The sequence below is a fragment of the Scomber japonicus genome, chromosome 5, assembly GCF_027409825.1.
Source record: "Scomber japonicus isolate fScoJap1 chromosome 5, fScoJap1.pri, whole genome shotgun sequence".
NCBI classification, from domain to species: domain Eukaryota; kingdom Metazoa; phylum Chordata; class Actinopteri; order Scombriformes; family Scombridae; genus Scomber; species Scomber japonicus.
In genome coordinates, this window is record NC_070582.1 from 9,299,960 (window position 1) to 9,419,989 (window position 120,030).

At 39.2% G+C, this 120,030-nt stretch overlaps 7 protein-coding genes across 9 annotated transcripts; 3 read left to right on the plus strand and 4 right to left on the minus strand.

Moving 5' to 3' along the window:
- Nucleotides 1-3,622: 3,622 nt before the first annotated feature.
- Nucleotides 3,623-12,604, minus strand: sv2 (synaptic vesicle glycoprotein 2). Its single transcript, XM_053318823.1, has 13 exons — nt 12,481-12,604; nt 10,866-10,964; nt 10,215-10,376; nt 9,645-9,807; nt 9,187-9,308; nt 8,258-8,421; nt 8,068-8,148; nt 7,729-7,827; nt 7,093-7,181; nt 6,750-6,877; nt 5,620-5,715; nt 4,744-4,903; nt 3,623-4,112 (listed from the first exon to the last, which is right to left on the minus strand). The coding sequence occupies exons 1-13, from the start codon at nt 12,563-12,565 to the stop codon at nt 3,929-3,931; spliced, it is 1,632 nt and encodes a 543-aa protein (XP_053174798.1). The 5' UTR covers nt 12,566-12,604; the 3' UTR covers nt 3,623-3,928.
- Nucleotides 12,605-12,756: 152 nt separating this feature from the next.
- Nucleotides 12,757-25,135, plus strand: snx1a (sorting nexin 1a). Its single transcript, XM_053318821.1, has 15 exons — nt 12,757-13,140; nt 15,010-15,961; nt 16,867-17,003; nt 17,317-17,392; nt 17,581-17,624; nt 17,966-18,107; nt 18,194-18,272; nt 18,382-18,457; nt 18,699-18,812; nt 19,665-19,758; nt 20,710-20,915; nt 21,556-21,699; nt 21,889-21,969; nt 22,064-22,135; nt 23,009-25,135. Exons 1-15 carry the CDS (start codon nt 12,994-12,996, stop codon nt 23,057-23,059), a joined length of 2,415 nt encoding a protein of 804 aa, XP_053174796.1. The 5' UTR covers nt 12,757-12,993; the 3' UTR covers nt 23,060-25,135.
- A 3,341-nt stretch (nt 25,136-28,476) lies between these two features.
- ireb2 (iron-responsive element binding protein 2) lies at nt 28,477-41,281 on the minus strand. The gene is made up of 22 exons (XM_053318818.1): nt 41,239-41,281; nt 38,550-38,636; nt 38,109-38,274; nt 37,751-37,888; nt 37,422-37,649; nt 36,744-36,813; nt 36,188-36,371; nt 35,866-36,005; nt 35,493-35,664; nt 35,241-35,341; nt 34,913-35,029; nt 34,561-34,720; nt 34,135-34,270; nt 33,215-33,302; nt 32,944-33,100; nt 32,339-32,463; nt 32,119-32,223; nt 31,842-31,984; nt 31,159-31,306; nt 30,751-30,873; nt 30,103-30,288; nt 28,477-29,146 (listed from the first exon to the last, which is right to left on the minus strand). The coding sequence occupies exons 1-22, from the start codon at nt 41,261-41,263 to the stop codon at nt 29,036-29,038; spliced, it is 2,910 nt and encodes a 969-aa protein (XP_053174793.1). The 5' UTR covers nt 41,264-41,281; the 3' UTR covers nt 28,477-29,035.
- Nucleotides 41,282-42,829: 1,548 nt separating this feature from the next.
- On the plus strand, nt 42,830-49,124 carry slc25a44a (solute carrier family 25 member 44a). Of its 2 annotated transcripts, none has more exons than XM_053318824.1 (4): nt 42,830-43,141; nt 44,939-45,656; nt 45,793-45,920; nt 47,093-49,124. In XM_053318824.1, the coding sequence occupies exons 2-4, from the start codon at nt 45,023-45,025 to the stop codon at nt 47,282-47,284; spliced, it is 954 nt and encodes a 317-aa protein (XP_053174799.1). In that variant the 5' UTR covers nt 42,830-43,141; nt 44,939-45,022; the 3' UTR covers nt 47,285-49,124. The 2 variants fall into 2 exon arrangements, with proteins under 2 accessions (XP_053174799.1, XP_053174801.1); XM_053318826.1 differs by having other exon boundaries at nt 44,948-45,656.
- A 493-nt stretch (nt 49,125-49,617) lies between these two features.
- Nucleotides 49,618-58,079, minus strand: skic8 (SKI8 subunit of superkiller complex). Its single transcript, XM_053318827.1, has 12 exons — nt 58,058-58,079; nt 57,315-57,454; nt 56,907-56,963; nt 56,213-56,240; nt 55,364-55,469; nt 54,227-54,399; nt 52,573-52,721; nt 52,233-52,326; nt 51,675-51,768; nt 51,490-51,582; nt 50,588-50,666; nt 49,618-49,872 (listed from the first exon to the last, which is right to left on the minus strand). The coding sequence occupies exons 3-12, from the start codon at nt 56,916-56,918 to the stop codon at nt 49,783-49,785; spliced, it is 918 nt and encodes a 305-aa protein (XP_053174802.1). The 5' UTR covers nt 56,919-56,963; nt 57,315-57,454; nt 58,058-58,079; the 3' UTR covers nt 49,618-49,782.
- Nucleotides 58,080-62,724: 4,645 nt separating this feature from the next.
- Nucleotides 62,725-82,915, plus strand: crabp1a (cellular retinoic acid binding protein 1a). Its single transcript, XM_053318833.1, has 4 exons — nt 62,725-62,794; nt 66,397-66,575; nt 79,932-80,045; nt 82,546-82,915. The coding sequence occupies exons 1-4, from the start codon at nt 62,725-62,727 to the stop codon at nt 82,594-82,596; spliced, it is 414 nt and encodes a 137-aa protein (XP_053174808.1). The 3' UTR covers nt 82,597-82,915.
- A 13,687-nt stretch (nt 82,916-96,602) lies between these two features.
- sin3aa (SIN3 transcription regulator family member Aa) lies at nt 96,603-118,074 on the minus strand. 2 transcript variants are annotated; one of them, XM_053318816.1, is made up of 21 exons: nt 118,054-118,074; nt 110,852-111,068; nt 109,347-109,529; nt 107,809-107,915; nt 106,866-107,160; nt 106,511-106,759; nt 105,872-106,024; nt 105,587-105,742; nt 105,386-105,475; nt 104,905-105,023; nt 104,591-104,801; nt 104,158-104,274; nt 103,676-103,914; nt 102,970-103,153; nt 102,249-102,825; nt 101,756-101,925; nt 101,456-101,629; nt 100,401-100,493; nt 99,742-99,836; nt 99,235-99,427; nt 96,603-98,321 (listed from the first exon to the last, which is right to left on the minus strand). In XM_053318816.1, the coding sequence occupies exons 2-21, from the start codon at nt 111,035-111,037 to the stop codon at nt 98,091-98,093; spliced, it is 3,822 nt and encodes a 1,273-aa protein (XP_053174791.1). In that variant the 5' UTR covers nt 111,038-111,068; nt 118,054-118,074; the 3' UTR covers nt 96,603-98,090. The 2 variants fall into 2 exon arrangements, with proteins under 2 accessions (XP_053174791.1, XP_053174792.1); XM_053318817.1 differs by lacking the exon at nt 118,054-118,074 and adding an exon at nt 113,914-114,187.
- Nucleotides 118,075-120,030: the final 1,956 nt, after the last annotated feature.

Genomic DNA, 120,030 nt, shown 5'->3' on the forward strand with positions numbered 1-120,030 from the left:
TGTCAGATTCTCAATAAAATCCAGTTTCAAACACAAGTTTTTCTGCTTGTGAGGAGTTTTTAAATGAATTAGAATAAGGTGCCTGGATAAGTCTTGTAATTCTTATTCTTAACCTTTTATCAGGCAAATTAATACATTTGGTAACTTCCATAAACATTACAAATCCCCATGCCTCTCTGTGAGGTTGAAGACGATGTGGATTTTTACATATAGACTTTTTGGAAAATGTTTTACGCTGACTGGCAAGGAAACATATACAGTAGTGTAACATCATTGACCTTAATTTGCAACATAAAAGTTACAAAAATAGAAATATAATCACAAAAGCCGACAAAAGAGTCAAGTAATATCCCCCCAATAACTCTCGAGGGTTCAATTTTAAATTTCCAAGTATTTTAATTAGTGTCCTCTAAAGGGTTAAACAAGTCAACACACAAATCTGTTGCACTAATTAATTCGATGAATACCTTGTTCGTTATCGGCTGTCGGACTTAGAAAATAAAGCTTTAAATTTTCCAACAACAGGTCGCCATAGAAACGGAATATTGTAGTTATTTTAAAGACGTTACTCGAATGTGGCGTGAAGGCTCAACCGAGACGACGAGCGGCCGTAACTGGATATTTTTTTGGGGCGCCGTAAATGTCGTTAACTCGCGATAAAGTCGCTGATGTTCATCTCAGATTCTGCCATGTTAGCATCCTGCTACAGTAGCCGTCATAGTGCAACACGTCCATCACAGCAAGCGGGGCGTTTATAAAAAGTCAAAATGTATAAATGTTACTGTATGTATTGCATCATGTAATACAGTACTACTATAAGGTGTGGTGTGTGAGTGTGAGTGTGTATGTGTGTGTGTGTGTGTGTGTGTGTATGTGTGGGTGTGATGACACTCAGTATCGACCTGACAAACATTAACTCGCCGTTTTGAACGTTGGCTCTTGTAACACTTGACTTGAAATGTTTGTTGAGGATCTTAAGCAGGTTTGAATCAATCGAGCGGCAACGATTAGTCGATTAATCGATTAATTGACGACTATGACGTTAATCTGAAACTATTTAGATTATCGATTCATCGTTTTGAGTCGTTCTTTACGGGAAAAAAAGACAAATTATCTGGTTCGAGCTTCTCCAATAAGAATATTTTCTTGTTTTTTTGTCCTCTGTGACAATAAATTGAATATTTTGGGTTTGTCGACTGTTAGTTGGCACAAAAGATTGACATTTTAATGGAACACAGCTAGCCAAACAGCTAATTGATTCATGAATAAATGAAAATAATAAATAGTTTCAGCTCTAATAAACACTTGAGAATCATTTGTTTGTCTTTAATTTTTAAAAAATGACTTACAGTTATTAAAAGATTTGTGGACTCAAACAAACCAATTTCTCATATTTAAATTATAGAAGTCCTTCAAAATGACTGAAATCTACTTAGGAATCTAATCTAAATAATTATTGTCATTTTAAGAGATTTGTTTGGTCCAAAAAATGTTAAAAAAACAAGAAAAATGCTTCTTCCCCAGTTCCCCAGAGCGCAAATGTATGACATCATCCAGTTTTTTTGTATTATTGCCGAAAAATATTATCAAGATCAATCCAAAACGTTCAAGTTAAGTGTTACTTTGATCTCATTTTTCAGGTTTCACTATTTTCTTGCCTTTTTTGTTTTTATTTAAATGTTTAATTTCAGGTTCACGTGGCTTTCTGTTTCTTTGTTACGAACCTTCATGTGCCCTCATGTGGCTGCACGTTTTCTTTTTCTTATGTTTACCATAAAATCTGTGTATTTATTTATTTATTATTTGTTTCTTTACTGCTGGAAATTGTAACAGATGTTGACCAAAAAAAAAAGAAAAAAAAGAAAAGAAAAGAGGAGTTTGGCAAAATCAAACTGAGCAGCTGTGGACTGAACTTATTTTGGCGTTTTTGTTCCTGTCCCGTCATTTAACAGTTTAACCCCCCCCCCCCCCCCCCGACACACTCACATAATCCTGCAGCTTTCAGTCATGATGAAGAATGTAAAGAGTAAGAAATGCTATTTTAAAAGTAATAATCCACTCAGAGAGTCTGCGTTATACTCCGAATCAGAAGTCTCTGCACCGAGCGTCAGTCTGAACGTTTGATTTTTATCTGCGTCGGCTTTCTGTTTCTAAAATTCAAAAGTATGTTTTATCATACCCTGTGTGTGGTTGTGACATGTGGTCCTGAAGTATTACAAGTTTATTTATTATACAAATAAAAAATACAGATACAATATTTGGTGTGAAGTGTTTTTTTGTTGCATGGCGACCCCAAAAAGATGAAAATCAATCATCAGAAAAAGCACTTCTACTGTACTTGTCGCCTCTTTGCAGCGTACTATAAAATAACAGATGTTCTTGAACGCATCCCTGAAGGCATTGAAACATTTTTAGAGTGCGTCCTCTTTCTATGATGAGTTTTATTTTTTAAAACCTGAGTGGTAAGGGTCACAAAAACAGACCGAAACAGCTGAAATGAACAAAAGTAATCATTTATTAAAAAAAAAAAAACCTGCTACAGTAATCAGAGTAATATGAAATCTGTCTGTCTGTCTGAAAACAGGAACATCATCACAGGAAGTCATGTGGTAGCTCAGGCTGATATAAAACTTTATTTTACTTGATTGTGAAGTCTTTGGTTTTCTACTGGAATACTGAAATGATGTGGTCCACTATTTTTTTGTTTTTGCTTCTTTTTTTTCTTTTTTTTTACAGGAAAGTGCTTCGCAAATTAAATAATCCTCCATTGACTCAACTGAAATGTACATAGATGTAAACATGATCTGGATTACATAAAAAGGGACACTTGGTTTTTTTTTGGTTTTTTTTCCCCAAAGGAGACACATCATGCTTTTTCTGATTTTCTATTATTTGAATGCTGCTATTATGGGTCACCAGTTTAACCGAAACACCGTCTGTTCTGTAGTCCGTGTTGCTGATGTCTGCTCTCAGATTTTGGCTCAAACATGTACAGATGGATTTAAGAAGTTGACAGAAGTGAAATCCTGTTTGTGCAGCAGGCCAATCAGAACAGAGTGAGCTCATCGGGAGGGGGGGGGGGTGTTAAAGAGACAGGAGCTAAAACGGCCAGTTTCAGACAGAGGCTGAACTGAGGGGCTCCATGAAGGGTCATTTTAACATAAATTAGGACTTTTGCAAACTGTAAATGATGCAAAGATATTCCATTAGAGCTGCAGAATATAAAAAATAGAGTTTGAAATAAGCATGATACGTCCCCTTTAAGAACAATATTTTCACAATGTCTTTTTCTTTTCACATACAAACATAAATTTACAGGCACTGATCATTTAAAATACCTGCGAATGATAAATACTAAATTAAAGTATAACAGAAGGTTTTTTTTGGAATGTGCAGCATGTGTTTTTCATACTTCTCTTTACTGCCTCTAACAAAGTAAACATAATCAGATGCACCAAATAAAGGCATCAAACAACCTTTTAAGGTCATGATGAGAGTAAAGTTCAAGGACTTTTTGTAAATGACGCTCAAATCAGTTTTAAATTGAGAAGATATTTCATAGTGTCATCTTCAACACACAAAAATAAGATAATCAAAGTTTGTTTTTCTAAGCTTAAAGACTGGCAAACCTTTTAGATGTCCTTGACGGTTCGTACTCTCTCCTGAGCTCACAATATGTAGCACACCTGCCTTTCTTTCTCTTCTTAGTCACTTTTCCTGAATAATAACGGTTGGAGGAGGTGGAGAGCGTTGCTGTGGCACCATAAAAAAGGCACAGAGAGAAATGACAGAAGGCACAGGATTTAAATATCCTCCTAGAGCAGCAACAGCAGATATAGATATAATTCAACAACCGTCCAGCCTGCCTCTGTAAGGACTTCAGGAGGATGTCTACTAATAATTTATTCATCTTAAATAACGAGAGTGTTCAGGTGAGCTCCGTCTGTTTGGTTTTTGGAAGCAGGAAAGCCACGATTCCTCCAGAAAGCAGCAGAGCCGACACCATCAGCACCGGCACGGCACAGTTTGTGTCCACCAAGTTTCCAAACACGACGTTACCCGTGATCGCTGCTATTCGACCCACTCCTGTGAAGAAACCCAGAGCGGAGGACCTGAAAGAAAAGAGAGAGAGAGAGAGACACAGACAGAGAGAGAGAGACACAGACAGAGAGAGAGAGACACAGACAGAGAGAGAGAGAGAAGAAACACACAGTAGGTTATTTACTGAGAACAGACTTTATGTAACATGTTGACTGAAGACTGAAAGTTAAAAGCTTATTTCCTCTGAAGAAACTGAATCATCTAAATGCAGGAAAGCACAACTATTAACCTTTGACTTGATTCTGCATCAATCACTGTTAAATGTTCCCTTTTCTATCTTTGTTTTTCATGCTGTACACAAACACCAAAACAAACGGTAAACGTCTCATTCTAAAAAGGAAGAGAACTGAAGAGTAATGTCTTGATCTATGCAGAAAAAAGTCAAACATTAAGTAACACAAACTATAAACACAAACTTTTTTAAAAAAGAAGCCAGAAATGTTATTTAATTAGAGTTCAGTACAAATACCAAAAAATATGGGTGAATGTTTTTGAGAACATTTAACTGAATTTGATTGTTCTTGGCCTTTATAATAAAATAGTAATGAAAGAGTGCTTTTTGAGATACTCACACTTTAGCCAAGACGTTAATAATGAATGAATACATTTTTCTGAACCATGTTGGCGTTTAAAAGGAGTTACCTGAGCTGGGTCGGGTACAGCTCGGTTCCCACCACGTCCAGAGCGTTCCAGGCGATGACCGACACGCCGCTGAACACGCAGGAGAAGATGAGACTCTGAGCTTTGGTCTGGACCACGTAGATGAAGAAGACACAGACACTGGACAGCAGCAGGCTACAGGCTGGAGGTGAAGAGAGTTAAGATCAGAGAGTGAGGTTAATAATTCTTAAAATGCAGGACTGAGAGCATTTATTGATTAAGCAGCTGTGATTAATGGTGAGGTTAGAGGAGCGATGCCCTCTGTACTGACAGCACAGAATGCAGGTTATTGGATGTCTCGATGATATAAATGACGCTAGAATTAATCATTCTCAACCCAAAAGTATGAAGTAGAACCTATCTGTTCTTCTCACACAGTTTCCTCATCAAATACACATTATAACATGATACTGATCCTTTCTTCTTCTGATGTGGCAGCAATATGCTTCTGTAATAGAGCAAGGATATTGAATGCCCTTTAAAATAATCAGCAGAAAATTAAAATCAATATGAAATGTCACACCAGCCAGTGTAAGTATGTGTATGTTTCTTCTGAGAAAATGGGGAAGCGTCTTGATATTCATCATCAATCACAGCTTATTTAATATTCTGTTAATTACAGGAGTGGCAGCATGATGTGATCGGGAGTCTTTATGTGCAGGTGTACAAACAAAACAACTCAGATTCACTTTAGCAATATTTTACCTCTCAATAAATCAGATAAACACTCAAAGAACTTTAAGAAATGCAGCACAGTGACAGTATGAGTTAGAAATCATGATAGAGAATCATCAGAACACATTTATTACGTTAACTTAGTGAAGGTAAGTAAACAGTTTTTATGAAGCTCAGACTCACACAGCAGAGTCTTTCCTCCAGTGCTGTCCATCATGAGAATAGTGAAGATGTTGCCCGGCAGGTTTGACGCAGCGATGATGAAACCCTCCATGTACACTGTCAGGAGAGATAAAGACATATGAAGGAGAGTGAGGACTGTGTGAAGAAACATTTAACCATTGATATATGATTAACACACTCACATTTAGACAAACACGTTCACACTTGTCAAATTCACCTGAACTTGAATGAGTTTGGGCTGTGGAGTGAAATGTCACAATACACTCAAATAAAAAAGCTCAGGCTGCATCTAAAGCTTGTGCTCTTTGACTTTTAGGTCAGAGCTGAATTTAAAAAGTAAAGCATCAAAGCAGTTCCTCCTACAGGTGGAGAAGTAACATGATACATTGATGGTTCATTGTTCTTTTGTGTCTTTTTCTTTGTGCTCCACTGTAGAGCTGCAACGATTAATTGATCAAAAGCAAATCAATCTGCAGCTATTTCAATAACTGAATTATCATTTTAGTATTTTTTTTAAGGAAACTGACAAAAACTACCCAATTGTAGCTCCTTAAATGTGACAAATGAAGCTTTTATGTGTCAGACACCTCTTTGTAAACTCAATATCTTTGGGTTTTGGACTGTTGATTGGACAAAACATCTGAAGTCAGTTTAGGCTCTCAGTAATTAGAAAAGGCTTTAAAAAAATATGTTCAAACATGATATAATTCAATATTTTTTTATTTTCAAATATTTTATAGATAAAACAATGAAATAATTATTAAAATAATTACTAATGGCAGCCCTGCTCCACTGTGTAGTATTTGTTTAAAGAAATATATTTGCACTACTACTACTACTACTACTACTACTACTACTACTACTACTACTACTACTATCTATATAACACTACTGTAACTTACATTGTTAGAAGTCATTTTTAAGACTGACAAGGTAACAATACACACAACAGTAGCTCAGTTGCAGTCAGGTGTTCAGTAAGGATGATTTAACACTCACTTATTTTTACTTCATCTTCAAACTGTGTCTTATTTTTGGACCTATTTTCTAGCTTCTCTTCAAAAGACGAGCTCTAAATTCACCGAGGCGGTAAAAATCTGCATAAATTGGTCATCGTCACGGTTACACACCTGCTGTCTTCACTGGGTAGCAGTTTTGGTTGCCGAGTGTAGATGGTCGGGTCACGTTGGCACAGGGCGAGCCGCCGTCCTCGATTCTCATAAAGAGCTCTGGGAACCACATCCACAGCCCGTAATAACTACACACACACACACACACACGTAGACAGAGAGTGTCATTGGATTTAATACAGAAATTGGTTAAGACTTTGGTCAGAATTTATAGACAGATAGATAAATAAATACGTAGATACATTTTTCCAACTATGACACGATCAACACTGGCTGCTTAACAAAAAAAAAAAAAGAGGAGCTCTAATTCTGACTCTGAATGTAGACAGATGTGATTTCTCACCCGAAGGAGATGCAGTAGAAGATGATGAGCAGAACGATGCTCCTGGATTTGAGTGAACCGTCAAACATCTGTTTAATAGGCACCAAGCCCTGCAAGATAGATTATTCACAATGACATAAAAAATAGAGCTGCAACAATTAGTCGATTAATAGGTATCATTTGACATAAGCGGATTAATTGATAATAATTGATAAATAATTGTTAATTGCAGCTCCCAAATGAACATGTTAATTCAAATAAATACAGTAAATCTGGACAGAGTTTAACCAATTAGTTAATCTGGATCTGTTTTGATAATGATGTAATTGTTTTGGTAATTTTTCAACATAGAAAATAATGCAACGATTAAACAGCAATGAAAAAAATAATTAATAATAGTACATAATAATCCTAAACATCTTTATTTTAGCTTAGAGAAAACTGTACACTCAGTATAGACAGAGGGGAGGGACAAGGAGTTAAAAATGGGCCAGCTGTGAACAGGTTAATCCAGCTGTGCTACTTCAGGAACCACAAGGAAACACGATACATGCAGGAGGAAAAATGCCTGCTCTTACACATTTTTGCGGCTTTTTGACTCCTCTGAATCATCTATGTGGACGTCCACTCATGGTTTGTCTGGATTTGTGAAAATACCTTTTTAATAATTCTGCAGAGTCGCTCTTTAGGTGAGCCCCAAGTTTTAGTCTCATCCATTTTCCCTCTTTGCTTGGAGCTGGTAGACAAACCAAATTCCTGTAAAAGAGTTCAGCATCGTCGGATATTATAGAAGCAATATTGTTTATATAATATGTAACATTTTTTCAAACATAAACATTTTGTAGGATTTCTTAAAATATTTTAGGATTTGTCATTGACCTCTCTGTTGTTGTGTATTTGTACATAATTTCTGCATTAGTAACAAAGCATTACATTTGTACACTAAACAACGTTAATGATATGTACCGATATACAGAAACAGTATTTAGTTCATACCGGGAAAGCTTTTCCTTTTCTCCACATGTTCAGCTTAAACATCAGGTGGAAGACATGGATCGCCTCTTTCTCCCGGCCCGCCTGGCAAAGATAAATATAATCACATATATATTTACAATAAACAGTAGAGCCCAAAAGTTCAGCTCAGTAGAGAGAGCAACGCAAGCCCTCATGCCTGGTGTTAAAATACCTCCATGAGGAACTTGGGGCTTTCAGGCATGAGCAGCTTGAAGAGGAGGGCTGATGTGAGACTGGGAACAGAGCACAGCACCACAAACAGTCTCCAGCTCTGAAAGTCCAGAGATCCCACAGAGAAATGTGCCCAAGTTCTGGGAATCACCAGCCAGGCCAGACCTGCACACAAAAACACAAACACTCACTCACTAAACACAGAGAGCTTCAAATGATCTGTTTCAGAGTGTGTACTATTTCTTATTTTAATAACAAAGATAGTTATGTTTTATCCCTTCAAGTAGAGGTTTATGTCTTTTTGTTTTGGGGCAAATAGCAGCTTTTGTATCAACAAGAATTTCTCAAAATGTCTTTTAAAAGATATGTTTTTGGCTTTCATTTAGCACACATGAAACCTGCAACAGTTGTTAAATAATTTTTATCCTCATTACAGTATGTATCCTTAGATTGTTGTTTAAGCATTTTTAAGTTATTTACATATTTTTTAAAACAAATCCACATATAGTTTTGTAAAAGTTAATAGTATTGAATTCTTTTTAGCTTTGTGATTAACATAGCTTGGTGATTAACATTCTTTCTTTCTTTCCTATCAGCTGTTTTGTATATCTGTTGATCTGAATGCTGAGCTGCAGACTAATTGCTCTTACAGGGATAAATTGAATTGAATTTAATTAAATTGAAAAAAGAGAGCATTTGTCTACCTATAACTGTCGTACTGTATCTCAGTATCTGTATCATATTTCAGCTTTTTGTAAAAAATGAATGAAAGAAACCCTACATGATAAAAGGTAGAAAAGTGGAGCTCTGACTGACTTTAAGGTGGGTGAACTTCACCGGTTTTGCACAAATGTGACTTTTTGTAAACGACACAAACACATCACTGCATAGCTGAGAACTTGTGCTCACACATTCATGTTTTGTCCTCACCTGCAGCCACAATGTTTCCTGCCATCCAGAAAGTAGCCAGAGCGCTGATCATCGCACCTCTCCTCAGCCGGGGCATAAACTCTGAGAAGTACGAGAAGATAACAGGAATCGACCCACCGACCCTACAGATGGAAAGAAGACAGTTTTTTATCCCTAAAGTGTTTTCTGATGATAAGAAATCTTGTTTTATTAAACCAAATGGATTCATTTTGGCTCTGTGTTCCTGAAAACTTGTAAACGTTACAAGACCAGAACTTTACATTTGCCAATTTGCTCATTATCTAATATTTAATAAGAACATCCAGGTGTTGTAGGGATAAAACCCTGCTCTAAATGAGATGTTGGTTGTCATACAGTATCTCTAAGTGCTGATACTGGCTTCATTCATTGTGTGAGTCTCGACTAAATAATGACCGTGTAAACAGAAAAATGCAAAATTAAGCAAATCACATCCTCACCCGATGCCGCTGATGAATCGCAGCAGCAGGAAGAGCCAAAACCAGGGAGCTGTGCTGGCCAGACCTCCGAACACCCCGTTCACTGTCAGGGACACAACCAGGACCCTGCGGCGCCCCCTCTGGTCAGCCAAGTATCCCCACATGTAGCCGCCCACCATCATTCCTAGAAAAACAGGAAACAACATAGAAGTTAGTCACATTTGTTAGGATAGGTTGGTGTTCTGTCTTCTCTCAATGAGCATCTTTATTATGAGTCATGAGGTATTATTTTGTTCAGTGACTATTCATTCTTCTATGTCGCTCCACAAAAAGATAAAAACTTTCATTTATATGTAGATTGAACGGTTTTCATTAAAACATTTTTATCACCTAGCTTTATATCTGTTGCCTCTCTGACCACTACTGAGACACATTCATTAACATTTTGTGTTGTGACTGATTCAAGATAAGGAGGGTTCACAGAGATACTGCTGTCCTCTGGGGGACGTGCTGTTACTCTAAATGTTTTATACACAGGTGAACTATACTGTCTCAAATACAAGAGTTATTAAATGACTCTGCGTGATTCACCGAGGAAAATACTGGCAGTCAGCAGGCCCATGTCTGAGGACCTCAGCAGCAGATCACAGCGCGCCGTTGGCAGCAGAAAAGACACGCAGAGAATCTCGATGGCATCGCTGGCATTGGCCCAGCCGCACACCACCAACAGCAGCCAGTGGAACAAACCAAAACCTGAGAGCAAAGACACAGAACAAAGGGCGAGCGGACAAAGAGACAAGTTATCTGTTAATGAATCAACTGTCTGTCTCGATAGTAATGTCTCGCTGCCTCGCTCAATATGGTCAGCAGACAGCTCTCTATTACACACATGCAGGTAGCACATCATTCTTAATGTTTATTTAAAATCCTGAACAAAATATGTCAAGATGTACAAGTTTTAAAGATGCAGTCAAATCTAATTAGGCAGATATAGCTGAAGTCTTTTATGATAATGTAACATTTTGAAAATGTCACCTAACACCGTCATTCTTGGCTGTATCGATGTAATGTTTACGATGCTTCACAGACAATAAAAAAATAGAGAGGCACGTCATCCATAAGCTAAAAGATGAAACAATAAATTTTCACCTCTGTTCATATCATTATTTTGCTTCTGACATTTAACAGCAGGAAATAAATTACAGCCAACAGTAACGATGATATCATCAAATTTTATATCACCTGCTTCCTCCACTGCTTCCTCAAATGTTAATCTTCTTTGTACACTCGCACCACCATGACTTGTGATGTTCGAGGCACTCCTGTCGAAAATGATTTCACCTAGAAAGCCAAACACACACAGAGAGGTGAGGTGAGATAGAAGCTCAAGTGAGAAGCAGAGCAGTGAGCAGCAATTAGTCGATTAATCAATGTATCGAATGAAAATTAATCAACTATTTGAATAATTGTATCATTGTTTCAGTCGTTCTTAAAGCACATTCTCTGGTTCCAGCTTCCACACATGAAGATTTGCTGTTTCTCACTGTCATATATCGAGTAAATTGAATATTTGACTGTTATTCAGACAAAACAAGCAAACTGAAGACATCAAAGTAGCATGTGACAAACATTTCATAGTCCTAAACGATCAAAAGATGAATCAAGAAGATAATCTGCGTCAAAACTGTGTCACTGTTCCCAAATGAACAATGAAAGAGGTTTTCCTCACTGTAATCCTTCCTCCTGTTCATACTGACAATTAAAAGATCCTTTGAATGTGCTTTCAGTTTAAATAATGGGAACAAAATCCACAGTGTATGATGTGAAGCTTATATGAGGCTTCATCAATCTGTTAGTCATATAAAATAGCATCAAATTCCCTCGTTGTGTTTCCCTGTGGTGAAAGTACAGCAACAAAAAGAGGAACTTTGACACTAAAAAGGCGGTAAAGTTGTAAAGTATATACTTGATCTGACTAATTAGGTGACCGAAGCTTCATATTAGCTTCAGATAAGCTTTTAACCTCAATCCTATAAACTGGGGTATCTGCAGACCCCAGAGGTGGGCCTACTGTATACTTTTTGTCATATCTTATAGGTTCTATTATTCCAAATTTTCATGACTTTCTCAATTAATTTGTTCATAATCATTAATATAATTGTTTTCTGTTTCTACTTTTATTAGTGTTTTTTTGTTGCTGTTGTTCTTAATACCTATGTATGGAGGACTATGCAGTTTTAATAGATGGAACCATTTATCGAGTTCACGTTTGCCATGGGTCCTAATTTAAAGTAGCACTCTGTCAGTCATTTTGAGGCTTTGTGGAAATATTGCATTTGGAATAAAAGCTGCAATTAGTATTAAATAAAAGTATATATCTTTGTTTTGCACAATATGCAAATTGAGTTTAACCTTCCCAAAATTATTTAAAAAAAATTTAGGCAGCATAACTAATATTGTTTTTAGAAGAAATACATTAACATTTTTGCTATGATGCTTGTTTCTTACAGTAGTTTCTTCTTGGGGTGTTAAATATGTTGGTATAATGGTAGCATGAAGGTTAAAGACACTTTTTTTTGGTGAGTGCATTATGAAGGGATCTTGTAGTGCTCATATGAACAGGAGAAATTACTACAAGCAAGAAAGTACTGTTTAAATGTCCATATGGGCAGCTGATTGTTGTTTTATAACACACTTAGAAAACATTGTGAACTTATCCTTTAAAGCTAAATCTGCTCCACATGCACAGAGCTGGATGTAGCTCACACTGTGTGCCTGTCTGAACACTAAATAAAACACAAGTTAAACCTCAGTGAGTGGACATAATGTGTAGGGGGTGAAGTGGCAAAAACTTCACCTTCATCAGAGTCCAGCTCGTTTGGTTCCAGGTGGTCTCCGGTAAGAAGCGGCTCGCTCGCCTCTGCGTCAGCGTGACCAGACATCCCTCACTCTTCAGTCGGATGTGTCTAAATATGGGCAAGAGTGTTAGCAGTATGTTTAACGAGTCTACTGCACCACAGGTTTACTATTTCAACCATGGCGTCTGTCCCATGACTGCTGCTAACTAAGCTAACCTGTCAAAGAAGGAGGACCAGGAAGTAGAGAGAGAGAAGACAGAGGAGGGAGGTGTTTTTTTTTTTGTGTTGCACGTCCTCAGCGTCCTCCCCTCAGTTTACCTATTTGGTTTTTTACTCGAGCTACAAGCTACAATCCCAGCCGTGCTCTAACCTCACATGAGCCGCGGAGGGGTGAAATCACCTAGCAACCCTAAAAAAAGAGCTGAGAGCTAGCAGTGTGTAGTAGTTATTACCTCCCCTTGAGTGTGAGTGTGTGTGTGTGAGTGTGTTTTCTGAAAATACTAGATTTGAAGATGGCGACCAGCTCGGAGCGTAGTCCTCCTCCGTTCCCCGACTCCTCGGAGGACCAAGATGTGCTTGACTCCGAAGACGTCGAAGAAGGAGGAAGAGGAGGAGGAGGTAGTGATGAAGAAGAAGGCGACGACCTCTTCATCTCCACGGTAACGACGTCCTTTTATTAAACGGTCGTTCCATGTCAGTTATAAAGCTCTCTCGGCTAACTGACATTAACGGCTACAACCGTCAGCTAACGAAAAAGCTAACGAGCAAAAAAAAAGTTAATAAAAGGAGCATTTCATCTGCTTTTAACTTAGAAATAACACTAAATATATAGTGTTGACTTTGCCAGCTGTCATGTTGGATAGTGTTAGAATTGTAGCTTTTACTTTAAGTTCAATTATCAGTGCTGTGAGCTTGTTTTGATGCACTACGACTAGCTTTAAGAAGCAGCTTGTTTTTTAGGCTTTAAAACATAATTTCTTATTGATTTTTTTCTTGCTTTTTAAAAGTTATAAATATGGACAACTACCCCAGCTGTGATGTGATCAGATCGAAGTTAATCTAACTCACTTTCTATTTTGGTTGATAGTAGAAGGAGTGTGTCTGTGCAAATCATATTTGGCATTTTTCTTGGGTGTAAACAGGTTCAAATTGCACTAAATCTGAATGTTCTCAGCAACATTTTTTGGATGTGCAGATGTTTTTTTAGGCCATGCATGTAGCAAGAAAGGAATCTAATCATAGCAGTTTAAAGGGGGGGATTGGATCTGTGTGATTTGACTCTAAAACCTTGACATTATCATAGAGGTGATTGTGGTATTTCAGGTGTGTCAGTGATTAAAATAGTCCCTCAGGTTAAAATTGCACTGCTGTCCCTAAATCTGAAGGTATCCACCTCCTCAGCTGCATTTTTTTTGGATGTGCAGATTTTTTTAGGCCATGCATGCAGCAAGAAAGGAGTTTAATCATATAGCTAATCTTTAGTGTGATTAAATCTGTGTGATTTGACTCTAAAAGTTGACATTATTATAGAGGTGATTGTGTTTCTTAACAGTGGTATTAGTGGTTAAAATGCAGGCTCCTTTTTGAATGAGGATTAAAAAGCTGGCTGGGGCAGCCTGCTGTCATGTGAGTCAGCTGTGGTCACATGGTCAGAACCCGGATGTTTTCCTACAGTCAAAGTTCAGAGGACAGATAGGAAAGTTGCTGTCTTTGATTTTTTTTCTCTCTTTTAAAGCAAGGGACTAACTGCTACATGGAAAACATTACTCAGCAGTTGTGGATTTGACATTTAACAGAGCCTGTAGCTGAAGTAATGTTTGGAAATGTACCAGGTAGTGGTCACTTGTGGGTTCAGAGTGGCATTCGGCATTAAAAGAGCCAAGATTATTATCATCAATCTGGTTTTGTAATTATCCATTAGATTAAACACTGCTGCACTGTGTCAAGAGACTCTTTACACAGTATTACTCACCTTTTAATATAAAGTAAATACACCCAAAACCTTTCATTGCTTTTATTAAGTTACAACATACTCACATTTTGATTTTTTATTATCAGCTACACACACCCAGTAGCTTGTAATTACTAAATTCTTGGGCCTTGGGTCACAATGACTGTTTTCTCACATTGTATAAACCCAATGACTACCCTATTAGTTGAGAAAATAGCCCAAGTAAAGTGTGTAAAACCTGATAATAGACATCTGGATTATGCTGCAGGAATAGTTAAAGGAAGGTTAGGTTTTTGTTGTTAAACCAGGTTTCTTTTGTCTTGCATATTAGATTTGGGGAGGTTAAAAAATGGCACACATTCAATGTTTGCCCTTTCACAAATGTGAAGGTTTGATTATTGTTGGTTAGACAAAACAAAAAACTTGCAACCAGTTTTCCCAAGGTGAAGGTTGGGCTTACTGAAAATGTGAAAGTTTTGTACTATTTTCTAAATCCAGAAAAGCACAGATTGAGATATAACTGCTAGTTTCAGTCCTGTGTAGTTTGAAACATATTACTTTTCTTCCCTATCTCCAGATCGAAGCTCCACTGACCGAAATGGATCCCACACCGCTATCTGCTAATCTGCTCAGTGATGATTTAATGGATCCTCCCAGTGATATTATGAATGATCCATTATTTGAACCCGTCAGCATCCAAACAGAAACCAAACCAGCCAGTGAAGTTGTCAGCGAGCCCTCGGATGATTTTGTCGACCTAACAAACAACCTGATGACTCCTGATGACAAGATTGTAGATGTTAGTGCTGCCGCAGATGCAGCAAAAGACACAACTGAAATCCCTCTAGATGAACCCTCAGACGATTTTGTTGACCTATTGGGAAGTGAAACTGAAGCACCACAAGAGGAAGTAGTGTTTGCAGATGTTTCTGTTGGAGTAGCAACAGATAAAAGTGAAGTGACGAGCAGTGACACAGATCCACCTGGTGAGGCTGAACAGGAAGTAAAAGAAACTTTCACTGCACCGATTATCGACATCAGCGCCGATTTGTCATCGATGAATTCACAACCACCACCTGCCAGTGACAAAATTCTTGACCCTTTGGCCGACCTTCTTAGTGATCCTGCACCCGTTGAGGCCAAAAAACCGAGCGCCATGCCGGACCTGTTTGAAGACGACGGCAGCGACCTGTTTGCAGAACCTCTGCAGGCTACGCCGGCCAAGCAGCCACAGAAAAGCCTGTTTGGAGAACCTGACGAGGATCTGTTCAGCGAGCCGCTGGGCGCCACGGCAAAGAAAACCGCCACCAAGGAGCAGAAGGACAAACCCGTCACAACCAAGGCTGCTGCTGTTGCTGCTGCTAGTGTCAGCAACATAAGTGGACCTCTGCACGAGAGTAACCAGGGAGAGCCTGCTGATATCTTCTCTGAGGAAGCCATCGCCACAGCGCCCAGCGTCAGCACCACAAGCAGCGTCAACTCCAAGACTAATGGAGTCCACTCTGAAGAAGACACAGATTTATTTGCAGGTAAGTGGCAGGATTTATATGTTTTTTAAGAATTTATATGTCATATATTCCAAAGTTCACATTCTAGCTTGTTTTACAAAACTTTACTGAAACTTAAACAAGTAAACATTGAGGCCAGATATTTATTTTACATCAGAACAAATCTTTAGGATCAAATCAAGTTTTTATTGTGTAGTACTCAAAGAGAAGCACCAGAGGGAAAGGACAGGTTTGGATAGGCTTTTTCAGACTCCTGAGTGTTAATACTGTTATTTCAGGTCATTTGAACAATTTAAACTAACATGCACCAACAACTACACTGGCCTGGGATGAACATGTGGGGTTCAATCCTGTTTCAACAATGTATGTTAGAAGTTTGAAAACAATCTGAGTAAATCTAAATAAGTCTGATAGTGTGAGTGTATGTGTGGACAAGGCCTAAGAGGAGGATATGAACTTGCACATTTTTTTCTTTGTGTGTCAGGTCAAAGTCAAAAGCTCTATTATCACACAGATGAGTCACACAGAGAAACTCACTGCACTTTCCAACAAAACGCTGAAGTTTTACCAAGACTTCCGTACCAGGAAAAGTCAGATACAAAACAATGTATAATCAGGTTTATAGGAGAACTAAAATGAAGAAGTGTTGGACTCCTGCACACTGTCAACACAAAATTAAATAAAGATGACATGTATTTAGTATATTTGTACTTACTACCTACAATAAAATAAACAAACTAGAAAGAAATTGACATAAAAATCAACAATCTGTGTCAATGTTTTGCTTTTGTGTCCTAAAAAACATCCATGTAGATTTGTAGCTGTGATAATATGTGCGTCCAGGATCTTAAGACATCTCACTACATATTTCCATGCCAGCATGTGGTGACCTCTCTCTGCTTTCCGTGTCTTTTCTTTTCCTGCAGAAGCCACAGTGGAGCTTTCTCTCGACAGTCCGCGGAATGAGAGAAAGACGGACGTGACTGCCAAACCGTCTGCATCCGCCCCCTCTCTGTCAGCAGCTGCCAGCCTGGTCAAGCCTCAGGCTGCTGCCCTGGAGGAGGTACATGTCTATCCTCAGAGTGAAATTCCCAGTATAACTGCAACTAAGTAATGACTGTTAGAATAGAAGTCAGGGATTTATTTCTGTCACTGGTTCATTTATTAAAAAATATAAGAGTTCTGAGAATTTGTCAATGTAAGGTTGTTTATATTCATTTTGGGGCATTTTGACATCCTATGAGAACAAAGCATTCTCACTTTCTAGCATAAATCTCAATTCTGCCGTTTAAAAAAAAATGAAGTTGACTGTAAACTGAAACTGAGAGATCATTGTGATAGATAATATTTCCCTTTGTGTTCAATATTCATTTCAGCTGGAAGAAGAGGAAGAAGAAGAGGAGGAAGACAAATTTGAAATCTCGGTGTCTGTCACTAACCCTGAAAAAATAGGTACGGTTTAGTTTTATTCTTTTTTATTAAATAATGTTGTTTTTTTCTGTCTGTTGCATTAAGACAAAGGTTATTCTGTCCTTATTCTCCCTCACCAGCTTGCTTTAGATAACATAATGTAAATATTTGTATCATATTTGTCTCTGTTTCTCTGCGTCCACTCAGCAAATGCCTTTCATATTTTTCAGGGGACGGGATGAACGCCTACATGGCCTACAAAGTAGCCACACAGGTAAAACCCTGACAGTGATAGAGCCTTTAACTGTAACCTAATGTTGTCCATCTTTTATCCGGAGGAACTTAGTCCAGTTAGTCATCAGATATGTGGCAACAGTGAGCCAATAGAGGAAATACTGGTCAGGGTTTCGTGGGAGAAACACCAATGGTGCTGTTCCTGTAAAGTAAACAGCAGTTAGTCAGAATTATGTGAAATTTTATAATAGTAGTAGTAGTAGTAGTAGTAGTAGTAGTAGTAGTAGTAACATTAGACTGTAAAATCCATAAAATCCAATAATAAGTATATTTTGAAGGCTTTAAAGGATTTAATGAGGAATCGTGTGAACTCTGTTTCAGACCACACTGTCCATGTTTCGCAACAAGACCTTTACAGTCAAGCGACGCTTCAGTGACTTCCTCGGCCTTTACGAGAAACTGTCTGAAAAACATGGACCAAATGGATTCATCGTGCCTCCGCCGCCAGAGAAGAGCATTCTGGGTAGGTAGACTTCATTTAACTGTCGCTGTAACAAGAAAATCTCATCTTCATTAGTTGTAAGAATGCACGATGTCGTCCTGCCACAGGTATGACAAAAGTGAAGGTGGGAAAGGAAGACTCCTCATCTACAGACTTTGTTGAGCGGAGAAGAGGTGCATTGGAGAGGTGAGAGTTAGAAAAGAAAGGGAAAATAAATCTGCATCCTGACAACGGAGGTGCATCTTCACCTGATCCCTACCTAACTATTTTTATACCCATTTTCTTATTTTAACAGGTATCTCCAGAGGGTGGTGACTCACCCATCACTTATCCAAGATCCTGATGTCAGAGAGTTCCTGGAGAGAGACGAAGTAAGACCAAATTTAAGCTTTGGTGCCTTTTTTAGGAGACAAATATCTATTTCGTTTTTTTTTTACTTGAATCTTTCTGAAATCCTGCAGTAGACCATGAAGTAGACCATGAAATGAAACCCTTGGGCCACAACTTCAGCACATTTTTGACATTTATATTTGTATTTATAAGCGCTGTCTGTAATGTAAAATGTGTGTGTGTATTTTTTGTGTGTGCGTGTGTGTGTGTGTGTGTCTTCAGTTGCCCAGGGCAGTGAGCACTCAGGCTCTGAGTGGCGCCGGCTTCCTGAAAATGATCAACAAAGCAACAGATGCAGTCAGTAAAATGACCATCAAGATGAATGAATCAGACGTGGTGAGTTCAGCTGGAAAGGCACACTCCTGCTGCTCTCAACAGTTTTCATTTCCGAGAAGATGATGATGTAGCAGATGGTTTTTATGATGAGGAAATCTCCCGGTTTCACTCCAGAGCAGCAAAAACTGCAACATCCCTGGTTCGAATCTGCCTGGGGGATATTTGTTGCATGTCGTGCCCCTCCCTCCCTCTCCCCCTTATTTCCTGTCTGCTTTCCTGCTTCTCCACCATCTCCTGTCAAGTGAAAGCAAAAGAATGCCCAAAAAAAACATTTTCAACATTAAAAAAAAGATGGAGGGAGCAGAAACGTTAAGTAATTAAAACATGAGTACACACTTCCAGCTAAAGACTGATGACTCATTGAGGCTGAACAGCTCAGCACAAATCAGGCACTTCTCACAAAGCAGTGTGATATTAGTAAGAACAGAGCTGGGTTGTTAATGTGTTTTTCATGTTTAATTTGAGGAATTCACACCGGCCAACATCACTTCATTTATCGTCTTGTGTTACAACTACTCTGATCAAGCAGCAAACACTTTTCCTAAACTCAAAATATCAAAGCATTGAAATATAAAAAGCAAAACAGGTTTCTTTATACATATAGAAAGAAACAATTAAATCCCTCCTATAGGGCTAATTTGCTTATTAATGAATGAATGAATTTTACAGACCAAACAAGTATGATATGGCTCATAATGATCATCTGTGCTCAGTCCTCCTCAGTGGTACATTGCACCTGATATTAACAAAAATATTGAAGCTAAGTTTAGAAATGAATATGTAAAACCACAGTGGCTTTTTTAACCCCTTTGATGTTGGCGTAGTAACTAACAGTTTGTTTTTGTGCTGCAGTGGTTTGAGGAGAAGCTGCAGGAGGTAGAGTCTGCAGACCAGCAGTTCAGGAAGCTCCACGCATTGGTCGAGTCTCTGGTCGTCCACAGAAAAGGTTAGCGGTGTCCAACCACAAATACTTTCACTTCCTGTCATGTTTACCCATCAGTTACACTATCAGAAGAGTCTCACAATATGTCCGGATGTTACAAGCCAGAATAAAAACAGTATTTGTACAGAGCAAACACAGAGAAAATAAAGGCTTTAATGTGATTATGACATTAATACCAGTGAGACTAAATGAAGATTGAGTGACTCTTACCATCTTAGCATCTATCATCTACAGTACCATCTTATACTGTGATCAAGTGATTAGTTGTTTTGTCCATGAAATGTCAGAAAATGGTGAAAAATGCCATCTAAGCCCAAGATGCAACCTCAGACATTCACTTAATTATCATAAACTTATTATAAAGTCGACTTAGTTAATCGAGTAATCATGGCGGCTCAACAGACAATTCTAAGTCTCTTCTGGGGAAAACTTTCCACATGACTCCCAAACGATCAGTAGATGTCATAATTGAAAGCTGCTTTCAGTTCATTTAGATAAACAAATGAACACAGACAGAAACTGAAGCAAAACAAGTCGTCACCCTTCATGCTCTCAACAAGAAGAGATGTGCTATCAGCTGCACACAACTCCCCTCTCTTCTTCCTCTTCCTCCCCCCCCCCCGTGGCTCTGCCCTCTGACTGGCTCATATCTGCACCGCCCTTCTTGACAGTTTTCAACCAGTTAAAACACAAAATGACAGCCTATGTGACACGGTGGATTAAACCTCGTGGAAAAGTAAAGTAAAATATATCAGCTCCAAGTGCTCTGAAGACAAGTTGTGACATGTGAGCTTCACAGTATTTCACAAACAGTATTTCACAAACCCCCACACCCAGAAAGTTGTTTGAGGTTTATATATATCATGTTTTTGGTGTCACATTAGGAACAGTAGAAAAAGAGAAAAAAAAAGGTTTGTGGTTGTAATAACATTTGGCCGTCTTTTCCACCTCCAGAGCTGTCGTTGAACACGGCGAGCTTTGCCAAAAGCACGGCCATGCTGGGCAGCGCGGAGGACAACACCGCTTTGTCCCGCGCCCTCTCCCAGCTGGCAGAGGTGGAGGACAAGATGGAGCAGCTACACCAGGACCAGGCAGCAAACGACACCTTCTGCTTCGCCGAACTCATTGCTGATTTTATCCGCCTGCTCGGTGCCGTGAGGGTACTGAAAATTCATCGTAGTAAAACATTGTAGCTAATCGTGTGTAGTGAAGAACTGGAATAGTTTTAATTTAAGATAAAACACCCACATAAATGTAGAAGTAACAAAAGCATTTTAGTTTTACAAAGGTTGATGTTTACCTTCTGGACATGTAGAGCTTTGGAGTTAGAAATTATGTTAACATTGTTGCCTTGGTTACTGTTTTTATCACAATATCAAAAACAGTGCAAGTATTTGTATCTGGAGTTGAACTGTGATCAGATCAGCCATTTTAAAAAGTCTCAGGTAGTCGTGTTAAATCCTAGTGAGAAAATAAAGTCCAGAAATATAAAAATATGATGCCATTAAAGTTAGTAAGATATTCAGGAATGCAGTGCAGAAGGAAGGGCATATTTATGGGTTAAATTAATCATTTTAGTACTTATCTGTGCAGCCTTTCTTATTTCACTGACACAATATATTAAAAAGCAGAAAGTTCGCTTTAGTGAGTCTGGTTCAATTATAAAGGTGGTTTAAAAACACTAATTATATTAACGCTGAATAAAAGCTTCAGATTTATTTATAAAGTTGAATAGGGACCTTTCGTGTACAGTAAGTCCTCTAAATATAAACATGACTCTCGTGTGTTTGTGACCTGCAGGGCTCGTTTGATCACCGGATGAAGGCGTGGCAGCGTTGGCAGGATGCGCAGGCCATGCTGCAGAAGAAGAGAGAGGTCGAGGCCAAACTGCTGTGGGCCAACAAGCCGGACAAACTGCAGCTGGCCAAGGAGGAGATCGCCGAGGTAAAACGCGCCAAAATCAACACAGTCCAAATGACTCAGACCAGGCCGCGGTTTGATGTGCTCTTTTCAAGATTCACGATTGTTTGAAGACGAGGATTATAGGAGGAAGAACAATGTATCGTCTGTCCTTTTTTAACCTTTTTGTGTTGAGAGTCCGACTCTAAAGTTGTCCTCCCGTCTCGTTCACAGTGGGAGGCCAAGGTGACGCAGTACGAGAGAGACTTTGAAAGAGTCTCTGCCACCGTGCGCAAGGAAGTCGTCCGCTTTGAGGTAACGATGCTGCATTAACATCAGTCACCAGACGGCTGAAAACGTCAAAATAGTGATTGATAGTTTTTTTTTTCTCTCTCTCTCTCTTTAACAGAAAGAAAAAGCTAAGAATTTCAAAAGACAGATAATTCAGTACTTGGAGTCTCAGCTTCAGTCGCAGCAACAGGTGAGTGTCTGTCTAGCCAAACAGGAATATTTAATATTTCAATAATCAAATATGGCTCTTGTTGAACTAGTCAGAGTTCATTTATAACAGTTGTGATATTGATAACGGTTCACCAACTACAGCAGTCTTGTTTTTGACTGTTTCATGCCCCACAATCCTAATCGGAGGCCCTCGAGCTGTACAGCTGTAGCATGTCTGAATTTGTTATTAGATGTTGTGAGCATAGAGTTAATCATCTTATTCATTCATGAGTGCAGTAGTAGAATAATAAAAACTTTGAATTATGAAAATAATTACATTCAGATACTGTAATTCCTGTGAACCGTGTTAATAAGGGGAATATTTAAGGGAGATAAATAACAGCTGGGGTTACTGGATGTAACAACAGTTTTAATACAGTTCCCTGAATACTGGGGACGGCAAACACTCTTTCATCAGCTGCTTTATCAGAAAAACAACATTAGAGCATCTTATGTATCTGTTTCTAGTGCAAAGAGACCTGCATGGTTTTAATAAAGTCATCAGTCACAATTTTGCCTTTTTCCATCCTGCCATAAGCAACCAGGAGAGCATGCCCAGTTTGTATTAGCTCTGACATAATATAGTTGTCAACAGTAAACTTTAAGGCTGTTTTCATTTTGATCATTTACACTAGATTTGGCTATTGCAGAAAAAATGCCGACCATAAATAGTATCAAAAACTGGATCTAATGTCATGAAAATCTTAAAGGTTTTTAAAATTTAAGTTTCTATGAATGAATCCAGGTGCATTGTAAATTCTTAGACGAGTCATCAGTTATAAATCCTAAATGTTGACCAGCTCTTCCTTGTCATTATAAATGAACCTGACAATGTCGTCTCTTCTTCCTCCAGCTGATAAAATATTGGGAGGCTTTCTTACCAGAAGCAAAAGCAATCGCCTAATCCTCGAGCACCAGCCTTCTGGACGACAAAAACAGGCTGCCTTTTTCTTATACACTTTACCTCTTGCCTTTAAACCAAGGAAAAATGCGTGCATTGTAAAGGGAGATACAATCAACCTGTTTTTTTAATCACCTTTAACATATAGCTCTGTATTCTATTGTATTAATAATTGTATATTTTCATTTAACCTTCCACAAATATTTTCTTATTAGATGAAAAGAGTTTGCATATACAAAGATATGGACACACGAAGAAAAGAGAAAAAAAGCGCAAAGTGTAGAAGAATGATTTCCATTAATTTCCACAAGAGAAGGGAAAGGAAACGAGTCCGTTGTTCTCAGGATTATCTCCGACATGTGATCAGGAGCTCCTTCACATCAGCAGTGGGTAATTGTTTACAGTGCGGCTGCTCTCTCATCAAATATTTCTGGGGACCCAGATGAAGAAAGTGGCCAACACTCTCACTCTGTTTCTTCTTTTTAATGACTCAAAGGGATAAAACAGTTAAAGTAAGAATTATGAGCACTTCCACTTGGTGGATTAAGTACTTAAGTACCAGCCATGTTTTGTTTTTTTTTGTTTTTTTTTTGTTTTTCTTTCAGATTTAAAAATACTATTGATGCTGACGGGGGTAGGGGGGGGGGGGGGGTCGCAGGGTAAAGAGAGGCATTAGATTAGCGGTCTACAGCTGTGGTCAAGGGTTGCATTGTAGGTCAAGCTTAATGTGGGTTTAATGTTTTAGATTTGATTTCAATCATTGTGCAAACTTTACTCTTGTAACTACACTTGTCTGTGCCTTTTTAAATCCGAGTGGTGTTTTCGTCTTCGGACAGCAAATATAATCCAGTTTTTGGGAGAGAAAGTTGAACACAGCTGAGGATTGCTAACAATCACTTCCACAACAGCCATAATGACAAGATTGGTCAGGCTTGAGTTTAAAAACCATACAGGTGTTTTCACATCATTTTGCCTATTTACTATAATTTTGTTTTTTTGTATTCTTTGCAAAGCTTTTTGAAATGTGCTCATCTTGCAGGCTGCCTTGGCTTCCACACACTTGAAACTTTGCTTGAGATGTGCACCCTTCACTGTTAATGTCATGAGACTGTTTGAGTTCAATCAATGACTAACATCCTGACATGTCCACTACATAACTTTTGCTATCTCAAGCAAACTGCAAGTATTGTGGTGTACTGAAGTGAAATTGATGAAAACCATTACCTGTCTAGAAGTTGAGATTCTGAGGTCTGCTTCAAAATAAAGTTGACAGTAATAAATATAAATAATAATGAATCATGATAAAATGTCAGAAAATAATGAAGATTGCCAGTCGTAACTTCCCACAGTGGTATCATATTGCAGGTTTTGTTGAACTTAAAGATATTAAATTTAAAATCATGTAAAACATTGAAATGCAGTCCGTCCTCATATTTGAGGAGCTGGAAACATTTTGATTGATGAACAACTTAAATGAATAATCATCTGTTGACTGAATAATCATTTCAGCACTAAATGAGACTCTGTGTGATTTCTAGTAAATGGGCAACAACATGTTAAAACACTGGAATGGTCCTTTTTTTAAAATGGGAGTCCAGAAAGCACCGAGACTGGACTGATGCTGACATGGAGATGAGATTAATGTCAAATACTAAACTAATGCTGATGTCATACTGAACCTAAATGCTTCCCTGCTGCCTCAGTCCGCAGTTTGACGATCAAACAGTAACAAACACGTGGCAGAGCTGCCGTCTTTTTGATTATAGCTTTAATTTCACGTTTGCACACCGTGCAGCGATTACGCTACACTGTATCATGTGTCAGTAAGGCATCACGTAACTTGCAGACATTTCTTTGCACAAGTTGTTTTTTTTTCTTTTTCTTTTGACATATACATGCTTGTTTTCATCTGAGATTTGGAAGAACGCTGTCAGACAGCACTGAATGAAAACCGGATGATTCAGCTTCATACTGCTTGTCATCACTCGTCAACGTGCAGAGCAATGTCAGCAACGTGCACTGTGTCATAGAAACTTCTTTTAAAACAAATCAATTAAAGTTGCACTGTTTACACTTGGAGATTTCAGTAAGAACTCAGACTCAAGTCTCTTTATTTCTAAACACTAAATATTGCACATATTCTGTATATGTGCAGTTCATACTTTGTGTTCTCAAACTTCTTCACATCAAGGACCCCTAAACTTTCACAAATTAGACCACAGACCCCCTTTGATAAGATTTTTGCTTATAGATGTTTCATAAAGTGTATAAAGCTCACACGTTCTGTCATTGTGTAACTTATCGATGGAAGTATAGTGAAAATAAATGATTCCTCTTTTTGCGAGGGGACCCCTGCAAGGACCCCAGACCCTACTTTGAGAACCACTGCACTAGAGAATACACACTGGTACTGCTTTTAAAGTCCTTACTGGTCCACAAGGTCATAGATGAAACTCAGTCAGATTAAATTCCCACTATATCTTCTGATATTAGCTTTTTAAGATTTATCAGTATCAGAATGTAAAATACTTCATCACCTATCAGCTGAGAAGAGACATTGCAGTGATGTGTCCAAGGTTATTTAGGAACTGTCCATAGTTTTTCCACCAAAGTCCACTGACATTTATTTTTCAGCTGTAAAAAAGAAAATCATCATTTATAAGTCAATTCCTTAACAGCCAAATTTAAGGAATCCTCAAAGATCCTCTATTGAACAGGCAAAAAAACTCCCAACATATTTTAATTGCTTCACTCACTTTTGGTGTTAAAGTGCTGACATGGAGTTTATTATGAAGGTAACTGTCATTTGATGTGATGCATGCTTGTACTGTAAGCTCACAAGACTCACTGATGTTATCTAGGTTGTAAAAAAGAACTGTTGTCAGCAGAAAAGATGTCCTCAAGTAAACTTTTATAATAATTCATTCAACAGGGATCTCTTAACTCCTCACAGAGCGCTTCAATGCCAGCTTTGATTTACCATTTATTAAAAACTATTTACAATATGATTCAGAGTTACAGACATCCAGACACCTTTTTCATGTGTGCAGCGAAGCACCCCGGTTTGCACACGACTGAGAGAACAGAAGCAGCATCGAACCAGTGAACTGCGACACATGATAACACTACACTTCACTCTACACAATGTTGCTCCATCCAAGCTAACTGAACTAAAGAAGGCAAACTGTGAGGATAGACTGGCCTGACTGAGCCAACTAAGAAACTGTAGAGAAACTATGATGGACTCTTTTACACACGAGGCGCCCATGACGACAACACCACCACATCATCATCCCATGAACTGCTCGCTTCAGCTTCACTTTGGCAGCTGGACATGAACAAAAGAGTTTATAACATGACAAAAAACTACAAGGATTTGCAACAGTTCAGGCAGTTAATGGTTTCAACATATTACAGAATAATGTAGGTATCAATAAATAACAACCACTTCTCATAAACACAGCCAGCACATATCATGCTCTCTAAAAATATATATATATATGTATGTATATATGCATAAAGGCTCCAATCCATATTCTAAATAATGTGACATGGTGCACTGGATGGATGATTTCTGAAGGTGCCATTATCTACCAAGACACTCTTAACTGAGTACAGATGGCTCCAACATGCACAGAAATTAAAATCATACAAAGCTGACACAAAAATAAGAATGTTTTTGGACTGATTTCTGCTGACAAGGCCAGTACCTCAAGATATTTATATATGTATGTGTATGCTTTGTGATGGATAAGACATTTAACAATACCTTTATTATGGGCAGGGCCAGTGTCCATTCACTTACAATGAGTCAGTTCAAACTGCAGTCTAGCTGGTTATGATAAAAAGCATTGATTATCAGTCATGTCCCATGCAAGTAGTTTTTTGTTGTTTTTTTTGTAATATTTAACAAGTTAGACTGAATTAAATGTACTGATCCCATGTGTGGAAGCCAAGTTTTTTTTCCTAGGATGGGGAAGTCATGAACCCGACCGAGCTAATAGCTACTCTTTGCCTTCAGTGGTTAGGATGGTTAGATTAAGGCAGGCGTATGGGAGGGCAGGTCATGACTTCGCCATCCTAGGAAAATAAAAATAGTATAGTATAGAGGCATGAGAAGCACCAAAGAGACGAAGCGCCGTGATAACACTTGTCACTCCAATACAGCTTTCATCACTACATCACGTGAGCAGACCGGGCCAAGAAGTGTCCAAAAATAATCATGCAGTTGTCAAAGGAATACTTTAACAATGGGGAAATCTACTTATTCACCAGGTGGTTAACTTACCTTAGCACAGAAACTGGAGACAGAGAGACACAGCTATAGCCAGGCTCAGTAAGTCAAAGGTAAGAAAAAGCTCATCTAAATGCCAGATGGCTGTAGCTTGATAATAAAAGAACAGTTTCACAGTTGAACAGTGAAAGAGGTTTTCCTCTCTGTAATCATTCCACCCGTTCATACTGGCTAATAAAAGATCCACTTCAAATGTACTTTCAATGCAAGTGGCAGATTTAAATTCAGATAAACCTTTAAATACATTTTTGTCTTCTATCACTTGCATTGTGAGTGCATTATGAAGAGGTCAGTCTGAACAGGAATCAACAGATTTTGACACGAAAACCCTTTTTCAATGTTCATTTGGCCACCTGACTGTTTTAAGACACTTTAAAAATGGTGGATCTGTCCTTTAATGGACAGACAATCTTCTTTTCTAACCCTCCACCAGAGAGCAAATAAGATCATTTCCACCAAATTCCCACATTTTTCCTTAAAAGCAAGAAAATTTAACTTTTGGTAAAATAAATAACACACTTAAAAATGAGCAATTAAACACAATCTGGCTCAATTTAAGACAAAAATAACGATCATCTTGTATTTTTGTAATTTGAGTTACATGGCCTCGTCTGCTGATTGAATAATACTGAAAACTGTGTTGTGGGAAAAGTGTAACTCCAGCCAGCATCATCACAATAACTACCTGTTAACTTCAGCACCAGTTAAGTAAACTTAAGTGTATTTAGCACGTTGATAGTACTTTGTTATACATTGGATACAAACAGTAAGTGTATTTCAAATAGTTATTATGTCAAATCAAACCTTTAGAAGCGTCTGTTGCGTTGTGCATGGCTATTCATTTATTCTTTATGCTGAAAAGCTTTTGATCATTTACTTTTAAAGGTGAAGATGACAGTTTAAGTAGGAGCCATGTTCATGCAGGGAGCTTAGTGATGTAAGTAATGTCAGAAAGAGGAATTTCACCTCATTCCAAAGGATTGTGAGCGTTAGGAGGCGACTATACTTTTTTTTGCATCAAGGGAACCTGATTAAAAATGTTTAATTAAAGAAATATTAACAGGATGTTCAATAGTTTGACCTCAAAAACAAATATGGGCACTTGACATCACTTTCAATAATGGAGTTTAAAAAATAATAATATTTGACTTGACTTAAATGTTGGGGGAAAAGGGGTTTACAGTCTCACCCTAAAAGTACAATATGTATATCCATGCTGAAGTACCGTAGCACCATCTTAGCCTCTGCAGGCAGGATTGTTTTTGAGTGAAACGATGACAAAAGCAGAGAGGGTTCATTTCTTCTTGGTTGACCTACATCTGAATGATGAAACAAATGTCCCTTCAAGTACTCTGCATTTCTTTCTTTTTTTTCCCCAGCAATAAAAGACCAAAAACTGATGTATGAATGTCTTCTCAGATACCCTGGACTTATTTTGAGTCTCTTGCCTTTGCGGATGCTGTAACAGCGGTGTGTAGTGATGAAAACATCAATCGAACTGCTTCAAACTGTCTCACGAGTCCATCAAATCCAGCTCAGACTGACAACACCACCAGGCTTAATGTCACTTCAATGAGCTGCTTTTTAAGTCAATGCTGAACACAAACTGCTGAAATGACGAGAGGGGCCGCCTGTCATCAAACTAGTGCACATTCAGTAGGTTTGGGACCCGGCTGCGGGCCGTTTCAGAGGAGAGTCCGAGCAACGTATTTAAGGAGCCCTCCGTTCTGGAAAAAGGTAACGTCCATCTCGGTGTCGAACAGCGCGGTGACGGAGAAGGACTTTCCTGCGCTGGTCTGAAAGAGAACACAGAAACACAAATCCTTCACTATGCTGCTCTCCAACAGGTGACAGGGGCCTCCATAATGCAACTCATTTACAATACTTAACAGTGGAAAATGTTAATCTATTAACATTGAATCAAAGGATTATGTGTAATGTGACAAAGGTTGCTCATAGTGACAAACCTACAAAAGGCTTATCACCAAAATCACCTGTCGTTCAAAGATTTATCACCTAGGTTTTACAACACATTTAACGTGTCGCTCAGTTTCAGTGCTCTCATCGCTACCGTTTCCTGCAGAAGCAAGCGGATATTCTCTGCAATAAAGCTCTGATAAAGCAGCTGTACACTGCCTGTTCAGCACCTAGTAGCATGCAGCACAGGTTAATGATTAGCTGCTGAAGACACTGGAACATCTAGAGACTAAAGAATCAGATATATTTCTCAGGAGTTGTTAGAAACCATAACTGAGCTAAAAGATGTATTTATATATATTTTAATGGGATGGTAAGCTCTGTGTCTGGGCAGTATGTGAGTAGGCTACTGTTGCTGCTAACATGTTACCCATGATTGCTTTATAAGAGAAATAAAAAAAAAACAGCAGTCTTTTTTCTGCCTTCTAGTGGCCAAAATGTAACAATGCAGCTTTAATTCAGCTAAATAATGGATATTAAAGATTCTTGAGGAGTTGAATTTGAGGGGAAAAGACTCAAAAGATGTCATTTTGCATCCTCGGTAGTCAGAGTTTAGTCTTTTTAAGTTGAAGTTTGAAGTACTGTGCCTAACAATAACATATTTTAATCCTTTTGACGGGCCTACAAAAGACAGTATTATGCAGGATTTTTCACTCAATGTCAAAACTGCTTTCCAGGCTTTTCTGGGTTAAACCCAAACAATGAAACAAAAAGACAGGTTTCAGCCAGCCTGAACGAATCTAAGCTGCGTGTGACAGAACTGATTGTTGCCTACCTTGACAGTGAGCTGCTGCCTTGGACTCAGGCTGTCGGGCATGCTGATGGTGAACCTCTCCTTCCCGCTGAGCTCCAGCGAGTCGGCGGTCTGGCCGGGCAGGAACTGAAGCGGCATGATGCCCATGCCCACCAGCTGGGTCTTGTGCAGGTTCTCAAAGCTCTCAGCGATGACTGCGCGTACCCCCTGTCGACCGCCGACGTGCAGGTGCATGAAAGACAATTATTTTGAGGACAAAGGCAATCTGATGAGCTTTTCCATCCTCTTAAATGACTTAATTAAAACTTTTACATTGGCAGACAACATTTCATAGATGACTTTATTTAACAGTAGACTGACAGGAAACATGGGATAGAGAGGGGGGGGTGACATGCAGCAAAGGACCTCCGATTGGGATTTGAACCGGGGTCGGCTGCGTATATGGCATGCGCTCTAACCACTCGACCACCTGCGCGTCAACATTTCTATATTTACTAATATTCTATATTGTATAAAATAAAGCTTAGGGGTTTACTCTTATTCAGTAAAGGAAAAAACTGCATTTTGTAGTATTAAACTAATCTAATGTGCTACGCTAGTCAAGGAAAATGAGAGTCATTGATTGGTTATCATATTGCCTGGTCAGTGAAAGTGTGTACTGTAGGTTACCAGCAGGTATGGTCCTTTGGCTACCCAGTCTCTGGAGTTTCCAGAGCCGTAGTCTTTGCCTGCCAGGATGATGAGGGGAATGCCGTCTCTCTGATAGCGTTCAGCTGCCTCAAAGACATCCACCTGACCAGACAGACAGGAAGAGGACACATTATTATGTTATTAGGTTTGAAATGGCAATAATAACAACAAGGCAGCTAGTCTGGTTCCAACCTGCAGCAACTGACAAACGCTTCGGCTCAAAGGTCCCAGGTCTGACCATTGTACCAGCTAGCTTGTTCAGGATCACTGTTTGTATTGGCCGGTATGTAAAGAACTCCCAGAAACTACACTGAATCTATGCCAAAGCAGTTTCTAATCGATGCGCTTGCAGCTTACTGAAACAAAAAACAAATGAAATCAACTCACTGTCTGTCCTGAAGGAATGTGCAGAGTCTTGGGGCCTGTTTTGCCAATTAATCGATTTTGGAGCTTGATGCTTGCAAACGTTCCTCTGGTCATCACTGCGTCGTTCCCCCTGCGAGCCCCGTACGAGTTAAACTCCCGCGGCGTCAGTCTGAGGGGAAATAGTACAAATTTAAATACATTTGAATTTTTCCTGTGATACACAAACAACAGCACAGTGTCCAGTAACATAAACAGTATCTTAGGTGCATCACCTTCAAATGATGTTGTCATTTATTGCAAAATTGGATAATACAATTTGTTGTGTTTACCTGCTCGGACAACTTCATCGATCTTTAACGTGATGTTGTCATAATTTTGGCTTACAAAGGTTCCTCAATTAATAATCTATGTATACTAGTGATGGACAAAATTAACAACTGCTTATTTATACTTTTGAGACCACATTTGTATTGGCATTATCTTAAACCTCACAATAAATGTTACATCAGTACAACACTACAACGAGAGGCTGTAGACAAGTAATGAGAAGACTTGACATTATGACTGTCTACACTGATCATGTGCTGAGAGCTGCCCATTTCAATAACAGCTGACACATCTGTAAATAAGACCTCCGAATGAAGCACAGTGAGCACTAATGGAGTTAAAACCCGTCTTCGTGGCGCCCTGAGTGGGAAACTGACCGTTTGCTCAGCAGGTATTTGGCGGCGGCGCTGACCCTGGCGATGCTTCCTGCCGGCGAGATGTGATCTGTGGTCACTTTGTCTCCGAGGAAGAGTAAGGCATGAGCGTTCTCTATCGACTGAGGAGGTGGCACGTCTTTACTCTGAGACAGCAGAGAAGCAGAGGCAGAAGCAGAGGCAGAGGAGGCGTTAAGTCATCTAAACTGCTGATGAGTTTATTGTTTCACTGACAGTAGAAGCAGGAGGCCGATCTTTGTCTACACGCAGGAGGACTTACTAATTTGCTGAAGAAAGATGGTGAACGGATGTACGTGGACTTGTGATCCCAGGGGAAAACCACAGACTCTGGATAGTCGATGTTGTTCCAAAATGAGTTCCCTTTCTGGAAGAGAGCACAGTGGGAAGAGGAACCGTGACTTGAGTGAAACAGACAGCAGATGTAAATGGTAAAAAAGAAAACAGAAGTAGAAAGTCAGTGAAGATTGTCTCCTTCTCACCTCCATCCTTCCCCTGAGATCCTTGAAGATGGAGGCGATGACTGTCTCCTCCTCAGTCTGTTGGACCTCCTCCCTGGACGGCCAGATATCGCGGAGGTACAGCTCCTTCCCCTCTGATGTCACACCTGCTCAAAAGCCAAACGTTAGCACCGCATGAAGAGTATCAAACAATGAAACATGCCTGCACCACTTTTTCGAGAACAAAGTGCTGACCTCTTATTATCTTCAGATGTAAAAACACTGCGATTATAAATGAAATGTGCTGACCAGACAAATAATAGAAGTTTTACACAGAACAGAAAGAATAAAATAAATTAAACAAAAAGCAGAAGTGGCATAACTTTTTAGTTTAAGGCTTTAATGAGAAATTCATTTCATGGTTTTAACTTCAAATCCAATACTTTTTCAGTAATTAATTCAAGACCTTATCACTACCAGGTTAATTGTTTAGACCTCATAATCCAATTGCTCATTTTTCCACCTGTTTCATGCTCCACACTACACTGAATCAACTAAATGCTCACTGACTGTAATCAGCCTAATTTCTCAAATCCCCTAATGACCCTCAGAAGCTTTAAAGAGCCCCTGATGTGCACTTTCCTCACCTAGAGGGTCTTTCTCAAAGTCGATCCCCACAGTGCCCGCGATGGCATACGCCACCACCAGAGGAGGGGAGGCCAGGTAGTTGGCACGCACGCAGTCACAGAGGCGGCCTTCAAAGTGCCTGTTACCAGACAACACACCACAGGCCACCAAATCCCCCTAAAAAAAAAAAAAAAAAAAAGAGTGTACAGTCAGAATTTTATTGTGTGAAATGTAAAAATATATTTCATATCTGACAAAAATGGCTGAATGAATGTATTATGAAAATCTCACCTGTTTGATTGCATCCACAACGGTTTCTGGTAAAGGTGCCGCCGTGTTCCCTACACAGGTGGCACAGCCGTAACCTATCACCTCAAATCTGTGGAATAAAAGAATAAAATAATTAAATCAGTCAAACTTCTTGATGTCTGTGTGTGTGACAGCTAGTCCATGTGTATGATGCAGGATAATTAACTCTTTTCAATTTTTCAGACATGATTCTGTCACAGGTAAGTCCTTAATCTGCAGCTGTATTCATTGGAACAGCTCATAACTCATATTCAAAGTAGAGCTGTAACAATAAGTTGATTGATCAATTCTGATAATTGATTCATTGTTTTGGGTATTTTTAAAATAAAAAGCTTCTTAAATGTCACTATTTTATTTTGTCTTCTGTGATATTAAACTAAATATCTTTTGGTTGTGCTCTGTTGGTTGATACAAAAGAAGACATTTGAGAATGTCACCTTGAAAATTGTGAAAGATGTCGATCACTGTTCACCAAACATTTTATAGTCCAAACAACTAATTGATTTACTAAGGAGAAACTACTTAACTACTTAATCTGTAATGAAAATTGTATTAGTTAAAGCCCAAGATAAAATATTTTTTGAGATTCAGGAGACCAGAATTTAATTTTGTAAGGGCTAGAAGTATAAAAATAAATCTGTATTAAACTTTATTAATCTTATTATAGAAATGTAAAACCCTTTCATACCAAAGTTGAGCAGTGTTCACAGTAAACAGTAAGTGTAGCCTGCACACTCAAAGCATCTAACATGGGTTCATCTCAGGTCACTGCCTTGGTGTCACAGGGGTTTTGTGTATTTGTGTGTGTGTGTGTGTGTGTCTGTGTGTGTGTGTGTGTGTGTGTGTGTGTGTGTGTGTGTGTGTGTGTGTGTGTGTGTGTGTGGGTCATTGTGTCCACATACCCCAGCTGGTTAAAGTAAGGCAGGACTCCACTGGTATTGAGGTAGTGAGTGACCATGCCGCTTCCAGGAGCCAGGCTGGTCCGAATGTACGGCTTGACAGCGAGCCCCGCCTCCACAGCCTTTTTGGCCAGTAGACCTGCAGCAACATGACAAACATAGTTAAACTCTGTGCTCTACTGTCATAAAGAAAACAGAGTGTTTTTGTGTGAAAAGCAAACAATAGAACATTTGGTGTTTGGTTATACGTCCAATAAAAAACGGCATGACAAGATACACGGACTAGAATCTAATCCATGCATTTATATCTAGTCAAACCAACAGCTGACTATATTTATCCACACATGGTATTCAGAAATATTTTTAGAGGTAATCTCTGATCATTTTTTTGGGTTGTTATTGAGTTCTCTGCTCTGTCCCGTGACTCACCTGCAGTAAGCATGACAGACGGGTTGCAGTTGTTAGTGCAGCTGATGACGGCTGCGATGACCACCGAGCCGTGTGCCAGCTGGTACTCCTGACCGCCGTGCAGGAAAGGAACCAGAGTCTTCTGCTTCTCCTTAGAGATATGGAAGCCTTTGAAGCCCACCTGAGCGTAGACCAAACAGAAGAAGGAGTTATTGAGTTACATAACGCTCAACACTATCAGATAACAAAAAAAAAAGTACAACATGCACCACCAGCATCTCCTGACGCTGACCTACATCACACTTACTTCTCTGTGGACTGGTAGAGTGAAGAGGAAGAGAATAGGACTTTTTTTTTTTTTTTTGTGTGTTACCTTCTCATCAAGACAACTTTGGAAATCTTCTTTCATGTTGCTGACTGCCACTCTGTCCGAAGGCCTCTTCGGTCCGCTCACTTGTGGCACCATGGAGCTCAGGTTGATTTCAATCACCTGTACGAAAATATTCAATTTTTACAATTCTTCCAAAAACTTCAAGAGAAAAATTGATATAACATCTCTAACCCTAACCCTAATCCTACCTTCTGAATTGAGTCAAATGTCCAAATAACTTAAATGCACTTATCATAAATAAATATTCATCTACATCTATCTATTGAGTCCACAGAGACATTGCTGAGGCTGTGAAGAGACGACACATTACCTCAGAATACTGCGGGTCTTCTGAGGGGTCTTCATAGCTTCGAAAAAGTTTTACAGCCTTCATGTAAGACTCCAGTAATTCAAGTTTTTCCTGGGTAAAGTCTGGGAGGAAAATTATGACATGTTAGTTTTTGGATGCCAAAAAATCATAACTACTATTTCCAAACATGGACGCACGTTAGCAAAAAAATCTATTAAGTTCAGGGTGAAAATGAAAGCTACTAGGTAAAGAATGCATCCAAAACTGACTCACTTGTCTTTTTAAAGTGCTTGATTGTGACGTGGTCGATGGGGAAGAAGCTGACAGTGGCGTTGTACTCGGGGCACATGTTGGCGATGGTGGTTCGGTCGGGAGCTGACAGCTGGGACACACCAGGTCCAAAAAACTCTACGAACTTTCCAGCAATCCCGGCTTGCCTTAAGTGCTGGAAAATGAACACGCAAAATACATTAGTACACAGTTATAGTATTACATGCTGTTGCCACATTTACAGATGTTACTTTCACTTTAGATTCTTGTAATTCGCAAACCATCCTCATCAAGTTACTTGTGTGTATTCTGTTTGCTCAAAGTTCACATGGAAAGAAGCTAGATACAATAAGACGAGAGGGCAGAGTCGTGTTACCTTGGTGATGCCGAGGACGATGTCTATGGAAGTGGTCAGAGGGTTGATGGTGCCCACCAGTTTACAGCCCACCACCTGAGGAAGGGTCAGACACACTGGCTGGCCCAGCATCACGGCTTCTGTCTCAATCCCCCCAACACCTAGTGGAGAAGGTAGAGTGAAGAAAAAAAGTCTTAAGCATCTTTAAATAACACTGCATAAAAAAACAGCTCTGGCTAGTTTATGTACTTCTGTTCTCTATATTTTTATTTTTTCTTCCCATCCCTGTTTATCTCTCCTCACCCCTCATATGAGAAACTTTGAAGTTCGAAATATGACTTACCCCAGCCCAGGATACCCAGGCCGTTGATCATGGTGGTGTGTGAATCGGTTCCCACCACGCTGTCGGGGTAGATGTAACCGTCGCTGAGCTGGACCACTCTGGACAGATACTCCAGATTCACCTGGTGGACTGCGCCAACGTCCGGGGGAACCACATTCACATTCTTAAATGCTTTTGAACACCACTGTGTGATAGACAGACAAGAAAAGAGCAACAGTTAGAAACATAATAACTGTGATCTATTAAAAAGGTACAAATACAGTTTTGTTCTGTTCTTTAAAAAGTAAATGATGCAAAGTTTCTTGACTTTTCACTGAGCTAAAAAATATTTCCATGAGAAAGAATCTTTTGGTTGGCTCTCAGCTGGAACATCTGGCAGATTTAATAATGAAAACTAGTTCCCGCTGCTATAAAAACTGTAAAACACATTATGTGTATTAACCAGTGCATTTAAGACCCCTACTGAAATTTCACCTTTTCCCCACACATCTTCAGACATTAATCTCACTTTCATTGTCTGACGTAACAGAAACAGATGTGTGTTTTTTTCTTGTACCTTAAAGAACCTTAGCCTTTCTTTGTTTCTCATCAGCTCCATTTCTTGATTCTTCAGAGCTGTTTCAGGTCTGCAGGGGAAAAAAAGAACAAAACAGTAAACAAGCTAAACAGGAACTTTGTGTCATTCTGTAAAAAATATGCCAAGTCATTTGACATGTGTGAGCCTGAAACCAAGAAGTGACTTCTGTCATTGGTTTAAAAGGTTTATCAAATTTTAATGTAAAAAAATCTGTGGAATTTTAAAAGTTGCGTCATTCAATTTCATAATTGAATCACTTAGTCAGAGCATAATTTGTGATACAGGCAATACTGTACAGTACGAACTAATAATAAGCATACAGTGTCAGACATGCCAAACTGCTTGCATCCCATAAAGTTTGAGATTTGAGGGAAGTTTCCTCATTTCACTGCTATGTGATAAGATAATAGGTACTTCATTAATTCCCTAGAGGGGAGACTGAATGTCACCCTTACACAAAGACAGACAACAAACAGGAAGGAAACAAACAAGACTCTATATTAGTGCAAGGCACCACATCAACATCAGATCACTCAAACCTCACTACACCAGGTTTAAAAGCCCTTCTAAATCTTTTTGAAGAGCACTTTGGCATTACAAGCCTGTAACTAAAGGAGCTCTTCACTAAATCACTGTCATGTCTTCTTTAAAACGTACTCAGACACAGGCTGCAGGTGGAAAGGACAGAGGAGAGGTGTATTCTCTATCTGCTGGACAGACGCTGCAGGTCGACCGGGGGAGGCTGGAGGGTCGCTGCAGGCGGCTTTACTACAGGAGCTCCTCTGGCCTCCGCACTGTGAGCCTCCTCTGAGCTGAGGAGGCCTGGAGGGAGTTGGGCGGGAAGTGCCATCCCCTCCACCGGGGTTCGGAGTATTCTGTATGGCACTGTGGGTCAAAATGAAACATTAATAAAAGGTTATATTGAAAAAAATGAATTAAGGGGATCAGTGAACTAAAGAAGGCTAAAATAGAACTACAAAACGCACCATTTGCTATAATCAATTTGTAGTGAGTGGTCTACGATGAGGTCTGTGGGGCATTTAGGGTTGACCAGGTTAGGGTCCATGCCGTGTTTGGCCACAGCGTCCCTCATGGCTGCCAGATCCACCATGGCAGGAATACCTCTGTCAAAGAAAATCACAAGAGGAAAAATAATTCAACCTAACCTTCGTTCAAGAATTTATAGGAATATTTAACTTCTATCACCTAAAGCTAATATTAATTTTTAAACATTATCATATCCATATTTATTATAAAGAGCACAAAGATCCTGCTGACACAAGACACACATCATGAAAGAAACTGACTCATTTTATAACATGGGAGGATGGTACTGAAACTCACGTGAAGTCCTGCAAAAGGACTCGTGCTGGAGAGAACGGCACCTCAGCTTTATTCTGCTGCTGCTGCCAATCCATAATGTTCTGGACGTGTTCCTCTTTTGTGTAAAAGCCATCGCAATTACGGATTGCTGCCTCCAGTAAGACACGGATGGACAAAGGCAGCTTATCTACACAAAGCAAGCACACACAAAAAACACAGAGGAGGCGACATTTAATTTCCCACAGTAAACAGTGTGTAATTAAATTTAATTGTTCATCAACTGTTTACTGTACTTGATACATGACTGTCAACACGATACGCTGACAGATTCCTACTGTACAATGTCATACTACTTAATAGTACCATAACTTGCAAATCAGAGTGAAACAAGCGGTACATGATTCAGGTCTAAAAAGAAAAGAAACATTTTTAAAATCTTTAGATGAGAGGGACTTGACTTACCATATCTTGGATCATTTAATTTCTGTGGATTAAAGAATTGGATCTTGCCACCTGATAGTGTGTCGATTAGATGGCTGTATGGGTGCTCTGCTAAAAGAAAACAGACATTCATCAATATACAGATACAATTCCAGCCTGTCTGCTACAACTCCAGGAAACTTCTAGATGTCATCACCTCCTATCTGTTTGTTTTTTTACTCTGTGAGCATTAAAAAAATTAAGCTCAGTCATATAAATAAACAACAAACTATTCACCAATGCAGATCTCTCTGAAACAGGACAATTCAGGTAGGGACAAGCTTTAAGTCACCTCTAAGAAACTGGCAGGAGTATTGTTTGTGCAAACAGTGCATCCATACAATTGGTTTATTACATACCACACAGTATTAGTAGTTATTATTAGTCATTAAGCAGGCGGTCTCAACAACAGCCAAACTTTGAATAAGACAGCAGCATAGTGTACATTTTGTGTGATATATTTCCTGGGATATATGATGACGATAAATGATTATTTGCTGCAGAATGAAAGTGCAGAGAAAAGAGAAATGAAAGGGGTCTTTATATTAAGTAACCCAGCCAGGATGTGGCTGACTTAACCATAAAGGTGTTTGTTGCAGCTCTACAGAATATATTTTGGTCGTAACAATGTCCCCACTGTAGTTATGAGAGTATTATACGTATATATCAGATCACTAGCTCATGACAGTACACACTCAAAAGACACTAGATTTGGGTAAAAAGATAAATGCTGCTTAATTCATGTTGTGGCAGTTAAATGTAGATTCAATTCTTCTTTAAGACTTTGGGTTAAAAACATAATGTAAGCAAGTGCTGATCCTGTTGAACAATGCAAGTGTTGGCATGACTTAGTGATCTCTCAACAGGACATCATTCTGTAACTTTGGCTCTCATGTTACTAGATTTAAAAGCAACACTTTTGTATTCATAATGAAACTGACACTGCATAGAACACACTGGGCTAAACCAAATATATATATTATTATAAATTAGCTTTAAAATAAAACATTCACTATTGTTTTTGTTTCCCAAATCTTAAACAGAATGAGTACAAAACAGAAAAAAGTCATAAAAAGCAACAAACCAGCTCTGCAGTCATGAGAAAATACAAAGGTGAATATAAATTTCTATGAATCTGATAATAAACCAACATGAATGACAGGCAGGGAGCTTCATATCTTCCTCTGCTGTAGTATTATCTTTTAAACACTTACGGCATTATCACTGCTGCTGTTGAAGAAGGCAGCAAATAAACAAAACGATGGAATTTAGCTCAATACCAAAGCAGGCATAGACAAGCTTTGAAACAAAGCTTTTATCATAGTTAAGCACCAATATAAGAACAGTGTTTCTGCTGTTGTCTGATCTGCAAACATATATAGGAACAAAACAAGCACAAAAATATAGATTAAAATGGTGCTTCATTCAACTGGCACAATTAACAATGAAAGCAAACACCCTCACACATTCAACCTTGTCAAATATGACATTTAACATTTCCTGAAGAATTTTAGTCCAATAACTCACACGCAGCCTGCAGATCACACCCATATTGTGTTACTTTTTACATGACAACAATCTAACCTCACAGTTTCGTGCATCACTGAGAGACTTGCACAGCAAATAAAATTACCTTCTGTTAAAAATAAAAATAAAAAACATATGCAAAACTAAACAGTACTCCCAAATGCAAAGCAGGACGAATGGAAAACATGTAGGGTCTCATAAATATAATAATAATAATAATAATAATGATAATAATGCATTTTATTTAAAAGGCACCTTTCAAAGCCCTCGAGGACACCTTACACACATAACACAACAACAGTACATCAAACAATATAAATCAGGTAACACTGATGTGGAACTTAGTGCAATTTTGCAAAGATAAATAAATGTGGAATTAATTAAACAAAAAAGCACTAGTAGATTGGAGATCATTTTTTCTTTTATCAAATCCTGTTTTTACTCATAAAGCAGAAAATCTCTTATTGCAATTAGAACAATTATTACAGAACTGACACAATGCAGCACATCACTTGAGCGTTTTATTTGTCAACAATGTATTTGTGATGGTGGCCTATAATGCCTCTTGCAGATCTTAACGGGGCGCTGAAAGGCTAAACCATTACGTATTATTGTGCAATGTCCTTGCGATTAATAGAGCAACACTTTGTAACAGTAAACTGATTTGGTGCGAAATGCCTAAGTGGTGATGACAGGTGTATTAAATCATCTCTTCATTTACAACAAAGCTTGCTAAGGCTCAAGTTGCTAACACTAGTCCTTATCATAAAGCACAAGCGTTAAATAGCTACTTATCGTGCTACCAGCTGCACGGCTTGAGGAGATAAGTAACAACGAGGTTATTAAACACACACAAAAATAATAAGCTTAGTCGTAAAGTGTGGTTAGAGCTAAGACTTCTCGAGTCTGGTTTGCGACATTAATTTCAAAGCACTTGTCTCTAGTTGGAGTACCGAGCTAGCTGATGTTAGCTTGTATATGTCTATCTGTTTGACGCCGGTAGACATGTAACGTTAAGTAAGCGCAAACGACAGCTATGCTCAGAGGAAAGGACATCTTTTTTAGTCGATTCCTGCTCTTAAAGGTGAGAGGCATGCTGTAAGACGGCGTGTAGGTGTAAGGTTAGCACAAGACACCTCTTTACCTTTGACTGGGGAAGTGAGCGCCATGATGACTTCTGAAATCAACACGACCCGTTCTCACGATCACCGTGGCGAACCAGACAGAGAGCCGGCCAATCAGCGCACGGAGATCTGACGCCACGCCCATTCGCAACAAACCACCTGACCAAATTAAAATTAAAGAAGTCCATGGAACGCACCATTAAGGGGCAACATTGTAGCCGTTTTATTGATAACAGACGGTCTAAAAAGGGTTACATGGAACCCCTGAAACGTTCTAGAGCGCGAGCCTTGCTGTTTTGCTTAGCAACCATTTTTCTCATTCACACTACTTCTACTACTAGGCTATTACCAATAATAATAATAATAATAGTGGGCATAAACGTTACATTTCTGAGCCGCATCACATTTATTATCTGATGGGAGTTTGCTTAGCTGTCCTCACCTGACCGCAGTACCAGACTATCAGGGATATGTGGAGTAATAACAGGAGGCAAAGTTCATTCACACGTGTTTTTCTAAAAGATTATGTTTATATCTTTTCATTCATGTTTTTTCCACTTTTTATAGACTCACTAATATGTCTTCAAATCAAGAAGTCTATGCACTGTTAGTTAATGTAACAATATTTTTGAGAACCTATTTTTCTATTTAGTGTATTCTCATTTATGTATTATTTCATTGTCATTAAATAGGCCTAATGCAATTATATAATAATTGACAACACAGTACATGCAATTCTGCTGTGTAACGTTACTCATTCACATATGTATTTGCCTTCAGGACACCTTTGTTGTTTTTTCTCTGTTCTTCTACAACAAACATACAATTTGCTGTAACATAGGAAACATCAGAATTGTGGGGACTCTCAAGTTATTTGGTATTTAGACAGTGATGTTGGCTTTTGATGCAGGGCCTGTCATATCATAATAAAAGCCTTATCATGTTTTATTGTTCCTCTTGAAATAAAGATCTTATTTAATATAAATTATAGGGAAAGTAGATAATAGAAAGTGAAGTTAGCTGAAAAAGCTAAATGAATATTACTTTAAAATTCCTTTCTTATTTGAAACTACAGTAGCCTATGTTTGTCTTTGGATTGCTCAATCGTTGCCCCTGAATTTACACTCCCCCCCAATTGTTGGTGGATCTGCTTTCAAAGTACTATATCGCTGCTCAGATTGATTGATTGATTGATTTTGCCAATTGATAATTCTTTTTACAGTCTATGTAATTCACCCATGCCAGTGTCACATGGTGAACTGGCGTCACTTCCAAATTATTGACGTGCTGCAGCGTGCTGCTTCCTATTGGTGCTTCTGGCGACAGTTGATGCGCGTCATATGTCGCTTCTGGTGTGTTTTATAGCTTCACTCACTGTTTGATGTATATTTGATACCATGTCACCAGAAAAGATATTAAAAAATAAATAGAACTTTACTTGCACATACGGTAATGCGTTTTTTATTACCACATGTTGTTTTAGAGGCTTTCACGTCGCTCAAACGGCCTATTTTTTACGTTTCTTGTATCATATAACTAGTTGTTTTTTTGACAAGTTTTTGCAATTCCTACGTTTGCACTGGGCCCTAAACGCATCATTATCATGGTCTGTTTAAGCAAACATTAAACATCTGAGTTACAGCAGTAGCCTGGTACATGCAATCATTTTAAAGCCACAAATGTGTTTGTTTTTCCCAAGAAAAATGCTTATAATGATTAAAAAAAACAATGCGCTACAGTTAAAATCCGGCTCATGACCTTTCACCTTTTCCCAGTGTTTGTTCGTAGCAGTAATGGACGGAAGACATGACCCTCCTTGTAGCAGAACAGGCCGCGTGAGTTCAACAAAGCAGCTCACTTTCGCAACAACAGTGACCGAGGTGAAGGCGGAAGGTGAACGCGAGCTACACAACTTCCCAACAGGTGAGTTTAATCCGCGTTGCTCACGATACATTTGGGGACTTTTTTTTGTTCCTTCACAGCCTGACTCGTGCTGTTAGCGAGCTAGCAGTCACCGCGAGAACAAGCTGTGACATTGCACGTGTTTCCTCCTTTCCTTCTGCAAAGACTTTTGAGATATTTATAAAACTATAAGGTTAGACTGAGTAGACTTCCACATGGCAGCGGTGCTTGGTTACTAATGTTTCGTTTTCAAGGACACGTCTTACTATCGATTATAACATGTGACTGCTCTTAAGTAATCATGCCTGTGTTTCATTTGCAAGGTATTCTGTGTAGTTTAACTTTCCCTCTTTGTTAATTTAGTCTTATGTTCTCGTATAGCATGAATGTAGATGCACGTATTGTTATGCAGCATGCTAGTTCCGTGTTATACAACTTGCAGCACAACCCCCTCAAGTCCCCTGTAGCCTGGAGGTTTGATTTGATTGGTTTTGCATAAATGTCATGGAACAAAGTTTCCTCACACAAGTCTGTCAGGTTTATCAGGACTTTGACATGATATACGAATTTATGACTTTGTCACCAATAGCTTTGTCTGAATGTGAATGAAACTCACTAATAGTTTCCTGATTATGCTGCAGCTGTAATTGCAATTATTCTATGAAATTCACACAATCCAGAGAGTCAGATGAGTTTTCATAACCTTCTGTCATGTATTTGCATGTATATGCTTAATAATTGCATAACATTTATATATATACTACAAGAAAGGACATACTGTCCTAGTGGTAAACCAGTTCAGTTATGCAGGATTGCAGAGAGGAGGAGAGTGAAATTACCACTTTAAGTGTAACAAATCACCAAAGTAAAATAAAACATGTTGAAAGTGTCATAAAGGTCAAGTTACAAGTCTATATATATATAATACTAATCATGTAACAAGGGGTCATCGCTCTTAGTGTTCCAACAATCAGTCAATTAGTCGATCAACAGAACATTAATATGCAGCTACTAAGATAATTGAATAAACCTTATAGTCATTTTTTATAGCAACAGGTAATCCTATCAAATGTTTAAACATTTTTTTGTCATAAATGATAGTAAACTGAATAATTTTGGGTTTTGTGCTGTTGGTCAGACAAACTGAGCTATTTGAAGATGTTGGCCCGGGCTCTAGAAAAGTGTCATCAGAACTTTTCAGTATCAATTTTACATTTTATAGACTAAAGAAATCAGTTAATAGAAATAACTGGCAGATTAACCAATAATGGAAACAATCATCATTTGGAGGTCTAATTTACCATGTGTATTGTATGAGAGCCTTGTGTTGATACTAATACTAACTAATGTTTAAATCTTGTGATTCAGTGTCTATCAGACAGTCACTAGTAATGGGTATCGTTAGGATTTCAATGATACCAATACTGTCTCTCGATACTGATACCTATCCGGAGTCTCATTGATACTACTCTCCATAATTAGGTGCAAAAAGTTAAGACATGACATGGAAAACTATGAAAAGAGTCAAGTGCTTAAAACCACTGCTGTGTCTTGAGAACTACTCACTTCTATAATGACTAAGGCTGTAGTCAACCAAAGAAAATCTTGGTCTACTGAATTCCTACCTAATCCTAAACATGAGATTCACATAATATGGTAAAAAAGTAAAGTTAGCCATCTGAGCAAATAGGTTTTAACTACTTTGTCCAGGAGCTTATCATCAATATTTTGGTATTGATCAGTCAGGAACTGGTATTAATTTACTCCAGGTTTTCAACTCCCTCCTGGCAGCAGAGCTCTAATGTTGAATTTTCTCAGCTCTTGCAGGTGTGATGGCAGTCGGAAGGTTGATGACTGCAAACACGTGGCTTTAGGGGTGCAAGCGCTGCTCGGGCCGGCACCATGCAGCAAAAGGGAGCAATCCAAATTATCGAATGGGAGGACCTGGACAAGAGGAAGTTCTACTCCCTGGGGGTGTTTATGACCTTGACCACCAGGGCCACGGTGTACCCGGCCAGCGTCATCCGTACTCGTCTCCAGGTGCAGAAGGGGAAGGCCCTCTACACCGGCACTTTAGATGCTTTTTGCAAGATCCTGCGAGCAGAGGGCGTGCAAGGACTCTACCGTGGCTTCATGGTCAACACGTTCACGCTGATCTCAGGACAGGCTTATATCACCACCTACGAACTAGTGCGCAAATATGTGTCCCAGTATTCGCCCAGTAACACGGTGAAATCAGTGGTGGCAGGAGGGTCAGCGTCCCTGGTGGCCCAGACCATCACTGTGCCCATAGATGTGGTGTCCCAGCATCTGATGATGCAAGGACAGGGGGAACACCTGACTCGCTTCAAGACCAAACCCAAAATGGTGCTTGCAGCGTCTAAACGCAGACTGACTTTTGGGCAAACCCGTGACATTACAGTGCAGATATTTGCAGCTGATGGTTTCAGGGGATTTTACAGGGGCTACGTGGCATCGCTACTCACGTACATCCCAAACAGTGCACTCTGGTGGCCTTTTTATCATTTTTACGCAGGTAAATCAACTGTGGCCTTATTATAGATGTTCATTGAAGTTACAGATAAACTACAAATAACTTCAGCCAAATCTGTCAGACCAGCAGACTCTTTGCTATTTGCCTTACACTGCTTTCATATCTTTTGCATTCCCAGAGCAGCTGTCCTTGATGGCACCCACTGACTGCCCTCACCTGATTCTGCAGGCTGTGGCCGGACCAATGGCAGCAGCGACCGCCTCTACCATCACCAACCCCATGGATGTTGTCCGAGCAAGAGTCCAGGTAACCGCTGAAGCCCACCACTGTGCAGCGCATTAAATAGTGAAATTTAATTTATGTCTTTATTTAAGGGACTCAGCAGGAACAGTAGTGTAAGTGTTAATTAGGGTTTCATCTTTTATAAACAGATATCACTGCCAGGAATTACAAATAGTCAATATTCAATTTGCCTTGATGTCTTTTCAGTTGAGGGGCAAAACTCTGGGATGTCATATAAAGGCAGATATCTGACAAGTATCCTGCTCAAGTATGCGTTGATGAAACGTGGCTAAACCTGCATCTGTGTAGTTAAAGGGAGAGTCTCTTCATCCACAAAGCTACTTTCACAACTCAAATGCATCACTGAGATGGCATCATTTACGAAGGGAGGGCCCAAAGGTTCCTAGAAGCCATGGAGAAGGTTGTAGTTATTGGATTTACTGCTTAGTGGAAGAAAAATTGGGACTTAAGAGAGACAATTCACCACCATGGAAGAAGCATTGGGACAAGAGTATCACATCTCAAAGAGAGCCCTTTTAAAGGCACTGAGATGAGTTTTTGTTTACAATTCTGGGAAACTTCTTGTTGTGCACTTACTGCAGTAGCTCACACTCTGAGGCTTCATATGAAGAAGCAAAGAACACAAGCATCCAGGCTCAAATTTAGTCCATAATTGGTGGGTGTGGAGAACATCAGTGTATTTTGTCAGAAGTCTACAAAACCATTGAGTAAACATCTTTAAACCTCTTTTAAGTCTTTAAAACTTTAACTCGAATCTTTCTATTGAAACAGGACATGCGTCAGAATCATGCCCTCAGTGCAGTGATATTTCTCAACACTAAATACAGCTGGAGTTGCTTCCTTTTCTCTGTGAGCTACACTTCCCCTAGTTCCTAACATAACACAGACAAACAAACTGAACTCGCTATAGTGTAACATCAAGGTTAACGGGAGAGCGGGCTGACAGAGGTGTGAAAATGTGCCAGGTGTTTGTGAAAACATCTGCCGAATGTGCGTCCTGAATATACAAAGTGTGCTGTTTGTGCAGAGGTCACAGTTTGTTAAATGCCATTTTCTCAACAAGTCTCGACACATCACTTCAGACTGTAGCAGAGAGTCTCTGATGAATTGAATATTGCCACTAAGCCCTAAACCTGCAAACAGACATGATTTAACACTTTGCTGTCCGTTTTAAGGTGGAGGGACGATCGTCTGTCATCGAGACGTTCAAGCAGCTGATGGCAGAGGAGGGCGTCTGGGGGATGACCAAGGGTTTGTCCGCCCGCATCATTTCCTCCACGCCCACGTCGGTGCTCATCGTGGTCGGATACGAGACTCTGAAGAGACTGAGCCTGCGTGCCGAGCTGGTAGAGTCCAGACACTGGTGAGAGGCCAGAGGAGCCTCACGCTGGGCTTTTACCTCATCACAGCCTGGCAGGAGATAAAGACCCTGGTCTGTCTGTCAGCTCTCTGTGCAGCTGCTCCAACATGCCTTTTTAAGAACAGTTCTTTTTTTTTTTTTTTTTAAATGCAGGTATGATGATGCAGCAGAGTGCAGGTGCTATTGTTTGTCTTTAGGTTCACATGGGAGTCACAGGTCATATAAACTTGTTTTGTTTTTCTCGCCTGTTTCTTCCGGCCTTTATTTGTGTAAATGATTACTGTGAAAGCTGGAAAATGTAAGTGAAAACAAAATGCTGCATTTTGCCAAAATTAATTTAAAAACAATGACACCTGTTCTTTAAAGTTGATTGGGAAATGAAAGTAAGGCGCCTCTGAAAGGACAGTAGACAACTTGCGCCCCTTTTGGTTTAATGGCTCCAATTAATTTTTTTGCCATGATATGCAACAGGACAAGGATTTTATGCTTTTCAGTATCATGTAATTGTTCTAAGCTTTTGGACCATCGATGAACGTCCTGAGCTTACTTTCCCAGCTGGATCAGTTTTTAAAATGGAGCTACCAGTACTTGGCAGTAAATTGTAATGTGTGTTTTAAGAGAATATGTGGCTAATTCTCTTTCAATGTGCCAAAATCTGGAGACACAACTGCCTTGCTTCTGCTTTTTTGAGCACATAAAAGAGCAGTGAAAAGAAATGAAACAATACGGGCGTCTGTAACATCTTTGTGACGGCCCACCAGCGGAGATAATGATATGTATTGTGCTTTAATGTATTTAATTGGCTGGTCACTGGTACTGGAAAATGAGATGCTAAAAAGTCAGAAGCTGATTTTTTTTTTCTTCCAAATACCCTTGAACTGATGAACTGTTTCAGGACATGATAAATGTATTTCTAGAGATGTTTGTGAAACCAGGCCCAGGGTTGTGTAGTTGGATAGAAAGTCTTTCTGTGACGTAGCTGTCCTGGTGATTTATTTTCCAGCAGCGTGCAGGTATATGAGGAATTCTGTGTACAGTATCGGTGAGTTACAGTAACTGGGCCAATCTGGCAGTTGTTTCTGCATTTTTTTTTAAAAATATCTCGATGTTGCTGTAAAGTGACTGTATGAGGCAAAGTAGATCTTGACGCAAGAAGAAAAGAGGTGACACCGCAGGAGAGGCTTAAACCCATTATTACAGACCTTCTCACAATCTAGTTTTATATGAGGGTGTGCGTTCTCTCTGAAGGTGGGAATCTAGTGTTTGGGCACCTCTACCGTTGATCATTCTGTTGTGTTTGATATATTTTTGGATCATATCGATGATCGTTTTATTACAGGGCAGACGCCTATAACCACTGGGCCATTTTGCTGTTAAGTTAAAGCTAACAAAAAGACAGTTAAAGGCAGCAGTAACACCAGCAGACTAAACTACAACTCCAAAGTTGCCTTTTTTTTTAGTGTAAGCTGTATCAACAAAGCTATTGTCACTGTTAGCAGGCAGAGAGGCGCACAAGTGCACCAGCGTCTACTGCCAGAGACACACCTCAGAGGTTTGACATTCGGTGCCCTTTTCTTTTATAAGCTGTCAAATGTTTTGGTGTTTGCAAACAGCACTCAGTTTGTACAACACAATATTCACGAGAGTAAGAGCGATGGACGTTTCCTGCACAATTACTGGAAATCAAATGGACCTTTTTTGCCTGTATGGAGAACGTTGTGTGTTAGGCGACACCTAAAACTACCGACTGCCTGCCATGTATGTATTAAAGAAATGTTAAAAGTACAGTTTGATGTGTTTTAAACATTGAGAACCTGTGAATCTATGAAAAAAAATAAAGACTTCTGAATCACTGCAGTTGTTAATCGCTACAATTATAAAGTTGTTTCTTTAGGTGTATTTCAGCTCTGGCCATGACTGTCTGTTGGCCTTTGAAAATACATATTGTAAATGTTTCCAGTAGCAATCAGTAGATTATAAAGCTGCTGTTCATCTGCCGGCCACTGGAGGGAGCAAGAGATTGAGCTTAATTTTTTACAAACTGCAGGAGGATGTTTTTACCCAGGTGACCCAGAGTTATGAGTGAGAAAAAGGAAGATAAATTCTGAACATCAAACATCACAACAGAGTCTAAAATCTGACAAATTAATCTTCAACATTCGTACAATGCTTGTGGCTGCTGTTTTTTAAATGTTTCAACATATTGAGAAGACAATAAAATGTCAAACACCAGACGGTATTAAATGATAATTATATCCAGAGTTCTGCTACTAAAGTAGATAGTTGGCTGAAGTGCTGGTGAAGATTTCAGCCCACAAAAACACAAACAGACAAAAGTAAAAAAAAAAACCCTTTTATTTGACCGTGTTGGCCAAGTGCAAAATAATCCATAACATTTACACCCCTCCCTCCTATTCTCTGCAATTACCAACTTCAACTCCATGATTCTAGTAAACAGCTCTGAAGATCTTCTCATCTTGTTTTTCCGTATCCGGATGTCTTTCCTCACATGGGACAGTCGTAGATGTGGATGGCTCGGTCGTCTCCAGCTGAGATGATCTTTGAGCCGGTGCTGTTGTACTTTACGCTCCACACCTGACGACCACAGACAGAGAGAGACGGTAATTTAAGTTCAGTTTGTCTGTGCAATGCTTTGATGGGGAAACAAGTTAAACACACATGGATTCACAGCATTATGGAAGGGAATTTGTTCATGGAGAGCATTTGTTCCTTTCTGCTTATCTGCATTAAATATAGCTGTAACTTAAGGCCCTTGACAACAACAAATACCCTAAAAAATGCAACAAAATGCCTTTTTATTTAATCGGAAAGTAGGCAGTGAATGAGAGCAAATAACCAAGCACACACGGCCTGAAAAAACTGCTCCAAATATAAGAACAAAGCAAAGCTGAACGGTTGATTGGCTTCAAATTGTCCCTGTAGATTCTCTGGATTTATTGTTATTTCATGGCAAGTCACAAAAGTAATATGGCTGACACAAACACGCCTCTGATCTCTTCTCTGAGGAGCCGTGCTATTTCAACCAGAGGCTTTGTTGTAGAGCAGATCCGCCTCCCCGCAGGCGTCTGCAACCAGAGATCTAATGACAGCTGGGATTATTGGTTTTGCTCGAGCTGAAACATCGGAGAGGGGTTATGTGAGAGGCCATGGCATGACACTGGCCCTCGCTGATTTCTCAACGCATTAGCACCTACAGCGGATGGATTTTCACACTTTGAATTTTGGATTATCACACGTTCAGGTCAAAAAGAAAAAAAAAAGCCCCAAAACACAGGGTTTTCTTTGTCACCTGGTCTTGATGGTCGAAGAAAGTGTTGATACATGCTCTGGAGCTGGCGTCCCAAACCTTCACACTCTTGTCAGATGAGCTGAGGGTAGCAGAGGAGAGACAACATTTAACATGTTTCACAGTTCATCTCGGTGTCAAACCTTTGTGATGTCTGGCTGCTCTGAACAGTTTATTTTGGCACCGTGAGCTGGGAAACTTCTTCTGAAAAACAGCTTCAGCCGATAATGTTTAAGCACGGTGAAAGCATGGGAAAGCAGACGGAGGAAAACACTTCTGCTTCATTACTAATGTACATAAACAGACAGGAGCAGGTTTGCTGGTCATTTGTCTTTGTCTCTGATGGTTGGGATTATTTTTAGTATATTTTGTTCATGTTATAATAAGTTGGTCTTTAAAAATATTGTTTGTTGTCAGCTAATCTTTTTGGCAGCGTGGCAGACAATCAACAAACAAGACTTTTTACTTTGTGTCCAGTAGTTGCTACAAACCTAACTTCCCCAAATTAAATAAGAGAATCCAATTAAATATTTAAAAGAGGTTATTCAAAAGCCTTTTTTTTTGGGGGGGGGGGTATGTTCAGAAGTAATTTAAAAAAAGAAGATGCTGATATTTCAAGTTTGATGGACAGGTTGTTTCAAACTTGAGGTCTGCTCTGTTCCCTTTAATCTTTCACCTCTGACTATGAGAACATCAGTAAGAGGAAGATAATTCAGATATACAGTCTGGAGTTAGTCTGTGAAGTGCTTTAAAAGTCAAGTCAAATTTAAAATGAATTCTGTAGCTAATGTTAAGTCATCAATTACAAGGGCACAGTTTTTTTAAGACTGCCAGCTTTTTGTTTTTTACGCATCAGTACAGCAGCATGAAATGATCCCTCCTGAGGCTGTAGTGTGAAATCTCACCTCGAGACAAAGTGGGAGTCATCTGGAGAGAAGGCGACATTAAGAACCCAGGATCCGTGTCCACTCAGTGTGGCTGCCAGGTTGGCATGTTGCCTAAAAAAAAATGATATCGGCAGGTTTATGAAGGAGACAAAATGCTTCTTTCTAAAGAACCAAAAGTAATGAGTTAAAAAAAAACAACTTACACATCATATATCTTGATGTAGCCGTCGTCAGAGGCTGTGACCAGGAGCTGGGAGTCGGGGGAGAAGGTGAGGGATCTGATGGGCATAGCGTGACCTGAAGACAGAAAGAAAAGGCACTCAGGAAGATGCACGCCTCAGTAAAAAAAAAAAAGAGGTAACATGGTTGTTTGGCACACTAGATCAAATATTAAAACAGCAGCACGAGGTAAAAGGAGTACTGAGTTTACTTTATGTTCAATATGTGCTTGCTGTGTTGAAATTTGAATCTGAAATATGTAACAGTGAAAGGTTATTAATCTGAACAACATCCTCCATTGCAGTCAGCATGTGTCCAATAACATTTTCCAAGGAGAATTAAGTGCATTTTATTTATTTGAAGAATGTTTGATCTTGTATTTTTAGACTTTCTCCTCCTAAATCTTAGCTTTTATTCATTTCACTGCTTCATTTCTTGTCAGATCTGTACTTTCTTGCTACCATTTGTTTACTAACTGTCTGTATAAAGTAATAAAGACATTTTTTATCCCTCTGATAATAAATATTAATAACTGAATTTACCTTCCAGCGTGTGGAGCAGTTTTCCAGTTGCGATGTCAAAGATGTTAATGATCCCATCAATAGCTCCACTGGCCAAATATTTTCCATCTGGGCTCTGAACAAAAAAACAAACAATAAACTGATTTGTTATAAGCCTTTAAAAACAGCATCTGCACTTGGAGAGAAAGGGTTAGGAGGTAAAACAAGTGAAAACCTGCAGTGTAAATGATGAGAAACACTTATCAAGATGAGTAATTATAAAGTCAAGACATTAAGGTCTCAACCTCAGAGACTCTGGGTTTGATAAGCCGTCATCTGGCCGACCAAAATGACAATTTATGGTTCCTTTATGGTTCCTTACGTAAGCTATACTCAGGATGAATTTCCCTCGAGTGTCCAGAGAATATTCCTTCTTGCCGCTTTCCACACCGAAGATGTTGACCTTGCCAAGATGGCTTCCTGTGGCGATGTATTTAGAGTCTGGGGAGAAGGCGACCGTCCATGCATCAACTACAGAGGAGAACAGAGGAGAGGATTTCATTGCGTGTATTAATTTCCAGGAATTATTTATTTTAACAATGCAGTATACACACAATGAGCAAAATTTAATGAATGCCTCAGATAATTGAAATGTGTCTTAATGTGTAAACCTGCAGCACAAACTGTCCCTAAACAAGACACAAGACATCTATTTTCTGCTCAATTGGTAAAACTATTAATTTAACTGTAATTATATCCTGTAAACTATAATAAATCCACAAAATGAAAGAGAAAATTAAGGTTTTACAGTAACCTCCGAAGAATCATAATACAGAATGTCTCTTGGGGGGAAAAAGGTCTTTAATCCTCTGAACCAGACCAACCACTGAGCTGAGTGGGGTGTCACTAACAGAAGCCGACATGGCATTTAGATGAAGTACGGCTTAGTTCTCGATACACGACGAATCAGACATTTCTGTGTGTGGAGTTCCTGAGAGATGAGTGTAAAAAACATCCAGCCCAAAAGTGACAAATTTTACACTAAATACATTTTGACTACAAAGTGGGAATAATCCATCGAACAGAGAAAAGGTTAAAGTGAAGGAGTAAAAACTCAGCTGTAATGAATTCACAGTGCACAGAGGGAAAAGAGCTGCTGTAACCTACAGAGACAAAGAAGCACCTGGACATTTGCCAACTCTGAGCTTATTCTTTCAGTGAGTATTAAGTGTTTCACATCATATGATTCAGGGGAACCTGCCCTTTCTTTCTGGTGCAGTTTAAAGTCACCATCCTGCATTACCTTTGTGTGAGAAAAAACATATTTTATATAAATAGGCAAAAAACTAGTCAATCTGAGTGCTTTTGTTTTTTTAACAGGCTCAGATGTATTTAATGTTTGTGTTTTGGAGCTCCGTGTGATGTTTGGTGCAAATCCAACTTTTCCTCACTGAGTTACAGCCATTTATTTGAATATTGTCCACAGCGTTGTTTTAGTAGATACTGTGACAATATATGAATTATGGTTGTGTATTTATATTTTGGTCAATATCACCTCTGAGAGTAAATGTTATATGTTATATATCACTGGAAAATAGACTATCCTAATCTGTTGTTATATTGAAGATTCCAGTCACACTTTTTGTGCAGTGAGTTTGCACAATGACTCGAGTGAAGCCTGAAAGCCAAGCAAGCTTCTGTTCCTGTATCACATGTTTGCACACACCGTAAATCGGCTCTGATGGTCGTAAAGGTGCCAGTCATGGTGCCTCGGAAAGATGAGAAGCTCACGAATCAGACACAAAAAAGCTTGTTATCATATCGGTTGTTCCCAAGTTATTAAATGTTTTGTAGAACATGTTCTAGCTTAGTGTTGGTGTTAATGAAAAGCTGCCAGCTGAAGAGTCATCACAGAGAAAATATAACATTCATTTAGTTTTCACTCTCTCGGATGTAGAGCTGCAGGAAGCATGATTTCTACCCCCTAATATAAATCAATCAATTAACACTGACAGTCCTCTGAGTCCTGGTCTTACCTGGTCCCGCATCCATGGACTTGATCTGTTTTCCAGACTCCAGGTCCCAGAGACGGATGTGAGCGTCGAGGGAGCTGGAGGCGGCGATCGCTCCGTTGTGACTGATGTCCACTGACACCACGCCCAGCTGGTGGCCCTCCAGAGACCACTGCAGCTCCAGCTTCTCGTCTGACCTGCATGTGCAGCGCGGCAACAGGGGTCGTTTAGTCACGTCAAGTCAAATCAGGTTTATTTAGGCAGCACATTTAACAAAAGATTTCTGAGAAAGTGGAGTCTGTTTTAACCAGATCTGCAACTTGCACGCTACAATATGCAACGTGACAAAATTTCCTCTCATGTTGATTTGAAAAAAATCACTAATCAACACAAACACCACACTGATGTCCCATAAACATGCAGGAGCCTTAAAGGACTCAATTTTTTTGGCATTTTGAGAGTAACAATCATTAGTGGAGTGTGACATTTAACATCTTTTAATTCACATTTTGCCAGTGTAAAATGTCTCTGAGTCAAACAGAAGACCAGCAGCAGTTTACCAGCAAGTTATATCTATATTGTAGATTATAATTCCTAAACTAACAATATCTAAACTCTGAAACAGCAGTGATTTTTTTACTTTCCAGATATGATGTACAACTACACCTCCTCTAAAGATGTGTTTGGTTTACACTGAAAATGTACATACAGATTGTACTTTTGCTTTGTTAAATGTCAAATGTTAAAAGTCACATCGGTTTATTTAGAACTTCAAATCTCAACAACATGTCTGTCCCATATTGCCATAAAAGAGCAGACGCTGGGACTCAAACTAAAGGAGGCAGTGAAGTGCACTTTGACAGTCGGAGAGCAGCAAAGATCATAATTAATATCCTCTTGTGAAATCTCAGAGACGACCTTTGTTCAATGAGAAAACAGTCTCGCTCAATTATGCATGGCTATTTTAACTGAACCCTGAAATCCGTGCAAAACTTAAAAGATTTGTTTAAAGATCAATAAGAGTGCAAATTAAGAGAGAAAACTAATTCAAACATAAACAAAACAAACACAGTAATGCAATATTATGCTAGAAAACAACATCAACGAGACACACAGCTATCAGTAAAATGTCTTAAGTGTCACTGTCATGAAAAAACTCACCATTTCCAGACTTTGACCATATCATCTAACGATCCAGTGACGATAGTTTCTGACCCATCTGCCTCGCTTTTACCCCACGCTGCCGTCCAGATGGCGTCATCGTGTGCTGAGAGGAAACAACCTGCAGGTTAAAACTCTGACAACAGTGCGAAAATGACTTATATTACATCCAAAATATTAGTGGGGCTGATGGGAAGATTTTATTTTATTTTTTCAGATTTAGTTTTGCGCATTTTTGCTTTTATTTGACAGCAGGTGGTATAGAGGCTGATAGAAAACAGGGAGAGTGAGAGAGAAGGGAATGACTTGCAGCAAAGGTCCCTTGCCAGAATCCAACCAGGAACGCTGATGGGGAGATTTATATTTAAAGGATCAGGCCGTTTTTGCTCTATACGTTCCTTATTGTGAGCAAATCCCATGAAAACCAACACTAGTGCGTCTCAGCTCTATCAGACATCCAAAACTTGTCTTTGGTCCTCAGTCCACTGTTCATCCTACTGATCATATCCTACTCATATATTTTTAAAAACTGGTCTAAAACATATAAATTAAGAACGGCTGAGTACATTATTATCACATAAATTTGAACAAAAGGTAAATCATACATGCAGGTGCATACTTTTTCAGGATCAAGATAACTTCATAGTTGGTTTTAGTCTTTTCGTGGGATTTGATCACAATATGAAAAACAAAAAGTAAAAGTCATATGCTGAGAGAGATAAAAAAACTAACTCAATGCATGTTTAATCTGAGGGAAAAGTTGTGGCAGAGTTCTGGATAACTGGACTTTTTCTGGGGAAACTCAACAGTAACATTAAAAAGTTATACTTTACTCTTAATATTACTCACCGTGTTCTTGCTTGAAAAGAATGCTGTACTGAAATCAAAACACAAGTTTACAGTTAATAGTTATAATTGATTCAGCAGATTTCCTGCTCTGTCTGAAGAGAAAGGAGTTTGTTTGTGATGTGATTTAAGTGAGGCTGAAGTCCATTTTATGTTTTATTACTCATTATTATGATCTGAAATGAACATTGAGATAGGTTATTCTTGCCATCATTCCTCTTCATAATGCTCTTACATTATAAGTGATGGGGATGTACTTAAAAGTGTATCTGAAGCTAATATGAAGCTTCAGCCATCCAAATGAGTCAAATCATGTAGATATCTTTCAACGTTAGTCTTTTTAGTGTCAAAGTCCTTTTTTTTTGTTAATATACTTCCACCACAGCTCAACAGGGAAACACAGAGAAGGAATTTAATGCCAAAAAGACTGTAAATGTGTCAGATATCCACTTTTTTATGACTAACTCAGACTGCTGAAGCCTCATATAAACTTAACATCAACTTTTAAATGACTGTGTGGACACTATGAATTTTACCCACCATCACTTACATTAATAGCAAATTTGAAGGATCCTTTAACACTCAGTATGAACAGGAGGAATGATTACAGAGATAAAAAACCTCTTTCAGTGATCATTTGGACATCTGACTGCTGTTTTGAGACAGACTAGACAAACTGTTTAAATTTGTTGCTTACTTGAGTGCTCATGTTTTTGGTCCTGGTTGTTGGGGAGCCAGATAATTTAACTTCAACCTGAGAAAACAACAATGACAGTTTGTTAATAAACAGCAGCAACACATTATGAAACAATGACTCACTGTTTATCTCCAGCTGTCATTTCTCAGTTTAGCAACCAAAACAACAAATATTTACCAGAATAGATTAAAACTGCACATCTGCAACAGACAATGACAAAAATGTGTGCAGTGTTATAGTTTTAAAATAGCTACTAAAGCACCGTGGCTAACAGCAGCTAGCTCTGACTTAGCATCGGCTAGTTGGCAACAAAGTGCAACTTCCTGTTTCAACATTTATCAGTTCATTAGTTTATATAATAAAGTAACTATTACTGTTAGACATATAGTGCAATATGCGCCCACGTACCTTTAAAACTCCTTCAAAATGTTGAATTAAACCTGGGGAGCTCGGAGACTTTACATGTGAGACTCCATGACAACATCCGCGTCTTCTTCGTGGGTTTGTTTGATTGCTGTTGAGGAGTCACATGAAGCGCCCACTACCGCCTCCAGCGGCGCAGAAGAAGAAAGCGTTTACTATCATTCATTTTGGGCACATTTTAGCAACCAGTAAAGGTATCTCACAAGAACATAAAAAAGGTCAGTTTTTCTTCTTATCAATCATCTCACAACACCTTAAAATGTCTAAAATGTCAGTATAGCACCAATTCAACACTGGGTTAACTTTCACAATAGCTAACTGCTATTTTGACCCAGTGTTACACACAATAAGCTTTTGCTAAATATGTCACACATCACATGCATTGTTTCTTGTAAAAAACAATATGCATATGACATTCAAAAGATACACAAGTTATTAACAATAATTTACAAACCATGACATATACATTTTAAATGAGCAGAGTAGATTATAACAAGCTTTATTTTTAGCTAAAGTAACACTAAAACTGGGTAAAAACAACCCCTTTAACCCCTCTAAGAGTGCCTTTGGGGCTTTAACCCAGTTTTGTGTTATAGTAAAATTTTAACCCAGTGATTTTTACTGTGAGGGGTCGTGACCCCCAGGTTGCTAATCACTACTGTACTGTGACACCATCCAAAATCCCTAAATTAATTCCACTGTATATCAATTTTGGAAACAACACCAACCTTTCTGCAAAACTGAAAAGTGGAGAGGAAAGTAACAGATCAAAATACTGTGCATACAATGAATATTTTGTGTACAGAGGAGGTAACACAGACATGGCACCATGAGCCTCACCTGTGCTGCCCCATGAGGCCAAAACATGACTAGTGTTTGGCTTCAGATGAGAGCTCTTTGTTGCCTAATATCAAACAGAATTGTCAACTTTCAGAATCAGTCAGCTCAGCTCGGTGGTGTGGGTGGATTCAAAGGTCTGGACTCAGGAAGAAGCTCGACTACCATAATAATGGCTTACGTAAAACCTCTGTGGTGTAGAAGGGGAAAAAGACAAACCTGAGTCTGAAGAGTAAGCAGAAAAATATTTTGACAGTTGCTGCAGCTCCAGTCTGAGCTCCACATACACACACACACACACATGCACACACACACATACACAAAAACGGTTGTCAAAAGAAAGTTATAAGAAAAAGAGGAAAGAAAGTTTTAAATAACTCCGAAGGTAAAGTTGAAATGGGCATCAGTGCGAATCTCCTGACAGCCTGAGTCCTGAGTGAGGAAGATGAAGAGATGTCCTATTTAGAGCAGTGTGTGTGTGTGTGTGTGTGTGTGTGTGTGTGTGTGTGTGTGTGTGTGTGTGTGTGTATGTGTTTAGAGGCACAGAGAAAGACAACTTAATTGTTGGGTTATTTTTAAGGCTGATAATGAGCAGATATTTTGGGCAGATATTCACCACCACTGAATCTTAACTTGACTTTTTCTGTTCTTCCTATTTGTCGAGGTGGACAAATCACAGGACACCATTTAACCCATTTAACTAAAATGCAGTATATTTAGGATTTTTAGTGAAAGTAAAAGATATTATACAATGTTTATGTAAATGAAGAACTGTAGGAAAAATGGAATGAGAAGTAACTGAAAAATATGTGTTTTACAGAGTGTGTGTGTTTTTTTTTTACATGTATTATCAAGGAAACTATAAAGGTTCAGTTCAAAGTTTTTCAAATGTGTCTTAAGACAATGGTCAGGTTCCCAAATGAACATTTAAGAGAGTTTTGAATCTGTTCATACTGATCATTAATAAAATCCCATCCTAATGCACTTCCAATGAAAGTGATGTGGGACAAAATCCACAGTCTTTGTTTTGAGCAAAAATGTACTCTCTGATATACTCAAATAAATGTAATTTATACTTCAGATGGTGTATTCCTGTTTCAGCTGTGGTGGAAGTATAGTAACCAAAAGAGAGACTTTGACATTAAAGAAACTGTAAGGTTGAAAGATATCTACTTAATTTGACTAATTTGGACAATCTTCACAAAAGGAGGCTTGTAGATTTTGGCCCACATGACTTACATTGTAAGTGCATAATGACCAGTATGAACAGAAGTAATGATTACAGCAAGATAAAAGTATTTGACTGTTATTTTAGGACACACTTGAACAATTATCTCTTAAGAGCTACATCTGCTTTTTAAAATGCAGTTCTTGTATGTGTTATTATCTCTAGTGAGTCAGTCGAGTGTTTCTGTGACTGTGCTGGTTATTTGTCCTGATTCCGATGATTGCTCCAAGGCTTCGGTAATGAAACTGTTCCTCGGTTGCTTCTTTTTACTTCCAAATATTTTCACCAACTGTGGGTAGAATCAAAGCTCATAATGGACCATTTCATCTCTCAATTTGATGCCAGTTCTTGCAAAGGACCATTACATCGGCCCTTTAAGGTAGACTCGTTGTATTCCTTCATGTTCAGATGAATCAATTGGTATTCTTGAGGAAAACAAATCTCTAAAACTGTATGATCAAGTTGTTTTGATCTTCAATATTACAAATGCAGGATATATGACGTCTGACATCTTGATCAGTTCTGCCAGACTCGACTGGAAGCTGTAATCTTTTTTTTTTCTGCAGGCACTTGTACATCTCTGTTTATTGGTCCTGCAGGGCAATAACAATCATTATGTTGCTGTTTTCAGCCAAGTGGTTCACTTATATTTCTGGGGGAAATAATGGTGGGTAATGAACTGATGCTATGGCTGCATCATGCTGAAAGCAGAGCATTGCTGTTTTCATTATCTTTGAAATGGCAAAATGAAGTATTCTGAGAATAGAGCAAAAACATATTTTAAAAACAAGCTAAAATTAGATGTGTTTGTGTTATTTCTACAGAGACATAAATTAAGAAAACTGCTTTGTGCTCCAAAAAATGAAACTTTTGGGCACACTTTATATTTCTGATATTGTCCAGAGGTCGGCTGAACTCCACATCTGTTAAGCGCCTCTGTGACTCTGTGCTCTGTCATTTAGGCCTGGCTCGACACGAAGATGAAAAATGACTCCAAGAAGTCTGAAAACGAACTGCTTCTTATGTAATTGGTATTTTCCTACTTTTAGTCTGATTATGGGATTTGGTCTTGGCAAACTGTGTCAAAGGAAATAAAAACGACTAAAGCAGAAACTTTTAAGCTGAGGTGTCTGTTTCTAAGAGGTTTTCAGTCATTGTAAATCCCCCCACACTCCACAGTCAAATATTTCTGATCAAACGACCGACTTGAGAATTAAAGTGTGAACTGTTTGAATTTTGATGAGTGGATGAAAACATATGAAACAGCTATAACAGGGTGTTAATATTCAGCATAAATATTTCTAGTAAGAGAAGAAGCAGTACAGAACCACAACCTTTCCCCCAACCTGTGATGGATGGAACACAAAAGGAAATGTTGTATTTAGCTGAAACACAGTAGAGTACAAACTCTTTCACCTCAGATGTAAAAATAAAGAAATTCCCTTCATTTGTAATTATAAGGATTTTTTAACTTTCCATCTTGTAGCCACTGATATAATAACAACCTCAGATGCAATCATTTGACAAAATATAAGTAAAATTCCCATTTCCATTAGCTTGAAATTCACTGAATCAATCTTCCAAATGTAATAAATAACTTTTGCCCTCACACTAAGTTTTTATATTGTCACTTGATATACATATTTCACTTTTTTCTTTCTTTTTTAGCAGACTGGCTGCAAAACCAATTTCCCATCAGAGCCAATAAAGTTAAAGTTGAAAGTTAAAGCTGAATGTTAAACATCTAATTCAACAACAGTGTTGTAACATGTAAGACTGAGACTGACCAGGAAGGTCACAAGTCAAGTTATTGTTTATAGTCTATATGTATATGTAGGTATAGTAAGGAAACAATCATTTATATGTTGTGTGATTTATAACATTAACAGATTTAATGACATTTTGAACCAATTTTGAGTGTCAGTGTTGGAGCTGCAAGTTACCATCATTTTCATTATAAATCTATCAGCTGATTATTTCCTCAGTTCAGTAAAAACTTGACTAAAGGTCCATAAAATATCTTAAAACTGTAAAACAGACTCATTATAGTTTCCTTTAACCCAACATAATGATATCAGAAAGTCTAAAACCTAAAGATACTCAAGACAAGGAAACACAGCCAATTCTCAGATTTAATAAATGTCTTACTTTTACATGACTTCAATCAGGAATCGCTTATCAATTGATATATAATCACCTAACATGGCAGCTTTAGTCAGCATGCAGCTCACTTTCACTTTGTCACAGTTTACTTTCGCTCTTATCTTTCACTTTTCATCCAGCAGTTATTGAGGTTGAAACATTTTGCTCAAGGGCGCCTCAATAGTTATATTTACATGGTTGCTACCTTGGTGCAGTGCTGTTAAACCAAAACTCACTTCATTAAAAATCCCTAAATTATCACACTGCTTCCACTTCTCATAAAAATGCAGACTAATTCATAATTAATACAACACAATACAATAAAAAAACGCATACATAATTCCCTGTTAAAGCCTCGGGAGGCATCAACGAGAAAACACTGAGATGATTCACAGTCGGTGCAATTAAGCAACTCTTTGATCTGTGTTTGTGGTGCTGTATTGTTTTGGGGCTAATTTGTTCAAAGTTTTAGAGTCAAATCTGGATTTTATTTAGTTTAGGCAGAAAACCCGAAGAAGAAGAGGTTAGTGGTGGTGGAGTGTGATTAGCTTTACAGATATGTGAAAATTATAGGTTAATAATAGATAAATGCTTCCTTCTCTATTCATTTTGAATTAATTAACATGATGATTTTAATTTAAAGAAAAATCCTGTGACTTAAGCTTTTTAATAAAAATCCAACCTGTGTTCCTGTTATACATTTTTAAAGATGACTTTTCAGAATTGAGTTGTTGACAAACCTCAGCTCTATAAATACACTCTAAAAGAAAATGATTTCAAGCTTTTGATCCCCGGAGAAAGCAGACATGCCAGACTTGCTCTACTGTATTAATGGGACAGAGCTTTTCAGGGGGAGGGACCTCCACTGACTCCCCTTAATAGACAGTATCTATAAAGGAGCTAAACGGGCGAGATTGCAGCCAGCACACTGAGACACGCAAACGAAGACACAGAGAGAGTGTGTGTGTGTGTGTGAGACGAAGAAGAAAAAAGAGAAAATCCAGAGAAACACTTGTGTGTAACAGTGTGAACGAGAGGCTGAGCCCCGAGCAGAGGAGACAGGAGCACAGGGAAGGAGGAGGAGGGTGAGAAAGAGTCAGAGACAGAGGGAAGAGGGGAAAGAGGGAGAGATACATCAGAGCGTGGAACAGGTTCTTTCTGCAGCCCTCGCACTCAGCCTCAGCAGACATGCCTAACTTTGCCGGCACCTGGAAGATGAAGAGGAGTGAGAATTTTGATGAACTTCTCAAAGCCTTGGGTAAGCCCCTCTCTTCCTGCCTGTCTCTCTTTTTCTCCTTCTCCTCTTTCCCCTCCATTGCCAGCGCAACATCCCTGCATGAGGTTGACTATCCATCATGTCCATATAGAAAAAGGCTTTTCTTGTTTCCTTGGGAATGGCATGCCTGACCTCCAACAACATTGTATTGTTTCGGAGAAGCTCCCTGGGAAAGGAGGCAGAGATCTACATTGAGATGCTGCTGAAGGGAAATCCCTCGGCTTTACAGGAGATATGAAACACTGGATGCTGAATTCCAGCCAAAACAGACGTGGTATTGTTACCAGGAACATGAAGAGAGGAGGGGGGCACAACATTATTCATGTTAAGCATTTAAGTAGGGCATGCATTAGCCATGCCAGGGGAGGTCTCTGGAGCTCAGTGCTATTCTCTTGTGTCCTATCTTTTTTCATTCTTTTTCACCCGTCTTAGTCCTAACTGATGATTGTGATGTTTTAGATTTGGACCAGTTTAACTGGGTCATCCAATTGTGTTGCAGTGTTTCGTCACACTGGGACTGCTGAAACAGACAGGGCACAGCAAAAAGGCTGAGGGTCTTTAGAATTATGTAGAAATGTTCCCGCTGTGAGAACAGGGAGCTGCTTCAAGAACTCCCCAGAAGCAGCTGACACCAAACTAGATTACATTTATAACTTTTTTTAGACGATGATGGACTCCATTTTTATCATAGATTGGGCAAGTTCAATTGGGAGGTGAACAGTTTTGTACCTTGCAAAGCTGAAACAACTGACGGTTTAGTTATTTGTGCAATGGTGCAGCACTTTCTTGAGTATCTGAGTGTATATTTAGCTCTTTGGTTACAATTTCACTCTAAACTCCCTTAGCCAGTTCTCTTAATGTTAACGAATCCCATAAAAAGACCAAAACCAAACCATGAATTTATCCAGCGAGTATTATCCCATTAAGTCAATCCCAAATGTGTATTCATCCGCAGCTGGAAATAATCCCCAACAAATACGCTATTAACTCCTGTTTGAGTAACATTTGCTAAAAAATTATGGAGCCCAATTGTTTTAGAAAATTAACAAACCCTTTTAAAAAGTGAAACTATATGTTTTGAGACCAGTTTTTAAAAGATTTACATCAGGAACCGCTGGGCTTGGAGTAGGAAAAATTGGAAAGTACTGAGACAGAAACCCCATTGTTGGTAATGTTAGCAATTTGAAAAGCATAGATTAATATCTCTTTAACATCCTTTTGTATTTGAACGCGCTTTTAAAGACACAGTTACTTTGAAATACAGTATAAATTAGACTGAGAGTTCCGAAATACTTTAATTTTCATTCATTATGAGCGAGAATGCTCACCAAACAAATTCAGTACCTCTTCAACAACCCTTCCCATGTTTGATTTTGATTGAAGCTCCATAAGGCAACTGCCTCTCTGATCAGAGTGCAACCAAGGAGAAGCTAGTCACCCTCCGAGTTTAGCACTTCATCCGTTTATGGACACATTAAGCACATCTGCTGGAGCAGATCACTCGTTCACTCTTACATAAGGGCTCAGTCAATGGAGAGCCGTGATGGGCAACTAATGTGGATTCCAGTGCTGCAGGGCCGCCACTTTCCATCAACATCTTTATAATTATCTGTTGAGGTTTCCTTACAGTAGGAGGGGATTGTTATAGCAGAGGAACAAGGGTGCACGCTGAGTGAACAGAGCTGTATGAAATGATCAGACTCACTGTTTGCTAATTGAGAGCAGGCATGTGCATAAAGGATGTTAAAGTACTGTACACTACATTCACATTTTTACTACTGAGTCTGAGTGTTGATTTTGTAAGACTTAATGGGGTTTCTGGTCAGGAAATGCATGACTAGTAAAGGTCATGCGTGTTCAAGCATCATGATTAAAAGAAACTGTAGTCATTGTGTTAGTGTATTGAGGGAAATAGTTTACATTTTTCATCTTTCATGACTGAGTAACTTTGCTCTAATTAATGCTAGGACCACGTATCCTTGACTGTCGGCTGCTTGTAATCTAGAAACTAAAGCTTGTTGTTATTTTAACCTGGGATGTACATGATGCTTAAAAATGCATAATATTTCGAATATAAGTGAATGAAACTTTGAAAAAGTGCATTTTTTTTCCAGAAATGAGGACAGGCTGTTGGCTCAGTGATGCTAATACATATTTAATGATATAAAAACACACGTCGTGATCCCTCAGATCATGGGTGGGGTCGAGTGTAAGCTGTCAAGTTAATATGTTTTTATGCCTGGGTGGTGACGAAGCAAGGCCACAGTCATAGTTTTGGGTTTGGAGGATCTCTCAGCAATGATAATAATCCATGAAGATACTGTAAAAATGAAATACTTGATCTTGTCTGCAAAGTTTTTATACATTTGAATATTTCGGGTGATGAGAGAGGGTAATGAAATAAAAGAGCCAGGACCTTTGGCAGGACATTAAGCCAGATGGCCTTGCAGAGTCAAACAGGGCATGCCAAAATCCCAGCTTTGCCACACCCAGGATCCCCCCACCACCACCCCCCCCCCCCACCCCTCTTAGACCAGACAAAATGAGGGCCATCGCTAACCTGCCCTGACACCCTCAAAAGTTCATTTTCTTTCTCTCTCAGGCATCACTGAATAATCCCTAACAAAGACTTGGGAGCCAAAAAATTCCACAGATTTCTCCCAGTTTGGGGAAATAGTTGACGTTTCTGTCGGAGCCGCAGAGCATTTATCGTGTTTTTTAACTTTGAAGCTCGAGGTTGTTCATCATGTTCACCACAAACAGAAACACAAGGAGACATCCAGCCGCTATGTGCGCCGGTGAATTTAAGGTCTTGTGTGCGGAGCTGGCATGAGGGCCTGCAGAGGACTGAAATTTGGGTGGGGCCGAGCTCAAGGCAGAACAGAAAGACAACAAAACATACTAGAGGCTGTTTTGATGCAGCAACAGAACAAAAACGGGGTATCTGTCTTTAAAAAATAACAACTTCATCCCTCTTTTTCTCCATTTTGTGCCTCACACTTTCATTCTCTGTTGCATCCACATCTGCACATTTTCTCTTGCATGTCTAAGAATTTGAGTTTTAGCTTTGTACTTAAAAGACGAAATCAACCTTTAACCTATTTCTTTCCTGTACTGACTTGTATTAAGCAATATTAAGCAATCTATAATTCTTGCTGACCTCCATCTGTGGCCATTAGGAGGCAAATAATACCTCTGGCGCTCTTTTAATTATGGTGGCCTGTAACAAAGAATCATACATAGCATATTAGCTAACGTAAGAAGCCCAATAAAACATATTTTTTTAATTGATAGTGAAAATATCATAATGCACACTGCTGTAATGACTAACTTCACAATAATGTCTGTTTGGCTCATTTCAAACCATAAAACAGATTTTAAAAATTAGCAAAGCAGATATTGTCCGATTTGCTAGCCAAACATTTCAGCATGTTGTAATTAGTGAGTCATGGGAAATGATCACAACCCTAAAACACCCCCAAGAATATTTTACAGTCATTTTTGTACTATGAGGTAATAAAAAAACCAACAAATTTCCCTTTTAATAACATAATGACATTAACGGGACTGTTTCTTCTCTTCAGGAGTGAACGCCATGTTGAGGAAGGTGGCTGTGGCGGCGGCCTCCAACCCCCACGTGGAGATCCGCCAGGACGGGGAGAAGTTCTACATCAAAACGTCCACCAGTGTGCGCACCACGGAGATCAACTTCCACGTCGGTGAAGAGTTCGACGAGGAGACTGTGGACGGACGAAAGTGCAAGGTAGATGCACATCGATACTCAGTGATTGTAGTGGATGACGGAGGTCAAAGTCACACCTGTTAGGAACATATCAGTCTTTAGCTCCTTAACTATACTTGATAAATACTTAACATTTTTACAGACCACATATTTTAAAGTGTTTTTCCTGCAGTTGTGGTAGCCATTGGTTTTTCCTATATAGGAACATCTATTAAGTATCAAGAGTTGTTTCATCTATCAGACTGAACACAAGCTGGTCTGCCTTCACTTTTGTCAGTGTTTCATTTTTATTGCATCATAACGCACTTTAGCTCATTTGCACTGCACTACACAACAATGATACAATTTCCTTCTTTTTAAAATATTGTTTTGTAGACACTGAGTAGATGCTGCCAAAAAGATGATTTATTTAATATAATACAGCTTTTCGACTTTACATCTTCATTACGAAATATTCAGCATGTGACCAAGAAAGTCCATACGGCAAATTTCACCAAATTCAGCCGACATGCTGAAGATTACATGATGAAGACATAAGGTCAAAATGTTATAATTGTACTACATGAATTTACTTTTTGGGAGCACCCTTTTTTTTTAGCAAGGTAAGCTTTGATAATGCCAGTAAAGATGTTTCAACTTTCAAATGTATTTTATTTATATAGCTCTTTAGAAAGCAAACACATTTTGCACCAAGGTATATGTATGCACATAGAAGCATCGGGACATCTGTGTGCGTGTGCATAGCAGATGGTTATGAATGATGTAGAGAGAGGAAACCAGTGGAGAGAGACATGAGGATGCATCACAATACTGCAACTTTGAATTTCAAGAGTCTGCTAATTAATGTTCATATTGTGTAATGTCTACCTGGAATGATCAACAAAATACATCCAAACTTTGAGATTTGTGGGATAAAACCTTCAATCTTCAACTAACAGAACATTTCATCCCAGTCTAATTCACTCACTTATACTTTTATTCAAATATCAAATATCAACTGTATTAGGGTTCCAACTAACAATTATTGTTATTGTCAATTATTCTGGCAATTATTTTAAAGCTGTGAACATGCTTGTTATAATTTCCCACACTCAAAGGAGACGTACTCAAATATCTCCCTTTTGTTCAACCAACAGTCAAAGACCCGAACATATTCAGTTAATTCTCATTTATGATAAAGAAGATCAATAAATCATCACATTTTAGAACTAAAAGCAACAAATTATGGGGTATTTTACTTTGAAAAATGACTAAAATGATTATTAGCTTATCAAAATAGTTGTAGATTACTTTTTTGTCTAAATAATTGATGTCACTGATATTGCTGTGTGAGTATGTTATAAGTACTTGTATTATTCATGTTGTAGCAATATAAATCTATTGTATTGGTTGCATTAAGGGGACTCACTTAAATTAGTTGAGTCTGAATGAGTCTGACGGTTAGGACTATAGCTCTGATGGTAAAGTGAGGGTTGGCATCCAGGAAACTGATGTACGTCAATACAATCTGTAGGCAAATACATAGAGAGACAAAGATCCTCCATATTCCCTGCAGCACTGATACTGTGGTCATATATTTGTTCTGGTTGATGCTCCTACATTTAATCACTTAAAGAAGTTCAGCTTTTCTCTCTGTGAGTATCTATGTGTATATTTGTTGATATGTGCATGAGTGTTTAAGCCCTTCAAGGTTTTAACGGGGGCTATTGTTGCTCCTCTTGTTGAGGGTTCAGTGAAAAATTAATACCTCCTTGCAGTCTCTTGCATTGGTATCATCGTCACGTCCGTGCAGCTGGATTAAGGGCAGCTCGAGTTGGGATGGATGAGAGTTTCTCTCTGAACCTCTTTGAGGCCCTGAGGGGTTCTCACACAGTCAGAGCTCATATACAGGGTTAGAAAGCAGGCAAAGACATATTATATTCCTTTCATTTTGTATTTTTAGGGTAAATTAAGGGCTTATAAATTCTTAAATCTCAGGAAATCTGCAATTTTTTATGTAATGTAATTATTCATAAAAACATATTATAAAAAAGACTTTAAAATTAAATAACAGATGGGCTTGTGTAATAGAAGTGAGCTGGTTTCTCGAGGACATGTCCTGATACGATCTCAACACTGAGACTTTTATCTCCATCATCCATGTAATAAATATGTAGACTGCAGGATTAGATAAATAGGAGCCGTCTCGATCAGCCTGATAACGTCCATGTGGAAATTATGATTATGATCCTGTGTTTTTCTCATTTGTGTCAAAGCATCAAACATCCTGCTTTGATTGATTTAATTTCTTGTAATTTTCATCATTATCTCATAAAATAGACTTCTGGTATTCTGGCCACCTCATATTGTGATTTAAGTGTTATATAAGCATGTGGTGCTTTAAGTCACTGCTGACTCTTTTTGGTCTTAAACCGAGGCTGTAATCTTTCCCTAACTATAACTGAGTGCTGCCAGGACCTAAAAGTGACCATAAAAAGGTTTAATAACGCTGCAGTTACTACCAAAGGATATCTCAACATTTCAGTAAAATTCAATATTAACATTTCTAGGTCAGTTTTGTAGCTCGCTCATTTATCTGCAGAATGAAGAAGTCAGAAATCATGATGATTGAAATACCTTAGTTGTTGCATTAATTAACATATTTATCTTGCATTAAGACACAAATGAGATGTTATTTGTTAATTAGATGTTCATTCTTATACATTCCTGATAGTTCATGAGGTTTTACTTGACTGAATTTGTGCTTTTTTTAATATTCAAAGTCATTATAATTAATTTACCTTTACCATAAACTGTTACCAACATGTTTGTGATGTAACAAATAGGTTTTTGTCATCATAATGGCAGAACATTTTATTCAGGGCTGTTATAATTTAGTTGTATATAAATGCAATTTCTAGAGACAGGATTGCTGTAACATATTGCAAATAAAGATCTGAAGGAATAATCATTTTTTAAATCAGTTTTTAGGTGTTTTATGCATAATCGTGGTATAAATATCATTCAACCCTCTCTTCCATAAAGAGAAGTTAGTTAAAGATTGAATCCTTCTCCATGAGATCTGCATGCTGTGGATTTCCTTCATCAGATAAATGACCCTCCACAATTTTATTTCACCTACACAATGAACAGAGTCAGCGCTGAGATGTCACGGCAGGAACACGCTGCGGCTGAGTCACTTTAGGAAACAGGAGACTTGTTTTGATGGTCCTGTGAGCGGCTGACATATCGCTGTCTGCTGAGCAACCAGCGGCTCGGTCGGAGAGAAGAAGAGTCCTGTTTGATTTAATGAGGCAACAGTGGGTAAACAACATTAACATGTAATCCAGTGTTTGTCCTCTCACACTAATGGACACATGAGGGGACAAAAAAAGCAAGTAACTAGCTCATTAAATGGAAAATTAGACTCTCATTGCGGCTCGCTGTCTCGCAATTTGATAGAAAATACAGATCAGAGCTCAAAAACAGAAATACAGGAGCTGGAAGGGATTTAGTGTCTTCAACTTCATAGCTTTGAACCAGGCCCGTCTTTCAAATGACAAGTGAATGTTGAAATTCTACCAGCCAGTGAATGTTTTACTATTGTTTTTGGCTGGTGAGTGATCTAATGTACCAGCTAACTGCTTATTTTACCAGCATACGGTTGGTGTCTGGTGCTGTGTTTGTGCTCTGGCCACAATGCCATCATACTTGCAAATAACTGTCTTGAAAAAAATTAAATGTGAAAGTGTCTGCTGTGATAAAATATGCTCTTTCATCTTGGTCCAACTTTTTTTTTATAAAGAACAGGCCACTGTTGCAGTGCAGCAGAGGAGCGTTGCGTAACCGATTTAAGATGTGGAGTTGTTGACACCATAGAGAATAACTTGTCAAACTTTTCTAACCACTGGATGAACTTTGGGGATTTTTATGGATGAGATTAGTCGTGTTTTTGAAAACATCACAAGAAAAAGTGGATCTGTGCCAAATGTATCCATGAAGCATTAATGTTCAGATCAGCATTAATGTTGAGTTTTATCAAAACATTCTGTATATAGATGTTAAAAAGATATCATTTACATTGACATTTTCTTTAACCCTCACATACTGTTCATATTCTGACTCATAATTAGTCTCTACACCAATTCACATTTATAAATTCAGCCATTAATAAATGTTTGGTTAATCTTACATTCAAAATCACTATTTTATGGTCCAGGAGAACATTTTATAGAATATGATGAATACAACAACATGTTTGAATGGTGACACAGGTCAGATTTGCACATTTACATTTATAAAACAATACAAAACTTTAAAAATAGAGGCATTTTATTACCATTGTTGTGAACTAAGACTCATACAACAAAAAAGTCTGCCTTCAAGAAATGTGTATATGGTGTTTTTAAAGCTCTCAACTATAAAAACATGATGGGATACATATGAATCAATACATATATCCACTCACAGAGCAACAAGAACTTTTCCATCAGAGGACTGAAGCAGTTTTGTGTTGACCATATACTGTAATTTAGAGGCATATTCACATACTCTGGTCATGATTGTAAATATTTTCTTTGTTCATGATAGCAGGTTCTAGTCTTGCGTTTTGAGTTTTAGCAGCTGTGTGTTTAGATTAACATCACAGATTTGACCTGAGAATTTAAAGGAGATCCACCGATTGTAACCATCAAAGACTGTTTACAGGTCTTGGGGGAATGATTCTGCATGTGTGAAAAAAGTTGAATAAAGAAATGATAAATTGCTTCAGGTGCTCTCCCCTAAGTCAAGGGTGCTCCAAGTAGGGGTCCCAATGTGCCGTTGGCCCCCAAATTCGGGGGAAAGTATCACTATATCTCCACAAATGCTCCTGTAAGACTTTCAGTATAAAGAAGTTTAAATCATTCCTGTTCACTCTAAGATGTTAGGTCAAATAAAACAAGCAAACATAAAACAGGAAGAATATTATATAAGTTAAATGATTGGTTCTTAATTGGATGCTTACACTCGTAGGTGAAACCAACTGGGCACGTGCAGGCAACCAGCCAGTCAACACACGTTTTGAACGTTCAAGTGAATTGATTCATTCATGAAATCACATTAAAAATATCAGGTCCAAAGCATTTCTTTTTTTTTGAGTAGAGGCAATCAAAGTACTCAGAAGGTTTACTGAGAAAAGCTATTGTAGGCATGTTGATCATTTCTGAATTGCAGGAGAGAAACGTTTTTTGCTGATTTATTGTTAAATATGGAACTGGGGCATGGCTGTTTACAACGCAAGGTCAGCATTAACATGTCTGAGGCCTGCTTGCTGTTACTCAGTTGCAGAAGTCTTACTGTCCTGTGAACTTGTAGTTTTGGGTAATTGAACAAAAAAGCTTGTATCCCCCATGTGTTGAGGCTACAGTCCTCACTGCAGGCGACCCCGGTTCGAATCCCGCGCCGAGGGGTCCTATCCTGCATGTCATTTCCCCCTGTCTGCCTCCAGTTTCCTGTGTCTCTCTACTAACCTGTACATTAAAAGCAAAAAAAACCCCAAAAAAGATACTTAAAAAAAAAAAAAAGCTTGTATCTAATCCCACAAGCTGCTTTGTGTTTGAAATGATACGATCATCCTGGGCTGCAAGCAAGCTTTAGTTACTCCACAAAAGTAACTTATGAAATGAATCTTGGGCCCCTGACTTGAATCAGCGTTGGTTACACTAACAACTTCAAGTTTGAATAAGAAAGAAAATCTCAGGATGTGGAGATAGAAAAAAGTGAGTTATCAGACTTCTGTAAGACTGCTGCTCCCCTCTGCGGCTGCTGGCTTGAGGCTACTTTAGTCGCTGCTAGCATGAAACCCAAATCTCTGACTGAACTGTCAGCAGGCAGTTATAACAAGAAAAAAGTATGTGGAATATTTCGGTTCTGCTGCATCAGCTTTGATCATTTAAAAGAACTGTCCATTTTTAGTTTAACAATGTTATAGGAGTGCAATGCAAAATCAATGTAGAATTATTTCAAACATTTAAAACTATTACAGGAATGCCAGTATGGTACAATAAGCATAATATTATAATTTGCATTACCTGTATTTTTTTTGTTACCTGTATTTTTTATGTTGCTTAACTCTTTGTTCATAAGCTTTTCTACCACCCACAATATGGATCAGACTTTTCATATTGTTGCACTTTATATGAACATTATCTAATTTGCATTACAACATGCATCATAGTGTTGAGAGACAGCCATCAACTGTGCGGTGCAGGTTTCAACAGCCAGTGTCCATGAGCAAGGCATTACAAAACAACAGACTTTATGTGCTCAAGGTCTCTCTTCCAAAAAGATGAGCAGTTTCTACTCTCAAAAACAGGAAATTTAACACCCTGAAAGATTCTTGGGCAACAGCGAGCAGTGATATTCATGCCTGTGGAGAAGAAATATTGCACATGGAAACGGAAAAACGTGTAATTGCGTGCACACACTGCATTAAGTGAACATAATTCAGCCAACACCGGGGAAATATATATTTTGTGGAAACCACAACGCCCGAATATATTAAGGGTCTGAGTATTTCTGTCTGCATCACATAGATTAATTTGAAAAACGACATATATATCAGATAAGGTTTGTTAATTTATTGGTAGTGAAACATTCAACAGCTAAAATCTGAGTTATGTTTTAATCTCCTTTTGTTTTATGGCATGAACTACATGTTGCAGTCAGGGAGGGCAGACATGACCTATTTCAGATCCAAGGAGACAGCGTGGCTCCTTCTGTCTGTGCCCTGAGGCATGCTGGGTATTGGGCAGGGCTAGACGCCTCTCAGTGTGGCTTTTCACCACATGAAGCCTCTCCACTATGAGGCAGACAAGTCGTGTTGTCATCACACGCTCGCCACATCAGTTTGTTTGGGTTTGAGCAACAGCATCGCAGCTTTTGACCTGGAAACAATGATTTTGCATTTAAAGGCTCAGTGAAATGTTTGGCATTGTTTTGGCTTCAGAAACAATAAGCTTGAGGTTTAAGTGACTTTTCAGCTGTTGGCCAAACTTATATTTCAATTTGTTCGCATCCACTTTGAGTATGATTGCCCCCCCCCCCCCCCCCCCCCCACCACCACCAAATTTGAAGACATTACATTAGACTGAGGTTTGATTATATGATTATATGATCTATATACTTCATATCACAACTGAAACCTATCTCCTCATTCATTAACGAGCCTGATGGAGCACATTTAACTAACAAGTTGTTCCTCCTTCCAATTATTGCAGAATAGCTGAAATAAATTAAAAGTATATTTTGGTTCAAACTGATTATATGTTTCACAGCTTAAGAACAGGCTACAGGTCAAAAAGTTCCCAAAACAAGGAAAAAGTGAAGATGGCTGCTCTACAAGTGGCAAAAATCTTGTGACTATCCTTCTGCATTAAACAATATTAACATGAACAAAGGGTTGAATGTGAAAGGTGTTGATCATAGTGATGAACCCACATTGCCTTTTACATGGCAGGCATTTTGACTTGGGGAAAAGCACAGGTGTAACTTAACAGTAACCAGTAAACATGAACAAAGGGTTGAATGTGAAAGGTGTTGATCATAGTGATGAACCCACATTGCCTTTTACATGGCAGGCATTTTGACTTGGGGAAAAGCACAGGTGTAACTTAACAGTAACCAGTAACCAGCAGCCAGTGATGCATAAAATAACAGCACCCTGAAACTGAAACAGCTAATTTAGTTATTTACACCTCTTATTTTCCTAATATCACATCAAAATATCTTCTGGGGAAAATGCATTTTATTATCAGTCTGTGCACTTCCCCTCAGCTCCACGGAGCATTTTAGCATCGTTCAGCTCATTGATTTCATTTTACATCCCACAACTTTAACTCTTGCATCATTTCCTGACCTACCAGGCAGCTGTTTTCAGTGAAAACAGTCAAAGTTACTGACTAGTTGGAGAATATGGGGGAGCATTTAGAAGCTTAAGAGCCAAATATTTCCCTCAGGAGTTGATGGAGAACAAAAACAGAGTCAAAATACAGTAAATATTGTTACATTCATCAGGTGAACACAAACACAACTGCAAGTAAATCCTAATGTTGCTCCACGTCTTCTAGATGTGATCATAAAACATATTTATATATCACTGTCCTATTAGTTTTTGAATGTATTTTGTATTTTGTCTTTGAGGTGTTGGCTGTCAGCTGCTGTGTGGCAATCACACAAGACTGGAGCTAAACTTGCAGGACGTAGTGCCCACTGACACTGGCACAAGAGCCGCAGGGGCAGTGTGGGGTGTTTGGCGGACTCTAAGGTGGAGCAGTTGGCAGGAGAGCCCTAAGTGAGTTTTGGCTGAGGCCAGCTGCCCCCGTAGTTAAAGGGATTACACGCTGATCTGTGCCTGGCGAGAAGCAGAGGGCTGATTAACACCACCACAAGGTTAAAAAGCTCCAGTTAATCTGTGCGAGTGCGGCGGGATCAGACAGCCTCTTCTCACCCCGAGGAGGAGAAAGTTATAAGGTGCTTATTGTCTGTTTCCGAGACTGCAGAGAAACAGACAGCAAATTGACTTCATAGTGCAGAGTGGAAGTCATAATGAGGTGATTATGTACCTGCTCTGATGGATTTCCTTCTCTACTTTTGTACCATTCATTTCAGAAAATTGTTCTTGTCATCTAAACTGAACATTTGTTTAGTTTCAGCAGAGGTTGAAATCAGCCTAAGCACAAAAAGTCACTTCTAAGGCAAAAAAAAAAAAGACTTGACAAATGGAGTCTTTTAACCCAGCTGGTTGCCATAGAGACAGACTTTTCGTATCAGTCACCTGCCATGTGGCTACGTTGGAGGGACAGTGAGCAGATATGTTGAGTGAATAAGGATCAGGAGCATTATTGCCTAGAATAATCAAAACGTGATATAAAACACACATGTAACATCCACTAAGGTGTGACACATGGCACAAGATGTTGGTTCAGATAGTGGGACTGTAAACCCCTGACAGGTGATCCAGTAATGAATTGATGAAAGTAATTTGTATCAAGGAGTTTCAGCAGCCTTAATCGATAAAAGCAGGGCTGTATTTCCAGAGCAGATGAGAGACAGAGACTTGGGTGTGATTTCTTTGCTTTTGACAGTCTGTCATTTAGCACGGAGAGGCAGGAACAGGCCCGCGGCGAACTACGAGCAAATCAAAAAATCTGAGTGAGTGGGAGGATTGATTCGTTCAGACTGATTCTAATACAACACTGAAAATGGTTTGCAGGATATGCAGCCTCATTTGTAGAACTTTAATCTAATTGTGTCTCATTTCTCGTAATTTATTCCGTCTGCTCCTCACTTTAACACCGAGCTGAACCAGGCTCTGGTTGAAGGAATCAGTGGTGGGTGTGGTAAGAGATGAACTCTTTTGTACTTATAACTATACCCAACAGTGATGTCATGGTGTGCTGGAGTATATCACATATTACATTACTCTTTAAGGAGTTACTTTTCAAGATTTAAGCTTTCAGTATGCCTCAAACTCTTCATATCTTTCAAACATGGGAATTGGCAGGGCTGCGTCCAACAATTTCTTTAAATTTCTGAAACCGACATTTCAACATTCACACCCACTTCACGCTGTGGTTGTCCAGGTTTTGGGGAGATGGGAAAGAAAGCAAGGTATTTACTTTTCTATTAAAGGGATATCTTTAACATGGGATATCGCTGCATGATTTACATTTAAGAATCCTCTTATTTATCTTATACTGGCTCTTTATGCATTCCCTCAGTTCAGTCTCTGTCTGAAACAGGTCGTTTAAGCTCCCGTCTCTTTAAGGCCCCCAATGAGTCTGCTTACTTCTGATTGGTTAGCTCCTATTAGATGCCGTTAGATGTGATCATGCACTAGTTGATGTTCATTATGTGCACACACTATTGACTTCTGGGTGGAGGAATACTCAACTTGAATCCTGTGCAGGAAAGGCGGACACTGCCAGTATCAATACACAGAGAGACGATACAAGAATATAGTACACATTGAATTGCTATTGCCTAAAGAATGCTAGCCAGACATTGCATTAAAATTGAGTTTGATATCATGAAACTCTTTAGGATTTTAGATCTCATGTGTTGAAGATTTCTAAGTTTGGTGACTTCTAGTGGTGTAAATTAATCACTGACTTTAAAACAGATGAGCACAATGCTGCTGGCATCGCCTTAATTTTCAGGATCATTTGAAAGAATGCTTTGATCACATTAAAATTTTAAGTGCATTAGACTCCAATTTGAATTGGGTAAAGTCATTATGGAACAAACATGCAACAACCATCAACCGTGATTAACATTAGTCAAGGACACATACCCAAAAAAGTTTCTCTATCATTAAATAATGAAAAATGACCTGCAGTAGAGACATATTAACAGCGGGATGCCCTTCTAGGTAAAAAACCTTTTAGGATAAAAGCTCTGACTTTTTAAATGTAGTTCTGTACTGTGAAACTTCTGCTGTTGCTATGTGACCACCCAGATGTGCTGTTTGTGCTATTTCTGGCTTAGTAAATACCCTTTTAGTTGATTTCATACGGTTTATGGAAAAAGAGCAACTGTGCCTCATATTTTTCAAGGGAAAGTTGTTGAGACCGGGAAAAGTGATGAGCAAACTGATGTGGGAAAGATCATATGATTAAACTTCGGGAAGACATGACTGCAAACTGGGATCGAGCTTGTTATTTCAGGCTCTGAAAGAAATGTTGTGAAATCCAACATAAAAACTTTAAACCAAGCAGGAAATGAGATGTTCTCCTTCTTTTAGAGACACTGTTTGCATCTGATAAGCAATGAAAGTTTGTGAAAGACTGAGCCAGAGCCCAAAGCAGCAGATGTTCAGATAAGTAAAAAAGGTAAAACGAAAGCCTCGGACATGTAGGATAAGTTTGTCTCGGATAGAATAGGATTTTTTTTCTCAGATGTGTGTGCACAAGCTCTCGTGTGTTATTTAGAGGAGAAAGACTGTGTGAGAATTTGTCTGTGACTTAATGTGCAACAGAGAGAATGAGAGAAAATCCATCCAAGTCAGAGGCTGAGACTGATGCTAGTGCTAAAATGGAGCCGTAGCTAATCGACTCTCTGGATTCTGGCTTTATTAGAAACAAATCAGAGGGAGAGCTGTAGAGAGCCGTAGAAAAGCCCTGCTGTTGTTCAGCTTGGCAAAGTCTGCTGACAGCGGCCCGTGGGGAGCCATGATGGCTTTTCTTACCTTTGATATGGTGATTAACATTTGCCTCTGAGAAACTGAGGCTGCCGCTCCATCCAACACTGAGTTGTACGTGCTCCTTGTTCAAATTATCAAACAAATTGTCAACGAGCAGCGTCACAAATAGGCTACGCTGGAAAAACAATATAGATGTTCACAATAATCCTGTCCAGATTTAGATGTATGTAAATTTTATGCTTGAGTAAGATGAGGCAATGCAGCTTTGATCAGCTCCAGGCTTTGGTGATGGATCTCTTCAACTGGGAAAGATGCTGAAAAGGAAAATGCAGCCGGCTTAAATGAGAGAAAATTTCAGCAGTGTGGGAAAACATATAATCAGCCAGACAGCAAGCCAACAGAGAGAATGTGAATAGTTGGTGAATATTTGGATTGACATTAGGAAAACTGTAGCTCTAAAATAACATCAAGGGAATAGTTTGACATTTTGAGAAATATGTGTAATTACTTTCTTGTCCAATAACTTATGTATCCATTAGATATGAAGCTGCAGCTAGCTGGCTACGGTTAGCATAAAAACTGGAAACAAGAAGTCTGGCTAGCTATCCCGGCAAAGATCTAAAACAAATCTGCCGCTAGCACTATGTTAAGATCACTTTTTAATTTTACACTTATTAGTTTTACACTTTGGGTTTTGAACAAATTAAACAACACAGATATGACGTGTTAATCTTGTTACATTTTTTCCCCCATATGTTTCAAGTCCTTATGCTAACATAGGTGAGCTAGCTGTAGCTTGGCCTGGCATCTATCTTTTCTTATGTTACCCTCCAGCAAGAAAGAAAAGAAGTGTTTCTATAAATCTTGAACTACTCCTTTAAAAGAAACAGCTTTCCTGACAATAGACAGTTGAGGTAATGAAACACGAGGGCAGTTAATGGACCCTGAGCTGACCAAAAATGATAAATCCTCTCCACAAATTAGTGCCACAGGGTCACCTTGGCCCCGATCATTAATGAATTCTTAGCTTTGATAAGCAATTTGAGTCAGTGACTTCAAGAAAAATTGGTCCTGAAGTCAAAGTCTGACTAATCCCGTTGAAGTCATTTGAAATATTGTTGAAGCGAATTAGTAGACCCTGAGCGACTAAAGTGTTAAGAGGATTTCTTTTTTCTTTTTTCTTCAACTGCTGATTCATAGTCTAATAGTCTTTGCTTTGGTCACTGAGGTCTGGCATGGCCATTGATGAATGAGCGTAGGGCACAGTTAGAGACAGGCAGTTATCCGAGAGAACAAAGGGAAACATAATGATATTTTTTTCACCACTTACACTAACACAAAAAAGTGTTAGACATCACAGCAAACGCCTTAACACTGTTTAAACACATTTTTAGATTTGTGAAACCTTTATTTTGCTCATAAAAACAGAAAAAAGGGCGATTTTACTGATTCATCCAGACCACACTAGACCAGGTCTAAAAAAAAAACTGACAGATGTACTGCTAGTATACTTATTAATTTACAGTCTGCTTGACCTTCATTATACATGACATGATTTTCAGACTACAGAGTGTCAAAAACAATACCCACCAAACAAGAAAACAAGTCTTGAATGGATTTCAGGTTAGAAATGGTCCATTCCCATTGCAGTCATTTGCCTCACTCTGTGTCTCCATTACAACACCTCTATGATAGCTGTTAACAGGTTTATGTCAACTCCAACAGATGGTGATGATGTATGGATGCAATTTGTGTCAGTTTAAAAAATACTGCATAATGGAGCTTCCTGGTAGCATAGCGTCTGCCACATAACCTTGTTTCATGTCTTTTCTCTCTCTCGCTCTCTCCTCTTGTTTTCTGCTTTTCCACTATCAGCTCTCCATTAAAGGCAAAAAAATCCCCCCACAACACATCTTAATAATACTGCAGAATAATAATAATGGATAGCTAAAATAGATTATTTAATTTGGCAAGGCTAATTATAAAGTGCAAAATGTGAAAGGTTTACTTCATTCTTAAACCTGCAATAGACAATAAAGCACATTTTTGACCACGTATACACACTAATGACTTATTCAGGGTCTGAAGAGAGATGCTACAACCTTGAAACTTTCAACCAGTGAGAGCTATGAGATGCGCTAAATAAACAATATGCCTTATAGATGTGGTTTATCATCATGCTGACCTTCAAACTTTCTCGCCTTTCTCCTCTGCAGAGCCTCGCCACCTGGGAGACGGAGAACAAGATGCACTGTAAGCAGACTCTGGTGGATGGGGATGGACCCAAAACCTACTGGACCCGAGAGCTGAACGGCGATGAGCTCATACTGGTGAGTGCAGGGCAATGACTCATCATCTTATACTGAGAGCCTCTTAATAGATTACTTCTTAGAAAGGAGGGAGAACAAGTTCTTTTATAGGAGATTTTAAGATTAAACGACTTTCATTTTAAGGCTGAGGATGGGTCAATAAAGAGAAAAGGAACAAGAAGTTAAAATGCTCATTTGAAAAGATCATTATCAGGGATAATAGAGAGCTCTTGTATGATCTGATCAGGAGCTAATCTGTATGGTTCACCTGTTAGGCGACTTGTTCTCAGGGAGACTCAGAAGACATCAGCTGCATTATAATGGGCTTTTCGAGCAGGTAGTGTACTCAGTTTGAGAAATGGTTAATGAAATGAGGCAGCGAGTGTATGAAGTCACCCTGGAGATTCATTCGTAAAAGGAAATGAGAGAGGCTGTTTCCCAAGCAGCCGAGCTTTCATCCACCCCGCAGAGATGTGAAAAGAGAACAAGAGGAGCTGCTACACTGACATTGCAGTAATACCCCCAGTATTTAGCCAGATTAATATGGGCAGGAGTCAATGGGTCTAAAGCCCTTCGGAGGATGTGCAGGGGAGCCCGTCCAAGACCAACAGACTGGATGAACAGTTCTCAGGGACTCAACAGCTTTCCTCTCTCAACTTTCAATGCTCTCATAGTCTTCTTTATTGTTCCTCGAGTGCTTGTGAGATAAAAGGCAAAAGGCAAAGGCAAAGGCTTGGAACAACAATATAGAAGGTATAGACTCTGAAAAAGTAATCACAGGATGTTTGCAAGGCTTTATGTTACAGGCTAGATGCACAGAAGACTTTTCCTAATCACATCTTCAGTGCTTGAATAGTATTGCAGGACCCTCCTGGAAGCTCCTCAATGTTTTGACCCAGAAGATGGCAGAAAACATGTGAAATCTTTTCCAATGTTGGGGTGATAAAAGCAGAATGTGATACAGCGCCTGACGCTCTGGTGACACTCTGGCCCGTCTGCCCTGGAGGAGCTGAAGCATTCACGCACTAATGGAGATTGAGTTGGCCGATCCGTGACAACAGCTCTTCTCACCTCAGCCCTCCCTGCTGTCACACCATCATCCAACCTTCAGGAAGACCTCGTTCGGATCGCAACTGAGAGGCCCTGTTTAGACTTGGTTTCGACATGCGTCTTGGGTGATCAGATCACAAGCAGACAGCGCTAAATACAGTGTAAATGACCTCCAGGATCACTCAAACCACATCTTTTGGAGTGTATATGGATCAATTATGTTTTTTTGCGTCCATGTAGTTTAGTTAAATTTAAAGGGGTTCAAATTTGAAAATAAACGTATGAATAACTTGCGCATATTATTTTAATTGTGGACCCAGCATAACATTTCTGCTTTTAATCCATTTTAAAACAATATATATGAGGATTATAACAAAAATGTCAAAGTGGTGTAACCATAAAACCAGTTTTATGATCTTACATTATAATTTTTTTGTCATTAAAGTCAGGAACCATTTAAAACATTTTTTAAATGAAGTAATTATTTGTATAGGTACACTTAAATACACTGTAGGTCTATACAATATTTAATATTTATCATTCCTTTGTGGTTACACCATTTGACATTTTCACGAGAATCCATTCTTCTGGTGCAAATGTCATTTCAAATGACATAAAGCCAACAAAAATACAAAATCTACATTTTAACAAACCTGATGCTGCTTTTAAGACACATTTTTAAAGATATTTTTGGATTGCTTATACCCATATACCAATAAATCCTGATGCAACCTCATGCAAAGTCAATTAGTAACAGTCAGTCAGAGGCAGAGTGGCAATGCAGGTGGGAAGAAAAATAAGGCGTCCCCAACGAGGTTGTAACAGGATACCTCATAAATGAAGGACGTGGTGGTTTTGGTGACAGCGCACCAACACCAAATGACGTTGTCCTGCCAATCTCAACAGTTGGAATGGAAAAAAAGACAAAACTCAGTCATCTTTCAAACCCGACCAACTCTTTCTTTTCAGGAACGAGCAACTAGGAAAAAACAAACACTGACTGAATCTGAACTATCTATTTAGTTTCAAAAAAAGCCCCAAGACACACAGCCGACCGAACAATTGCAGAGCTACAGCTTTAGAAATTGTCTGTGGCGGTTCACACTGTATGTGGGACACATTTCCATACCATTTGCATGATCCCTTTAATTGGTTTAGTCTGCAAACAGTTGTGTGGATTTTCTCCAGCCACATCAGCCAGAAATGAAATCAGAAAATGATGGCAGATCAAGAGACTTCAAAGTTGAGATGCAGAAAACAGTTATCAAGCAGTTTCTTTTGGTTTCATCGTCAACAGTTTGCAGTTTGGCCTCGATTCAGGGTCATCATTTTGACTCTGATGTTGTGACACATTCATCATTGCTTCATGAGAGTTCTTTGACATTTTGAGGTTTAGTTTTCTTTATTGTGGACTAGCCAAATGTTCAACGTGATGGCTAACGTGCAGAAATATCTTTTTGTTTTTTTCCAGACTTTTGGGGCAGATGACGTAGTGTGCACACGGATTTACGTCCGGGAATGAAGCTCTGCACCTTCACCAGGACGAAGCCAGGTGGACCACAGCTCGTTTAAAACCCAACAACACTGTCTCATGCTAACGTGCTAATAAATTCGCAAAGTATCCTCAGTGTAATCTCTCAGCATCAGTCTGCATAGCCTCAACATACAATAGCAATGTCTCTGTAATCTGGTTATTTGTAGTGAATATTGTGTCCGCAGTACAGTAGCTGGTTATGTCAGTGTCCATATCTGCAAACCCTGGTGTCAGCTGTTTTTGTAGGAGTTAGTCATCAGTTTCATCGAGTAAGTATTGATGTTCAATGACAAGAAACAATAAAACATGGGAGAAACAGTGTCAGAGCCTCTTTCTTGATAACATATTTCCATTTTTTAAAAAAAAGGTACCCCGTTGAGTTTTCTATGTGCACATTTAATGTTTATTCTCTCAATAGTTTTTAAAGTCTAACAAACACACTGGATACATTCTCTTTTTTATAAAACCTGTGCTGAATTTGCAATTACTCTTTTTCTCCCTCAATCCTCCGTTGCTGCTGGATTAATGTATTTCTTGGAGTTTTACTGCCACCAGCACTCAGATCAGTGGAATAGTGTACAGTATCTTGTCAGGAAAACACACAAGCACTGGGACTCAAAACTTTGCTCTACAGCTCCACTAGTGATTAAAACCTTCAAAATGCAGCTCAGCACGACATCTGAAAGGCACTACTGCGAGTCAGGTTTGCAAAAAATAAACCAACCAAAACTGATGGGCCAGCCACACTGAACAACGAAGGAAAGACATCCAGACCAGACCACAAAGGGCCATAGGATCCGGGCTCTTCCCACTTAACCTACAATCACATAAAAAAGAAACCTAACAGAAACAAAAACAAGACTATCAGACCCATCTAACAGGCAAAGACGTAACATATAGCACATACACACAGTCTACCGCTGGGAATTGGGGAGAGAGAGAGTCAAGTTTCTCTCCCTTTATATATGTCCTGTCACAATCAGTGGGAATCACGGCCACCTGGGAAGAAACACAACATATAAATGTCATGCTATACAAATCCTATCCAGCAGGGGGGAAGTATGTAACACAATATAATAAAAAAGAATGACTCCTCTCTTCTGCAGACACAGACTGTGGCATCTTACAGTATTTGTTACTAAAGGTGAGATGTTAAAATAAGCTTCATTAGTAATTTCAGTAACACAATAAAAAACATGTATTTCCTGTATTGCACTTCGAGTGGTCACAAAGACAAGAAAAGTGCTATATAAGTACAGTCCATTGACCCTTTATTGTATTTCCTTCTAAATGCAATTTTCCTACATTGTTTTTCACCTTTGAAGATTGATTAGCATTTTCTAATCTTGTTGCAGCCTCTTCTGCATTGCTTTAATGGAGCCTGACTGAAAAATGATCACCTCCTCACTGTTTCTCAGTGAACCAACTCCTAATACTCCCAAAATAGTCATGCATCAAAACATGCATGTATTTAAACATACTCTTGCCAATTTTAAAGCTATATTGATGACACAAATGGACGGTTGGTTTACTTCACACAAACCATCCTGTTTTTAACACTTAATCCAAAATGATCTTAAAATAGAGGGTGCAGTCTTCTTTTGCTTGAGACCCATAATGTCTTGGGTTGGCCCTGATATGCTGGTTCAGGACTTCACAGGTTTCTGCCTTATAGAAAAGATATTCTATCATGTTATAAAATTGTTCAGTTGGGAGTTAGGATACTGCACGTGTGGTTTAATGTGTTATTTCTGAAGAGCTGCAAATACCTAAGAGCTTTTATTTATTTCCTATTTTGTAATAATAGCTTTCAGCCACTGTGATTCGCACCAGCGTTGCCACTGCAATAAACCCGATGAACCTCAGCTCCTGACATCTCAAACACAAAACAACTGGTACAGCTCTGACCTGCAACAACCCCAAGCTTCTGATGCAATCCGATACACTTCTTGAAAACCATGAACTACCCCTTTAAAAATAAAAAGAAGGGGGAAAAAAGCCTTGGGTTGAAAACCCCACATCCCATCATGCTCCAGCCTCCCACTCCCTGCTGCTATTTGTCACTTGCTCTGCTTCTTCCCAGACACTCCCGAGAGACACGTCTTTGTGTCTGATACAGTTCTGAGGCAACCAGATTAAAGAGAGAATGCAGCAGCAAGATAAGACTAGACAGACTGGAGAAAATACAGCCAAAAGCTTCCAAGTAGGGCCCTCGTCGTCTCTCCAGCGTGACAAATGCCACAGTTGCTGCACATTTACATGAGTTTGTCTATTCGGGGAGATGAGATACCACAAGAGCTTTTTCAATCCTTGCAAATTTTAAACCCAGAGGAGGAGACAATTGTTATTTTTGGTATTCAAAGAGAAATAGATGTCAGGTAGAAATAAGGAAAGTTGTCCTTTTGTGACTTGCCCTGGAGGCTTTTGTCATGTGGAGGAGACGTTATTGGAACGAACAGACACAGGGGTGTTGTGGTCACTCCATCTATCTGACCTCTTTTGCTTCACTAGCCTTTCTAACCTGATTGTCAAGTGGTCTATTCTGCCCCCCTTGATTTACCAACAAGGTGGTCAATTGGAAGGAAGACAAGCTGTTCTGCATGTGGCACTGGTGTTATTATACCTGGACCGTTATTAGGAATGTGGGATGATAAATTGTAGAGTGGCCCAGAGGTCTAAATTAAAGGTTGAATAGAAAAGATGGAAGATGGAAAACATATGTGAGAAATCACTTAAAAGCCAATTCTCACCATCTGTAATATGGCTTAGGCTAAGAGTAATAGCTCATTATTTCACTTCAATACAGGAAGATGGAAAGCTCAGATGCTAAAGTGAAGATGATATGTATTCTCTAACCATGCTGGAGCAGCATATAGACTTTTTTTGTTTTTAAATGTATGGCATTTTCCCCCCGCAAACAACAGTTGGGAATCACAAGAAACACAGGGAAAGCAAGGAGGGGGCAACATGTGATAAAGATCTATAACTGGGACATGTAGCACTACATGTGGGACCCAAGGTGTGTTTTTGACTCCACAAAGTACACCTGATGTACACTTTTTTTTAGCTGATTGAGACATAGAAAGAATGATCATCAGCAAAATGAAGGTCTCAACCTGGCCTCTATACATAGTCACAAGCTTTTGGTAGTAATTTAGATTTTTAGCAAACCAAGAAGACTTCAGGGATTAAGCAAAGTCATTCAAGCATTTAAAAAAGATGCACAAAAGGAAAAGATGCATGAAGGTTTTCTGGGCATGATCGATCAGGAGGAGACCTCTGGTAAAGACCCATGGTTCTTGCACCCAGCTGGCCCGGCAGTGTGAGGGAATCCCTCGGGACCGACTGGAGGAATTTACTGGTTAAAAAAAGAACAAACAGATGTACCAACAAATAAATGGATAGATAGATCTGTAGAAAGAGAGACTGTCAGACTATTGGAAGCAATGGATAGATGATGAAGTATGTTTAAAAAAATGGCAACAATAATTTAATCTTTAATGAAACAGAATTTGTCTTAATTACATTCTTGGATATTTCTTTGGGTGTTTGACCCAAATCTGTTCATGCATACTGAATAAAGAGCTATAGTAATGTTGATTTAATGTTGATGAGGCCTGATGCTCTCTTATGTTTTTAACAAAGCATGATGTGAATATTGTTGTAATCTACTCGTGATTAGACTTTCCTCTTCATTTGCTTGAAGAAGGAGTAGCCTGAGGAGGAGTACCCCCTCTTTCCTCCTCTAAAGAACTGGATTTGTTTGCTTTAGTTTCTTTTTGCCAAAAGGGTATTTCAATGCTACAACTGTGAGGAAAAGAGAGGGTTAGGGTCTGTCTGTCTAAATTAATTAGGTACATTCACACAGGTTTTTAGTACATAACCAAACAGTCATGTAACTCAGAAATCTGGCATTTAAACTCTTCCACCTTGACAAGTATTTTAGCTTTTGTCTAATTTAAACAGAGTTGTAGAGCAGCTCCAGAGCTAATTTACTGTTTTGGCTGAATGAGCTAGGCAGTGCAGTACTACCATACAAATCCTTCTATTGGACAACCATTGGAGACACTTCCCCCCGAGCAGGTGCACAACACATGAGTCTACGGTTCAGGCCAACACAGCCACAGCCTTTCTGGAGTGAAATGTATCGCAGCCTCACCAGTGGGCAGAGGCCTTGGCATGGACTAGAGCCCTATCCTTTGGGTGGAAATGGCCAGAAAGTGGCACAACATCAAAAACAAAAAGCAAATCTGTCTCTGTCCTTCACGGCTGCCAGGGATTAAAAGGTTGTCCTTTCAAACACAGTGGCTCAGCGACCATTCTCATTCCTCAACGCCAAGGCTGTTGGGACAAGTCTATACCACCCCTGCTTTTTGACCTGGTATCCCCTGAAAGAATGAGTTTCCTCCTGAGTGCACCACAATGCTCCGGGACGCAAGGGCCAGGGCGTGCGCTCGCTGTGATGTTAATTTAATGACGAGCTGCTGTTCAGATGGCAGGTCCGAACAGCTGAATGAAGGGATTATTGTGTTTTTGCTCCATTTTGTGGTGAAGGGGGCCCCTTCGCCTGTCTTGCTGCTTCGCTGTAGGCACTAAACAGTGGAGCCTCTGTGGAGTACAACGCCGCTTCCTAAAGCAAAAAAACCCAAAACAAAACAAAAGTCTCCTCGTCTCAACTTGCTGTCCCAGTTTAGCTCCTCCCTGCCCTGAGTGGGTTTTTGGGGTTTGAGACGCTGCTGAAAAGGCCAATTGGGTTTCCTGCACAATAAGACCTTTGACTAATTAGTGCTTGCTTTAAGGCAAACTCCAATTTCATACAACCTGGCTCTTATTTTCTTAGTTTTGGCCACTGCTCTTTTTGTTCATAATAAGATTAAACTTCTCAAGTAGGTAATTGCTGCAATCTGGGAATTAAAAAGACTTTCTGTTGTAAACATCCATCACCGACATTTACCGACTGGCTCTGCGCTTCAGCTTTTATCTCTACTGTATTTGTGTTTAGCACTGTGCTCACATAATGTGTTATCTCCAAATGAAATGCTTTTTATATCATCCATGGAAACTATTAACTTATTTTCTGATCGTGTTGTTTCTTCTGTTTCTGTCCCTGTTGAACTTAGACTTGTTGTGTCACCTCGTTACTTCAGTGAGGTCATCATAGGTTATCATAATGAAGACAAACTGTGGCCAAAACTACACAAATTAGACCCCAAGTTATAAAAAAAATCAATTTTCTTTTCTTCCTTTAAATTAAATTAAGCATTAGGAAAAACTTATTTGAGCAGACTCCCATCATGACCGCTTTCTATAATAAGGCACACATTATAATAGGGTTATGACTAACGTTATTGATGGCTAATAAATAATTTAACTAATTTAACTAGCTTTATAGAGCAGAGAGAAGTAATGATAAGAACAAGATTGGAGTTGCCAGTTGAAAAAAAAAAGACTTTCACAATCATCTATTTTATGGTCATGGGGAACATATGATATAATATGATGAATGATGTGATGAATGTTTGAATGCTGATTTTTAAAATTATTTTTGATAAACATAGGTCAAACGTGTACATTTCCATATTAAAAAAATAAATAATAATAATAATAATAATAAAAATAAAAATATGATGCATTTTCTTTCCATTTTTGTATACTGTGGGTCGCATTAGGAAAAGCCTGGTTAAAAGAAATGTGTGCAAGGTGTTTTTACAGCTTTTAAATGTACCCTGAATAGTATGTAAGGGTTAAGTTAGAGCTAAAGACTTAATTTATTAATATTAATGGATTCTTAAAAAATGAAACTTGTGAGCATTTAATAATTTATGACAACGGCAAACAGCAGCCAATGTGATGCTTCTGAACCTGGCAACCAAAAAGTTTGTTAGTATAGGTTTATAGCTGATAAAGCATTGTAAATCATTGATTTTCCCATTAATTACACTGTCTAACAAACCGTGCTTCATTAGAAAGTGATACCCAAATGGTGTGTGACAAACTTTGGCCTGTCACGATGGTGCTAAACAGGTTACGGACTTCAAAAATGTCAGAAGATGCAAATACTTGCGCTCGTATTTAACCCTGACAGATGGTGCTGAACCACCCTCCACGTTGCTGAAGGTGTCACATAACAGCACATAAACTTACACGTATTGGATATGAACACTAAGGGAGGATGGAAAAGGTCAAGTTCAGCCAAGTGTGTGTGTGTGTGTGTGTGTGTGTGTGGTGGTAGGGGAGGGGGGTTGCTGTCACATTAAATTACCCAGCGTGCTTTGTACCTCTGACATCCCCAATGACTTTCATCTTGTGATATATTTAGTCACGCTTAAGTCTCAATAAATGGCTTTCTCAGGAGGGGACACGCACATATTCAGAGCGCTCTGGCAGCAGTTGCAACTCGGCACGAATGCTCGCTCAGAGACTTGAAGAGGAGCGAAGAAGACAGGAAGGCAGATAAAGCAAAGATAAAGAAAGCAACATTTATTTACATTACTTTAACTATACCTTACCCATACTTTTGGTTACTGCACACCATCTTTCTCATATTATTGTCTGATTTGCTGGCAGCCTTTGGTGTCCAACCTGCAGAAACTTGCTTAAAAGTAAGTCATTTTACAGACAGGCTGTCATCGATATTTTGACAATTCTCACTAATACCCCTTTTCCACCGAGCTGGAGCCACTGCTGGTTCGGAGCTAGTGCTAGAGCCAGTGCTCAGTTGGTGCTAATCCAAGCACCTCTTACGAACCTGTTGCTTTTCCACCGGCAAGGAGCCACGTGATTACGTCACTGTATAACGTAGCCAGCATGCGCCTTTGAAGCACTTCCATGATTCACCAGTGAGAGGCAGCAACATGGCGCTAGGCATCTAGCCTGCTGGAAACGAAGAAAGAAGAAGAAGAAGAAGACGGTAGCTCTGGCAAAAAATTTTTATAAAAATAGTACTTTTAATCAACAAATCTTTAACCCTCTGTAAATGCCACGCTAGCTAATGAACGTTAACCCCGCTAGTCTGCTAATAAACGTTAGCCCCGGTAGCCGGCTAATAAACGTTAACCCCGCTAGCCGGCTAATAAACGCCCCACCCCCAGTCGACTGACGTAATCGGTTCTTGCTTTAGACCAGCAAAGAGTTGGTGCTTGCTCTGGCTCCCGTTCTGAGGCTCGGGGCTGGAGCTTTGGCGGTGGAAAAGCAAAGAACCGGAGCATAGTCAGGCTCTGGCTCCAAACCAGCACCAGCTCGGTGGAAAAGGGGTATAAAAGGATGCATTCAAGGACAGTTGAAGACACTGTACTTCAGAGTTACTGCCTCAATTAATTTCACAGCCTTCTTCTCGTGACATTCATGTTCGGTTTTAAAATGATGGGATGTTTTTTTGGTAGCTGATACTCTGATCCTAACTGTGAGACAGTATTGCATATATCTATTTTCCTGTTCAGAAATAACTTGTCCATGCATCATGTCACAAACCTGTAGTCTCATCAGATGTAACAAATACTTTGGTTCATGTACAGTGATTACTTATATGATGACTCTAAGTTTTTAAGTGTTGTGGAACCATTTTGTACTAGGTACTGAAAACTAATAGACCTCAATAAAGTTGATTTGATGGTTTTAAGTCATGTCAGTGGTTTGGCTATTGGTAGTTTCCCTTAAATTTAACACCACATTTCCCATAAATAACTTATTTCCAGTAATTCAAGAGGATAAAGAGATTTTTGAATCAGTCTATAGATTATCGACTCACTTTAGAAAAAGGAAACTGGGCTTTTAATTAATTATCCCTCTAAAATCATCCCCACTACAATCACTGTATCCACAAACCAGTTTCCCTTTCAGTATCTTTGAGTATTAGCAGGATTTGCGTCTTTGGATGTTGAAAAGGATGCTGTAGCGCTGTAAGTTACGCTGCTCTGCATGAAAATGATGCTGCTAACCTTATAAACTGGAGACCTTATTCAGTTTCAGGCAGAACCTATCCCGACATGACTCACGAGTTTGTGTTATAATGTGATTTGAAACACATGTCCGGTTTATGAGATAATTTCATCAAGACAGAAAAAATAGTTGACAGTTAATTTCACAAGACTAACGAGAGCCATCTGCCATGCTAGCACTTCTGTGAGGCTAAAATTACACATCACCATCACCATCATATCATATCAGTAGTTTCATGCCATTTTTCTCTCTATACTCTGCAGTCAATAAAAAAAGCACTACATTGTCCACTATTAGTCCATAAATGCAGCTGCTTGGCTCTTAACTGGAGCAATGAGGAAAAACCACATTACTGCAATCCTAGCTCGCCTTCATTGGCTTCCCACTGTTGATTGAATACAGTTCAACGTTTTATTAACCGCATACAAAGCATGGATAAGCTCCAACTCCCTCTCCATCTCCGAACTGCTAAGCTCAAATCTACAAAGATGTGCACTTATGTCAGGAGAAAAAGCCTTACTAGCAGTTTCTACGATAGACTTGCAACTGAAGGTGACGATGCATTTGCTGTCGTGGCAACCCGACCAAGATAACATTACCATTAAGAATCTGACAGCTACTTCTGCATTTTCTTTTAATTTTCAGCTAAATATCTTTTTACCCTGGCTTTTATCTGATTTGTATGATTTTACTTGACTTCTTTTACATATATTGATCTCATCAATGTTACTTTGGAAATGGAATAAGTTACAGATAGTTATCCTATTTAAAATGCTGTGAGTAATGTAACTATTTCAATTACTTAATCCAAGTGTACCCATTAAGCCCACCAAAATCTGAATTCAGGTGTTTTTCATGCATACTGACATGATTTATAAGGGAGATTATTTCTTATAAAGCAAAATCTATCTCTCATTTGAAAATGTATTCATTAGTTCATGTAGGTTTTATGAAAAAAGTCAAAAGTCTGGCATGGGCTTAATTTGTAATGTGACGCCATTTAAGCCCAGGTCATGATTTATTTACAAAAAATAAAGAAAATATTGATCTCAAAAAATGAAAAACAACAATATGTGTATTCAATAACATGTTAAATATTAAGAAATGAGGAAACAACCCTCCAGAGCAAAATCGTGCAGGTCTGACTTCAGATGTAACCCCCTTTGTAATCATCAACATTATCATACGTAACTGTAATTTAACCTTTGTGTCGTCCTCCCAGGTCAAATTGACCCTGTCTGTTTTGACTGTTCCTGCTTTCCTCCCTTCCGTCTGTCCTTCCTCCCTTCGTCTTTCTTTCCTTCCTCCTAACCCTAACCCTTCCTCTTTTCCTTTCTCCCTCCCTCCCTCCTCCCTTCCTTCTTTCCTCCGTCCTTCCTCCCTTCCTTCCCTCCTTCCTCCCTCCCTCAACAGGAGGGTTAATGAAAACTTTTTTCTCAGTAACTTTTTTTACAGTTACATTTATTTTGTAATTAAATTACGTAACGCTGTAACATGTAACAAGTTACTCTTCAGCACTGCTCATCCTTTGTAACTGGGTTAAGGAACATGCTGAACAAATAAAGTTATTATTATTATTAGTCATACATAGGAAGCACCAGTCTAATACTATCCAGTGGAGTAGATATAGCTGCCAGTAAACAAATGCTTGCTTATGGGGGAAAGTAAATAGTCTGGTCTAGACTTGCTTTATAAGAAAAGTGACCTGAGATAACTTCTGTTGTGATTTGGTGCTGTATAAATGAAACTGACTTGATGGACTTAGTAGTTAATGGAGCATTTCTTAACCTAGAGTTGCTGTTGTGTTAATTAGACAAGAAATATCTCTGGAACATAAAGTTTGAGCTGTAGTGTCTTGTTTGTGGCTTAATGAAAGGACACACACACACACACACACACACACACACACACACACACACACACACACACACACACAGAGTAAATAACATCCATCCATTCATTGCGTTTCATATCTGTGCTGTAGACGCCTTTAAAAGGTTAAAAACAGTTTCTTTCTTTTTTTTTTTCTTCTTTCTTGCGGTGCTGAAGTTGCTTAGGAGCCAAGCATGTAAAATTGACTGTTCAGCACTGGAGCTTGCAGCGGTTATGTAAGAGTGCCAGACTTCACTAATCCTTTTATAGAGGAGAGGAGCCTGCAGGGTAGCACTTTTTCATCATCAAGACAAATCAGCCCATAAACCCGACATCTCAGCCGGGCTTGTGCATCCGCCGTCATACAGAAAAATCCTCTAAGGAACGCCGAACACTCATTAATGTTCAGATACATATATATATATTTAAAAACAGCCTCTGGGTGCAGCGGGTACAAATCATTATATATATCCTGACTGAGTAACCCCACCGTTTATCCTTCAACAAGAATATGATCCTTATGCTTATTCATATTCAACATTTTTCATTAAAGTTGATCAGATATAGAAATACTGATGTTTGGGGTAAATATGTGTTACTTGTCTTGTTTTTCTTTGTTGTTTTGTTGTTGTTCAATTATGGGTCTTTGTTTGGTTGGTGTGGGAAGTGCAATCACCCACAAAGTTGAGATGGATGAGTACTGTGAGAAAAAAAAGAAAGGACGAGAGCTCAAAATGTTATAACCCATTCCAAAAACACCCCCGAATGACAAACTGTTTTGGATAATCTCCCCCTTTATTCAGCTTTTCTTATTGATGTCGTGAAAACCTGCTCTCATCCAAAAATGCTGTGAACTTCTCGTCACGGTTGCCAAGATTGTCTACTTCACCGACAAGTAGAGGAGAAGCATTCGAGAGAGTTTGTTCAACCTGAAAAGAACAGTAGCTAGTCAAAGAGCGAAAGTGCCTGTTGAATATCGAAATGCAGCAAACACTGTAAAAACCCCCTCGTCCACTTCTCTACATGCTGAACATAGAGAACAGAAATCTACATGGTCACTCTCAGTGAGTTAATTGCTCCACATTGAGGGTGCCAAGGCCTCCAAGCTCGAGGGACAATACCAGCTCTGTAGTTGTGACAATCGCTCTGCTCTCTGAGTCAGAAGTTGCGGAAGCGGCGACATTAGGGAGCTGAAAGCTGTTGAAAATTCAGGAGTGTGCACTCCAAGGAAGTAATCACGCAGAAGAGTTTTGGGGGTAAAAAAAAAAAAAATGATGTTACTCTTTTTTTTTTTACTACTATTGCTCTTATTGCTTGTGTTCTTATTATTTATTGTTCTTCTATTTTTCCTGTCCACTTGCAGCTTCAATACTGTAAATTTCCTCATGATGGGATGAATAAAGGATTACCGTATCTTTTTTTATTCCAAACTCTCAGAGTGATAAGATTTAGGTTCTCGCTTTCCTGACATTTTAATTCAGATAATTATCAACTAAACTTGCAAATCCATGTAAACGAACCCTTGGAAGATTACTCTCAAACCCAACTTCTCCCCAAACATGTGATCTTTTGGAACAAACAACATGTTGTACAATAAGTATTGTTATATAAGTCAAAGTAATGTATATGCCATCCTGTCTCTAATTAAAGCATTTTATTATTTGAACCTTTCTCACAGCTGATTCTTGGACTGTGGCTCGGTGGAAAGGTTCTCGAGGAACGTTCTTGTAATAATGTTCATATCAGATGTGTTCTTACTACTATTAAAACTCCTTTCATTGGTGGAAAAAGGTGTTTCCCAACATCAGCAGGAATGTTTGAGCTGAATTTAATGGATTTTTTTGTTCCTAATAAAGTTAAAGTATTCATATTAAAGTTTTACACAGGTATTATATCCCTGCATTGAAATTCATTCACAACTTTAGACCTGAATCAACCTCCTTTCTGCAAAAAGGAGGTTGAGTCATTTTCTCATATGTTTCTGCCTGTACTCATTCCAGTAACTTCAGGACTCAAATGTCCTTATTAATCTGTGACACTCATTATTTAATATTACAGAAAGTATGGTTTTATTATTATATAAACAGCAGTGAAGCTGATAACTTGATAATATTACTAATTTTATGTTGAACTTTAGACATTTCATGATTCTGTCTGTAAAGTATCTAAAAACTAAAAAGCATAAGCATCTTATCGGTGTAGCTGTTGGATGTAGTGACAACAATCTTAAAAATGGTTTGAAAACAAATAGTTTTTGTTTGCATGATATTAAAATCTTTGCAGAAAATCTTGAACAGTAAATAGCTACAAAACTATTCCAGCTTTTAATATGTATCCTGGTTTTATTTCATTATTTGTGAATACTGAACATAACTGAATATAAACTGTGGTGAAATAAAGTTCTTCAGTGTCTCAATTCATCTTCAGTGTAATATATTATTCACTGCTACATGTACAAGATGCAAGGAGCTCTTATTGCTGGTGGACAGTGTAACGTCGCCCTCTGCAGGACTTAAATGGAAAAGACTGTTTATTGGAGGAGTGTAAGCATGTGTTTAAAGAGAAAATACTGCACTTTTTCTAAATTAGTCCAACATACACTATGAGCATGATGTGCATGTACAGTGAATATTTTAGCTGCTGGTATGTGGCTCTTCTACGTTAGCTGCCATGTTTCTACAGTAGCCCAGAGCGGACAAACCAAACATTGGCTCTAGAGAAGCCTTTGGCAAGTTTTGTGGCCAATGAAGGATATGAAGGATGAACTATTCCATTGAGGGTTGTGTGCCTGCAGGTTTTTTGTTCCAACCAAAGAGGACACACGATTCAACCAATCAATTGCCTGAAGACTGAGACCATCACGGCTAACGGCTAACAACAGGCTCAACTCTTTATGACTGGCATGATGTTGAATTATTCCATCACCCTACTGTACAAACTCCAATCCCCTCCTCTTCCCCAGGACTAAGCTCAGCATCATGGGTGATGGAGCCCTCCCTGACAGGCTGAGGGCTCCACAGACTATTGAGTTTTAAAAAAGGACTTAAAACATTTATTTTTAGCAGAACCTTTGACTTTTAATTAACCTTGCTGGTTGCTGCTTTTATTTTTGATGTTTTACTTAACTTTTTTTTTTACTACCTGTCTTTTATATTGATGCTTTTACCTTGTAGCACTTTGAGATTTGCTTCCTCTTATGATGATTATGATTATTGTTGTTGTTGTTATTAGAGTTGAGCTTTGTGTGCTCCTGTAGTCACTTTATGGCCCTTTATGGGATCGTTTGAACATGCTTGTCCTTACATGCTCGGAGGGGGTTGGGGGGGGGGGGTATTCAGTTGGTTGTAATCTGCAACCTCAACACTAGATGCCACTAAACTCTCCACACTGAACATTATAATTTACACATTGTATAGAAGAAAAAACAATACAAATCTGTGTATTTATTGCATTGAAGTGGTGTAGTGAGTGTTCTGACATGAGTAAATGGTAAATTAACTACATTAATACTACTTAGCACCTTTCTAGTCTTCCAACCACTTAAAGTGCTTTATACTGTGTTCCAACATTAATCCATTCACACACACTGATGGAGGAGGCTGCCACGCAAGATGCCAACCTGCCCATCAGGATCTAATGTAATCTAATACTCACTCACACACTGATAGCACAGCATTCAGACGCAATTTAGGGGTTCAGTATCTTGCCTAGAGACACTTTGTCATGCAGACTGCAGGAGCTGGGGATTGGACCACCGATCTTCCAATTAGTGGATCCGCTCTACTTCCTGAGCCACAGCCCGGCCCTCCCCAAAGAGGTCAACTTGAGTTCTCCTTCGGCTTTCCTTCGAGTTTATAACGGATCATAAATGACAGAAGTTACCAGATGGAAGGGTGAAAATAAAAAAATGTAAAAAATCACTCAACAACTCCACAAAGAGCTACGTAGGCTACAAATGTCATTTTTATTATTATTTTAAATAATGTCTAAATAAAGGGACTAAAGACATGCTCGTGTGACTTCTTCCATTATCAAAAATATGGTGTGTGGGGTGATGTTTGCAGCAGAAATCTATCCAGGGAGGGAAGCGTACATCACAGGGTGAAGACTGAAATGAATCCCACCAGCACCACGGACGGTGTTGGATGTCAAAAAGAGAGAGGGAGGAAGGAAGGGTGGGGGCTGGGGTGGGGGGGCAGTGATTTTTACCAACCAAGTGTCACATTCAGAAGAAAAAAAAAAGTTATTTTTCATATATAAAAACTGAAAGACCTGGATACATTTCTACTTTTCCACGTTCTTTTTTTTTTACTACAGAAATTAAAAAGAAAAGACATAAAGGAACACACAAAGGGGGGAAAACAGCTATTTCTTTTTTTTTATAATCAACTCCCTTTGGTAAAAACTGTAATAAATGGTCTTGCATTTTTCTTTTTCATATACATACTAACTTTAGCCATTTATCACTAAAGTCCACAGTAAGCTTGGAAAGTATTACTAGCACAACAACACAGATCTGTCATAAAAAGTCTGAGACTATGTACAGTGTATTTACAAACGTGAGCGGCATGTGGACAGTCCTCCCAAAATGAGACGAGTGTGTGTGTGTTCATCTGTATGTGTGTGTTTATGTGTGTGTACAAGCTGGTGTATTGGCGGAGGGCATTGCCAGCAACATTTTAAAAAGGGTTGACTTCCGGGGCGGCAAGGATCATTTGTGTTAATAGAACTATATATAATATATATACACAACACATACACTGGAATACATGTCAGTATCTGACATCCACAAGCTATACAATTTTACAGTCTGAGACCAAACAGTGCTGTGAGGCTAACTTTTTTTTTCTTTTTTCTTTCTTTTTTTTTTTTTACATAAGATGCAACAGTGCTTTTCGATCTTAACCCGACAACACTGTTTGGGGCTCAGGCACAGTTTCTAATAATGCTGCCATGTGTTTTTTGGAAAGAAAAAAGTAACCCTCTTTCCATCTAGTGATACGTACATAATTGTGATTTGGCCTTAACGCAGGAATGTCTGAACCAGATCTCTTGACTTTGTTGAGCTCCCCTCCGAAACCTTCAAATCTAGGAAACGAAACTTTAGAAACAACATTTTTCCTCTTCCTAAATATAAGTGCACTTGTCCACCGTATAGTTTGTTTAAACGCTATCGTAAGAGAAATCCCTGTGTGATTGATTTCGATGGAGCTCTTAACTCTGATGGCTTCAGACGAGACGGTCAAGTCAAAAGCTAAACCGGTGTGATAAAAGTACAAAAAGCACCACTCTGACGACTCTCATAAGCTCAATGTTCACGTCGCTGAGCCCTGTCGAAAAAAGGCTCAGGGAAGTTTGTCTGAGACGTGGCTCCGAATGCTGGTAAGAGCTCGGGTCTGCGACTGGGACATGGCCATTCCTAAGTTTTGGCACCAAAGGCCCTGCGCAAAAATGGGCCCAGCTAAAAACGCTGGTAAAATCAGTAATCCTGCCGCCCCGGGTGCAACGTACACGGTAGCTAGCTTAATTGTGCTCCCATGTGGGCCTTAAAAACACGTTTAATAAGTCCTCGTCCCCTACCTCTAACTCCTGACCTGTTTGACTTCAGACCAAACACCACCCAAAGAAAAGAGTCTCTCTCCATGTGTCTTCCTCTTCTCGGCTCTGGTTGGTTACAGCGCCTTGCTGGGTGTGCTGTATTTGACGCGGTACTTGTTGATGTTCATGAAGTGGAGGATTTCGGGCTGGCGGGATGTGGTGCAGGGTAATAGGCCGTCACGTCCTTCGCCCATCAGCCACTTGTTAGTCTCGGCGTTCATGTCCCGGGTCACGTGTTCTTTAGCCCACGACTCCACCCAGGCGTGAAAGCGTTTGTGCAGTCGTGTGCTCACCCTCTCGTGGGACTGTGGGGGAACGGAGAGGAAGGAAGGAAGGTTACTGTCTTGTTCTTAGAAAAAAAAATGGGTAAAAAAAAAGATAAAACGAACATAGTGTAGGGCTTTAACCTTAAACAGACAGGACTGAAATACATTTATTCAAACGTTTCATGAGTTGTACCTCCACCAGGATATGTTGGATTAAGGTATAAAAATGGTCATAATGGTAAAAACAATTACATTCGATACATTCTTGCTTTCTCTCGTCATTTACACTAGTTTCTATTCTGATTTTATCATTTCTATCAAAGTTTAAAGGCCACAAGCTTCAATTCTACCAATTCAAGGCACACACAATTGAACAACCACTTTAACCAATCATGCTCCTAGCAGGGTGTTAAAGAGTCAGTGTCTCCTGGTGCATTGTGCCTGTTTAAGGGTTAAGGAGGTTTTTGAACTGTAAATCATGCAAATATATTCCAGTATATAAATATAGACCTGAAAATGTGCGTAACTAAGACCTTCCCTTTAAGCACTAAAGATGTCATTAACAATGAATTCTTGAGCTGAACTGAGTGTACTGATTCATAAGTGAGTGAATTATATTTAAAATGCTGGACTTTGATTTATTGAGTTACAGATATTTTGCCAGCCTCATTTTGACTGGATTTTAGGTCTGAGGAAAGATGTGAAATCATGTTGCATATATACAGTAGGGCTGGGCGATATAACCAAAATCTTATATCCTGATAATGATACCATCGCAATATAGCATATTTTAACACAATGAATAAATGCTCGGGGAAATGCTCGATAACGTCAGCTCACACGTCATTAAAACAACAATTAAGATATAATTAAACATGATATATATAGCTGCATTAAAATTAGTGGCAGAAATGATTAGAAGCAGAAAAAAGGGGTGGGGGGGGGTGAATACCTGGTGAGCACGCATTAGGGCAGTGCGTCTGTACATGTAATCCTCAGATTTAAAGACGTAGACCATCTTGTAGGAGTTGAGCTTGAACATGCACTCCATTTTCTCCTTTTCCAGGGATTTCTTGCCGCCCTCGCTGGCTTCTTTGTCCAGCTGCTCTCTGCCTTTCTGGTACTTCCTGATCCGCCTCAGATTCCTGGTTACGGGCGCGAAGACATACGTGATGAGAGTGACTAATGAGATCAAGCAAGAACGTGTCAGAACAAATCGATGAGAGTTGATTTAATCAAAACGACTCATGTTCGACTTTTAAATTTGACTTTCAGAGGAAAAGAGGTATCAGGCAACTTATGCAGCACAATACTCTATAGTGAGTTTGTTTACTGCGGCAAAGGTTACACCATTACCAATATATTTTACAATTTATCTGTGCTTATAGAAATAAAGCTAGTTCAAAAAGGGAATAACATATCTAGGAGAAAAAACAAATCACCTGATGTGAAAACTTACCTGGGAAGAAAAACAGGCTTCTGAGCGAGATGCTCCCTCAGCTCCGGAGCGGTTGAATCAGGGTTTAAGTAGCGTCCAACATAATCAGACCAGCGCTGCGAATATAAAACAAGTTTAAGACACAGGTTCAGTGTATAAACTCTAATATTGCACCAGCATTACCAAAAGGTCCTTACTAGTGTTTCCACTCCAGCTGGAAGAGTGGACCCTCTTACTAGACAAAATGTGAAAACAATGACAAAACATTGCATTTATTCGCTATATATTAATATCATCATATAAAAATGACGATAATAATCAAAGATATTACCGATTAGGACACAAGCAGCCGAAATGAGACGTTTAAATTCATTTTTCATCATCATCATCAGCTGCCACTAAATGTCAGTGTGAGAATTCACAACCAGGCAGAAGCCAAGGACTGTGGTTGGGACTTTGCACAACTCCTTGTCATTTTGGCAATTTATTGGCCGTCTCTGAGGCTCAAATCGATTAATAAAAGTTCTAAGTAGGTTGTAAAATTGTGAAAATGCTGATGTGTGTAGTGTGGCTTTTGAAAAAAACTTATTCCACCAAAGTCTTTGCTCATGAGGCAAATTTTGAAACCTACAGCCAGCAGTGCTGTGAGACGTTAAAGTACTCTCAAGTGTGTTTCTTACCTCGGCTTCCATGGGCTCATCAGAGTTCTCCTCCTCTGTGTCGAGCAGCTCCACCATGAGCTGCACTTGCCCTCTGTTCCTCAGAAACATCACCTGAGGAAATGACAAAAATGTTGCATGTGACAGTGAAATAAATTCAGCGTGAGAACTAAGAAGCTAGCGTATCCCGAGGCAAACCAGACGACTGCAATATCAATATCTTTGGTTGCAATCGTGAACCCATCTTTCTCAGAATTTTGTCTTATTTTAGTTCTTCTACTCGTTCTGCATTTAAATTGCTAATAAATGTGAAAGTACAGAGAAAAACAACTGAGAGAGAATACTGATAAAACAACAGAGAATATAAAAACATTATGTAAGCTGTATTTTGTGGAACATCTCTCTTCATTTTTTACATCCAGCTCGAGTGCACACACCGGCCTGATGTAAATTTTTAATGTAACTGTCGCTCCAGGGTGATATACTTTCTTCAAAATTGGATCCTTTGGACAAAAGTGGATGAACTTGTGTGAACCGGGTAGGTTATCAGCTGTAAAATGAAGCTTTCTAAGTAGGTCAAATGGAAATTCACATGCTGGTGTCAGGTGGCCTTAAGCAGCTTTACACACTGCCGACAGTAAATGAAAGCAAGTCGCAACTTTTACTTTTTAATGCAATAGTTTGGGTGTCCTGATGCTCTAGGATAGGTGTTAAGGTGCAGACCATGAACTACACATAATGCACAAAAAATATTTTAAAGAAATTATGTGAGAGTGATAAACTGCAGACAACATATTCATGTTTATCAACTCAGCTGCTTTGTTAACGGGACAGTAAAGGCAACATAATTGACAATGCTGAGTTCAGGCACTTGTTTTTGACTTTCTAATTTGTCACAATCTCGGTGCGTGCAGAAGATTTATTTGTACTGAACGCTCCCCAGAACTGGATTAAAATCAAATATGGGGAGTGGACAGTCAGAGTTAGTGAGGATTGAATGCTCTCCTCTGCCACAAAGAAATATCCAAACCAAATCTTGATCAATTACAGCAATCATTTCTGCATTTCCTATTTACCTTGAAGCAGTTCTCATCAGACATCAGCTGCTCAGCTTTCCGCTGGTAGATGGTCTCTATAGAGCTCCTCGAAGATTGTGTGGACATGGTTCCTCCGCTGGCGCCGTTAGCACTTTCTGCCAGGTAGAGGTCCGTTACCTGGATACAGATGTCATCGCTCACGATGTGCTGGAGCTGGGAGGAGAGAAGCAACAGAGTTTGATTTTAACACAACTATTCAGAAGCAGAAGAGCTAATGGAGGGTTCGACAAGACAAAATGACACTAGAAATCTGGAGGGCAGAGACAACAGACAGCTTACCTGCCGGACGATGCTCTGGATGAGCTTGTCCATTGTGAAGGCGGTGTAAGCGTGAATGGTGAACATTTCCCTCAGCGAGTCCTCGTATTGTGAAGCCTCCATGTTTCCGTCCAGAAGATTCCGAACCATCTCCAAAAAGGCCGAGTAGTAATCTTCCACCTCGATGTCCACTAGAGACAAGAAGAATAACAAATCAGACGGCCAAAAAGAAGACTGCCAAGATTTCAAATGGATCACTTTTGACAAGTTGACATTTTGGAAGCAGTTACATTTTCCAAATCTGAGTCTCCTGTTCTGTGCGGTAAGTTTTTGTACCATAAAAATGCTTCTAAAATGTTCTCTAGGAAAAAGAGGAATGTGCATTATGTGGCAAAAAGCTGGAAAATGAATCAAAAGTCAAAGAGGAACTGTTATAATTTAAGAATGTATGCTTTGTGCCCAACCGGAGGAGCAAACAAACACAATACGGAATAATTTAAGAAGAGGAACTCACTGGGCTCCTTCAATCTCAGCTGGATGGCCGGATTGTCGTTCTTCTCCTTCTTGAGTCCCAGGACTTCCCTCTCCCAGTCTCGTTCCCTGACCTCCTCTTCGATCTGCCGCTCGGCTTGCCCGTACAGCCGCAGCAGACGCGAGCACAACGTCTGGTGCAGGCGCAGGAAGATGTACCAGTTGTTGTTGACGTAGAAGAGGTTGTAGGCGTCGTCGCAGCCGCGCAGCTTTTGTGCCGCCGTGTTGCTGAACAGCAGTTTGGACTTGGAGGGGCTCCCGCTGCCGGGGACGCCGTTGTGCTTTTTGGAGGCTCCTTCCTCCAGATCCATCTCCTCTTCCTCCTCCTCCTCCTCTACGTCGGAGAGCTCGCCGCGCTGAGCGAACAGCATGTCGGGGATGAAATGGTAGATGATCTGTTTGATCTTGTATTTGTCCTCCTTCTGAATGCTGGTCTGGCGCTTGACGTGGTGGATGATGAGCGCCGCCGCGTCCTCCAGGATCTGGCTGTCCTCGTAGGCCAGCGTCAGGTGGGGGCCCGTGGGTGTGGTGGCGTTCTCTTCGGATGCCTGCTCCTGGCGCTGCAGAGCAAAAACAAGATTTTTCAGGATTCCCACCTTAATCTGAGGGTCTGTTCCTACTATGATTTGTAGTTTCTTAAAGAAGTTCGTATTACGCCACTGATAATGTTTAAATAAATCACTGAGAAGAGAAGGAAAACTCACCTCGTCATAGATGCTTTCGATTTCATTCAGCAGGGACTTGGATCGAAGCACTTTGGTGTCGTTCTGTTTGAAGTTGATGCCTTGATGGTCGAGAGACTTGAGGTAATACTTCTCGTTCTGCTCCCTCCAAATCTTGTTGAAGCCTCGCTGGGCTTCCCGCCACTCCTCCTCCTTGGTCTTTAACCTGAGTGGAGAAGTCAGAGTCATGTATGTGAACAACAGCCACTCATTAACATCACCTCATTACAACGGGATGTAGAAATCTGCCGCATTGCAACATGTATGTCATGTAGGAGCATTAAAATAAAATACTGCTAAAGAAGTGATGTGATGCAGAGTGCAGACTATAAAAGCACCGTTTTTAAATCCACCACTCCAACATCATATTGGCTTTTTCTCTCCTGTGTGGATTAGTGGATTCATAAGCTGCGGCTCATAGCCTCAGTCTGGGCCCAGAAGACGCTGGTGTACACACATTTACTACTGCATGTAAACAGAGAGCTTGTAAATCCCAAACGTGTGCATTAGCGTATGTGCTCCTTACTGATGATTCACCACACTGCAACATGATCAAAGCCTTCAACCTTCAAGTCAAAAAAAAACAACCTCTACAGTAAAAAAAACTGCTTTATAAAAAAGGTAAAAGGTAGGTCAGTCAAAATAAAAGGTAATAGATGCATCATTGAGGCTGTGTATCGACACCCACCTCTTTAGCACGATGGGGACAGAAGCAGCAGGATTTTTCTTCAGGCCATCGATGATGTCAGGTGCTTTGTCTCCGTATATCCTCTGGATGGCTTTTCGGTGCACGACTTCTGAGGAGCCGCCCAGCGTGTTGTCCAAACGGAATTTGGCCTGCTCCTCGGCAGACATGCGGGACAACTTCCGCTGTACTGTCTCCAGGACTCTGATGGTAGCCAGGTTGGTTTCCAGCACCACATCCAGCTGCATGGTGGAAAACAGATGCCTTTTATTATCCATTACTGTGCATGCATATTATTTATTTTCCATTAAAAAGCTCACAATGTTCCTTGATTAACAAATAGTCCCATCTTTTACTGTTAGCCAACTAGAAACCTCATTAATTCCTGCAAAAGGAAAATGTAACATCTACTGGAATAAAGGTATTTTTCAGTCTGTGATGATGTCATCTCATCACGTTGTAAATGCTTAATATTTCCTGCTCACCTCAAATCGTTCATCCTCACATCTGTAGATGTGCTCCTCGTACTGGGTCTTCTTGGAGCTGACAAAAGTGGAGTCTTCTGACCACGAGGGGAAGGAGACCCAGGTGTCATTTAAGACCTGGACACAACAGAAACAAACACTGTGTCATCTACTTATTTACCTACAAGTCTGTGTGTTTTTCTGCATCTCTTTTTAAACTAAATTACTAATCTAATCTACCATGTATGAAGAAATTCTGCAAATCACCAGATTTATTTTTGATTGAATAGACATGAGATAGCTGGAGTGTCCATAATCAGTTAGTCTCATATGATTTAAAACAAATGCTGAGCGCTCAGAAAACGGACTAGCGTGAAATCAAAACAGTTGAAGTCATGCAGTTTATGACTTTTTCTAAAACTTCTGGATGTCTACTCTAAACTTTTTCTCTCACCTCTTTACAAAGTGGAGTTCTGCCGGTACATTTGGGCTGCTGGTAGCTTTTGGGCAGCGCTCTGTAACTGGAGCCTAGCCTCTTACAGGAAGCATAATCAATCTCCATGGCGATGCCTTCTGTGGCCCGTTCCTTAGGGTACGTTTCGATGTGAGACATTTCTCGATATCCCAGGAAGTTTTTAAACCAGTTAAACAGCTCAGGGAATTTTCTGTTATGACACAAGTAAAAAAAATCATCTATGAGAAATACAACTTACTGTGAAAAATACACTTATCTGATGTGTGTGTTCAGAACGATGAAAGAATACTCACCCTAAAAAGGGCAGCACCAACTGCACCAGTTCAGCTCTGGAGATCACCTCCTGATTAAAGATGACCAGACACCGCAAGAAGTTGTCGTAGGCCTCTGCACTTCGCAAGGCTTTACGCACCTTCAAAGGGAAATAAATGTTACAACCATTTCTGTCAGAGCTTATTGGAGGTACACTAAATGTGCAAAATGCTTGCTAGTACAACTCGACTGTACAACAAAAACTTTATTACTTTGAATGTAGAATTTATAAAAATTGGCACACGTGTTAAATCTATATTAAAAATAATATTACTACAAATCTGTACAGTTCAAATAGGATTAATAGCCTAAAATGTATGCTTTTGATTTAAAATGCTTTCTTCCTGATTTATAGATTTGTTTCTTTCCTTGCCATGTTTATATTTTTCATTTAATGATATGATGTATTTCATATGAACAAAAATGGATTTAAACTAAAAACAGAGCATGCCAAAAACTCACCTTCTCGAAGAACAAAGATTCTGTCCCGACTCCATGCTTGCTGGCCTCTGCTACTGATGAATCTTTCATATTCAGTAACTTGGGCTTCTTCTGCATTTTACCAAAACGGAGATAGAAGACATTAGTATGATAATTACAAAACGATACAAAAAAACAAAAACATGGTAATAAGTGTTGCAGTAATGTAGAGAGCTTGCATACCTTCACGGGGGGCGTGCTCCCTGGAGCCGGATGCCGACGGATCTGGCATCCGTTCTGATTGGGCCTCTGTTTGTTGTTGAGCTGCAGCTTTTTGGCGGTTCCACCATGATCGTTCCGCACAGACTCAGCCTTTTCAGCTGTTGTCTTACTTAACAGCTGAAGAGAAACATGATATGAACAAAAGAGCCATTAAAAACAACCTGTACTAAAACCTGTGCTCATAATTGTAACATATTTGAATAATAATAAAAATCAAGATGGGTCTACTGGCGCGGTTTAACTCACCACTGAACTGTTGGCATCGGGGAGAAATTGCCCAAACTCTGAGAGAAGATCCTCTTGGTTTTTGAAGAGTCTGGCCACCTGAGCGTACACCTCCTGCTCCGTGAGAGCCGGGGTGTAGTTCCCTCCTGCCTCCTTAGCGTTACGCTGCTCCTTCTGTGGAGAATAAATACATCAAAATACTGTGAAGTCACTGCTGAAATATTCACTACGAAAGTTCTTGCACTCCATAAATTCTTATGGGCAAGCACATTGGATAATAAGCTCTGTGAAATTGTGACCAAAAATTCCCTTTTTTTCCATTTTGTGGCTCATTCAATGCTGAAACAATGAACTACAACTATTTGGGACAAAAGAAAATCAAACAGACAGCAGATGGTGTATGATGAAGCTACATCTTATTGTGCCTAACCCTTTAAAAAAACAAAAACTATTTTATAACAAATAAAATGCTATATTCCTCTTTCCATGTTAATGCCAGCACGGTCATTATCATCATCAATTAATATTTGTTAATTAAGTTATAAAACAGATTTAAATACCCCCACTGTTAATTTTAGGAAACTTATTCAAAGCATCTATTTCCTGTATAGTATCTCTTTGGGAAATGGCCCTCGGAGGAGTTTATCTGCAGACGCTGACCTGGTACGTGTGGAGGATCTCCAGGAAGGCTTTGTAGATGTCGGGCTGGCCCTGGAAGCGGTTCTTGATCTTGTTGACGTAGTTAATGGCGTGGTTGAACTCCACTGGCTGGTTGTTCTGCATGGGTGGACCGGTGGGGGTCCCACTGAGTGGCGGGTGGAGCTGCATGGGCGGGGAGCGGGGGGAGGTGTATGCGGGGATGGACGGATTGCTCTGACTGCTCGGTGTCAACGCCTGGGGCTGAAGAGGCTAGAAAAAGAGGGGAGAACATTGGAGGGTTTTTTAGGGGTACTTTAGAAGATGCTGTGCAACAAACAACATGTAAAAACTTCTTATCTAGAGTTTTGGCTCTCACCTTGCTCATCTTGGCAGGGGTCGGCTGCGTCAGGAGGGGCGGAGCGCTGGTGGTTGCAGTGGGCGGGAGCTGGGGTGGGTGTGGGGTAGGTGCTCCTGTTATGGGGATGTTCTGGACTGAAATGCCATGCGGGGTGATGTGGTGGATCTGACCCGGCGTTGTCACGTTGACCAGGTCATTGGTCTGGACCTCGATCTTGTAGCCGGGCGGCAGGAAGGTGTTGAAGCCCATTATGAGGTCGGGGTGACCTTTAAAAAGCTGCGACACTCTGCTGATGACCCCGGGGGTGTCGATACTAGAAAGAGAAAAACAACTTATTTCTATATCAAACTACTACACATAATCAACTTAATCTTCCATCTAACTTAAGTGTAATTTCCAATCATACTAGCTCTTTTTAATGACCTGATTACATCCAGATCTTCTCTTTCAAGAGTCATTTAAAGTTGAAAGACTATAAGAGTATAAATCTAACTTTAGATTCAGTGGCTTTCTACACATTATGAATTCAGAATTTTGTCACACTTTTCTCTTCATATATTTTTCACAATCTGATGAGTATCTGTAGCAGCAGCTTTCTTATATAAATGATCATCCCACTATGGCTGGGATCTAAATCCAGAGTGTGTTCAAAAGCTCGTAACGTTGTGGGTCATTAAGAGTTTAACCAAACTAAAAGTGGCTCATACTCTCTAAACTGTAGCAGCCAGCTGTGATGGGGATAACAGACCGATCGCTCTCAACAAAAGGCAAATGTGCCAATTATTTTTTAACACTTTCCATCATTTTTCCAGATATGAGTATGTCTATCTTCTAAAGTCTCTGTGATACATGGTGGACCATTTACTTTAGAGAATATCAAGCAAAAACACATGAAAAAAAAAGTGTGCAAAGCCAAAAAAAATCATAGCATTTTTTAAAAAGTAAAAAACAACATCCTCACCTTTGAGACTTGAACTCTTTCATTATGTCCAGGAAGTCATTGTAGACCTGAGGCTGGTTGCCAAACTGCAGTTTCACTTGGTCCAAGTAAGACAAAGCATCTTCCACCTTTGGGAGAGAGAAGAGGGAACGTAAATTTCATCAATCTGGCAAAAATCTCTTTTTTCTGCTACATTCATTTGACATCACTGCACTTAATCCACTATTAACTATTTGAAATCCTCATTTTAGGAGAACTCTTCTAACAATACAAAACCAGCATCTGAGCTTTTTACTTGACTTGCACAAATGAATTGGCATCTATCGGATAAACCTATAGAAGATACACTTTGAAAACCTTGCAGGACACTAGGAGTGAAGCAGTACATTAATCAAGTCTTAAAACTGTAATGACAATATTTCAGTTCAATATATTAATGATTGTGTTTTAATGATTCCCCATGAAACATGTCCTGCACATCAAACCATATTATTGTGTAACATGTTATTTAAAAGCACCAAAAATAAAATGCTGGTAAATTTTTGCTTAAGATTCAATAAACAACTGATGACTATGACAGATACAACGGAGGCATTTAAATGCTGATCGATTTAAGGAAGTACTGTATCAATAACGGTTGCTAGCGGAAGGAATTAGTGTGCAGTGCTGTAACATACATGCATAATTAATTTTGGTTTCCGATTCTCTTTCTATTATAATTCCATGTTTAAAACCTTAAATTCATTACTGCTCATGTGTGACGGGTTTTATTGGAAGGCTGCTTGGTCTTGTTTTGGCCTGGGGGCAACTAACAAATTAAAAAAGTCTCTAAAAAAAGTTTGAGAAACAAGAGGTTTCGCAACAGTTTGTGGATGATTCTGACTAATCACGACACTCTTCCTGGAAAAAACATGACTGATAATTTTTCCAAATCCATTTTTCAGCGCTTTGCGAGCCATAAATGAAACTCCACTGATAATCACAGTAATGCTGATGAACTTAAAACTATCTGCATGGCTCGATGTGATTGGGGGTAAATGTTGTGGTTTGGCTGTAGCTTCTCTCTTTTCTGACTGCTTCTTCTTGTTGCTGCTGCTGCTGTTTGCAGATCTCTGCTTCTCCCTTCAGGCGCTCGTTTTGGTATGGTTTAGTTATGCTGCCTTAGCTATTTCTTTTGCTTTCATGCACACTCTCACTCTCTCTCTCTCTCTCTCTCACACACACACACACACACACACATCACCCATGCATCACATACACCACTGATCCCACTGATTCTCACGCCTCATACTTCAGTTACATCCTTTAATTTGGTTTCATTTGTTGACACGAATAGCTTTTGATAAACTTTGACATGGTGAGTCTCTAATGAGTCAAGATATAACAACAGGAACTCGCAATTTAACTAACCAGACAATGTGCACAAACTACCACTAGCTGAACATTTAAAAAGGCTAAGGATACACAAATTTTCATCAAATCTCTAAAAATGTCTTTTCAATAACTCCTTTGGCATTTAATCTCTTTGACATTTGCTAAAACTGAAGTGTCCGACTGACCTTGAGCCTCTGAAACTGCTGCTGGCCCTGCACGGAGGCCGGAGGAGCAGTCGTGTGGCCGTGCCCCGTCATCACTGCGGGCCCGTGGGTCTGGACTGCGGGGCTGTGGTGGTGGGACCCCGCGTGGACTGCCGGGCTCGGAGTGTGTCCATGTCCTCCACTGTTTTGAGCCACAGTGGGAACCTGGGAGAGCAGAGCCGAGACCTTTATTGGAGTGACAGCGAATAACATGAAATTTACCTGAACTTGTATCCTGAACACGCACAGTCCCACAACTTATTCTAACACGTATGTTATTGGAGTTCAAAGTCAGTTTTAATGACATTTCCAGATCATTCTTAATAACTTGAGTGCATCTAGATCTTCTCTGTCAAATCTCATTTAAAGCTGAATGGCTATAAGAGTATAAATCTAACTTTAGACTCAGTGACTTTCTACACATTATGAATTCAGAAATGAATAGTAATACTCTGGTAGACAGCTGTCAGCTTGACTTAGTCATGTTTTAAGTTTACAGCAAGTTCTTTTCATAAAAATAAGGACATGCTGAAAGCTTCCAGATGGAGAAAAACAGAGCTTCAGTCTTCAGTATCTATAACAGATGAGATTGACACCCTATCATATTAGTAAAACTTCTCTATATACAAGATTACAAGTTTCTCGATATCCTCCATCAGAAGAAAAAGGTCTCAATGTGTGTGCAAGATATTAATATCGCAAAAAGCAACAATATGGATGATATCAAACAACACCATAAAGCTCTGTATGTCATAGTCAGATGCAAGTACCTCTCCATAATTCAACATCTGCGTGTTTGTTTGTAGTTTGTCGTAGAAAGTTTAAAATAAGTAATAAAGAGTTTACTAGGTAAGAGCTGTTTACAGTAAGTGTTATAAATCTATGAAGGACTGTGTCAAAGCAGACATTACAGCAACATACATTTTTATTTATTATAATGCAGCCAAAGACTTCATTTTCACTGTTACATTTAAAATATTGTTAAAACATTGTTGCAGAAAACTGTTTATTTTCTAAATTTCAATGCAGCTTCAGACAGTTATTGATCTGTTGTGATAAATAAACTATGTTGTACTTTTTGGTATTAGTATGCTGTTTTGTTTAAGAATGATTCATTTTTACTGCTACTACATTTTACATTTTAAGTGTGAAATCAGTCATATTGCATCGATATTAAGATATGATCATTTGTCCATATCGTGCAGCTCTGTAAGAAGGGAATAAAAATAAGGAGAGAGAACTGGAAAAAAACTAACAAAAAAACTAACCTGGACATGACTTAGTTTTTCTCTGTTTTATGGATGACTATAACACTATGTCTGTTTATGGTTTGCATCACCTGTATGGAGTTCTTACACTGCTTTGTATGTCTAGAAGACATTATACAGGATGTAATTTGTAGAAGAAATTATGTATTTTGATATCAATAAAAAGTACAAAAACGTTTCTAGTATTATAGAGATTTGCAATGGATGAGCTGAGTATACCTGGTATCCCTGGGGGACGGAGTACTGGACGCCTGCTGTGGGCTGCATGCTGTCAGTCACGGCCTCATACACAGCTGGGGCCGGAGCAGGGGCCAGGACACGATGCTGGAAAGCCTCCGCGTTGCCAGGGAGGCGCCGCTGCTGGGACGCAAAAACCGTTTCCTGATCCTCCAGTCGCCGCTTCATTATGAACTCATACTCGTGAGAGCTGAGAGACCTGGGAATGAAGAGCAGCATATGGACCTTATTTAAAGACTGGCAAGACCTCGGTGAAGTTATCAGAATCCATTAAATCAGCCTCTTGATTTCATTCAGCAAACTGCTCAGAGGAACATGTGGCAGCAATTTCTGCTTCGACTGTAAAAGTATGAATAAACACGGTGCCAGCGAGTCACTTATGTTGTTTGGCTGAGGAAGACAATCATTACATAGCACCTGATGATAGATATAACAAAACACCCAAAAGCTTTTAGCAGCACAAAGATGAGCCCACTCATTCAGACCTCGGATTTCTTGTCAAATGAAAACACGTGTTATAATTTTTGTGATGTTTCTTTGTTTTGGAGCTACTGCAGTGTTAACACCCGAGAGAAGGCAGTGTGTGTCTTTGCTGACTGACTTAAAAGTGTCTGATTACACTTGATGATGTCCTGGGTCACTTTAACAATGACAAGACCGGCCTAAAAGTTAAGCTACGCCCTGCTGTACGGGTAACAACAGAGCAGCAACGTCACCACCAGATCATCAAAGAGATGGTGGAGCAAAAACATGAAAATGAGAAAAGTTTGTGTGCGAATTGAACTAGAAGAGGAGGAGGAGGAGGAGGAGGGGGAGTTTTAGGGAAAAGAAAGCAGTTATGAAGAGAGAACATACAAGACAACGACAACATGAATGTTTTTGTTCCTTTAATGGATTCTCGCTGTTGTTTTATTTTGCATACTTTTATATTGCTTCTGTGAATTGTTGTTTAGTTGAATGAAGTTAAATTTGATTTGATAAATGGAAAGCTTTTGTTTTGCTGTATGTTAACAACTGACTTTTCTCTTGTTTTCATTTGTTGTTTTGGTCAAGCACCTTCTTCATTCGTTTTTCTGGATGTGCACGTCCACCACAAACTTTTTTGCTACCTATGAATAAAAGTAAAATTGCATTTCCTGGGCTTGATGGAAAAGTGGCAACAGGTATTTAAGAGTAACCCTCAAATGTAGTTATCGAAAACTTGTGACAAGGATACGTAATGGAGGCTGATATTTTTACAGTCTAACATTAAACTTCATGGAAATGTAATAATTATAATAAGTTATGAATTAAAAACAACAACATATGCATATATTAAACTTGAATAAGAAAGGTTCAAATATACATAAAATGCTGCCTGCATAACTTATATACTAAAATATTTACATACATATATGTTGGCACATATCAGACGTCATATTCACTGATACCAATATATCTGTGATAGATCAATATCGCCTGACTAATATATCGGTCGGGCTCTAGTACCGAGTACAGTTATATTTATACTTAGTTTGATGTGCTATTTATGAAGAAATAAAATTGCAAAGGAAATGAACACGTATTTAAGACTAACCCTTTCCTGTATACTGCTCACAACCGTGAACAGCTATTCAAAAGCTGTTTTCTTATCTATATACACACACATGATGATGGATTTTAATGGCATTGTTGCACTTCAGCCACCACAGTGGACACTAGTACATCAACCCACACACTACCACTTCATCTACAATAACCTTTTTTGGTTGCAAATCAATTGTTTTATGTTATGATAATGTAATATGATGAGGGAAAATGAAGTTCAATTTTTTTCCCCCCATGCATACTGAGAAATAAAAACACAATCTTGTCTGAGGTTATCATAATTCATGTATGAAAGGATAACATTAAGATAAAAAAAAAAGAGAATATAGAAAATGTAAAGTATAGTTAATCAGATCTGTTATTTTTGGAGGGCATTCCTTACAAACCCCCCTTTACAAACAAGGTGATAAAAGAATAAATTTATACTACACATATTTAGAAAGCTTCTGATTTTACCCCCTCTTTCTTTCTAAGTTGATTTCGTGCAAAATAGATAAAAAAGCACGTCTTAAACGACTCTAAACTGTTAACATGCACTGAGTGTAGTTGCAGCCTCTGCAGCCAATGAAATCTACAGACACGCTACGTCACCGATGCAACAAACAGGTGCTGTGTTGGAGCTGTGGGAGTCACAACTTCCTCCAGACATAGCTCCAGACCCAGAGCACCGAATCCCGACTGCTCTCAATGAAAGACGAAACCGGGATAAAATAAATACACCCCGCTATATAAACCCCCACCTTTTTGTATCGAGCATGTGACATAAAAAAACAGGCTGTCAAAGTGACTCGTAAACACTTCCTCCAACACAGACCTCGCTCTCTCCAGCTTGTGTGTGAGGGGGTGTATTTATTTATTTATAGATTTTGAAGGGGGTGTAGGTGGTTTGTAGTATTTTATAGTCACGTACAGGTAAATACGGACATCTCCTTACATGCAAAACACCACCACAGCAGCTCCTCACACTCTTACCCCTCTATTTTTTTTATGGCCTACTAAAAACACCCCAAGCACCGACCTCGAGTTACAGCACCAAGCCCGCCATTTAAGAGCATGGCGCAGCAGCAGCAGGAGCAGCAAATTACACCCCTAACCGTGTCAAGCAGGTAAGCACACCTCCAAAATACTACCCTGCGTTTACCTACCCCTAGCGTAAAAGTATATAAAGGTGGTTTGTTTTTGTATTAACTTCACCCGTAACTTGTTTGTCGCTGCTTGGCTAATGTAAACAACATGAGTAGCCGGAGCTAGCAGGGGAAGCACATGCAGCTGTAACACACATTGACCTGACACAAACAACCTGAAGCGAGCATAAGATATCGATTTGTTAGAGAGATCATATGTGGTGCAGATTACGAGTGAGTGACATGTAAAGAAATGCAGATTTTTTTTTCTTCTTGTAGTTTACTCAAATCGCCTGGTAACGGTTGCTAGGTTGCTAGTTCTCTTGAATGAACTCACCCCTCTCTCTCTCTCTGCCTGTCTCTCTCTTCTAAATGGCAAGCCCGAAGTTCGTAGATGATGCTTTTGATATAATCCGGCAACCGCTTACATCTCCTTGCTTGTTGGGGTGTAGGAAAAGGGACTTATCGGTTCATTAAAAAAAACCCAACAACAACAATTCAAGCTGTGTATGAGAGCTGCAAAGTGAAAATCTCCCCGAGAGAGGAAAACAATCTCCGTTCGGTTAGCCGTGGAACACGGGGCGTGGTTTTCTTTTATATAACCCCGCCCCCGGTACACGCTATTGGTCAATTCATCCAGAGGCTCCGCAAAAGGGCGGGGTGACATGATCCGATTGGGAGTTCGAGCTGTCAGTCAAGGACTGGACGTACATTTACCTAGTACGCCCATTTTGATTTGAAGCGCGACAATGCCAGTGAGGAAAGGAAGAGAGGAGAGGAGGAGTGTCACTGGTATGTGTGATGAGAAATTGCTGCACACTTTTCTTACTTCTCCAATACTTCAGTACACATAAAAGGACCCTAACCCCCAACTCACCTACAGATTATGTATATATACACCCAGGCCTAACCTGTGACAACTCTGCTTTTTTACATATATAAAAACACATCAGCTGCACAGAAATAAAGAAATTGCAATTTATTTCCATTTTTGTAAATTGCATTTTGTCCTCTCTATTAACATACATGAACACCAGTAAATATAATGCACCCCAGTATGCCAGCACCACTTAGTATGACCTCAGCAATAAACATAAAGTAGAATTATCAACAAAAACTGAAAAAAGTAGAATTTATGGCAGAGCTGTGTGTATTGATTGATTGAATCAGACTGCACAGGTGTACCTACTGAAGTGGTCAGTAAGTGTGCATTTCATTCATTATTGTATATTTGAACAGGCTTTATATACTTTATTATATATAAACATGTTACTTGTTAAATAATATTTCATTATCTCAGCACTTTATGCACTCTTAACACTTTTGCACTATTTATGTGCTGTTTACAGTGCAAAGATATGTTTGACTGATAGACTTTGTGTGTTGTTGACCACTTGTTGTTTCTATATTTATGTGTTTATGTGGTTTTTGCAGCCATTTGCTTGTGCATAAAAACAATGTTATGTTATGTTTAATTATCTTTGTTGTAAGTACGTCAAGAACCACTAAACCATTGTATGCATAAACATACTTGACCAATAAAGATAAAGATGATTCATGTTGTTAATAATAATAATAATAATAATTGTGTTTAAGAATATGTATTTCATCAGGCTCTTTTCCACTTTAAAGAGCGAGTTCACATTTTTTCAAGTCTACACATTGAAATAGGTTGTTATCATTCCTTTTGGACATGAAGATCCCTCCATAATGTACTTACAATGTAAGTGATGGGGGCCAAAATCCACAAGCCTCCTCCTGAGCAAGAATATATCTAAAAGTTTATCTGAAGGTAATATGAACCTTCAGCCCTCCAAGCGAGTCGAATCAAGAAGATATCTTTCAGCGTTGCAGTCTTTTCAGTGCCAAGATCCTTCTTTTTGTTACTATATTTCCACTGCAGCTCAACAGGGTAACACTGTCTAAGGAAACACAAAGCGGGAATCTGATGGTTAAAAAGACTGGAAATGTGGCAGATATTCACTTGATATGACTAATTCAGACTGCTGAAGCCTCAAATAAGCTTCAGATGAACTTTTAAATGCATTGTTGCACAAAATGACTGACACATTGAGGATTTATGTCCAGATGTTTTAATAGCCAGTATGCAGAGGAGAAATGATTAGAGGAAGGAAAACCTCTGTCAGTGTTCATGTGGGGACCTGACTGTTGTTTTAAGACTTCTTTTAAGAAGGACAAACGGCTGACTTGCATTCTAGGACATTCATTATATCACTTATTTATCCTTTAATAATGTTTAATGTCCTCTTGCACTTTGAAAATCAAAACCACAACTGTATTTTGTTTTGTTACATACTTACCTGGATTGTAAGATAAATATTCACTTTTTTTTTAACTGATTGATAGCTTGAAATGAAAAATTACATTTTCTGACACTGTAAAAAGACATTTTGTCTTCAAATTATTGTCAATATTATATAAGATCATTTTGAAGAAGCTATTGATTATGATGTTTTGTATGTATGGTGACTTGTTGATCACATGATTAATTGGTAAAACGTGCTTAAGAGAAATGGAAACGGTTATAGGCTCCATCCCGATGAAGGCATGAGGCCTTCATTTATGAATATAATAAATTGAGTATTTATCAAAAATCGCATTTGTAAAAACCCCAATATTGTCACAATATCAATATTGAGGTATTTGGTCAAAAATATCTTGATGTACGATTTTATTGCCCATCCCTACTAGGAAGCAAGGTTTAGTTTATTTTGAGTATAGATGCATCAATCCTACTTCTTCAGCACAGATATCGCTGGTCTTTGGCGTATTTGGCGGATACAGAGTCCAAAACCAGTGTTAAATTAACAAGCTAGAAGAGACTTTAAAATTGGTTTTGTATTAAAATAATGATATCAGATACCAGATTGACCCATTGTCACCAATACTCGATCCAGCTATCTGAGTCAGTATCGGGCTGATATCAGATTTAGTTCAGTTTGGTAAGATTGTAGTGTTTTGCTTTTTTTCCTTATTAACTTTTTTGAGTGTTTCTAATATTGTTATGTGCAAATATCTATCTATCTATCTATCTATCTATCTATCTATCTATCTATCTATCTATCTATACTTCCTGGACTTTGGTAACACGTGATTGAGGAGGGAGCTACTCTGCTCCTGCACTTTTGTCCCTCCCCCTTTCTGGTCATCGCAGCCAATCATTGCGCGCAACAGTCATTACAAATCCCCAAAAGGTGGAACCTCTAAAATAAACCCTCGCCCACGACAGGCGGAGCTGCAGCAACCAGCCCGGGATTCCTTCCTCGGTCCAGCCCGGGCAGAAAGGCTTCAACAGCGACCGTAGGGCTGCAGCGCACACACACACACACACACACACACACACACACACACACACACACACACACACAGACAGAGCACTCCACTATCTCCCCCAACACAATTACATACAGCTGATTTTATTGCTAGCTTTCAACGCACCACGGTAAAGACTATTTCCCGGCTGTTGTGCAAGATTTCTGCAAATTTGTGCAAAAGCATGCAAGACAACAAGCTGCTTTGCTGTGGGGTTTGGAGACCCCCCCACCCTCCCTCCCTCAACAACACCGGACTGCACGGTTTAGGAGGATCAACGAGCCCCCCCCCCCTCCAAACAGCCAGCCAGCCAGCCAGCGTCGGTCGACGTGCGTAATCGCCGACTGCACACTCCAAACAAAAGGCTTTATGGCACTAAAACGCACCATCGGTAACCCTGCCGGACGCGGTGAAGTAGCCGTGGCCTGTTGGCGGCTATCACTGCGTGTCTTCTGGGCGGCAAGAGCTTGCTCCAGTTGCCCCTTTTTTATTAAACAATGCCAAAGTCAAACGAAACGGGAACTACGGCGTCGCTGTATGGAAACATCGGCACGCCATTCCCCGCGTCCCCCTCCACCACCACCACCAACACCTCCTCCTCTCCAAAAACAAAAAAAACGCAGCCCCATTTTTTCCCCTGCAGAAAGGACGACTACGCGTTTAACAAATCATATTCTTTGTTTACTTCAAACAGTCGGGAGTAAAATGTCTAACCTGCCCCCCCCCCCCCCCTCTCTCTCTCTCTCTCTCCTTCCTCTCACTCTATCTCTCTCTCTCTTACAGATCCATTTGCAAACAAGCGTTACATGCTCACACAACGCTGCAGACAAAATGTTTCCACTTCCAGACAGCGGGGAGCCTCATATTCCCATTACACAGCCCCGGGGAGGTTGTTTACTAGCCGACTAAAAATGACGTCCTGCAAATTTTGGCTATCTACCACGTTATGTTTTCTGGCTATTCTGTTGCCGTTTACGAGCATTAAAAAAAAAGCCCCCCCCCCCCTTTTTCTAATTCATATAAGGACACAAAAGGCGCGACTGACAACAAGAGAGAGCTCCCTGATTCTTAATAAACACCGTTCATAGGTTTTAGCAGCAGTATAGTTAATATTATTTAGTTTAAACAGCTGTTACATACCCAGGAAAAAGACTCCTTACTCCGGATTCGTGTTTGTAACAAAATATTAGGAGACGCCCCCCTCCGCTGGTATTGGCGCACAACACTGGCCACGTCATTTTGTTTTAAATATCACCCGCTAAAAAAGCCCAAAGCGAAGCATCACTAGAGCTGCAGTGGCTCCATCAGATGGAAACTGTGGAGGCTTTTGAATATCATGTCTCTTTCTCAGTGATAGATAGAAAGTGGATCAGAAGGAGATATTTCACTTTTTATTTGACTGATTCTTTTTCAGATTGTACATTTAAAAATCAATGAATAAAATATGATGCATTGCTATAATAAACTTACACAGCAGTAGGTCCTTTTATATGAAGTAGTTCAAACTGGCCTCACTTAATGCTTCTTACTCCTTCATGTTTTAGTAATAACATGAATCCAATAATATGCTTTTTAAATAACAGTACTGTGAGGAGGGCCGCTGCAGCTGATGTTTTATTTTCATGATTAATACATTATTGATTCATCATTGAGGTCTATAAAAAGGTCTTTATAATGTTTCTTTTGCTTGATAAACAGCTCACAACCAAAATATATTCAGCTTATTCTCATTAGAGACAAAGACAATCAGGAAAATGTGAACCAGCTGAAAATGTTACCTAAATTGGGGCAGATTATTTTCCTGTCTATCTATAAATATGATATATATAGTAGATCTCACAGAAGGTGTTTTTCTGCATTGAGTACTGTTTTAATTTTTAATGCTGTAAGTAGGCCTTCACTTTGTTGATAGTACTTACACACTGTTACTTTTACTTCAGTAGCATAACATTAACTAGTAATAGAGTATTTTTTACAGTGTGTTAGTGCTACAGTACTTTTAACTAAGCAATGGGTCTTACTACAGTACTACTTCTACCACAGATGTACTATAGTAAAAAAATACAAGATTGACATACATTTAATTGACATGTATTTAAGTCCAAAGTAACATAAAATAGATTTCTATTTTAAAATGATGCTTAAATATAGTACTTGATTAAATGTGCTAATGTGTAACTTTTTCTCTGCTGGATTATCATATTTATTTCTAAGCATGAACACATTTTTGATACTGTGTAAAAATCCTAAACTCTTTGTCTGACTTACTGCAGGAAGAGGATAACTATCCTAACACACCAGAAGAAATTGTAAGTGACTTGATTTTAGTCTAATCACTGAGTTTTCTAACAGGCTTTCCTTGTAAACTACAGGCGGTGCTCTGGAGCTGAATTGCGTTTAATGGGAAGCAGTTTGCAACAATAATTATTATTAAGAGTGGCTAATGGCTGAAACCATTAAAGAAAGCTTTTACTTTGATTGCAGCCTTGTACCTGAAGGCCCGTGGGTGTAGATTTTTACTTTTTTCACTTGTATGCATGTTGATTCACTCTCACTTCACAAAGCAACAAGCTGAGTTTAGTGGAATAAAATAAAATAAAAATGATAATGGAGAAAAATTTGTCAGCACCAGATGATGGAATATTGACATTTGTTAATTTTATTTTAAATATTGTATGTCCAAGGTGTTTCTTTAGGCAACAAAATGATGAACTTTGCAGATTGAACCATTTTGATGAATATAGTTTTTATCAGTTGTCTTAATACTAAAGTTATAGACACCTGACAGATTAGCTTCACTCATGTAGAGAGTTTAAACATGAGAGCCTGTAGATCCTCCTCCATATCCAAAAAGTGTTGCTTCATTCAATTGCATGTTGCGCAAGAGCTTTGCCTTTGTTTTTCATCCTGGAGCTTTTTGGTGGAGTCATGTACACAAGTGAGAACTGGCCAAGATACATGAATTCTGCTTTATGGTTCAATTCTCAAGAATAAACTATTTTTGAAGCTTTTTCTTTATTTTAATCTAAATGAGCCTCGATCAAAGCTATAAAAAAAAACTAGTAAATAAAGTCTCATGTTGTTAAAATGTTTACTAGAGCAGTTCAAAGATTTGCA

Coding starts and splice junctions, on each gene's coding strand:
- slc25a44a (XM_053318824.1), top strand. CDS start 45,023: ATGCAGCAAAAGGGAGCAATCCAAATTATCGAATGGGAGGACCTGGAC. Junction 45,657..45,792: donor TTTTTATCATTTTTACGCAG/GTAAATCAACTG, acceptor TTGCATTCCCAG/AGCAGCTGTCCTTGATGGCA. Junction 45,921..47,092: donor TTGTCCGAGCAAGAGTCCAG/GTAACCGCTGAA, acceptor GTCCGTTTTAAG/GTGGAGGGACGATCGTCTGT.
- sin3aa (XM_053318816.1), bottom strand. CDS start 111,037: ATGAAGCGGCGACTGGAGGATCAGGAAACGGTTTTTGCGTCCCAGCAG. Junction 104,275..104,590: donor GAACTCCACTTTGTAAAGAG/GTGAGAGAAAAA, acceptor TGTTGTGTCCAG/GTCTTAAATGACACCTGGGT. Junction 99,837..100,400: donor ATGAGCCCATGGAAGCCGAG/GTAAGAAACACA, acceptor TTATATTCGCAG/CGCTGGTCTGATTATGTTGG.
- sv2 (XM_053318823.1), bottom strand. CDS start 12,565: ATGTCTGGTCACGCTGACGCAGAGGCGAGCGAGCCGCTTCTTACCGGA. Junction 10,377..10,865: donor GGAAGCAGTGGAGGAAGCAG/GTGATATAAAAT, acceptor CTTTGCTCTCAG/GTTTTGGTTTGTTCCACTGG. Junction 9,808..10,214: donor GACTGCCAGTATTTTCCTCG/GTGAATCACGCA, acceptor CTGTTTTTCTAG/GAATGATGGTGGGCGGCTAC.
- crabp1a (XM_053318833.1), top strand. CDS start 62,725: ATGCCTAACTTTGCCGGCACCTGGAAGATGAAGAGGAGTGAGAATTTT. Junction 66,576..79,931: donor TGGACGGACGAAAGTGCAAG/GTAGATGCACAT, acceptor TCTCCTCTGCAG/AGCCTCGCCACCTGGGAGAC. Junction 80,046..82,545: donor ACGGCGATGAGCTCATACTG/GTGAGTGCAGGG, acceptor GTTTTTTTCCAG/ACTTTTGGGGCAGATGACGT.
- snx1a (XM_053318821.1), top strand. CDS start 12,994: ATGGCGACCAGCTCGGAGCGTAGTCCTCCTCCGTTCCCCGACTCCTCG. Junction 17,393..17,580: donor CACTAACCCTGAAAAAATAG/GTACGGTTTAGT, acceptor CATATTTTTCAG/GGGACGGGATGAACGCCTAC. Junction 18,813..19,664: donor AGATGAATGAATCAGACGTG/GTGAGTTCAGCT, acceptor TTTGTGCTGCAG/TGGTTTGAGGAGAAGCTGCA.
- ireb2 (XM_053318818.1), bottom strand. CDS start 41,263: ATGGCGCTCACTTCCCCAGTCAAAG. Junction 36,814..37,421: donor CACCTGCAGCCTGTGTCTGA/GTACGTTTTAAA, acceptor TTTCCCCTGCAG/ACCTGAAACAGCTCTGAAGA. Junction 36,006..36,187: donor CCTGGGTATCCTGGGCTGGG/GTAAGTCATATT, acceptor CTTCTCCACTAG/GTGTTGGGGGGATTGAGACA.
- skic8 (XM_053318827.1), bottom strand. Junction 55,470..56,212: donor TCTTTTCAAGCAAGAACACG/GTGAGTAATATT, acceptor GTTTCCTCTCAG/CACACGATGACGCCATCTGG. Junction 54,400..55,363: donor ATGGTCAAAGTCTGGAAATG/GTGAGTTTTTTC, acceptor CTGCACATGCAG/GTCAGACGAGAAGCTGGAGC.